This window comes from Equus asinus, chromosome 9 (genome assembly GCF_041296235.1).
Source record: "Equus asinus isolate D_3611 breed Donkey chromosome 9, EquAss-T2T_v2, whole genome shotgun sequence".
NCBI classification, from domain to species: Eukaryota; Metazoa; Chordata; class Mammalia; order Perissodactyla; family Equidae; genus Equus; species Equus asinus.
In genome coordinates, this window is record NC_091798.1 from 20,449,269 (window position 1) to 20,578,789 (window position 129,521).

Sequence of the window (129,521 nt, forward strand, 5' to 3'; positions counted from 1 at the left end):
ACATGCCCAGAAACTGATGATTGGATAAAGAAGATGTGGTATATATACACAATGGAATACTACTCAGCCATAAAAAAAGACGAAATTGGCCCATTCACAACAATGTGGATGGGCCTCGAGGGCATTATGTTAAGCGAAATAAGTCAGTCAGAGAAAGACGAACTCTATATGACTCCACTCATAGGTGGAAATTAGTATATTGAGAAGGAGATCTGATCGGTGGTTACCAGGGAAAAGGGGGGGTGGGGGGAGGGTACGGAGGGGGAAGTGGTGTACCCACAACATGACTAACAAAAATGTACAACTGAAATTTCACAAGCTTGTAATCCATCATAACATTAATAAAAAAATAAAAATAAAAAAAATAAATCAAATGGACTGAGTCCAGAACTGACGCTCTTGTCCACATTGCACATACCACCTACTCATCTATATGTTATAAAAAGTATATACACATATTTACAGCAATTATAACAGAAAATAAATCAAAACATGAAAAACTATATATTGTGAGAGAGAGATATATATAACATATCCACTTTCTGATTCTTCTTCCTTTCACACACACCCATCCAAACTATCTCCAGATTCTCTAGATATTTACTATCTGATTCTCTAAATCTCTAATCCTTTATGCCCAAAATATGATCATATTTCACCTGGAGAATCTCTTGCAATATCCTTCTAACTGATACCTGCTTTCAATCTTGATCTCAGATAATCTGTTACCCACGCAACAGCAAGAAGGCTCTTTTAAAATGAAAATTATATTATGTCATCCCAAGTTTAAAGTTGTCAATGGCTTTCCACAGTACCTTGTGTAAGACCTGACTCAGTTTCCCTTCCAACATTATCCCATGCCGCGTTCCCACTTCTCCCTTTTGAATATTCATTCCTCGTCTGAAATAATTGTCCCTGCTTCCCTTTGTTCAGGGAGCCATGACTTTGGGAATGATTCCACATGGTCTCCTATTTGCTGCAAGTATACTTTACCTTGTGAGACAAATACTTCTGGTGGAGTCTGACAACTCACCAGGAGGTGAACCCACTTTTGGTTCGGTAACATTTCTTGGAACGCTACTCAGCAAGAAAAAGGAACACATTATTTCACTTGTACTGAATAAAAGAAAAAAAGAAAAATCTCAAAAGATCAAATACTTTCTGATTTAATTTATATAATATCTTCAAAATTCCAAAATTATACAGAGGAAAACAGATTAGTGGTTACCATAGTTTACGGAGAGTGGAGTGGAGGCGTTGTATGCTTATTAAAGGGTAATAGCAGAGAGATCTTTGTGGTACTGAAATAGTTCTGTATCTTGATTGTGGCAGTGGTTACGCAAATTACACCTGTGATAAAATGATATAGAACTGTAACCACACGTTGTGCTAATGTCAAATTCCTTGTTTTAACATTGTGCTATAAGGTATCCATTTGGGAAAACTGGGTGATAGGTACACAGGACCTCCCTGTGAAATTTTGCAAATTTCTGTGAAGCTGTACTTATTTCAAAATAAAAAGTTAAAAAAAGAGTTAGGATACATGTAGTAGAGAAAAATGCTGAAATATTTAAAATACAACTTGACAACAGTTGTGGGAATGGTGGCCAGACACACAGTCCTAGGACAGGGGAGAGAGTGAGAAGCCTCCAATTGCCCGGATCCAGCTCTTGGGTCAACTGTCGGTCATGTCCTCTTGATGACCTCCTTCAACATGGCAGCACTCCTGGGCATTTATACCAGGAAAATGAAAACTTATGTCCACTCGAAAACCCACTTCCAGGAATTTGACTCTTAACTTGGAGAACCTAAAAATCTGCTCATGGTCGACCTGGAATATCAAAGAATGAGACAATTTCACTGGAAAAGATGGAATCAGACACCTCTTCGTATCAAAAATGAAGGCAGCAGTAACAAGCTAATGTTTACAATTTCTCTTTATGTTTCCTCATTTGATTAATAAGGTTGGGGAAAAAAATGACATAGTGGGAGGGGTCTGGGAAAAAAATGCTTGTGAACATTTTTGAATAAGAAATTTTATGATTTAATGAAAGACAGATTTCTCCCTTTACTAGCTGGTAACCTGGGCAAGTGACTTAACTTTCTGTTTTTGTTGCATCACAAATTATGTAGAAATAAGTTACATAAACTATAGCAAGTTTTTGGAACAGTTCCAGAACATGCTAAGTGTTCAAAATATAGTAGCTGTTATTGCAGAGTATGAAAATCAGAAATAAATGATTAAATCATATTTGAGTGAGAATTTGAGTGAATTGTTCCCTGCTAAATCAGCTTCTCAGGCTTCTACCATTTCTTTGGTCTAACTGTGATGCTTCAGCACCATCTCTAAGAGCTCCAGAAAAACAGACTTGGCTCTTTGTTGAGCCAATATGCTTGAAGAGGCTTTCTTAGTGTGTATCAACAGAGCCAAAGAAGTGTATAGACTCGGAGATGCATATGTTTAAAAAAAAAAAAGAAACTTTGCTGTTATACAGAGAGGGAAAAGACAGAAATTGCATACATTCTGGTTTTTAAAGTTCAACATGTTTTGTAGCACTGTGCAAGTGACTAGCTTCTGAGGCTTGCCGAGTTAAACCCAGCTAGGGCAAATATTGCTAGAGCTCCTCCTAATGGAGGTAACTGATGAAGGCGGGACACTTTTGCTAGGATATTCTACTGTCCACGAACTAGTAAAAACTTATCACTCTTCTTACTTGCCCTAAGTGGAAAGGTTCAGAGTAAAATAAACATTTCTTTTGAAACGTTAGAGAAAACAGTTCTAGTTGCAACGATGAGGATAGCTGTCCAGTGCTTCCTCTGGATACAGAAACACACTTGCTTTTAATAGAAACAGAGCTGATTGAAAGCAATCTGATGTAAATCATGGACATTTTTCTCAACTGACGAAGTCAGTTCATAGCAATTCATGCATAAAATATTCCTTTTCAAAGTAAAAGAAATCTGTGTTCAGAAAGTACACACATGCAATTTAAATCATAAAAGACTGTCTTGTTAACTTTGATGTGGGCTCCCAGTAAGATTTCAGATATTCCTGCCCTCCTTCAGGTCTAAGGTGATGTGCGTTTCTTCACTTCTTGCCTCTGTAAGAGACGCAAACAGTCTTAGTTTATGTTAATAAACTATTTCTTTTCCAGAAAAATATCAGGAATATTATTGACTGTTAGTAAAATGGCATATCTAAAGTTCCGTCTTTGTAGATAGTGATTATATACCCCTCCAATTCATTCAGAGGCCTTTATGTTTCCCCTTTTGAAAAGGAAAGAAAGTCATCTTGAAATACCTTCTAAATAAATAGCTTTGAGAAAATAAAAAGAAGGTTTAATTAAATCCTACAAAATATTCTTAAATGGCTATTCCTGTCAGACGAGTGCAAAAAGACATCAAAAAAAGATGACAATCTTTTACATTATATATGACGGAAAAATCCATATTTTACCCCCCAAAATTGTACTACTTGTTGTTTTCTTTTTTATGTACAAAGAAAAAAAATGTTGACCTCAATGCAGAAACCCAAAGGGACGCTATAATGTAGGAGGCAGGACTTTATCTGAGAGACTCTCTTGAGCGGTGTACAATGCCAATGAGTGCATTTTGCTGTACTTCACCTTGGGAATCACTTATCTGATTGGTTTTAATTGAGAACAATGTTTTTTTTCTTAAGGCTAAAACATCTACCCAAACAAAAATGGAGACAGTCAATCCATTTCCTCTTTAACCAAAAATTGTATCAACAATGGGTAATAATTCTTGATTACGGATCTAAGAAAGGCCAAACTGCCTATACCAAGGTTTTAAATGTCTACTTCTTAACTTGAAAGGGAGAGAATCTCCATGAACAAAATGTCAATGGATGTATCGTAATATGCTCCTCTTTCCTTTTAGGGGAGCACAGATATTAATTTGAAACAGACTGATAGCATTTATGTTTTGACTATTACTGATAGAATAAATATCAATGCTAAACATTAGGTTCAGTGATAATTTGAATTTTGGAATTATAAAATAACAGAAATATAACCGTTCCTTCAGGGCAGGGACCATTTCTTATTATTCTGTGTATTGTTTGTGTCCAGCATGTACCTAACACATGATAAGTGTTCTGTAAAGATCTATTGAATGAGTGGATAGATGGATGAATGGATTCAAGTTGACTGGGCTCTGTTTCTATCCTTTCAAATTTTCGGAGGTTAGACTAATGAGAAAGCTATAATTATATTCTTCCCTGATTATTAAAAAGCGTCACCTTTTGTGGTACTTGTTGAATTATTATTATTTCTTGGCAGCAAACAGACTGAGAGCACATCTTTTGCCCGTTGTGTATGATATTTAAACCACTGACAGATTTTTGACAAGCTAACATTGATGAGATTTTATAAAATTTAATTATATTTGAAGTATACTCAGCCTGATAGTCTAAGAGTTTTAAGTGATGCATAATATAGTAGATTTAAGTAGTGTCATCTAGTGACCTTGTTATAGTTCCTCTAGCTTCTCCCAAACATAAAAGGAAATCTCAGGTTCTGTCTACTTTCTGAATTAAACTTTAGAAAAAAACATGCAAATGAAATAAATCCGTAGATCTTTGAATACTGAAGTCGCAGTGTGGTATACATTGTTCAACAGATTTTTTAAAATGCTTCATGTATAGTAGACACTCAAGAAAAAAATTTTTAATAAGTTACAAAATGTGCGAAAGACAAGTTTATGAGATCATAGGTCGGCTTAGACAATAAATTACACCTGTTATAATGGTGATACACAATTTAGCCACGTTTAGCATTTCATTTTCATTATAAGTAATTCATCTTATTTTTTCCCATTAAATTTCAGCTAACTGTTTTTGTTGCATTTAATTCTTTAAGGAGCCTTAAAATAAAGAAAAGCTGACTGCAAAATTAGTTGTAGACATTTTGTTTTTATTGTTGAAATCAGCAAATGTTTTGTTCATCTGACAGAGCAAACGGTTTTAATTGAGGATGCTGGCTTCTTCTTGAAAGGAAAGCCACTCCTCCAAAAGGCTTGGCAACAAAGACAGAGGATCACTTTAACCTTTTCATTAGCTGAAACTAATGTGTGAGCGTCTTATATATAAACTTCTAATAATAAGAAAAACAAACATATTTAAAGTTAATGATTTATTTAATATTAAATAAATTATTATTAATGTCCCAATTGTGATCTAGAAAGTCACATGATCAGTTTCCTCATTTAATCCGGTCAGGTCTGGCTTTATAAAACACACAGAAAGTATTTTCCTTTGAACATACACCTGTGAAATTCTATTTGAGCATGATGAATGATTTCAGAGCCTGCTGTTACCAGGAAGCAGTATAAAACAATATAGTAACATGATTCTTATTGAGCGTTATCAATCGTGCTCTCTTCTAAAATATTTTAGAAGTAATAATTCCTTTATCCCTAGCAACAACACTATACAGCAGGTATTTTACTATTGAATTTTTTGTCTATGAAGAAGCCGATGCATAGGAAGGCTAAGAAACATTTCCAGAGTGACACAGTTAATAAGTAGTAGAGTAGTGACATGAACACTGACAGTCTGGCTTTAGAATGTTCAGAGCCACTCTCCTACAGTCGTAGAACATAGAAGTTGAGGTATGGTAGACATGAGTGCTGGTCCTAGTAATCTTGGACCAGCCTTCTGACTGAGTTCCTCAATTTCAAAATGATGGTACTATGTTTATCTATAGCATAATGTAGCGTTTGAGAGCATGGATTCTGGAACTCAATTAGATTCGAAGGCAATTTATGGTACTCACCAGATGCATCACTTGAGCAGGTTATGCAGCATCTCTGTGCCACAGTTTCCTCGTAAGTGCTATGGGGCAACACTACACATACCTCATAGATATTTTGAGGACTAAATTAGTTTCCTTCTCTCTCTCTCTCTCTTTCTCTCTTTCTTTCTTTCTCTCATGCTTAGAAGAGAGTCTGGTAAATGTAAGTACTTTACAAGTGCTTGTTAAATATAATAAAAATGAAAGAAAGAAATTAATTTAAGTAAATAATGACTGTAAAGTGCCAAGTGGAAACTAAATAAAAAGTAAGCATTGTTATCTCTAAGAATCTAATAATATCTCTGTTCTAACATCTCATCAATCTTATCCTTGGATTCTGTGTCTTATGCTAGACCACTTTTAGTTACTGTATAATTCCAATTTTGTTCTCAGTGCTTGACCTCATTACTTGTTCCCACTATCTGCACTACCTTTTCCTCTCTGTATCTTTTTCATCTCTCTGTTACCGTCATAATCGTAGTCACTATCAATATCATCATTACTTAGCTTTTGACTTAGCCCTCATTTTCTCTGGGAAGCCTTTTCTGGCTCATTCAAGATCAGTATGGTACCTCTCATTCTATGTTCCCGTATCACCTGTCATAACACTTTCCACCAGTCTATACTGCAGTTGATTTCCTGTTTGCCTGTCTGCTGCTTCTCCTCAACTAAGCGTATCTTACGAAATACTCCTTCCCTCTAGCACCTATCATGGTTCCTGAACATAGAATTTTTTCTGTATGTGTACTGAGCAAATTAAATCTTTCTTTTTCAATTGACTAACAGAAAAGGCTAGATCAGTGATTTTCAGAAGATGGTGTGTGGAAATATTTTCTTGTCCAGTGAAAAAAATAAATAAGAAAATGTGGTCAGTTTTCATAAAGGTAAATTTCATTAATTTTTTTAAAATTCTGAGATTATACCCTTCCTGTTTTTAATGATAAAAAAATAGTGCTTTCATTAAATGCAAATAATAATGAATGAATTGGTTTACTTGTGTCCTCTTTACTTAGAAAATTAAAAAGCTGGCAACTTATTACTACCAGGATCTCTTATTTTTTTTTAAGTTGAACTAATCCATTAGGTCCAAAATTCTGGTGTAAAGGAAATGAAGCATATTTGAAATATGGATATAAGTGGATGGTGCAGAAAAGTAAGATAGTAAGGAGGCTCTAAAAAGGATTATTTTTCATAATATTGCTTAAAATTAGTGAAAATTTTATTGTGACAGTCATAAATGTTAAGCTATTTATTGTAATCTAAGTGAAGATTCTACTGGTTGTACCTTTCCCAAAACCTAGATTTCATAGACTAGAAGAGACAGTGCTTCTGCATTTCAGTACGGCATTTGACAGAGTTCCAAGAAATGTTAGAGGACCAGCTATAGAAATATTTCATAGCTAATAATGGAGAAGAGTGGAATCATAGACTACCAGCAACAGATATATGTCAACTTAGAATTTTAAGGCATTTTCTTTGGCTCTGACACATTCAAAATTTTATTAGTGACCTGGATGAGAACACTGATAGCTTGCCTATCTAATTTTGAGGTGACAGGTATTGTAAAAAGACAAAATGATTGATTACAGTATCATATACAAAATAGTCCTTGAAAGGTTGAAATAATTTTCTACTTTAAGAAGAAAAAAAACTAAGTGACAATACAAATGTGTGCTTGCTTGCCAAAAGGAAATTCACAAGAACAATAAGTTAGTTACCCATTAAAATAAGGGTAGAATAGCTGTAGGAATTTTAATTCAATATAAAGTAATAGTATGAAGTACCTAAAAAATAGTTTGTGATCCTCTTTTGTATTAATAAAGGAAAGGATAGGGTCAGCACAAGGGAGAAAATAATTCTTTGCTTTTAAGCAGTGGATAGATACCACATGCCAAGATGGTTTGACAAGGTCAAAGCATCTATGGATGAGCTACCAAATGTTAAAGAGAATTAACCGGAAAGAAGAGAAGATTCAGAAGAATTTTGCCTATATCTTCGAATATTTATTTGATTTAATTTTTTCACTCTGGGGAGTATGTGTGTGTGTTTATATCTTGTCCAAAATTAGAGATTCTAGAAAAGTATCCATGAAGGAAAATGTTTTTCATTTATGGATAAAAATATTTCATATTGTGTAACATCAAAGTAAATGATTGTAGAGACACTCTATCACAAAAAGAGGAAAGTAAAAATGAAGTCATTTTCCTGTAGTTGAAGGTCAGAAAAAAAATCTTATTTTATTTCTTCCCAAGAGACTGTTGAGAAACGCAATTACTATTCAAACTTATTTAAATAGTGTGAGCTGTGAAGTATATATCCATTGTAATAAACTTGCATTTGTTTTTTGCAGATAAGTAATGTCACAAGTGAAGGTGTGAACCATATTTCAAGGACAAGAAGTCAGATTTGAATACCTTTTATACATTTCTGCCTCTGAAAATGCATTGTATTCACAATAACTAGAGAGAGCAAATAAAAGAGCGCTGAGAAAATGGCTTTGTAAAATATATTCTCATTTGGTTCATGTTGACCACAAATTCAGTCTGGGGACTGAAGGGGAAGGGATGAAATCTAAAAATCCATATTTCATTCTAGATGCTTTCTTTACCCCAAATATTGTTCTTCCATCTTGTTGCAACTTATTGTAATAGGCCGTTGGATGAAATAGGTATACTGGTAAATTTGGAGTTACTGTAGAAGAGGAATACTCTTTAACTTGAATAAATGGACTTTCTTTCTCTCTTTTTCTCACTACTTTTCTTTTGTTATGGATGTCACACTTCATTGGCCCAGTGTACGAGTAATGTGTCACCATGATGAATGCCACCCTCTTCTGTCAGACAATGCAGTCTAGTGAAATGAGGCTTCCGTTACGAGCTGTAGTTCATTTCTGATTTTAAAACAGGTTGGTTGAGTGACCTTGAGTAAATCGGGTCACGTCAGCTTATTGGAGCTTTGGGGCTGCATCCCTGCCTGCCTCATATATAACAAATGTCTTGCATATAGTAGCTTTTCAATATGAAAAATCAAAGTAAGCAATAAGACAGTAACAATATTGTACTATTTTATAACTAGCATTGCAAATTTCCTAACTTCATGTCAATAGCTAGTTTCTTTATCAAGAATATTGGAATGCTTTTCTTTCTATCTGTATGTTATATATCTTTCTTTAAAATTTCTTAAAATTCATTTTTCTTTATTAAGGTATAATTGACAAATAAAATTGTAAGATATTTAAAGTATATAATGTGATGATTTCATATAAGTAAACATTGTGAAAAGATCCTCCTATTGAGTTAATTAACACATCCATCATCTCACTTAATTATTTATTCGGGTGAGAACATTTAATTCTACTCTCTTAGCAAATTTTAATCTTGCAAGTACAGTGTTAATGTATATTATATATCTCTGATTGATTTTGGTAGGAATTACATGGGAAGTTCAGCTTAGAAAGTGGCCCTGAACATCACTGCACCACTAATGTTTACTGTTTAGATGTTATAGCTCCCCAAAGAACTTTAAGTACAAATCTTTGTTTTTAGCCAGATATTCATTCTCTAAAAAGAATAGCTTATTTACTTAATGTATACATAAAAAATTAAAAGTTATAAAAGTGTGTAAAGTAAAAAATGTCTTCCACCCCACTGGCACCAATTCTTCTTTCTAGAAAAATTATCTTTACCATCTATTAATTTACAATGTCTCTACAAGTACGCGTTTCTATTTCTTTATTAATTTCCACGGTATTCAGCTCTACCTGCTTTTACACAACTTGCTTTTGATCACTTAATAATATATCTTTGAGACTGTCTCACTTTGAGATCATATAGATATACCTTATTCTTTTAAGGACTACATATTCTTTAATTGTAATAATGTATCATAATTTATTTACTCAACTTCCTGTTGGTGGACATTCAGATTTCTACAATATTTTGTAATTACAAACTATGCTGCAGAGAATATTCTTGGATGCACATACATAAATATTTACACATATAATTTTAGGAAAAACTGCTAGAAGTGGGATTGCTAGGTCAATACGTACATGTTAAATTGTGAATGATATTGCAAATTATCCTCCAAAGAGTTATCGAAATTCATCTTCCAACAGCAATGTTTCAAAATATGTACTCCTCTTACGCTCCTCAATAGATTTTCTTTAATATCTATTCTACTAATATCTACCAATTCTAGACATATGATTTATAAATATTCATATTAATTCACTATGCCTTAGTTTTACTATAAAATTAATTTTTTTGAAAAATAATACACAAATTCTCTAAAAGATAAAAATAGTGTACAACTTTGTATTATATATATTTTCCAATTATATATTGCAATATTAAAGTAGTGATGAGAAAATGAAGAAATAAAAATCACATTGATATCTTTGGTTTTTGAACCTGACCACATTCTATTAAATGAAAATTTAGGAACAATAGTCATCATTTCAATGTTTCAAAAAGCAAGGTAACCAGGCTTCTAATGTTGCAACTCTAAAAGTGACTAAAAAGTTATTGTTAACTAAAACAATTCGTTTTAGATTATTGAGACCTGCATTGCATTTAAGAAAAAGTTTCAGGGAGAAAAAGGAATACCACTTGAGGGGAGCCACCTTACAGAATGTCATTTAAATATACTTCTGGGACTTTTTATGTGTTCATGTGAGAATCTCCGGACTTTGAACAATTGGCAGAACTGGTATTGTGGCCTGTTCAAGATCAAAAGAGGGGACGGATATTACCTAGTTAATTTCCCTCATTAGTGTCTGAGTTAGTTAGTTAGTTGGTTAGTTAGTTAGTTTCACTCTTGTTTCAACAGCCAAGACTGAAGGCCCATACTATAATTCTGAAATCTCCTCATATTATACATTAGAAATATTGAATTTAAGAATTATGATTCCACGTGCATAGAACATTGATAAAGAGTTCTGAATCAAGAGTTTGGCAATCATAATTTAAATTTTATCTCTGACCTCATACGTAACTTTTGTCAATTCATTTACCATTCAGAATCTCTGCCTTCTCATTTGTAAAATCAGTGTGCAGAGGATTAAATCACATAACAAAGTAATTAGCCCAGTTCCTATTAAATACTTACCATGATGACTCACTTTACAGATGAGGATATGAAGGCTGAGAAATATAAAGTCAAATTCAATGAGAGTAAGTCAAGAAGTCTAAAGTTGACAGGGAAATCCAGTTAAAATTATTTTTTTAAAAGGGTAGAAATAATACCTGAAACTAAAATGAGAAATAATTTTAAAGTTAGATTTTAGTCCCAAAAGAACTCTACCTGAAGATTTTTATTTTCCAGGGTTTATTTAGTTGCATAACAGGAATTTAAATTCAGATCTATCTGACTACTGATCCCATTTGCTTGGTCATTATATTATCTCGTATATAACCAGGAAAATGTACTCAAAAATTTGGAGTGATAGAAAGAGAAGATCTTTGATAAGACAATTGCCATTCTTCTTCAGTAATTCTAACTAAAATAAATTGTAAAAGGAAAAGAATGATAATTTCCAAAGAATAAAACAGAATAATATAAGAAATCTTAGAAATTTATAGAAAGCTCAAGAATTAGAATTGAGTTTAGTTGCAAGGCCGTGATGTACAATACTGTATATCACTTATATGTGCAATTTACAAAAAGCCAAATTTGTAGAAACACAGAGTAGAATGGTGGTCACCAGGGGCTGGGAAAGGGGGAAACGGAGATGTTGGTCAGAGAATGCGAACTTCCAGTTAGAAGATGGATAAGTTCTAGGAATCTAATGTACAGCATTATGATTATAGTTAACAATACTGTAGGATACATTTGAAAGTTGCTAATATAATAGATCTTAAATGTTCTCCCCAGGAAAAAGAAATAGTAATTATGTGACGTGATGGAGGTGTTAGCTAATACCGTGGTGGTGATCATATTGCAATATATACAGGTATCAAATAAACACATCGTACACCTTAAACTAATATAATGTTAGATGTCAAATATATCTCAGTAAAGCTTGAAAAAAAAACCTTCTGATTTCAAAGCTAGACAAAATAAAAATATTGTTTTCAATGAAATAGGTTTAATACAGATTAGAGATGACATACAAAGGGCACCAAGGACAATGCATGATAAATGGCCCTTAGTAAATGGTAGCTGTCTTTAATCCTAGATAAAACGCTAAATATAGGAACTTATATAATTACAACCTCAGTGGTGCAATCTGTCAAAAGCTGGTAATTTAATTATGCCAGTATATGCTGTACATTTCCGAAAACAAATACAAGTGTTACTCGATTTTATGTGAGCCTGTGTATATAGGATATTTATTGGTTTTGTCCTGAGCCTTCATCCTCCCTTCTGTTGGGGATGGTGTTTAGGCAAGTCTGTTCCCACCTTTTTCTGCAAAGTACCACATGATTCAGTTCAGGGCAATCAGAGCATAACGTTGTCTGTCCATAGGTATTGGTCTCAAGACAAGCACACAGCCCAATCAAAGCTAATTCTTGTCTACCTTTGCAAGGGTTTTCCAAGAGAGAGATAGTCTCTTTCCTATAGTCTCAAATCTTTCAATGTAGCCACAGTCCTAAAGGCAACTATCCCACTTTCATGGGGAGGCTGGGAATAAAGCCATTCTGTCTGATCCTCTGAATCAAATATGTGAAAAATAAATCCGCCTCCTTTTTATTTGCTTAAGTTGGTGACCCTCTCTGTGTTCCCAAAGGTTTTCTTTTTATTTTTCAACATCTAGTGCAGAACTTTTTTCACCCCTTTCCTTCTTTGAATTTCTAGAGCGCTGGGGCTGAGATAGCACCCACTGTGGCACTTCCTCCCGCTCTACCCTAGATTGCTGCAGCTTAACTTTCTTGTGTCCCTATCCTACTATTACCCCAATGCTCACTCCCCATCACACACATAAATATGCACACACCCACACACACTCACACCCCCCTCGATTGAAAACTCAACCAGTACATGGTATATACTTGGGCACTTTTTATTCCCCATAGGGACACGTGTTACTTTTCCTTGACAAGACGCTTAGAAAATATTAGTTGATTTACGTGTATTTCTCAAAATTTCTTTGAAACACAAAAAATGGCCAAAGTAGGGGCTGGCCTGGTGGCACAGTGGTTAAGTTTGCACATTCTGCTTCGGTGGCGCAGGGTTTGCCAGCTTGGATCCCAGGGATGGACATGGCACTGCTTGGCAAGCCATGCTGTGGTAGGCACCCCACATATAAAGTAGGAGAAGATGTGCATGGATGTTAGCTCAGGGCCAGTCTTCCTCAGAAAAAAGAGGAGGATTTGTGGTGGATGTTAACTCAGGGCTAACGTTCCTCAAAAAAAAAAAAAATGGCCAAAGTGATGAGTTTGATTCCACTCTGACCTTTGATATACTCAAAAGTCTGCATGGTTTTTTTAAAAGAGACTATGTTCTGATATTAAGACTAACTTGACTTGAAGAAATGAGAGTGTGTCCCCAAGTATTATGCCAAATGTGATACCCATAGAGAGAGAGCCCCTGGGCAGATGCATATGTACAGGCACCAAAGATAATTAGGAAATATTCTTTGAAACGTGTTTAGGGGCAGGGAGAAAATTTAGGGGCTGCAACTTTCTTAGGAATAATGCTACAACTGTATACAAAAGCAACTACATTACTTTCATAGCTATATTTAAAACTTCAAAAAGTGTTTTTTAGACTGAGACTCTTGGAATGAATGAACTTTCAAAATGAAGAGGTTGAGTGCTACATCAACATTTGTGTCAACCAATATATGTGTCATTACATGAAAATCAAGTTAAGAATAAAAATATTGCAATATTAAATATGTTTAGGCTTAAATACACTATGCCTACCAGGTATTTTAAAGACATTAGTTGGGGAAAAAAAGTATTCTACTTCTTGTTCCTTTTATTTTTCCACTTCTTTGATCTTCCGCTAAGTAAGAGATAAGCCTTGATCAGCTGTACTGATTATAGCTGAACCTTTATGTTAAAGGTGTATTCGATGAGCTCTATGCATATCATGGATATCTTCTACAACCACCCAGTTTTAGAGGTTGCATTTGAAGATAACTCTGAAAATTGAACATGCCTCTTAAATGATTCTCTGCTACTTTTTTCTTTGAACAATCCTGAAGACAAACCAATTGAAAGTTAAACAGTAATTTCTACTCCATCAAATTTTCATGAAAAATACTTGTGATTTAACACATTTGCTGAAAAAATACAGTTTGCTATTATGTCTTTGCATAGGAAGTCCAGTTACTGCAGAAAATAGTATTTTTCTTGCCATGTTGACTCAGTACTTTGTATTCTGCCATTTTATGCACTTGATTTTAAATGTAATTTATTTTAGATTATGTAATAATAATTCCTGAATGGTTTACATATTTTGCATTTGGAAATCTTTAAAATGTTATTTTTCAATGTTCCTAATTCAATGTTCCAGGCTAAAAAATGTGAATGCTTCTTTTTTGATTAAGGCTATTCTTTAGAGTAAATCTGAGTAAACATAGGGATGGTTAAGTGTAATTAGTTTTAGTTACAATGGAGAATGTGTAAAAACAAACAAATGAACAGGAATACATTTAGCTCTTCAAATATAGGATGGGTATGCTTCACACACCTCTTGGTCATATGTGATCTATTCTTCATGCATACAGGTTATAGTGTTAACATGCATAAATAATTTCCCACCAATTGTCTTATTGTGGTGTAGAGAATGTGCTGATATTAGAGATGATATTTTATTTCATTATTACCATTGTCTTTTACAAGACGTTTTTCTGCACTGCCTTAAATGGAGTTTAGTTTTTAATACATTTTGAAAAAGTTATAAACTATATTACAAATAATATTGTACCATCATACAAATAATTCAATATTCACATGGCAATTTTATATGTCATTTGTAAAATGTGACTTTTATTTTGTTTTATGTTTATTTCTAACCCCTCAACTGCCTTACTCTTAAGTCTCTAGTTGATAGCCCTTCCCAAGAGAGGTCATTGTATGGATTTAGAAATTAATCTTAATTTTATTAAGGATAATGACAATAATAATAACTCAACATTTATTGTACATCTACCATGTACCAAGCACAGTGCTAAGTAGTTTTTGAAGGATCTCCTTGGTCCATACAACAACTTGAAGGATATAGTAAGATTATTCACCCACTTCTACATTAAGGAAGCTTTGAGCTCTAAGGATTAAGTAGCTTAAAAAAGATCCTTACACTAACAAATGGCAAACCCAGGCTTGAGCTTAGGTCTGTCTGAAGACTTGAATAGTTATAAATGGAAGAAATGTATCAGGAGTATGACAGAGCTTCTGTTTATAACAAGATATGAGAATGTGAGCAGAGAAGGGCACATGCAGGTTCAACAGCATTAGTCATGGTTTCTTTCTTAAGCTATAAAGGGTTCTAAGATTTTAAGAGGGAAAATACTTAAAATTTTAAGTATGTTAAATAAGAATCTGTCTAGAATAAGTAAGATTAGAGGTAAAATATATTAGTTGTGTAATTATACTTAGTGATCTTTAACTATTTATAATTCTTAATTAAAGAACATTGAAGATCAAATGAAATGTATAGCATGATGGTTTCAATCCAGCGCAAGGGGGGAACAAGTGGTATATGAAATTTTGACCCCACCGTGTTGTCCTCTCTTTTAACCCAGAATCTTTTACCTCTCAGTTTATTAGGGTGCATTTTAATCAAATTATACCAACATTGGTGGATTTTTATTGAATGATGTTTTCTGATAATACCCCAATTAAGCAAATGTAATTCTTTGGTCAATACTATAAATAGGAAAGTTTAAGCATGATGGTCAACAGGAAAGGTTACTTTCTGATACATTTTACAATGAAGATTTATGTGCTTAATTTACTGAATTTTTATTTTGAATCTTGCCGATTATAGTTTCTGTGGTTTTGTTTCTTTTCAGTCCTTTGTATTATATATTCCAAAAACAAAATTGATAAGACAACAGTCTCATAAAGAAACAAACCACAGAAAAGTCATTTTTCAGATACAAGTTTGTCAGTAAGAATTGATTCTTGTGCCAATTTTAAGCAATAAAAATTTTATCAAGTAGTTTTAGAAACTGTAAGTTTTAGTCCCTGTTGATTGTTTCCACAAAGTTGATTTTTACTGCATCACATAGTTTAACTTTTAAATGGTACTGACATTCTGTCATTTATATCAAATTTTCCTGCCAAGTGCTAGCTACTCTCTATTTTATTTTAGGTTGATGTTCTTATGTAGTTCTCTGAACTATCAACTGAGCAAAAGATTTATGATTTGTATTTTATTTCTTAGCTAATTTATAAAAATTTTGAGCAAATTATCTCATGTATTTCAGTATTGAACTATGATTCAAGATGGACAGATATTATCACTGCGATAGATTTTCTGTAAATTTCTGACCACTTTGAATTCTGTATTTGAAACATCCATGCTGTTTTCAAAACAAAAGCAAATGAGTGATGAGCTCAAAATGGCTTCATTGTCAACATGTCCTTAGGAGCAAATTAGTGTAGGTGAAAAAGCAAAGTCAAAACTTGGATTTACTGGGAACATGCACACAGAAGTCTTCAAGGATTCACTTCGATCTGAGTGGTTCCAGTATAGATAATTTTATTTTCTTCCTTTTGATAATCTGTTTTTCTATATTTTCTGTAATAAACATGTATTACTTTTGAAATAGGGAAATGAAGCAAAAAAGCAAGCAAACAAGGAGAGACAAATGATACATGGGCTTAGAAAGGCCTTCTGGGTGTTTTGTAAACAGCTCAATACATCACAATCGCACAGGTAGATTCACGTTTTGAAAGAATCAGTAGCTAGTATGTGCAAAGTCCTCAGAAATGCACCCTTCTGAATGCTGGGAGTCCAGTTAAGGAGGCTATTGTGACATTGTGGGTGAGGAATGATGGCTCCCTGAACTGAACAGGTCATGGGAATGGTGAAAAGTTAGCAGACCAACAAACAGCTATGGCAAGAGAGAGACTTAACCAAGCAGAAATAAGAAATAATAAATGGCCAAGTGGAATGGGTTTCAACTTGAGGCTCTCAGTGGACTTTCAATGTCAAAGAACAAACAAACAAAAAAATAAAAAGAAATAAATGGCCATGTGTTAAGAATCTTGTAGAAAACAATTCTTAGTGCCTCTAGATATTTTTAGGGGAGCAATTGAATTTCTCTAGAGAAAAGTTTTCCAATACACTACCTAGAGTGGGCTGGAAGTGGATGCCAGCCTTTTTGGGAAATGAGCTGAAGAAAGAGGCTGAAGGTGGCTCAAGGTTCAATATCTTTATGTCTATGTAATCTGCCTTGTTGTTAGATGGATTTTCCTAGAAAGAGAGAGAATTTTCTGGCTTCTCTCCTCAAATTTTTATTAATTCCGTGATCTGATTAGTGAGTGTATCAGAAGGAACTGGTTATGCTCGGCACCACATTTCTTCTCTTTTTGGGAGCCGGCCTAACCACAGGCAACCTCACCTTCTCTGTGCCATAAATTTTACACTGGAGAAATCTACAGGGGTAGCCTGGAGTTTCATAGTTCTGACTTTGACCGAGTAGGTAAGTCAATGTAATTCTTGGGAGAAGAATTAGCAAGGCTATTTTTGTTTGAGATCTAAAGGTACATCTTGCCAAGTAGTCTGTGCCCGTCATAAAGTTTGTAGTTTGATTTCTACCTGTACGAAGTATGTCTATATCTCAGATGAGGAAAGAGAGGTGTTATTTATTAGGACTTCTCAAGTCCCCAAATCGCTGTTGTTAGGATGTTGCCTCATCCATTTCTTGGTGCCCTAGGGTGGAGCAATTCTATTCTCCAGGTCCATTCCTCAAGTCTTACAGTCATAAATTCTGGTATCTCCCTTTGTGAACCTTTTACGGCCTGCGCACAGCGGATTGCTTCTTGATGAGAAAACTCATGGTCATACATATTCAGCTTTCTCTGCTTGGTTATGTCAGCTAGCACTTGACCGACTGTTTTCTATTTTCCAATATTCTGTTGACACTCTAGTCAACAGTTGCTTCCCTCCTATCCATTTTATCATTGTAGATACGTGTCTATATTATTTGCTTACTGACCTTTTAGTGGGAGTGAGGCGAGGGAGCAATGTGACAGCCTAGCGTTGAATCTACCATTTTCTCCTGGCAGTCCCAACGTGTCATCACCAAGCAATTAGTTAGTCAGAATTGAAGTAACCAAAATTTTTCTACAAATAATCATTAATTAGTAATAGATCTTAGGAATCATTTGAAATATTTTATATCTGTAGAAATGGTAGTCATATGAATTATTATTTCTTATTTATCACTCTAAACTATTCTTAGAAGGGTGTTATGATCCATGACCCATTTAAAGAAAGTATTTAAGGATAAATAAGAGAAGTTTTGTGAAAAGAGTGCTGACCCCAGAAGAAGAAACCCCAGACTCCATCCTGGTCCTGTTTTCTGACTACTTGCTTCACTGTGAAATGTTGGAGCATAATTGTGCCATAAACTGTAAAATGAAGGTAGGCAGGTGGTTGTAATAGATTGGTTTCAGGTTGACATTTAGTTTTAAATTTCTGTGTTTCCTTCCCCTTTGACATTTTAGTAAAGGTGCCTAAATCAAACATTTGAGTGCAAATTACATACTCATCAAGAAACAAAAGACTAAATAACACAAACTGACATTGATTTAGTAACTACTTATTATGTACTAGCTTTCTACGTGTCTTAGTCAGCTTGTCTGCTGTAACAAAATACCATGGACAATATGGTTTAAATAACGGACATTTAATTCTCAGAGCTCTGGAGGCTGGCAAGTCCAAGATTAGGGTGCACGTCAGGGTTTTTGATGGAGGCCCCCTTCTTGGCTTGCAGATGGCAGCATTCTCCCTGTGTCCTCTTGTGGTGGAGAGAGACAAAGCTCTGGTCTCTTCCTTTCCTCATAAGAACCCTAATCTCATTCAGGGGGGCCCTGCCCTCACAACAATGTCTAAACTGAATTACCTCCAAAGGCCCCACATGCACATACCATCACACTGGGGATTAGGGCTTCAATGTACAAATTTTGGGAGGACACAAACATTTAGTCCATAACACTATGTGCTTTACCTGTATTAATGTGTTAATTGTCCTACCAAACCCATGGGACTAAGAACTTTTAATATCTCCCTTTATAAAGTGAGAAAATTGACGCACAGAGAAGTGTAGTAATTTACCCTAGATCACACAGCTAGAAAAGCTCATACCCAGAAATGCAAATTACAGAACCCACATTCTTAACTACTGTGCTGTACAATTGCAATCGATTATATGTTGTAGCTATTCAGTAAAAAAGTCAAATCTGTATCTTTGATGTTAGGGCTGTCTATAATATAAAGTGTTTTATTAACTTTAACAATTGGCTAGTTTCAGGGACTGGAATGATCCTAGATGTTGAGCATGCCATGACAATAAAATCTAATTCTTATTCTAAATTTTGTGCTTTTCTGAGATGCCCAGATAAATTTTAACAATAAAATTTCCTAAAAGTAATACACTTTACATTAGTACATAAAGCCCAAATATGATACATATCATCTCTAATGCTACTACCCAGAAAAAAATCACTGTAATTGTGCATGAAAAAATACTTTAAAGAAAATAATTTCCTAGTAGCTAAAAGTCATTTAATCTGAGTTTGTATTTCAGGAAACATCAACAAACATATTTTTTATTTTAAATCTATTCAACAAATATTTGCTCTTATTTCTTGCTGCCTCATTTGCTCATTTTGGTGATGAATTTAGATGCTCTAAACCTCAGCCTCCTGAGAGTCTGCACTAGAAGAGATGACACTAAGAAAACCTTTTTTTCTGAACAAATATTTTATTAGTTTCACTCTATTCTCTTTCAGTATCTCTCCCTCCCTCTCTCTCTCTTTCTCAAAGAACAGTTTTCAATTTTGTTCTATTAATTCCCAGATCATTCAGTCTGACAACTCAATTTACCTTTAAGGAAAATGTTGAAATTATATGATTTTATCCATTGATTTCTGGAAAATGCTTCCGAAATGATTTATGGTATAATGATAAAATGCTTTTACAAAACATCCTAACCAATAATGGAATTTGAGGCACTAGAATAAGAACGAAAATATGTGGTAATTTGATAACACTATGAAATAATGGGCAAAATCAATATTGAACTTATATAAAAGAAGTAACTTATCTCCACTTGTTTGCATCCAGGCTCTCCAGGTTTAAACCTGACTAAAGTATAGAGGAATTACGCAAAATAAGAAAGCCCACCAAAAAAAATGAAGCCAAAAATTCTAGTAAAAGAAATTGATGTTAAGTACAATGAAAGAACTAAGCATTTAAATTACTATTTAGTAATGTAAATTCAGTATTAGTATTCATATCTGATAAAACTACAAGGATAAGTACACATGTATGTAAAGTAAGTCTGTAAATGTGAAATATGCTGGAAACCTGTGCTGAAAATAAGTGTCATTATTTCAGAGGTGGGACTATAAACATCAGCGCTCCTGGGGCCTCAGACAACATGAGTAAATAAATTAGTTCCAGTGTAAGAAAAACTGTCACGTTCATATGCCTCTCCTTTGTGCCCATCTCCACATCCCCATCCACAGTTGGTGTTCTCAGATGTTTTAATTTTTGTAAATTTGATTATGGTACATTATTGCATTTCCCTAAATCCTAGTAAAGTGGAGCATCTTTTCATATGCTTGTTAGTTATATGTTTCCCTAGGTTTTTCATTATTACGTTTGAATTAACTGTATTAAAGTAAAATTTAAAAACAACAAAAGTGCATAGTTTCAATAAATTACAGGAAATTATTCACCTGTCTAACCTCACTGAAGCTCCTTTTCAATCAATCTCTCATGTGCTTGGACCCAGGAAAACATGGACCAGCTTTCTGTACTCAATTAGATTTTTCTTTTCTAGAATCTCATGTAAATGAAATCATGCCTAGTACCTAGTCTATCCTTTCTGGCTTCTTTCACTCAGCTTATTTCTGACTTTCATTCATGATATTATGTGTATTAGTACTTTGTTCCATTTGTTTGTATATAGTGCTTTATTGAATAAATATATTACAAATTGTTTATTCACTTGTTGATGAACGTTTGGGTGGTTTCTCTCTTTCTTTTTTTTTTGCTATTATGAATAAAGCTTCAATGAAGATTATGTACAAGTCTTCATTTGGACATACGTTTTCATTTTTCTTGGGCAAATACCTAGGAGAGCAACTGCTAGATCATGTGGTGAGTCCACATCCTTCAATATTTTTAATTTTAGCCACTTTGGTGGATGTGTAGTGGTATTCCTTGTGGTTTTAATAAGCCTTTCCTGGATGATTAATGATGCTGAGCATCATATCAATTCAGTGAGATCACTGTGCTCAATCAGGACCACCCCCCCGGACTGTTAGGAAATTGCATCTAGACAGAAATAAGGGGTGCTCACAGGGCTCGCTTCATTTATTTCCCTTTTCTCAATGATCATGGTCCTTACTCTCTGTTCTCCAATGTATGAATACTGTGGGCTTTTGTGTTTTCTAGTCCTTTACAACAAGAAGGTAAATTTGACCCCAGTCACTCCATTATGGCCAGAAGCTGAAGACTCTCTGTTGTTCTTTTTCAAAATAAATCAAAATTAATATTTTTAAACAATAAGTAGTTAATGGAACTTAGTTTTGCTAATGGAATTAAATTTAATTAAACCATGTAGAGTTTAGGAGTATCTGTTTTTTCATTATTTATATTGCATACTTTCCTTCTGGATTCTGGATTACTTTGATTAAACTGGGAAGATGTTGGTCAGAGGGTACAAACTTGCAACCAGATGGGTACGTTCTAGAGATGTAGTGCACAGCACAGCGATTATAGTCTACAACACTGGATTATATACTTCAAAGCTGCTAAAAGACCAAATCTTAAATGTTCTCACCGCAAAAAAGAAATGATGATTATGTGCCTTTATGGAAGTGTTAACTGATGCTACGGTGGTGATCACGTTACAATATATAATGTGTCAAATCAACCATCACACACCTTAAAGTTACACAATATTATGGCAATTATATCTCAATAATTAAAACACAAGATAGAGAGAGATGGAGAAGTGGAGAGGAAATAGACAAAGAGAGGGAGAAAAGGAGAGTTTTCCTGAAAGATTGATGGATGGTATTTTTTTTAATTTGAAGAGTTCATTTGAATTGCAACACCGTGCCAAAATTGCCCTTACAATCGTATCTTCTTAATCAAGAGTAAGCTTTAGTTGTGAAAATAGACCATTTTTTTTTTGCCCTTTGAGGTCAACTTGTTACAGATGGAACAGCGCGGCTCTGTGTTTATGCTGAAATGGGTTTTTGAGCTGTGCAGGAGCAGGGGTGGTAACACGTGGGATGATTACATTTAATTTATATTTCACTTCTAACTCTCTTGAGTCCTGGCTCTGCTTTCTCATTTTCTTTTTTTGTGACAGTGGTGCATAGGGTGATGACTATAGATTTTCATCAGTAACTCCCAAATGTCTACTCACATTGCCATGCCACAGCAACCTTGTCCCTAGAATGTTTTCATTTTTGTTTTGCTTTGGAAATTTGGTGATTTTCTTTTTTCCTTTCTCATCTCTCTCCGTTCCAGAAACACAAAACTATTTGAAATTTGGGCTACCATTATTCTAACTTAATGAGTAAAATTATTTAATTAATTTAAGTCAGATTATATCAAAACTTAGTAACATCCATATCTTCCAATTAATTACTGTCAAATTCCATGTGCAGAAGAAATTATTTATATTTTCTCAGAAATGGGTAAAGAACATTAAGCCACCATCATTAATAAACCTACATTTTTAGGACATTTATAACAAGTACTCTTACATATCCACTTACCAAAGTTTTCTACTTTCTTGCATTTTAAGCAATGCCCGCAAGTTTGGAACACTACATATTTTTTCTACATGTCACTTTTCTTCTCAGGTAAAGATTTTCCTTCAAATGAAATGACTGCATTCTCCCTATGAAAGAGTGTGTACTTACTTCTAATTAGGAAACAAAACTACAAAATCATGGGATTAAAAGTAATTATTATAAATGATGGTGAAAAGTGAAGAACAAGTTGAAAAAATGCAGACATGGTGATGTATAGAATGTATACAGATGTTGAAATTTACTAAGCACTCACTAAGCCCGTGAGTTGTGCATTGTAGTCAGTAGACATCAAAAGATATCTGCTGAGTTCCTGCTTTGTTCCTGGAAATATGCTGGCTGCTATGGTACAGATAGTACTCCTTTTGCCTTTTTCCTTCTACAGGATTAACATCTCTTGAACCAGTTTTCTTCCCTCTGTCCCTCCTACCACTTTCTTTGTAAAAGTCGCCATCCATCATCTCACACTTATACACCTACCGGCTTCCAGGATGCTCCACTCCTAATTCGTTCTTCCTTGTGGTTTTCCTGGAATACAGACCTGCTCATGTCCTTCTCCTGTATTAACTGTTCAGTGTCACCCCACTGCCCTCTGGCTAGCATTCAAATTTCTCATCATGATATAACAGCATCTCTTGAATTTGTTGCTCTTTGTTCCTTACAGCTTCTTTGCCAACATAGCACCCCACATACATATTTGTTTTGGGGAAAATTACCCCTCCCATTTTACTGTGTTCTGCTAGAACTGTCAACCACAGTGTCTCTCCGAGGAGTGAGAACGTGACCTAAGCTAGACCAATCCAACTCTTCTAAAAATTGAATCCAGAGTAGAGTGCCAAAAACGACCTCAGGTAGTTGGCGCTGAGTCAATGCAATGACTGAGCTCTAAAGAAAATGTCCTGAGTTCCTGCTACTGAGATGCCTGGGACTCTCTTAGTTCCTGTATTTTTTGTGATCTGGCTACACAGCTTCTCCATCAATTATGTGACTTAACCAGTTCAGTCAATTCCTTCATTTTCTAAAAAATTGTCCATAGTAGGTTTTGATTACTTTCAAGGACATTTATTAATAGATCCCTTCATAGTTCTTCAACCTAATCTCTTACAATTCCCCACCTTTCATATGAAACTTAATGAATTCTCTGTGCTTCATTAATTCACCCAGCTCATTTTTCTCACTGTTTTCACAATATGCCCCAGTTGTTTCTCATCTGGCTTTCATGTCCCCTTTCCATGGAAACCTCATTCCTCTTATCTGTAGTTCTCTAATTCCTACATAGCCTGTAGAACTCAACTTTCATTTTCTCCGGGAAGACTTCCTCCATATCCAAGATGCTTCTGTGTGCTCCTATAAATCATTTATCATGCTTCTCAGTTGCTGCTTCTCTGCTGTGAAGGAGGAAGTTCTGGAAGTGTAGAGTCTGTGTCTATCTTCTTCCTATTTTATTCATAGTGCCAAGCTTAGTACCTAGTACATAAAAACAAATATTTGTTGAATAATGAATGAATGAATTAACATAAGAAAAACTCATTTAATTCTACAAGACATTGTGTAATCACACCCCAAACAATCAAGGTCCAGGCAGTAAGTTTGGCTACTAAAAAAAAAAAAAAAAAAAAAAAAATAGACATCATTGTGCTGGTTGCTAAGAAAAGCTATGGGAAGGACCGGGGGTTTGATTTGATCCATGAAGACAACGGGATCCAAGGAGTGCAAAAAATAATAATAAGGAGGACATTTTGGCCTTAGAATTGCAAACTTTGTATTTCAAAGTGCTGCTCATGAAATCTGCATCTTTTTTCTAGGGGAGCATTTCAACACCATGTATATGTGCTGACAAATACATTTTATCTTACATGTCAATTCTGATTTTTACTGGGATAATGAGGCCTCATCCAGCTTTGGCATGAATGAGCATGGTGATTGATTAGCAATATCTGCCTTGAAAGAAGAATGAGGGAGTGTGAACAGGAGTGATAGGTATTTTCCATCCATATGCTGGTAAAATCTATTATCCTCTAGGTGACTTTTTGAATTAAATGTTTACAGGAATTTCCCAGGGAGATGTAGAAAATGCCAGTTTGAGAAATCTATGGGGGGGGTTCATATAAAATTATACAATATAAAATTAAGATGTCTCAGATGTACCTATTCACTTTACAGATTTGGAAGTCAACGGCTGGAGAGGGTAAGAGGGCTTACCAAAGAATGCCCACCAATCAATCAGCAAGAAGATTATTTTTTCTATTTTCTGGTCTGGAGTTTTCAGTTTTCATAATCGAATTTAAGTTTTCTTTTTAAACCAAAGACTCGGAATTAATAAAATCACTTAGTTGTGATGACTTGATCAATTTACTTTAGTCCCTCCATTTTTAAATAAGTAAAATAGAATAATTGGATCATACCACACTAACATGGTAAAGTTAGTAGACAATACCTGGCACATAATAAGAAATTAATAAGTGCTAGCTGATATTTCTATTGTGACATTTTAGTTCAAGTATAACATTTACGTGACTCAACTTCCAAATCTCCTGAAAGAACTTTGTGTCAGTTTTCAAGCTTTGATACAATCATCTATGTTGAAGCGAGGAGGGCCCCATGTTATAAAGGGCTACCCATCCCACCGTGACTTTTTTGCAAAACCTTTTCTTTTACTTCCTACAGTCCAGGGATGAAGACAGTCCAGAGAATGTGGGTAGGACTTGGATCATGGAAGATAGTGGAGAGGCGAACTGGGGGAGTGAAGAAGGTCTGGAGAAAGAGGAAACATGGACAAGAGACCAAAGTATCCTGGACGATGTTTTAAGCAAGGTTTTCTTTAATTCCACCTCTTTTGTAATCTGGCATTCCATTTTCAAGGTTAAGTTTTCTTTTTCTCAATATAAATTTTGTAGATTATTACGTCTTATTTACACAAAGCAGAGGTGGTGACAGCAGTAGGCATGGCTTTGGAACTCTTCCCAACACTCTTAAGCCAAAGTTATTATCATTAATAAAACAATCAGTGACAAGCAGAGCCAGTAAATACAGAGTCCTTGTTACAGGGGAGGAGCTGAGCTAATTGCTCATTCACGTTATTTTAGTTAATTGCTGTGGTAACTCTGTGAGAAAAATTGTCCCCATTTTATGGATAAGGAAAATGAGGTTTCCTACAGTTAACTTTATCAGAGTCACAAAGGTAACAACTAAGCTGTCCCTGTGTCATAGTGGTTAAGTTCCCATGCACTACTTCAGTGGCCGGGGTTCGCAGGTTCAGATCCTGGGTGCAGACCTACACATGGCTCATCAAGCCATGCTGTGGCAGCGTCCCACATACAACATAGAGGATGATTGCTACAGGGACTATCTTCCCGAAGCAAAAAGAGGAAGATTGGCAACAGATGTTAGCTCAGGGCCAGTCTTCCTTACCGAAAAACAAACAAACAAAAAGCAAACAAGCAGAATACTAAACCTCTGTGTCTCCAAAGTCCACGTCTTTAACTATTACTGCAGACTGTATGAGGACTCATCTCCCTCTTCTTTCTCCTTGTGATTTCACACAGAAGGTGACATCCTCCATCATCCCCTCTCCAGTCAGTGCTGAACAAAAGGCAGGTCCTTGGGAAACCCTCCAGCCCCATCTCCTGCCCTGGCTGGGTGTGTTCCAGGTGAACGGTTTGGCTGGGCCACTCTGAACTATTTGTGAGGCTTCTGCACCTGCTGTTCCTTCTGCTTCGAAGATCCTCCCTCAATCTCGTCAGCTCATTGCTTCTACACCTTGGAAGACTTACCTGACCTCCCAGGCACGAATCAGGTAAGCTCAGCCCCTCGGCCCCAGGGGCTGCTCCCTGCACTGCAGCAGACCCAGAGCTTTTGTTCTGACTTTAACGATGTTATGTATGAAATGGTATTGGAACTGCTCATTAACTCTCTTCTTCAATAGATAATGAGGTGAGAACAGGAACTCAGTTTTACCCATCCTTGTACCCTTAGTGACCAGCACAGCAAATGGAACCTAATAGATGTTCCAAAAAATTATTGAATAACTGAATAATTAATAATAATATAATTCCTGAATAATTCTATCTGCTAGGCATTGTACTTAGTTTTTCCATGCATGACCTCATTCATTTTTTTTCAATCAATCTGGAAGCTACAAAATAATATTCCCGTTCTAAATCAGGATTTGGAGTTTACCCTTGCTCATACAGACAATTTGTGCCAGAGGAAATTTGAATTTGGTCTCTCTAAAGGAGAATCCATACTCCTAACACTGCACTTTATGAGATCTGTCATGGATGGAAATAATGCAGACATCAAAGCACATGATTTTAGAACCTTGTCTTACAATGCAAGCTCCCTCTATTGCTCTCCCATTTAAAAGTAAAATGGCTTAAACAGCCCATTTTCTCAGTGTTCTCACAAGATGCCCCAGTTGTTTCTAAACTGGCACCTTTTCCTTGGATTCTCTCTCTTTCGGCTTACTACTTCTGATAGGTTTGTTCAAACTTTACCTACTCATTTGGGGTAGCTGTAGTAGCACTCCTCTCTAATTTCCTGAGCTCAAACTGACACACACACCTCTGAACTCATAGTGCCTCATTTCGTCCCTTCTAGTCACCATTTTGCTTGTGGTTTTAGTGAAATTCTGTTGAGGTTAAGAGCACAGTATTTGGAGTTAATTTGAGCTGGATTGTGGGTGACTCAACAACACGGTCGCTTTGCCTTTAGGGTAATGTTGATTTTACCTGTTGGATGCCTCCAGAGTGAGTCTCTTGGCCAGTAAGAATCTCAGGACCCAGGGCAGGTGTGGGAGTAGGCAGATACAACCTGAGACTGTGGGTGGCAGGCGAAGCAAATGAAGGCTGGGTTGCAGGTGAAGAGAGTAACGGAAGACAAACCTGCAGTTACATGGGAGGAAACAAGAATTAGAAATCGATCTAAAATAAAAGTTCTGCCTTGAAGGTTGAAGAAGACTTTGGGGTGGTTGAGGTGTACCCTGTAAGGCAAATGTTCACAGGGAGGTTACTTTTTGGTCCAGGGACTTGACCGAGCCCATTCAGGAGACAGTCCTCTCCAGAGCAGGGAAAGGCGAAAACCACGCTTTCTGTCTGCAACATGCATGGAAATCTTTGGCCTAGTAGGTATTTCTGCCCTTTTCTGCTTCTGACAAACAGGCTCTTGTTTTGTTTTATTTTTTTCTTAGGTTTGTATTTATTTTTTATTCTTAGGGATAAAAAGAAGAAATTTCACCTCTCCTGAAAAGCAGGTCTCCTTTGCTCCTGTGGACATTTGTACTGAAAGAAGAGCCAAATGGACCAGGTGGGAAGGGACTATTCACTTCTTTCTCCTGCGTTGCACTAGGATGCCCCAATCTCCACACCACCTGCATCGTTTAGCAGTCCTGATTAAAGAGCACAGGGCCTGGCAGTCTGGAAGGTTGCTCCCTGGTGCTGCCTGGACTGCCGTGGGCTGCTAGCAGCCTTATGGTTTCCAGACAATCTGTCATTTCTGCTTTGTCCCAATAACCTTTGGCAACAACAAAGACAAACAGGTACCTGAAAGCCAGGGATGCCAATATATAAAATTCGCCCTTTCTTTATTTTAAAAAATGTAGGTGTCATTGGCACCACAAGAAGTCATTAGCTCATGAGAAGTTTCATTTAGAATCAAGATCACCTATGGGCTTGTTATAATTCTAGACCAAAAAACATGTGCTCACCATCTTTGTTATGCTTTTTGCCCTCTCTTCACCAGGTTCTGCAAATAAGAGGGAATGTTTAGGGGAGATAATAACTAGATATATATATATATATATATATATGTGTGTGTGTGTCTGATTGAATTCCTCTCTCTCTCTGTCTCTCTGTTTTGAAAGAGAGAGAGACAGAGAAAGATAAAAAAGACACTACACACATATATATACATACACATATACATAGTTATTATTTCCCCAAATATGAGAAAGGGAGAGTTAAATACTGATATATGAAGAAGGCACTGTATCAAAAAGTCTGACAGCTCAGTTTCCATTGCAGTGTGCACAATGTTACAGACCAGGGGCCTCCAAATGCCTACAAAGCTGAGAAAGATAATGTCAGTGAATGAAACCAGACCTGGGTGCTGGGTGGTGAGGACAGCATGCTACAGAGAGTGGCTTCATCTATCACTTATTATTCATGCAGCCGTTTCTAATTTACTGTTGGCAGTCTTTCTTTACATATCTAAGCTTACAACAAATTCCAATCTGTACCTACAATTTTCCATATTTTCATCCCTCCCAGGCATTAGCCAATCAATAGGAAACAAATAAAACTCACATTAATACATACTCAAGAAGAAAACATGCTATTTAGATTTTGGTTCCTGGAAAATGAGATTTTATTGGCAGACCCATAATCTCTTTGTTGTATTTCCCAACTATTCTTCCTATTTGGAGAAATAGGCTTTATTTTCATCTTTTTTCCTAAAAAATACTTGGTGTGTGCTAATGATATTTTTTTCCTAAGTCAATTCTTATCTATTTTCAAATCAACTCTATATGGTTATTTTTTTTAATGGCTCTCTTATGGAAACAGGTATGGTATATGGAATTGTTAGAGTTTAAAGGACATGAATTTTTGATTCAGACAAATCAGCCTGGTAACTAGCATTTGACAACTATAATAGCTTCTTATTAAACCTAGAATTAAATCCAACCTCTTATTTATGGTCTACAACTCTGTCCAGGATATGGCCCCTGTATACGTGTCCAGAACCTCTTATAACTCTACATCTCACCCACAATACTTCAGCATGTGTACTTTATCTTCTAGAATTTCAACCAACTTATTCCAGCAAAAGGGCCTTCCCTCTGACTTGGACCAATTCTGGCTTCTTCTTGTCATTCATCTCTCAGAACATATGTTGACTTCCCACAGAGCTCATCCTCGACCATCATGGGTGTTATCTACTCTGGTTTATATTCTTCATTGTACTTATTAATTTAATTTTTTAAAAAACTTCTTAATTGAACTATGATTGACATACAAAATTCTGTACATATTTAACGTATACAACTTGATGAGTTTGTAGATAAGTATACACCTGTGAAATCATCACCACAATCAATGCCATGAACATATCCATCACCTCCAAAAGTTTCCTACTGATACTGTTTATTTATCTATCAATCTGTCAATCTATTGATTTATTTTCTGATAAGAACACATAAGATCTAGCCTTTTAGCAAAATAAGTGTACTATACAGCATTGTTAACTACAGGCACTATGCTATACAGTAGATCTCTAGGACTTATTCATCTTGTGTAACTGAAACTTTGTACCCTTTGACCAACTTCCCCCCATTTCCCCCTTCCTTCAGGCTATGGCAAGCAGCACTCTCTTCTCTGCTCCTGTAAGTTTGACTATTTGAGATTCCTGATATAACTGGGGTAAGGTAGCATTTGCTTTTCTGTGTATGGCTTATTTCACTTATTTTAATGTCCTCCAGTTTCCATGTTGTCACATATGGCAGGATTTCCTTCTTTTTCAAGGCTTAATAATAGTCTTTGTATGTAAATACTATAGTTTCTTTATCCGTTTATCTGTCCATGGACATTAGGTTGCTTCCAGGTCTTGGCTATTGTGAATAATGCTGCAGGGAACGTGGGAATGCAAATATTCCTTTGAGATCCTGATTTCAATTTCATTGAATATATACCAGAAGTGGGATTGCTGGATCATATGGTAGTTCTATTTTTAATCTTTTGAGGACCTCCGTACTGTTTTTCTTGGTGGCTATACAATTGTCATTCCCAGGAGTCCCCTCTTCTCCAGATAGAGGTTCAATTTCATTCTTTTGCATGTGAATATCCAGTCAGGTTTTTTTCATAAGGAGGAGAAAGGAAGGTAGGTGTTAGTTACATGAGACTTAACTATCTGCAAGGCCTGTTTCAAATGCTTACCACAAACCGTCCTCTTTTCCAAAAGAAAATAACAAAGGAATTTATTCTTTTAAATTTATTCTGTCTATCATGCCCTCTGCTCAGTAAATTGGCCTTTTATGAGGAAAAAGGCCCAGTAGTTTTTACTGATGAGTATAATATTTATATTTTATCAAGTGTAGTTTAGATAATGTTTTTCATGTTAACGATATTGTTAGCATTATAACTTCTACTTTTGACAGAACATATAAAAGAACCATAAACCTCTATAAGACTTGACAATGAGGTGTAGTTCAAACAAATGATCCCGTAGTAGCCTGGCTTGGCATTGGGAGATAAGACCTGGGTTTTGACTGTAAACCCTTCTATGGGTTTTCAATGGGTAGAGTTGGGAATTTAGTAATATCTTAATTCCATTTATCGGAAAATGTCACTTATTGAGATTTCACATTATTTTTTTAAGACAAGAAAATAACTTCCAGGTAGTCATGACTGCTGAATGTAATTTGGGCTACTATTTGCACGGGAAGTGTGATTATATGAAATTTGTTGACATATAAAATAAGGGGACCAAATCTAGCTTCCTTTCCCTAATCCCGTGCCTGCAATAAAGCTTCAGTTGTCTTAGTAATATTGATGCTGATGCGTGGTTTAGATATATAAATGTGATTAAGGTAACTTGAAAATAGCACTGACTGGGGAATTGATATCACATTTCAGATACTACCTCTGCCATAAACTGTGCAAATGGGGTAATTCATGTCACTGTGCTTTAGTGACCTTATCTACAAAATAAGGCTATTGCCCTTGGTGTCGCTCTCAGATTCCATGTCCTGAATTTTCATTCTTAATGTAGGTGATTGTGTGATTCCTGGTATTTAAATGTTTAAAAATGACCCATTTGGTGTTGGAGAGGGTGTGGAGAAAAGGGAACCCTCATACACTGTTGGTGGGAATGCAAACTGGTGCAGCCACTATGGAAAACAGTATGGAGAGTCCTCAAAGAACTAAAAATAGAACTACCATAACGACCCAGCTATCCCACAACTGGGTATCTACCCAAACTATTTGAAATCAACAATCCAAAGTAACATATGCACCCCTATGTTTGGTGCAGCACTATTCACAGTAGCTAAGACATGGAAACAATCCAAGTGCCCATCGACTGATGATTGGATAAAGAAGATGTGGTATATATATACAATGGAATACTACTCAGCCATAAAAAAGACCAATTCATCCCATTTACAATGACATGGAAGGACCTGGAGGGAATTATGCTAAGTGAAATAAGCCAGACTGAGAAAGACGAACACCAGATGATTTCACTCATACGTGGAATATAAACAAACACGTGGGCAGAGAAAACAGTTCAGTGGTTACCAGGAGAAGGCAGGTGGGGATGTGAGCACAGGGGGTGAAGGGGAGCACTTATGTGGTGACAGTCAAGAAATAACATATAACTGAAATCTCACATTGATGTAAACCATTATGAACTCAATTAAAAAAATGACCCATTTGGATTTATTTATAATCTTTTTACTTTTCTTTTTTTTCTTACAAGTTAACAGTACTTCTATGTTGATATTTTTATTCATCACCATCCATGACCTAGGATTTTAGTAAATGAAGGCTTTTTGGGTGATGACTAAGATAATGAAAACAAGGAGGATAATGAGTATGCTAGTTGGGTCAAAAGACGCCATTTTCCTCCCAGTGAGACAGAGGTTTATGTAGAAAACAACGTTTTTTTTTTTTTTTTCTGTTGCATCCTTGTTAAATGCTTAAACTTATTGAAAATAATACTTTCTTGTGTGCTTTTGGATTTAGAAGAATTAATTATTTGGTTTCAAATGGTACCATTTGGAAGAACTATTATACACCATTAAACAGATTATTAATGTTATGTATTACTGTGATAAAACCTTAGAAATATACCATGTTTCATAATCACAGTCATCAGTACTTCAAGACTCAGAATCCCCTAATAGATAATTTATAAATTTCTTAAATTAGAATTCTTAACTCTTACTTGATGATAAAAGAAAGATCTATACCTATTGACTATTTAGATCACTGAAACATGAGGACCTTATTGACAGATCTATTTCAAAAATCATCCACTTAGAGAAAACACCTCTTCCTCTAGGTCTAGGAAAATCCATATATGGGCTGTTGTAACAAATTTCCACAAATTTGGTGGCTCAAAATCATAGAAATTTATTTCCTCAAAGTTTTTCAGGCCAAAAGTAAGAAATCAAAGTGTCAGCAGGGCCACACTCCCTTCGAAGACTATAGAGAGAATCATATCTTGTCTCCTCATGCTCCTGGTGGCGTCAGGAATCCCACTTCCCTCTCAGCCTGTCTTCACATGGCCTTCTCTTCTCTGTGTCCTCTTCTGTCTGTGTCAAATCTCCCTATGGTTTTCTTGTATTCACTTATAAAGCCTAGTTATTGCGTCTAGGGCTAGATAATCCAGAACGATCTCATCTTGAGGTCCTTAACTTAATTATGTCTGTAAAGACCCTTTTCCAAATAAGGTTATATTCACAGCTTCAAGGCCTTAGGATATAGACATATCTTTTTGTAGGTCATCATTCAACCCATGACATTTCCCCTCATATATGTTCCTGTAAAGCCCTCTTTATTCTGTTACTCTGTATGCTCCTTTGGTGTTCTTAAAGGGAGAAGTGTTCCTAGAAGGAGAGCCCACACTATAACTATCCTTGTATTCCCGGTGTCTAGTGCATTTTCTGTCACATATCAACACAAAACACATACCTGCTCAATGAATGAATTTCTTATAATACCCATAACCTTCAACGTCTTGATTGGACTAAACATTCTTTTGCTACCATTTAGGTTAAATAGCTCTCTTCTTCTCTATAAAGTGTAATAGCTTAAGACAGTACAATGGAAAGTTCAACATAAAAGAACCAAGTTTGTATTTTTATTTCTTATTGGAATTCAAAAAGTGCATACTACAGTCTTGAATCTACCTTTAGTAGGAAGCTTACCCATTATGACTTCCATTATTCTTTATTTACAAAGAATTAATTCAGATAATCTTTCAAGTCCATTTAAGCTCATAAAATGTGACCTAGTTCCAATCCTGTTTCTAATCTTGGTTCAGCATTTTATAGTCACACAACAATCTTATGGCTACACAACAATGTAAGTGAGTTCTATAATCTTTTTTAAGCCTCAGTTTTCTCATATGTAAAATGAGAATTGCCATCACTACTTCACAAGGATATGAGAATTAATAAGGTAACATATGAAAGTGATAGAGTGTAGTCCCTGACACTGAGAAAGCAATGCATTACCGGGATCTACTAACTAGTGGTTGTTATCACTGGTAGGTCATAAAATGGTTTGTTTTCCTAGGGAAGGTTCTATTTAACATCCATGAAATGCACAGATATGATTGAACCTCAAGGTTGAACTTTCTCCTGGGGCACTGTGCAAAATTTGTTGAGGAAACATAGTTCCTTTTCTTTGGGCCACACATGACTTTTAATCTTACCTTTGAATAATCTCTTATTCAAGAAAATAGTTTTTGAATCAAAAATATTCCTGAGACTACTTCTCTAATAAGTCCTACTTAAGGCTTGAATTTAAAAACAGTTTTGGTATGCTAATTCTGTTTGTTTCTTTTTTTGCAGTGGCCAGGAAGGGAAGAAGCTGAACTTTACATGTGGATAACTGCCCTCCAAGTAAGTCGATTCAGTTCCCACGTGTCAATTCACCAACTCTCAGCGGTAGTCTGCACAGAAATAGGAGGGCTAAGGAACACAGAATCACCAATATTAATAAAAACAATTTTAAACGTTTCTATTCTTGTACTTGAATAAGTGTGTTAGAGAGAAGAGCCCTACAGGATTTTGAAGAGACCCTTGTTGCACCCTTCACCCTAAGACAATGGTGATGCCAGAAATTCACATTCTATTCAACAATGTGGCTTCACAACTTTTAATGTTGTGAACATCTAGGCAGTGTTTCATTACGGTATGCACATTTGCTGCCCTCTAAAACTACATCATTCTGAGCATAAACGCTATCTCATCTTTCAAGATTGTAAAAATTTGTAATAATTATAATATCCACAGACATTTCCCTGCTCTTACAGCAGTTGAAAACTAGAACTAATGGGCAAAGTAGAAACAGTTACAACCAGTAGGAGCAAATATTACTTCTTGACCTGCAAATAGCTGTGTTATAACGTAGAGAGGAGGGTATAGTCTCATTTATGATGTCTGAAATTGAATTTCCTCTTTCAAGGAAAAAACAGTTTAATTTTCAAGACTATTTGAGTTTTATTAGGCAAGAAAAAACCTCCTTTTTAACAGGTTCATTGAATTTTATTTCTTCATTTTACTTATACTCAATTTTCCATTTGTGGGTTGAATTTATTACAGTTACTGGTTTTACACTGAATGAGACAAAATCCCCAAGATCTATTTCAATGAAACTTTGAATTCCTTCTCGTTGACAATAAAGTTATAGACTTTCCCTAGTAAAGCCATACTTCATCATTTACATCCTCAGTCTTCCCTACTTGCTCACCTCCATGTATTGTTACTTTAGTTTCCGAATAAAAACCAATGAATTGATAAACATAGGCTGTGGATAACATTGATACTGTGTGCAAAGACTAAAATAACATCTCAGATCTGCTCTTGAACTTCTCTAGTAACTTTATCACTTCCATTATTCTGATTTCCAAGTCCAGATTTTCCCTTTAGATTTACGTTTTTTATGATGTCTGTCTCTTTATTGAGATTCTGTATTTAATGTATCATTCTCATGATACTTTTCTTTATTAGCTAAACATAGCGTTTTCCTTCTTTGAACACACTTATACTGCTTTGAAGTCAGCCCACACTATGGATGCCTTATTTTCCTCATCTTCCTGTTAAATTTCCATTTCTGACTCTTCTGCTGGTATATCCTTTGCTTTAATCAGGACTGCAACTTCTGGTTACCTTTAGCATTGGCCTTTGTATTCATTTGCCTACAAGATTGCTACTGTTTCCAACAGCATCCATGGGTATAGGACTTTGCTAGCTTTGCCCCAAATTAAGTAAGAATTCTCCAATGGTGAAGGTTTTTGTTTACACAGCTTATCCTTCACTGGTAGTATTATTGGAAAAATGGAGCTGAAGAGGTCATGAGTGTAATTTCATGTTAACACATTACATATAAACATTCTTAGAAAAGTTTTTTTTAATACTCCTAACTTTGTTGTATGGCATTGGTTGGTTTCCAGAATCCTGAAATTATTGTTTTACAAAATCTGTCAATTTCATCATTGCTTTCGGGGACTGGATTTGCTCAGGTCCTTACTCTGCCATACTAGAAATATGCACATTAATTATTGTTATCCCCATGTCCAGCATAAATGAGCATCAGAAGGAACTGTCCAATGGGCCAAGACAGTATTTAAAGTGAGATCTCTGGCTCCAGTGACCATGCCCTTTCTGCTACAATGGGTACCAAAGCACCCATGGTGGACCCTCATCATCTCCAGCTTATTAAGAATGAATTTTGCTTTTGACATGAAGTGACTATTCTCTATGTTATTTGTAATATTTTATAAGATTATTAATTAAAAAATAAACAGGCCATTAGTTGAGGAGATCCAGTGTAATTTTTTTTTAAAAGATGAGTGTTAAAGGTATCAGCTTTAGAATGAAGTACAAATTTTTTTTAAAATCTGGCAACATCACTTACTTAGACAGCGTTTTAGGCGAATCAATAGACACGTATGAATTTCTTCCTTTATAACTGTACTGCCCATGGTAGACTCAAAGAAGGTAATATGCATAATTCTACTTTAATGGACTAGTAATGAGAAAATAATCTTTTCCATAATAACATGTGCTACATGTTATAGTTAGAGAAAAAAAGGTAAATTATCAACCAGAAGCAAAAATAATCTTAATATTTTACAGCACCGAGGAAACTTTGACTTCTCTTTAGACCATAAATGTTTTGCTGAAAAACAATGTGGGCTTGAAAACTGTAAGTAATCAGCATTCTCTCAAATAGAGTTTTGAAGTTTGCTAACTAATAGTGAGGACAACTTTCCCTTTCTCTGTGAAATAATCATAACACCAAACTTAGTAGAGCTGCTCAATTAATGAGCATCAAATGAATGCATGAATCCATGTAGACAGTCTGAAAAAAAGAGTTCACTAATTGGTTGCTCAGAAACCAAATTTAACTGGCTCATGCGTTATGTTTGACAAACAGACTAATCTCAAAATTGTAGTTAAGAAGAATTTAAAATCAAGGGTTTTTTTGGTAATATTAGAATATATAGCAATACACAGCCCTTTTTCCCACATCGCACCAAATAGCTAGAGCTGAGGCTAAAGAGGGCAGGCACGTACTGCTTCCCGCAGTCCCCAATGCTTCCCTTAGTGTCGTATTTGGTCTACTTCACACGTATATGTTTGTTTTCCCGCAGCAGACTTTGAGACTCTCTGAGGCAAGTTTTAATGTGTTATTATCTTTTAATGAAAAGTCCGTCCCTTATCACCAGCAGCCATCCCCATCACTAAAGTGCCTGATAAATGTTGAATCATCCTTCAAACCCTAGTTCAGCTAACTTTCCATAAGTCCCCTATCTCTTGTACATTTATTTGTAGTTATACTTCCTGTTTACAGTATTATAACTTGAGGTTCATTTGGATCTCTACAAAATTATAAACTTTCCAAGAGCGTACTGTCACCTTCATCTCTGTCATCTCAGTACCTACCGCAGTAGCTGAAGGATTCTGAGAGGTCTCAAATACTTAGCCAGAAGTTAAATGGCTAACAACTCACAGGGCTGGCAGTATATCCCAAGCCCACTGACTTGTGGTCCAGAACCACTTCAATTCCTCTTGTATTTCAAGTTTCATCTTGGACATTATTAGTTCCTCCAGATTCAATGATCCAACCTTATGAAGAGTGGCAAGGTATTCCTATTACGTGGCACTGAGCATCCTCTACTTTTCTCACAATATTTATATTATTACCTTTGCCTGATTCTCTGTCTTCCTCCTCCATCAGACCTGTGATTTTCCTTAAGAAAAAAGGCCATGAAATATTAGTCTCTACATCCCTTTCATCCAGCACAATACTTAACACAGAGTAGAGACTCAGCAAATGTTAGTTTAAGCAAATGAAATTAACATTTGGAGTTAATTTATTTGACTGAATTCTAGCTATATTGTAATCAAGTCATACGATCTTTCTTGTTGGTCACCAGCTGGGTAGATTTTAGAAAACTCCAACAGAAGGTCTTAATGAACAGGTATAATGCAGTTCAAACAGATGGTCAGCAGCAATGCCAAGTTCATTCTTATTTTGATTCCTTTGCTAATTATTATGGTGAACTTTGACATGAATGCAGTTTGATAACCAAAATAATCATCATTTATTACATTCATTTGTATGAGAGCTAAGAAATCAATGAACATGATGGCTCAGGTAGTTTACATGGGCAGTTGTATTTGAATTAAATAATTCATTTGGTTGGAAGATTTTAAAGTTATTAATTTTTCTAGGTCCTGAATCATTTTTTAGGAAGATACATGCTTTATTTGTTGAAATATAATTTCTTTTGGCCTTGCCACCATCTGACACAGAAAGATTTTGCTTCATGTGGTCTTGTCTCTAGAAACCAGGTACAGTTTTATGCCTGATAGTCGCAAATGATATTGAAGTGATTTTTCTATTGTCCTTTGAGTAATTAGAAATATTTTGCACTTTAATCTGACTTTGTGGTTAAAGAAACACTAAGAAATTCAGGATGTCCTGGGGGAGCTTTTAAAATTATAGTACTCAGAGCCCTCCCCCAAAACAATTAAATCAGAGTCTGCAGAGTAGATCCGACAACAAATTGACTGTGTTAACAATAGATACGAGCAAACTCTACTAGCATTTCAGCATTTTGATTCTACTCTACTTATGCTTTACAAATTTTGAGTTGAAATGATACTAGTAACCCCAGATACCAGGTGTTTAACAATTCTTCTTTTTAAAAGTAATTCTTTTAAAATCATAGTTTAGGATCATACTATTGCTACAACTTCAAAAATCTTCTAAGCAGCCTAGATTCCTGCTCGCAATTGGCACTTTGAGGTGCTCCTACCCGAAAATGTTTTAAAACAGGCAATGGTAGGTCCCATGAATAATATGAAAAGAGGGGGCAGGCCCCGTGGCCCAGTGGCTAAGTTCAGACGCTCTGCTTCAGCGGCCCAGGGTTTCACCCATTCGGATCCTTGGCGCAGACACAACACCGCTCATCAAGCTATGCTGAGGCAGCATCCCACATGCCACAAATAGAAGGACCCACAACTAAAAATATGCAACTATGTACTGGGGGACTTTGGGGAGAAAAAGGGAAAATAAAATCTTTAAAAAATAATAATAATAATATGAAAAGAGAGTCAAGCATTCCACTTTGTTATTGAATAATGTTAGCTTTATTATTATAATAGAATACAGTATGACATAAAATTAAGAGCTTTTGCTAAACTCTGTAAAGCAATACATGCATCTGCCATAAACAACCTCGATTCATGTTGGGTTTTATTGCCACTTCACTGCACTAAGGTGCAATAAACATTCAGTGTCATCTTTTAAAAAATTTTCCTGGGAGTAAACAGGAACTGTCCTCTATAAGAGTGTCTTTATTTTCAAGGAAGACTTAACTAATATTACATGGTTTAGCAAAGCACTGTAGAAAAGCTACATAGAATAATTTGTCTTTGATAAATTGTGCAATCAATTTATACAATAGATACTATCCACATATACTAACAAACTAAGAAATGATAGAAATGCAGTCATTGCATAGCAGAAAGCAGACTAAGAAGAAATATTCACATCTAATGAGCAAAATACAGACCAAATGTTAGCCATGAGGAGTCTGGAAGGTAAAATGCTTATAATAAACACATTAGGTTAACGCTGAAAAATAACAAGATAAACAACAACACAGAAGTTGGAGCCATATTTTATTTTATTATCTATACATGATATCTACACATGATACCAGAGGATGAAGCATCCTTGGTTCAGCCTTCATTGGCCTAGCTCATCGAATTTAGGCGGGACCAAATTAAACAATAAAACATATTTAGAAAGAAAACCAGAGTTTGTTTAGGAAAACACAAACCATGTATTTTCCTATATCATTGGATAGCAGCTTTTTGAGAAAAACATTGCTCAAAGCTTGGGTATGGATCCCAACTGTCTTATTTGGCAATTCTGCTGACAGGTTTATGTCGTAGTATTCTAAATGTGTGTAGACTGTGATCTATGGATTCTGAACACTAATTTTAAATATCTCTGAAGCTCTATCAGACAAAAGGAGACTTCAAAAATACCTTCTGCATAAATATTTATCTCTAAAACATACGGGAAGAAATGAAACAGACTAGAATTTTCATAGGGAGTATTAATGGACCTCTTGTAGTTAAAGCCCTTACATAGTATACCTACAAATATATTGCTACAGTATAAACGAAATGTAATGATATTACTCAATAAAAGTTATTTCCTGTACATTCTTTCATGAACTTTTATATTCGATGCTACATGTGGTACAACACTTATTGAAATGGTTGGTGTCAGCAAAGATAGTAATAATATACAGTTGATCTTCTAGCTTCCACTAATGCTTTTCCATTTTCTTTCTATATTATAGGAGCCTAAAATAGGGAAATGTGGCATGATTGGAGCAGATAACAACTGACATACTACTGTATACCAGACAACAGTTTGAAATTATAAGCTTTCTCTACATAAGTGGATTTCATACCCAAATAGTTTAAGTTCCTTCTGATTCCCACAGGCTATTCTGGTCTTAAATGCAGGCTCTAAAGGTGTTTCCACAGCACTTAACAACATTCTAACAGCTAAGAGCGGTGAGTCCTACACAACGTTTTAAGAACAGAACTTTAAAAAAAGTAAAAAATGTACAATCTCATGCTGTATATTTACATATAGAATTTATATATTCTATTTTTGTTTACTGGTCATAAATATCAATCTAAAGCTTTTAATGTACTGTTATATAAAATAATACATTCAACAATTCTAGAGCTTGCAAAATATTTTTGCCCCTCTAAAAACATCTTCATAATGAGAATCAAGTGATTATTGGACCCATGTGCTATGTGGATATAGACAGGGTATAAAAGGGAATCTTTTTTAATTGTTTTATTTTATTTAATGGTTTTTTTTTTTTTGGTTTTTCTTGAGTGTATATCTCTGCTAAGATGATTCCTCATCGAGTCTTGAGGTAAAAGCTCCGATGAGAGTGAAGTAGCCTATTTAAAGCATTTCTCTCCATTGGACTAAATGTGCTCTATAGTGAGGATGTGCACCTTTGCCTATGCAACTCCCATGAATTTTAAAGTAGCATTTACCAAGAAAATAATGCATTAGGCATTTTTAAAAGGAGAAAGAATGGGGATCTTCAGCTTTGGAAACAAAATGTTAAAGCTATACATCGGTTTTAAAACAAAACAAAAATGTAAGCACGCTGTCGTTTGTGCAATAAAGACATGGATTTTTAAAATCTGTTCTGCATCAAACATTCATAATTTATTCTTTTAAACACCTTCACATAAAAATATTTTTTGACATATACAGTATCTTCTTTTAAGAGTATTTGGAAATATGTATCTACAAATGACCTGGAGTGATAGCTCAGTTTTATTTTTCTTCTACTTTTCCTCATACCTTTGGACCTACTCCCCCCTCCTCTCCTCTTTCTTTCATTCTGTCTCCTTCTGTCGCGATTTTGCCTTCTTGCTCCCTCTCTGAGAATCCTGTCTCTCAGCTGTATACTCTGCTCTGCTCTGGACTGCCAGACAGGGGTCTGTTGTTCTTGTATGAATTATGGAAACAAGGAAACCTTCAAATTCTTTAAGACAGAGGCAATAAAGCAGATGGGAATTACCTAGTTGGGAACAGAAAGCAATTCCCAGTGCAGAGGACTGAACAACTGACTATGAATAAAGGACCTACTGATGTGGGGTGGGGGCTTTTAGCTGAGGCTCTCTGTTTAAATATGTCGCCCAATAGACCAAGTTAAAGATTCCAAAGAGCAGAGGGAAGGCTATTCTTGACAGTCGGTCAATTTTGCTGACACTGTTAAAGGTTTTCTTGGGTTCCGGTGGTTTTGTTTCTGGCTTGACTTCTTTTGGTTCAATGGTTGCACTTTTAGCAATGGTGGCTAAGCCAGGGTCACCCCTGGCCAAATTAGGGGTGTAGCTGGTTGCTGTTGGAGCGTAAGTGTTGTTTTTCTTAATGAGAGGATCCTTCACTTTCTTTGGCTGTAGAAGGAAATATAAAAGCATTTTGTTTAGCGTGGAAAGCAAGTTTATAAGCTGCCGAGCAAAGTGGCCCTTACTTTGAAACTCAAATCTGTGCTTTGCTTAAAATCTACGAAATGTAACTTCTGACTGTATTATTGGGATAAATTAAAAATGCAGACACAAATATCCAGTTACAAGATTAACAAGTTTGGAGACTTAATGTATAGCATGGTGTTTACAGTTAATAATACTGTATCATATACTTGAATGTAGCTTAGACTAGATCTCTAATGTTCTCACCTCAAAAAAGAAATAGTAACCATGTGACCGAGTGGAGACAGCTAGCTAAGGCTGTGGTGGTAATCAATTCACAACATATAAATGTACCAAATCAAGCACATTGTACACGTTAAATTTACACAATGTTGTGTGTCAATTATATCTCTGTAAAGTTGGATAAACAATGCAGACACAATATTTTCCAGGCTGTCCCATCAAGAAGTAGAGTCTATTTCCCCACTCATTCAAGTCACTACATTTGTGACCTTGCTAGAGTGATGCTGTACTGGCTTAGGAGCCCATCCTCAAGAAGCTTTACAGTCTCAGTCTTTACCTTCTGAAATATTCCACTGCCATGTGAAGTGAAGCAGCCGGGACTGGACTACTGAGTGACCAGAAACCATGTGCACCAAGAGCCCCAGCCAGTATCGGGCCCTAGTACTGCGAGAGAGGCCATTGTGGATCTTCTCTCCCTGGCAGAGCCTCCAGTTTACTGCAACTATGTAACTGAGCCCAGCTCAGACTAATAGAATTGCCACCCAGGTCATTCTCAGCCCGAAATGCGTGGTTGCTGTTTTAGGTCACTAAGTTTTGGGGTGGTTTGTTTTGTAGCAATAAATTACCAAGACAATTACTGTTTGCTCCTTTTCCCCATATTACAAATGGGCAAATGATAAAGCAGGGTTATTCAGGGTATCCCGAATTCAAATCTTGATCAGTGCCAGCTGCTCATCAATGATTGACAACTGCAGCATTTCTTAGGGTTTCCGTCAGATAGACATTTCTAAAAAATGAAGTGGAACATTGTTTAGAGCTATGTGGTCTGATACAGTTGCTACTAGCCACTTGTGACTATTGAGCACTTGAAATGTGACTAGTCTGATTTGAGATGTGCTGTAAGTATAAAATACACATGGGATTTTGAAGACTTAGTGTGAAAAAAAAAAAAGAATGCAATACATTTCCTTAATAATGCTTTGTATGGTTTACACGTTGTAAAGGTAATAGCTTTTATATATTGGCTAAAGTATATTATTAAGCTAAATTTCACTCCTTTATGCTTTTTGAATAAGGCTATTAGAAAATTTTAAATTGCACATATGGCTCACGTTTGTGGCTCATTTATGTTTCTGTTGGATAGTACTAGTCTAGAAGAGTCGTTCTCATTCTTTTGTGCACTAAATCACCAGTTAAAAATTTTTTAAGTGCAAATGTCTTGGGCACAATCTCATATTTTGAATCAGAATTCCTAGGAGTGGAACTTGATTATTATGCCAAAAAATCTATACAGAGAATATCGATGAGCAGCTAAACTTGACCAACTAGAATTGCTATCTGGATAATTTGTATTTTTATTATCAAATCACAATGAAATATTACTTCCAGAATACCTGATGCTTTTTACAAGGCACGTCAGGAATTCTAACGAGTTAATTTCTTTATTATACAGCTCTGTGAACTATCTGCTACTTTTTCTCCCCTCCAAAACCTTAAGCATATATTAGGACAAAAAAAAAGTCCGGATTTTTTTTTTCTAGTATTATGTCACTAACATCAAGGCCACTTACTTCAAGTATATGTACACCCATTTTGTAGTGAAGGCAGATTTGGTTAAGCTTTATGAGGAGTGGCAGAAGTTTCCATAACTATTTGTACAAAAATAAAGTGAGTAAATGTGATTCTCTCTGAATATGGTCCAAGTGACTACAGGTCATAAATAGATATGATTTATTTCAACACAAACAGCCAAACAGAACTTGTATTGAGTCCATTTGTTAAAAAATAAGAGTTCTACTATCAAAGGATACGTTAAAAAGCAAGTATATCCTTCAGATAAAATGCATATGTATCCTGATGTTGAAGAGAAAATGGGTTCCAATCTATTCAAAACGTCTTGAGTGACAGACACTCTGTTAGATAAACTGAAATGAACAATCTGCAACAGGAAAAATTCTTGAATAGTTGATATTATTGATAGATTTCATCTCTCCCAGTGCCAGTATATCATAATACCCCAAAACTAAAATTTCTCAAGCTAAGTTTTTAGTAATAATTAATAGTTTTTTTCACTTCTGAAAATGTTGAGTTCCCTCATATTCTCTAAGAAGCTGATATTTCTATCAGCAATTAATCGTATGAGGATGGATCTTAGGCAGGCTATTGTATGCTCACCTGATAATGTGATGACCTATGGGAATTTTCTTTTTCCATGTTAGAGACCAGAAATTTAACTTACCTGGTTACAGGAAAAATATTTTATTCACCCTCTCTGAATGTCAAAATGAGACCTGCATCATACTCTCTGTAATAAGCGAATTAAATTGGCAAAGCCCTAGGGAAGATTTTTACAGAGGCATAAATAATTTATAGAAAATAATGTCTTTCTCATTAGGATGATCAATATAGATATAGATGTAGCATTTATAAATATATATGTACATATCGGTATAAATAAGATATGACTACACCAAATCTATATATGTACAATGAATAACAATGACTGTAGATTGATAGAGTTTAAAATACTTTGAGACACAGAACTTCAAAGACAATGTGAGGTCAGGGAGATAAATATAAACTGAACTATGAGCTCACCAATGCCTCAACTCAAATTCTATGCTTTCAGACCAAATTCCATTTCATCTAACCACTAGTCACTAACACCTGATACTGATAAGCCAGAATCTGAAAGACACTGGCTTCTTGCAGCATGCAGAGAAAGTATCAGGATAGAAAAGTAACTTTTCCCATTGCTTACACTTCACTTTGCAGTTGCAAATCACCAATGTTTGCCTATTATTAATTCTGAAAAAATCTTTAGTGGAGCATTTCAGTGATTCCACGTCGTGCATTTTTAAGATTTTCATGTCTATGACCATGGGCTACGTCTTACAATTAGTAGTGTCTTAGGATCACCCATCTCGGGGTTTGTCTCTCTCTTCTTTGGGCTGCCTTTTCATTCTAGGACAAGTGGAGGGCATCAATGGCTAAGGCAAGTATTTGAGAGTAACTCTATCTCCACCCTCCCGCCCCTCTCCTACTGGTAAATGCAATCTCTTTATCTTCTCTCTATCAAACCTGAGCCAAGCTTCTTGGATTGCAAATTCAGAGATTTTTTTTTTTATACTGAGTAAACATGTCACGACAAGGTGAATTTTGAGAGCCTGGTTCTGGTACATGTTGGCTGCAATAGCATATCCTATACAGAACCTTCTTTGCTTTTACTAGTATAGGAGATGATTGGGATGTTCAACTGATTCATTCATGGCTGAAGGGTAAATCTCAAAGAGCTTTCACTTGGCAGCATATTACCTTTCTCACTTATACATATATTAATGGTACACCTTATAATTAGTAACACTTTAGATTTTATTAAATATGATAAATGTTTCCACCACAAAGGATTCTCTTTTCTGGTACATTTGTGAAGATGTGGAAAAAGTATCACTAAACAGATTTCTTTATTGCAGACCCCCTCAGACTCTTTAATACACTGTGACTCTGTGACCCATCATGTGCCATTATTCAAGTATATTTTACCACAGAAGTGTATTTCCAGGGGCTATCTCAAGGGACTAGTATTCAGTGGAACAGAATTTTGGGACAGTCGCTGTAGAATGACTCCTCCTGGTTTACTTCTAGATGTCTTATGAGCTCGGTGTCTCTGACCTTGCCCTTCTTTCCACCATCCCAAGGCTCGCCTGCATTCTGACATATTTTCCTTCAAACCTCAGAAGTAGAATTATCCTCCCGACTGTGCTTTAAAATCCGCTCTACAGTAGGTTCTAATCGAGGAGAACAGTGATAGTCTTGACTGGATAATTTTCTACAACGAAGAATTTTTCTGTCATTTCTGTGTGTCATGATCCTTAAAGCAAAGCTCTATTTTGGAGGGAGAAAATATGTTTCCTGCTCTGCACTTCACTGAAAATTGGAGATAATGCATTTTGCAAACGCGATTAAATTGAGGCATTATAGTAATAATATATGACCAAAGTGATTAGGCTCAGAAAACAACCAACAGACTATGATTTTTAAGTTGTAAAAATTATAAGGGTGTGTGTAAGCTTATTTGCTCCTAATGTCAGGTTTGTTAAAACTGTTCTCAAATCAATAGAAACCATAGGAAAGCATATTTGAGGCAGAATGTTTACCTTTGTATCTCTCCTTTATCCCCTTCGCTATACACATCTATCCGCTCAAACAACTTCTCTCCTTAGCAATAACAAAATTATCATAGCACTGTACCATTTATGACAGAAGAAAAAAAATCCTCATTGCCATCTTTCTGCAACTTTCATCCATTCTCCCAATTCCAAACATTCTATCTCATAGGTTTAAAAAGACATAGTAGTGATATATCACAGGGGATATTAAAGCATTTACCTTTTCTGGAACCACACTTTTGCCATCCCATGCATAACCTCTCTTGGTGAAATAGTTTACTGTGGCAAACTCGATCAGAGCTGAGAACACAAAGGCATAGCACACTGCAATAAACCAATCCATAGCAGTTGCATAAGCCACCTTAGGGAGGGAATTTCTGGCGCTGATACTCAAAGTTGTCATGGTGAGCACAGTTGTTACTCCTGAAAAGAAAGAAATTAAGTGAATTTGTAATTTCAAACCACAAAATTTCATCCCCGGAGTTCAGCATACTTGCGGAAAGGGAAACCAACAGGACCACGGAGAGACTGTTTTCTAGTTCAGCCCACTTTGGTTTGAGACGGATGAGTTTTACTTTCACCTCAGTGTAGTTTTCAGTTCATGGTGTGGCAGTACTGAGGGGGATCTGTTGGAGGGCTAAAGTGCTCTGCTATTGAGAAGCTGTGAATAAGATAGGAAACACCTTTAAATGGGCATCTTGAACATGGTGTCCTGGGGAGGAAGGAAATATTCCCTCACTGTCCCCAACTCTTTGAAAAGAAATAGCTCTTCACTGTCTCTGATCCACAAGAAATCTCTGGATCTTCAGCTCTGTCTAATATTCCACTCATGTATCCCGAATGTATAAACCAAGAAGCCAATATCTTCTTGATAATTGATAGATCATTGCATTATCTTAGGATAATATTTTCTTACATTATTAATTCTTCTGCTTTTATGCTATTTTTTCTTGATTCTGAAATAGCCATTCTTTTGAAGAAATTCCTGACATAACTTACATGTAACTTCTTTGAGGTCACATAGCTCAGAAGTGGCAAAACCAAAATTTGAACACAAGTTTTTCTGACTTAAATGCCCACAATCTTTCCCTTTCTGTTAATACTGCTTTATCTTCCCTATCGTGTGAATCCATCTGTAGTGATTAAAATTATCCATATTCAGAAAAGTTTTAAGTCAGTTGTTTTTAGTTTATTTACATAATTATGAGTTGGCATGTGAATGATGGTATCCAATAATGTTCATTTAACAAATTAATATTATCAAACTAATATGTAATGTACTGTACTAGTTAGAATATTTAAGATCCTTTTTAAGCTGTTTGAAAATGTATAATAAACAATTCACAGTGACCCAAAGCAGGTGGCTCAAGCTGTATGGTGTGGAAAAATTCTAACCCCTTCCGGTGACTAGTACCAACCTCACCACTTATTGGCTCTGTGGCTTCGAGCAAGTTAATTAACTTCCAGAGACCTCAGTCTTCATATCTGTAAAAGGGGTAATTTAGACTTCATTCTCTTGACTGTCTGTATCATTGTTGAAATTCTAAGAGAGGGAAATTTCTGCACATTCACAAGATTATTTGAGGATTAAATATAATATGTGAAAGCATGTTAAAGATGATAATTATTGTCATCGAAGATATTGTCATCACATGTCTAAAACTCGTATCTATTATTCCTCTTTTAATTAATTTTTAGAGAATCAACAGGGTCATACAGCTAGTAGGTGGCTAATTTGTCGAGGCTGCTTTAAACCATCCAATATTCCATAGTTTTCCAGGAATTTCAAGGCAGATAATCTTTGTAAATATATTAACAAGTCACAGGATTAAGAAGAAACACTGAGGCTTTATTAAATCATATTTTTGAGACATGGTCAAGTTGTAAGGAATAGACTTACTTTGAACTTTGGAGGTGTTACAGAAACTTCTGAGGCATTATCCATATTACATAACCAATAGATGGTTTAAGGAATATTGGCTGGAAAACAGCCCCGAGATTTAAATACCAATATTTACTTGAGCAAATTGCAAGGTAATTAAATGTCTGTATTTAGAGAACAGAGCAACCCAGTTTCAAATCCCAAGTCTGTAAGTGCTCAATGACCTTGGGAAAATTGCCTCACGATTCTGAGCTTCTGTTTTTTGTTTCTCAAATTATTTCCTTGTCAATTAATTTTGATAAGTCTAACTCAGAGGGCTACTGTGAATATTAAATAAAATAGTGTAATAAAGTGTTTAGCACTTGGCCTGATACTGACTAAGGGCAAAGTTAATGACTATTATTATTGACAACTTCAGTCCTGTTTGATAAATTCCTGCTATGGTGAATTTCTATTTTTTGAAATTTTGGTTTATGTAGGCAGCTGTCAGAAGTAATTGGCGAATGGGTGTTCCTAAAACAAGTGCATCCATAAATTAAAAGCAGTTAGGAATAGTATAGAGAGAGGGGTAAGTGTGTGTTGTCTTACAATTCCTGCTATAGAGAAAATGAAGGGAATGACAGTGTACTAAGGATCCGTTAAGTTTCAATTACCGAGCCTGATAATTTACGTATTTTATTTTATTTTTCTCACTTAATCTTTTAAACAGTGCTATTTGACTTCAATTGTACTCTCGTTTTATAGGCAACTGAAGCTTAGAAAAATGAAGATTGAACCTAAAACTTGCATCTATCTGGCGGCAAAATTACATGACCACATCGCCTCCAAAAGAGAGAATATGGAAGGTCAAGAAAATGATGTTTTAAGACTTAAAAATAGCCTTCACTTTTGTTGCATTCTAGATGCCTTTAATAGACTATTATAAAGTACAACTTCTAGGATTTTTCCTCTTATTTCTTTAGACACTCATGGCCCTCTCAGGCATCTCACACAGCTCAGAGGAATGTGCTGAGTTCAGACTAAAAAGAATGGAAACGTGTACTAAATAAATGTTAAAAGGCTAAAGGTCTTCGAAAATTGTGTTCGTGATTTTATTGAACTTAAAACATTAGATATATAGCTTGATAAACAGAAATACTTGCCACAGCTGGGTGTACAGATATGTAGTTACGTTCACCAAAAGGGCACGAGTCAGCTGAGATACCAGATTGTTGAAAATGTTAAGAGCAATGTTTTGGATCTATAAAACATTCCAAAATGCTTTAGAGAATTTCCAAAAAGGAAGGGTAGGACTTGTTGGGAGAGGGGGAGAAAAATCTTTTTCACTATAGTGCTGGGCCCATTCTACAAAATAAACATCAAGTAAATATCTTGTGTGTGATAATTTGTTTTTGTAAAATTCCTAGTGAATAAAGGTCTCGAACTACATACACAGATAGAAGCGAGGATCTTGACAAGAGTTCAATCTTGAATTCTAATAAGCGGCTTCAATGCTAGCTAATCTTCACAAATGGAAATAAGGAAAACAAAGAGTTTGAAATGAACTATTCTTTTGCTTTATACCTGGATCCTGATGTAGCTTGTTCTTAGATTATCGTCAGGGCAAAGGTTCAGTGGTTTCCAACCTAGAAGCACTTTGCTAATTTCAGAAGAAAGGACTCCTTTTGGGGCACTTCTAGCAGAGTCTTGCTTTTTTCTGAGGTAACTGACTTTTCACACCTTGCCTGTTTTTGAAGGATGATACCAGAGGGATCTCTGCACATGAGTAATCCTTAGCTTAGACTGTAGGCTTCTTCAGGCTTTTATTCTGTAGTAAATGGTCTTAAATATAGCATGCGCCTTGCTGATATTTTTGGAATGGACTTTGCTAATTGCACCTTTCACCGATAAATAGGTGGTTGTTATTTGCTATTTCCAAATGAGTGATGTTGCCCACGACAACCCCATTTCATGTCTTGTCATTACAGTCAGATGGCACATTGGTTGTGGTACATGGTCTTTAAGGGCACAAGAGATCTAAGAGTTTGGATCTTACTCCAGACTCCTTCACCTAATAGCTTCTGATCTTGGGCATGGTACTTAATCTCCTGTGCTTTGGCTTTCTCATCTATAACACAGGGATAATAATTGTACAGAGGATTTTTTTAGTGTTAAATAAGATAATGCAGGCTTTTTTCATACAACAGAGTCTGATATAAAAGCACTCAAGAAACAGTATGTATGATTTTATTGTATTCAAATTTTAAGCTCCTTAATATAACTGTCATGAGGGGTGTGGTTTATGTCAAGGTCATTGCTGCATTCTGTGCCTAGAACTTAGTGGGAGCTCAAAGTAGCCTTCAAATTAAATTCCCTGAATGAATCAATCAATCAATAAGTTTATTGTAATGGAATCCTTCGATTATGTCTTTCTGAAAAGTACAATTAAGGTAGTGTAGTATGATACAGGCAGAAAATATGTCTTTATATGAAATTTAAACTTCTAAAATAAGAAATTAAGGGGTGAGTTATCCTAAAAGCTTATTGCCTTTTAAACAAGTTTCCACTAGATTGCCCTAACTTGAAGCATCTAGAGTACTTAAAACATTTTAATAGAAAAAATTATATTCGTAACTCTTCTGAAGTGCACACATTAGGTAACGTGAGATATTCTTTTACTGATATGATGGTCGCAAAGGAGCTCTCCCTACACGAGGAACCTCTGCTTTCATATATGTAAGTAAGTAGCTCTGCTGATATTTTCTCGGATTCTCAGAATATACACTGATACATGATTATGTGTTCTAAATGTATGCTTTAAATATTAATGTTTCTGTGTATGTGTGTTTTAATCTATCCTGATGAATTTTATGCCTGCTTTATTTCACTTCTCTCCCAAAATATCAAATTAAATGTTCACTAATCCCATCTACTTACATGCACTGAAACAGTTTACTATTTAAGAAAAGAATTTTTTTGAAATCATGCTATAATGAGAATGGTAATTCCTTGAACTTTTCTTTGTACCAACTTAAGATTTCAGTGTATAATATTTTTTTTCATTCCATTTGCCATGTCACCAGTCTAACTTGCCCTCCCGACCCTTGCATGCTTGTCTTGATTGGCACTTACCAAAGACAGTCCTCGCTGGTACAGACTCTCTGTTGAGCCAGAACGAGACTTGGGAGAGAATAACCGTCATTATGCATGGCAGATATGTTTGAATAACAAAATAGCCAATTTTTCTCTTCAGGTGAAAATGCGTGGTCATAACAACATATTCTCCTAGAGGATGAACAGACAGTAAGGTTGAGCAATTTGACTTTGAGAAGAAGTTATCTCTGAGTTTTGCTATTAGCAGTAAAGACCTAGAGGTTTGACACATCCTTTCTCCATGTGACATTTGGTTCCTGAAGAGAAAAGCTTTCATCCAAGAAAGAAAAGATGCATTTTTAAAACACTCCAAAATAGCTCTGAGGATAAGATTGAGGTGCCAAGTTCTCATAGATATTCTTACATCCTAATCCTGGTACATTATACATTTAAGACACATCTGAGCATATATTTACAGATTGCCTTTAATGACCATAAAGGCAATGTGTTGGATCCTGATGACATACACCAATTGCTTAGAACAGACCAGATCTTGAGGGTTGTCCACTGCAGGAAAGATTCAGGCTGTCTGATGAAGGAGATTTGGCATCCAAATCAGGAGAGCCAAATTTTAGCTCCAGCACTTCCTTTCAATAGCTTTCTGACTTTGGGTAAGTCATTTAATTTAGTCTGATCTTCAGAATGAAGAAGAGAGTGGGATAGAATCCAGTGTTTCTCAAAATTTATTTTGAGGAACACTTTCCTCAGAAAGTGTTCTTTCAGGTGAGGCCAGGAAAATCTGCATTTATAACCAGCTTTTGAGCTTGTCCTGATTCCTGGCTTGGTCTGGGAAACAATGCAGGAGGTGTTTTTGTTTTGTTTTGTTTTTTAAATATTATATCTTTTCAATTACAAGTCTTAGAAGTTTTTAGCTTTATTCGCTCTGAATATATGCTGAGATATCTGTGGGTGGGTTGCTAAGAAAACATTACTCTCTTTTGCATTCATATTTCTCTATCTTTCTCCTTCCCTTCACCTCCAAACTTTTCCCTACTCAACCTGCAATTCATGCCTCAGCCACGGCCATCCAGCTTCAGCCTCTATAATGTGGCTAAAACTGCTCAAAACCTCAGTCCTAAAGATCTGCATCTTCAAGCTGACTCTTCGCCTCCTCTGCAGCATTAGGAATTAAGCACTGCTGACTGCCCCATCATCTTGATAGCCCACTCTGGATTCATATTCTCCCTTTATCTCTCATTTTGCGTTTCTTCTGCTAACTTATTGATTATTTCAATCAGGGAGTATTTATTGAATTCTTTCTTTCTGTTAGGCACTAATCTTCATCTTTATGCAGAGTAAAGGTTCCTGGTGTAGCTCTGTCTTCAGCTTTCTGCCCCATTTTTTTCACGACTCTAAGAGGGGATTTTCCTTCCCATCCCTGTGCTTCTAGTGTCATTTCTATACAGAGGGCTGCCAAATCTACATCTCTAAGTGACATTGCTCTCAAAATTGAAACCTGTATTTCCAAATACCTACTAGGTATCTTATAGATATATTGATTTTTCACTGACATCACAAACTAAATATTTTCAAAACTGACATTCATTAACCTTTCCCATAAGAAATAATGACCAGCATATAACAGTGCCGCTTTTCCACTTGGCATTCATCTCTAGATTAACAGCACTGTCGTTCGTCTATTCACTCAGGCTAAAAACCTGGAGTTAATCCCTGGATGTTAAGGAGGGCTTTTGAAAGAGAAAGGAATCCTTTGATCACCACAATTTTAATTTCACCTGTGCAGTATCTCTCGATCTATCTCTTATCTTGTGGCCACTGCTCTGATCTCCTTTGTAGATTCCTTACAATCATCTATTAGCTGTTGTGTTTGCCTCCAGTCAAGTCTTAACTCCAATTTTTCCTAAATTTTGATGTCTCGGTGATCTTTTTAAAGCATATGTAAACACCTTAAGATACCTTAATGGATTCCCATTATCTACATCAGGGTTTCTCAACCTCAGCATATTGACATTTTGGACCAGATAACGGTTGTGCGTGGCTGTCTTGTGCTTTATAGGATATTTAGACACATCCCTGGCCTCTACTCACTAGATGCCATTAGCAAACACTCTCCCCTCCCCCACCATGACAAGCAACGTCTCCAGTTTTACAAACTAAAAAGCAAAGTCTCTAACTTGGATTCAAGACTCGCCACATCCTAGCTCTAAGACGCATTTCAGTCTCACGTCTCATGTCACACAACGCATTTTCACATCTCAGAATCTTGACCTAGAAATATTCTCTGCTTGACATCTTCTGTTACTGAATGTTTTGGCTATCTATGAGTTAGGCTCAGCCCAAGTACCAAGCCCACAGTGGAAAAGGAAGAAATGTACTGTAGAAGAAATCATGTGCTTTGGAAGTAAATTAATTTGGGTTCAAAACTCAGATATGCTATTTTCTTGCTGTGTAGCCTTGGGCAACTCGCTTAAACTCTCTGATCCTGTTTCCTTATTTTTAAAATACTGAGAAGTATATTGTGGGGCAAATAAAGAATATGGACTCTAAGATTATGCTACATAAGAATTTTAAAATAAATTTCATGTTTTTTCTGCATGTTCTTCTCTCTTCTCCTCAATCAGAATTGGTAGAAGTATTGGTAGAAGAAATGCATTTACTCTCTATATTAAAAAATCATTTATGCATTCACATATGCTTTCATTACTAACGCTCATGAATGATAAAACCTGCCATTTACTGATGAATACTGAGTAACTTCAATTTTATTGATAGCTCCTGTTTATATTTATAATATCTCATACTTTTAATTTTAGATATTTATAAACTTATATCCTTCCGTCCAAACTGAAGGCTAATTGAGGAGCAAGATAGGTCTTTGGACATAGCATGGCCTTACATATTCTAAGTACTCAGTACCTGCCTATGGTGAGAGGCATGCACCGGGGCTTAAGGGCACTTGTTCAAATGAACATCCATGAGCATCTCTTTTGAAGGATACACAAAACGTTAACTAACCTTTTTTTCATTTTCTGTAGATACTTTTGGTGATGTTTTCAAGGTCATCTGAAAACAGTGGTCCAAATCTGAGAAAAACGCATGATACCAATTTTCCCAGGACTCAGCTAAACTGTGACTTGTGTGGACACAGCTATGTTACATTTCACCCTCCCGGGAGGGTGCATTATGATTCCTAACGATTCATTCAGTTGTGGTCTGCAAAATGTCATCAGCTCAAAGGATAAAATTCCATCTTTCATATAATATCAGAAAAATGAACATCTACATATATTCCATTATCATCTTTTGTTGTTCGCAATGTGACATTTTGGGAAGATTCTGCAAAGAATATGATTTCGGAGATCTGAGGAGTTATTATTTGATATTACATTTGTTTTATAAACCACTTCCTCAGTAACAAATGAAAGAAAGAAGAGAAGAATTTCGAATCTTTTAAAATCATCTTCCTAAATGAAGTAAGAAAATCTAAGAAGTTCCGGTGCAAAACGTTTAAATAAGGAAAGGAAAAGGCAGCAAAATCAGAATCATGTTGTAATAGTCTAAAAATGAAAGAAAAACACAAAAGAAAATCAGTCGCCTAAATTGGATTGAAAGAGTATGTCTAGACATCAAGTGCTTATGCACGAAGCATGTTAAATTCTTTTCCTCCAATTCAACAGTCCAGAAGGATTTTAACTCATATACCCTTTAACATCATGTAACTCTGAGGGACGTTTGTAAATCAGATGTGACAATATTCCTGATACATTACAATAAAAATTAAGGGGAGTGGAAGAAACGAAGCAGGGACATAATTTTGTAAAGCAGCATCAAGGGCTTGTTTAGACCTGGCTCCCATTCTTTGCTTTCTTAAATGCTAGTTACTTAAAGGGTAAATACCTTGCTTAACTTTATTTGACTTCAGTTTGCTGATTTGTTCAATTAAAATGATAGTGTTTTACTTAACTGTTCCTGGGATGCTGTGAAGATACAATTAAATAATAGATGTGAAAGCACTTTTGGAAAATTCTGAGTCACACACAGATTTACAGTGTAAAGATAGAAAGATTAGAAATGTGTTCTCTCCAGCTCAAGAAATTAACCATTCACTTCTTCAACAAAATTGTCGTAAACATTGATTCCATGTAAAGCTGTCATTTTCCTTTCAAGTATTCTCAACTTAGTGTTTTCTACAGATGCTAACTTTTAAAGAAGAATGAGATATCAAAAATATCATTGAAGGTGGGGTTGGTATTTTAAAATCTGCTTCAGAGAGTACTGAAATAGAAATAAGGAAACAATGTTTAGAGTTTTAGGCCAGTTAGCCTCTCTGGACTGTCTTCTCATCTTACATACAAATAGATGACCAGATGACTATAGACTCTTCCTCTGTCACCCCTGGTTTTCACATTTTATGGTTATAAATATTTCTCTGGAGATTATGTACTAGGCTGTAGGAATGCGAGCCCTGGGGCTTCTTTGTAGAATATTCATCACCATTGTTTCTCCCTGGTTGGGGAAGACAGTTGAGCTCATTCATTTTGACCCTGCAGGGTCATCCTTAAATCAACTCATGCGGAGAAGACTGTCTCTAGAAAAGAGCATCCCGCAATTTCTCGCGGTCATCTGTCCTAAGGATAAACAACAGCCATTCATAAGGAATAGACATTCTTATTCAGCAAAACCAACCTACATTTTCCTTGATCAGATTTGTCTTTTGACTTAGGTAAAGATGAGGACTTTCTAGTCATCACTGTATGTTTTTAAAAAAAGCATTACATACTATTACATTCTTATTGTTTTCTGGCCATGATATTCTTCTTATGCCGAATAACTAATTTAATTATTTTTACTTCTTGGTATAAATCATGTTTTCATGTTCTTTAATCACTATTATAATTTTTTCCCTGGGCTCTCTTTAAAGAATTACCAATCAAGCATAACGTGGTGTAGCAGAATGGGACAGGGGGCCATGCCTGGGGTCTAGTTTCAAACTGCCTTTCCTGATACTTCAAGCAGAAATGATCTCTTCTTCATGTCATCCTGTATCTCTCTTGTAATAACTCCATCATCATTATTAATAGTAATATTTAATGTTTATTACATAATTTTTTATGTCAGATACTCTGCTAAGCAGTTTATATGCATTTTTCCTATTTCAATCTCAGAGCAGCTCGTGAAGTAGATCCTCTTATTATCTCCAGATAGTACAAAAGGAGAGATGAACAGAGAAATGTTGTGCCAAAGGTCACACAGTTAATGAGTAGTAAAACCGGAGTTCAAACCCTTGCAGTATAACTCCGGAGTCCACACTCTTAAACTCTGTGCTGCGCCACACAACAAATGTTGCTGCATTTTCACATGTCTATCTTGCCAGTTACTAGTGTGTCAGGTGGTTGAAAGCACAGACTCTACAGCTGGACTATCCAGGTTCAAATCCCAACTCTGCCACTGCCTAGCTGTGTGATCTTGGAAAAACTGTCAAACTTTTCTGGGCCGCAGTTATGTCCCACCTGGAAAATGGGGATAATAATAATGCCTACATCCTCAGATTGTTGTAGGCATTAGATGTGAGGATTAGAACTGTGGCAATACATGTTAGCTACTTATATCGCTCAACAATGAGCTTCCCAATAGTAGGAACTATGTGTCTGCCATCTCTCTTCTCCAGGGCCAATCACAGTGTCAAACACAGCAAATGAGCAAATGATTGAAGGGATAAGTGAATAAATGAATAACAGAGAATTGCATTGGATTTGAAAACTGACTGAACTCATCCTTCTGTGTGCCTGTAAAGGTATGCTCTGCCAGATGAATAAGTGCATTTCAAACTAAGTCTATAATTTTCTCCCGCCAAATCTGATGGCAGACTCCAAGGAAGGGATCGAACCTCTACTGTGTTTGCACTGAATTAAAAAATCCAGATGTTAGATTGAGACTCATATTTTTTCCTCCTGTGTCATTGAAGTGATCTAGAAGTATTTTGACCTGAAAGAGGTCACAGGTAGTAGATGTCCACATGTGTGTTGGTTGTAGGCAAGTGGGGCAACATCTTCTAATCTCCTAAGAGGTGATCTGAATTGATTCTCTCCCCACAGAGAATTTTAAGTTAGAAAAAGATGCTTTTTATCTAGTTATCCTCAATATGTGTGCTCTTTCCTGCCATCATTCTTAGTCTTTTGGCAGAAACAGGGAGGTAATAATACTCAATGTCATTTATCTTAATGTTTTCAGGGCTCCACGAGAAGATGTGAAATATGAGATTGAACACCTTACACAAGATCTTTGTTTCTTCCCATAGAAGTCTATCATGTTGTGTTTTTGATGAGCTAAAGTAGATCCAGAGGAAGTGTAGTTCACTATCTTACTGTGGAGTTGAAAATGTACATTAAATTGAGCTCCTACATTTGAAAATTTACTCATTATTCTCCTCACTGCATCTCCCCCATATCCATTATGAGAATGATAAGAAAAAGCTCTTATTTTGTGCAATTAATCTTGCTGCTCTAGCACAGAATGATGACTTTTAATGGACCAAACCTATAAGGTCCAGCCAGTTTGGTGGTGGTGGATTGGGCCACTGTCTCTCATCCCATTGCCCCTATTTGTCACTGTATCTTTTTAGAATAACTATAATGCAGGTAGGTTGAATCCCAAGGAAACCAGAGGTGAGAGAGTTCTCCAAGTGCATCAGACTAAGCTACTCATTTTGCACACATGGGAACTGAGACATAGAGAGAGATATGGTGATATGTCAAGGTCACTAGTGCTAGAACTAGAATGGAGCCCTTTCTCCTCTGAGAAACCTTTGTGGCTTGTATATACTTATACTATTGCAGACACGCTCCAGCACTTGAATTACTGTTTCCCTGGCATCCTCCAACCTCCCTTCTAGTCATAATAGATGGGAAATCTCTTGAGGAAGAGTTCTATGTCTATTACTTTGAATGCCCTGGGCCTAGAACAGGGATTATTTGATTCCCAAGAAATACAGATTAACAAAATACAAGTCAACACCTGCAGCAACCCTTCCTTGATTATCCAAGGCTGGATTCATTTATTTTTTATTCATTAAGTCAAAATATTTATTTAGTGCCTCCTCTATATCAGCTACTATAGTAAATAATAGGGATGCAGAAGATAGACATGGTCCCTGCCCTCACAAAAATGTTAATCACAGCACTTGCCACCCATTTTGATAATTACAGTTTATGTGTTTGTCTTCCTTTAGCCCTCAGATTCCTTGGGAGCAAGATCTCTATGTTGTCTATCATTGACCCCAGTGCTTGTCACAATATCCAGCTTATAATAGCATTCAATTTTTAAAAAGTAAACACTGCTCGTTTTAGTATCTTTTCCAACATAACTTGTGAGGAAGGAAAATTTTCAGTATTTTCCGTGTTCTGGGATATTTTCAAGACTACAGCAAAAACTACTACATACCATTTTGAGCATCTACTATATAACACTCTGCTTAGTGTTTTATATTACCTCAACCTTAAAGCAAAATTGTAGTCCACATTCTTCAAAGAGACCAGAGTTTCTAATTGGATAAATAACGACCTTTCCACTATGTGATGTGCATTTCCAATGTGGACAAAGCTGGGAAACAATATTCTTTATTTTTCAAAGCAAGAGACACAAATATGTAAGCTTCTAGGGTAGCCATAGATGCTTTAAAACAAGCAAAAGACAGATCCTGCTAAGCAGGGACTACCCAATAATCATAGCAAGATATATTGACCTATTACTTGAATATGTTAACATGATCAGGGTCCCCATATAAAGTTTGAAATTTAAGAAAGAAATTTTTCTGAGAAAAATCTCACTCTTGTCCTTATTTATTACTACATTATCTTTCTTTAGAAGTTGCAAATCAGAGTGAGTGAACTAACTTAAAATTTTAAAGACAACCATAAAAGTAATTCTTGACCCTTGCTAAGCTTTCAATAATTGAACATAATTTAAAATTTTGGGATTGAGGGGGAGTAAGTTTTCCTAATTGTTAGAATCCAAATTTTACTTATGATTATATGGCCTTATGATCACATTCAGTTGGTTACAAAATGGATACTTGCATAACTAAACTCATCTTACTTCTTGCAATAACGTTAAAAATTTAAAATTTTGTATCCAGCTGTCTAGCCCTGTCTGATCTAGTTTTGAGTATTTCATTGGTAAAACAGTTACCATACTAAGAGGGATAGCATCTTACCCACTTCTGATTCCAAACTGGAGTGATGAGTAATGTGATTATGTTTCTGTAGGTTTTAGCTGTGGAAGATCCTTGGCTAGAAATACAGGGGGATTTGTAGAAGAAATTGGCTTTTTGGCATCCTGTATGTAATGATCACTGCTCCGAATTCACCAAGATTCATTGAATCATAGCATTAAATGGGGCCTGGATGATATTAATAGCTATTATTTATTAAGAGCTTTTTATTTTCTAGGAAGTGTGATAAGTACTCTTCATGGATTTAATTTATTCCTTCCAAAAGCCCTGTGAAGTAACCGTAATCAACTGGCAAGGTGGAGGAGTAAGAATTTAACCCAGCTGTTCTTCCCCAAGAGTTTTCATACTTAGGGACTGTGCTACACTGATCACACAGAAGCAGTGCTTTATTTTGCAAAGAAATGGGAGCCCGCTCTGTGGCCAAGTAGTTAAGTTCGAGTACTCCACTTGGGCAGCCCAGGGTTTCTCCAGTTCAGATCCTGGGTGCAGACATGGCCCCTCTCATCAAGCCATGCTTGGGAGGTGTCCCACATGGCAGAGCCAGAAGGACCTACAACTAGAATATACAACTATATACTGGTGGGCTTTGAGGAGAAGAAGAGGAAGCAAAAAAAAAAAAAAAAGATTGATAACAGATGTTAGCTCAGGTGCCAATCTTAAAAACAAACAAGCAGACAAACAAAGGCTAAAGGACTTTAAATGACAAGTCCAAGGTCACAGGTCTATAGAATTTATGCTAGTTCTCAGCTCAACTCTTCCCCAGTTCAGTGAAATTTTTTTCCCTCTCTAGTTATGTTATTGAAGGACTCATTGAATTTTCATATTCTTACAAAAACTTTTTAGGCTCCGTTCTCCATATCTGGAATACACTTACCTGTACTGGACTGAACAATTCCTGAGTCTACTGTTTGTCCAAGAAGATCATACTGGTTTAGGCGCGACCCATCTTCTGCTACAACCACTGAGCGTGCTGGCTCTCTGGTCCACTCATAAACAACTTCTGCTCTCGTATAAGCATCTGAAAGGAAAGAATGAAAAATGTCCACATGTTTTGTCACTTCGTTTCTCCTAATTAGTTGGTGTGTTCTATCAGCTTCATATTTTCTATTGCATGGTTCCAGAGGTCAGGCTTGGAAAGGAGAGCTCGTATCCCTTAATTTAGGAAAACTAAAACATATTTTCCCAATTCATTCAGTTATCTGTTCACTCTTATGACAAATCGTTGTTAAGCATCTGCAAAGGACAAAATACCTTGTGGAGGATACTGTAGTGAACATAACAAACAAGGTCTCCTGGTCTTGTGGAGCATGCACTGCAGTAATGAGGACAAAGATGGCTAAGCTAATGAATATATAATCTCTAGTAGTGTTAAATGCAATAAAGCCGTACACAACAGGTAAAGGGATAGAGAATGAAGAGGTAGGGACTCACAGAGGGTCACTAAGACAATGACATTTATACAAGTACATGACAGAAATAAGTCTTGGGGAAGAGTACTCTCTTTGAGCAAACTAACAAGTTTCTTCTTGAGGGCAGGTAAAATCCTGACATGTTTGAGGAAGAACAGGAAGACCAATGTGGCTAGAATGAAGTACATGAGAGATGAAATGAGGTTTGAGGCAGCAATCTGGGTCCGGATTATGTCAGGTCAGGAGAAGGTCATGATAAATGTGAAAAATAACACTGGAAATTTTACTGAGCATCTATTCTAAAAGAAGTCTAATTTTCTTTGTCTTTAAATAAATTTTTATAGGTATTTGTTATTATGAGGATGATGATAATGTGTTATACCATAAAGCTCTTTACCCCTTTCAAGCATTTTCATTTGCCATGTCACTTTTTCACCTAGCCATCCTCCTATAGGAGAAGTTAGGTCTTAATCCTGATCTTTAATTCAGGAAGGTTGGGGGAGGAGGTATACAGAGTGAGAGAGAAGGAGGAGGAATTCCATAGCTTTTCTGATGTCTAGTCACAGAACACCCGCTTCACATAGGTTGAAATAATGGTACATACTCTTCTCTGTTTAGATATAGATTGATATTAAGTACTTAAGGAATATCACAATAGCAAAACCAAACTGTTTCTGGATTTTGAGAGAAAGATATGATAGCAAAAGTTGGTCTTACTGTGAAAGCTTCACCCCTTGGCCAACTTCTCCATTAGGGACAGTAGGTACAGTGCCCAGGGCTCACAATGCTTTTAGGAGGCACAAAAATGTTCTAATTTCTTTCAAAATCAGAAGAAAAAATGAATATTCTCTACCTTGAATTACATTCACTTTTATATCAACAGTCATAAAATTAAAATAAGTTTTCAATATGTATTTTTGGAGGGATAGTCCACAAATGCAAAAGTGCTGAGGGCCCAGAAAAGTCATAACGTGTCCCTACTTGACCCAATCCCCTTCCCCAGGTAACAAGGCTTGGATGTTTTTCCAAATCTGTATTTATCCAAGCCGAAATATTACGAGATGTAAAACGATGTTTGTCTTTTTACCCAAGCATGGAGCTGCCTAAAGTGATGTGAGCCCGTGCCCCTCATTCTCTGAACAAAGCTTCTTAAAGTGACCACTTGTACCTTGGGTGAGTGACCCAGAAAAATGTAGTCAGTGTTCCCTAGATTTTACGTGGGTATTCTGTCTGCTCCAGCATCATTTATGGACCAACATACAACTTACAGATATCTTTTTAAACAAATTTTTCCAGAAGTTTGAGAGAATACACTAGGAATTAATTTAGTGGTATTGCTTCTTTTATGAAACATGTTAAGAGTGACAAATCGATAATTTTGAATTTGTCTTCATTATCTTATCTTTTTTAATTGTAGTTGTCCTCATTGACTGTTGTTTCCACTTCACTAGTCTTTTATTTGTTAATTTGTTATTTATTTATTTAATTTCAGCTTTATTGAGGTATAATTGACAAGGAAAATTGAAAGATATTTAAAGTACACGCTGTGAAGATTTGATATATGTATATATTGTGAAAGGATTCCTCCCATGGAGTTAACACATCTTACTGACTTTAAAAAAAAACCTGAAGGATTTCAGCATTGTTTATACTTGGAGGATCGCATTGTTAAGAGGGTCTAAAAATTCATTTATTTAAAAAAAAACCCCTTTGAAGAGAGCAGAGCACACTAGTTTGAGAAGAACCACATTGCTTACAATGTAGGTACCGATGTTCAGCAAAATGTTTTTCTGATCATGATAAATTCTTATTTTTTAAAAGGAAGGGTTATACCCAAGAAGACATATTGAGTTTATGGTAACATAGAATCATTGAATGCTAATGTGGAAGGACTCTAGAGGTCATATAGTTTATCTCATTTTACAGATGGCAAACTGAGGCACAGAAACACTCAACGATTTATTTACAGGTGCATAGATGCTTAGTGGGAAAACTGAGATGAGAACATAGAATGCCATTCATTCGACTCCACTGCTGTTAGTAAGGATTTTCTAGGCAAAAACTGTATATTATATGCTCAAAAGCCACGCAACGATACTTGGTGGTCACATGATTATTGATGAAGTCTAGGCCTGTGTCATTTTATAATAAATTAAAGCTCTTGCTACGGTATCACACTGTCATTCGCAACAGTGCCTGGCATCTATCTTTTTATACCTTGTCAGGTGTCACCAATGTGCTGCTAATAGAGTCGAAGAGAGAAAAAAATGTGTCACCATTTACTTCTCCATGTAATTCAGTGTTTCATTTCTTAATTTCTTGGAAACTCTATTGTGTATGAAATCTATCATAAACATGACATTGTTGTGAAAATGAGATGACTCATTGTTCATGTCTCTCAATGGAAATCTCCCAAAATGTACAGTTAATTCACATGATGAAAATTGGTGTTTTCAGATGTAGAAAACGGATATGCCCATGGCCTCACAATAGGTGGTATCAGTATACCTTGTTTCTTCACTTCAGTATCTGGAAAGCAGATCCTATGAAAATTTTCTTGATTTAAGACTATTCAGTATAAATAAAAGAAGGTTAAAAAAGAGTCTCCAATTATTTAGTCAAAAATATTAAGTTCAGATCTCAAGTAAATCAGCAGATTACCTAAAGAAATATTTTTAAAAAGACGAAAAGGTTTGGGTCGGGGTTATGAAAGAACTTTGCGGTGATGCAGCACTGGGAGCATGGACTTAGAAGAGCGTCTGCTCGTTGGCACTGTCACTTCACATCTATGCGACTTTGTTTCTCCACTTGTATGAAGCAGGCACAGTGAGTAATGTCTAAAGTTATTCATTGTTCAGAATTTATTTAAATTTCTCTGTGACTCGCTTACAGTCAGGAAACGATCATTTACTAAGTCCATACTAGATCTGGCACTTGCCCAGATCTTGTTGTAAAAATATAATCGGAATCTCTTCTTTTAGAATCAGAGCCTTATTTCGTATTTTCCTCAAAAAGCAGCTGAAGGATGTCCGCTACATGATGCACATTGTTTTCAGGATATCCGGCCTTATGAAGAGGGCTTTATCACCAACAAGAAGAAAGTGTAATTTACTTCTGACAGTCGGAATCCAATGGAGAGTGGTAAGGAAACATCTGCCTTTCCAAGTTTGGTTCTTATCAACACATGGATGAAGTTACTTCAGATGCTTCATAAACATTTATTACATGGTGTTCTACTAAATTATTGCAAAATCCTCTTCTTTTTCTCTTGCTGATTCTCTTCTCCGATGTTTGGCAAGATGTTTGCTTCAAAAATTGGGTCAAAACATTTTTAGCTCACTTTTGCCTCAGTTTCTTCATCTCTGAAATGTGCTAGTTAGTCCAGGTCAGAGAAATGGCTACACAATAAATGGACCACCACTGTTCCTGTCATGCCAATGGCAGGCAATGGTTCCGTCATGGTGTGCTCCCCCACCAAGCATGTGCCCTCTGAGCCTACTTTTCAATGTCAAGTCTGCTCTGTTTAAGTTTAATTCCCCATAGGTCTTAAACCCTCTTTTCTGAGACTTAAATACTGAAGGGGCGTTTAAAACCTGATTATTGTAATGTTTATTCATTCAATAAATAATTTATTGAGTGCCTACACTGTATTAGGCTCCATGCTAGGAAATACTGAACAAAACAGATATTGCTCTCATAGAGTTTACAGTCTCCAGACAGTAAAAATGTTAACAAATCAATAAAATGAATAATTATTTCTGTGACAAACAGTATAAAATAAACTTGTCTTGTGATCAAGAAGGCTGATGAGCTTGTATGCAAATTTTGATGAGGTCGTCAGGGAAGGCCCTAGGAGATGAATATTTATGCTGAGATGTAGAGAGAAAAAAAAATCCCAGCCACACTAAGAACCAGAGGAAGAGTAACCCAGGCAAAGAAAAGAGCATGTGCAAAGGCTCTGAGGTGGAAAATAGCTTGCTTACTTTTCTTTAACTTCGGTTTTCTTATAAGAGATACTATTCGTTTTCTACTCACTATCCGTTTCCTCCTTCCTAAAATACCTCCAATTTTCTTCAGGAGGGCAATGTATATATTTTAAAATACCTCTTCCCACCCTCCTTTGCAGGTAGTTAGCATTGGCAAGGTGACACAGCTTTGATTAACGAAGTGTGGGAAGACATCTGTTAGGATTTTAGGGAAAGTTTTTTTCTTTTTGATGCAGGCACTATTCCTTTCTTCTTTGCCCATTCATCCTCTTTATCTTGAAAGCAGATGCAATGACTGGAGTTGCAGCAGCCATTTTGTGGTCAAGAAAAACATCTAAGGACATCTTAAGATATTATCCTTGTTAAGATGCTGAACTAACCAGCAATCAATCAGCAGTCACTTTCCTTTGCATAACTTATATGAAAACATAAACCCCTCTTTTTTTTCCAGCTATACTCATTGCTTGAAAGCATTCTTGACTAATATACTAAACACATAATTCATTGTCCAAAATGACATAATTTTGAAGGCAAAAGGGGGTACTATTAGTAGTTATACCAGGGTATTAGGAATAAATCAGTACTGTTCCAGGCAAACTACGATGCATGATCTCCCTAACCAGAGAGTTCCTTTGAGGATTAGATGAGCCAATGCATATACAAATGTTTAATATACTGCCTGGCATACTACTAACATGTGATACTTAATATTATTATTAAAAATGAAACTGGTAATCAGGAGAAAACATAATAGTCCCTGGCATAGAATATACATTAAATTAAATTGGGAAAAGAATGGAGAGAAAGGAGTTAGCACCAAAGACCTATTTAGCTGACAGTTGTTGAAGTAGTTTATCCTTGGGTTTCAAGATAGAATGAGATTTATAAATAGAGGAAGTTGTCTCTCCATGACTAGTGCTGCTAGGAGCCTGAAGGCCCTTTGCTATTTTCTTTACTTGCTGTCTTCCTACACTACCACTATTTTTCTTCTATGAATCATATCTTCACCAAAATAGTTGCTCAGACTGCCTGTCTAGTGAGAACAGAAAGCTGGTTACGTAGTCCGGGAGTTGACTCAGTCCTTGTATGTAACTCCCCTGCAGGAAACCAGGACTACATATTCCCACTCACTTTATGTATGCGTACTAGTCAGAGCAGAAGGGGAGAGGAAGACCAGAGGACCTGACTCTGCTGCCCACTGTTCTCTTGCCTCCTCTGACACGTGCCTGCGTATTTTCAAGTAGCAGAAACCCAGAAAGTTATTACAAAGGGGATTTATCTAAGATATTTTCCAGAGCGTTAATATATACATGAATTTTATGGGATAGACAAACAAATCTAGAACTTTTTTGTGTGCATGTGTGAGGAAGATTGGCCCTGAGCTAACATCTGTGCCAATCTTCCTCTTTTATGTGGGATGCCGCCACAGTGTGGCTTGACAAATGGTGCTAGGTCCATACCTGGGATCCAAACCCACAAACCCCAGGCCACCAAAGCAGAGCACATGACCTGAACCACTACACCACCAAACGGGCCTCTAGAGCTTTTTCAACACGACGATCAGAGTAAATTCTTTTCTGGCTACACCTTTTAACTGTAGGCTTCATTATTAAGAAGCACCTAATTATTGCCCTTTGCCACCTACCAATATTTCCATCTGATAAACAAGTTGAATCATTCTTAAGGTCAAACAAGTGTCAGTAATGATATAAAATAAACACAATGATCTCCATTTATTGGAAAGAAAATGCTATCTTTGATGTATAAGCATCCATTCTCCACTTGATTTTTATGAATACAACTTCAACAAACAGAATTTTTCCACAAAATAGTTAAACTCATTCTTTCTAGTCCAGGAGTTGGGAATATCCCCTTCCTAAAATAATATTAAAAAGTGAAGTCAAATATTATTACTTATAGAAAGTACTTGCAGCAAATCACTATTTAAACTTTCTTGATGCTCTTTATTTGTCTCTCTAGCAGACATAACGAATTGGAGGTCTCTTGCTTAAAGACTTAGACTTCTCATAAGAATAAAACACAATTAAAATAAATTTACTCACAGCTTCCAAACTTTAGTGGGCAGGCATGGGCATCCATAGGGAAGTCCTCCAAATGCATTGGACATTCAGCTCTCACCGTCAGCCTTATCGATTAAGGGAAATATAGGATATAAACAAGAGCCCTATAGATTAGATAGTTCCTGATAAATTTGATTGAGATCTCACTAACTATAGCAAATATATTAACAAAGCAGGAGAGACAGGCACAAACTGCAGTGCTATTCTGAGCTGTCAATCATCAAATGATCTAAAAAGAATTATTTAGAACAATGACTGGACTCTACCCATATTTTTGCTTGTTTTGAGAAAATAGGTGACACTTGATTTTGCATCATGGGCAAGCATTGCTAACGTTTTCCAAAACAACCCACCTCGTTACAGGAAATCTTTTGAGAATAAAACTGGGTGTAAGCAAATAAATACTTGCCAAAATACTAATTCATCCTTTGTTGAGAAGATGGATAGCAAGGAAGAGAAGAGAATTTCTCCCTTCCTAACTGGAGCTCTTCCTACCTCCTTCTCTAAAGTAGTACCAAATGCGTAACACAACAAAGGAACAGGTGAAGGAGGAACTGTCCCTCAGCTTTGCGAAATTGAGATTGATGCAAAGTCTACTTGAGACTTTATCTGCGATCTAACCACTTTCCAACCATTTAGTTTTATTTACAAATCCACCGCCTAATTGAAGCCAGCACTTTGTTTTGCTTCTCTTTGGTCCCTGTGTTCTGGGAATGTTGATTCTATTTACATTTGAGAAAGGGTAGTTAAGAAAGGAATTCACTGAAATAGATTGGATCTCATGTGGTGGAATTCTGAGAGAATTTATATCCAAATTCCTCACATGATTTTTAGAAAATATATTTATCTATTAAGTAGCTCAAGAAATGTGATAGGATGTCTTTATAGCCAGTAAAAGCCCTAAATGATTATAATATTGAGTAAGCCGAATAGGAAATGAGTAAATTAATGATTAAATTTGCATTCTTAAGTCAAACCATTAAGGCAAGTAATAACACATTAGCAAAGGTACTGAGAAACTTACTAAATAGAACATATAAGCTAGTTATTGATGAAGAACACTGCATATATCAGAAACCATTGATTGGTAAACTATGCAGCATATGCAAATCGCTCCCCAGAAAATTGCCAGCTGGGTGGAATGAATATTGGATTTAGGCTAGAAAACATGTGAAGCGTATTTTGCAGGGGGAGACTATTTCAAATTTTAAATTTCAAATATAAATAGGTCCTGCTCAGATGATCTGGAGAAGTCTCAACACATCTGTCTGCTGATCTTCTATTTTCTTTGCCTCTTTTGGGAATTTTCATTCTTTAAATCCTATTACACTTTTACTTGTTGAGTCCAACATCTAACATGGCTCTTGAAGCATTTTTTCTTTCTTCCTCATTTGCATATTTGTGTATAAAAAGCTAGGAGTTCTGGCAGCTTTCTCCAAAAGCAAAATATCCTTCTATTCCCATGCTAAACAGAATCCACTAAGTCTAGGATTTTGCTTCCATTACCTTTTCATACCAAAGCAATAATTGAACAACCTGAATTGCCAAGTGCTGTCCAGATCGACAAAACAACATTCTAACAAGTCATCTGTGTATAAAATAACCTCTTCCCTTAAGAATGAGTCCCGGACAATTCTTATTTCTCATAAATTAGGAATATTTCTAAGCATTGCTTTTTTTCTTTAAAAATATTCAAAACCTTATTTGATCCATGTTTCCTTCATTCAATCATAAATGAATGACTAGTGTCTAGGTGTTGGGCTTCCTAGTAATCTCAAAATGGAGGAAACGTTGATAAAGCAGAAATATATATGTAGTTTTCAATTTAAGCAAAATTAAGAATATCTACAGTATCAATCTAGCAATATCATTGTGGATTCATATATTTCTTCAAATTTATACTCCCATATGAATCTATGTTTTTTAAGACTGGAGATTTCCCTAGTTTCATTCTTTTTCCCTTCTTATTAAGTAGAAACATTCTCAGATATATGCTTTGAGACAGCTTCTAGAAAGTTAATCTAGACCTTACTGGAATGCAGGAATATATAAGGTTAATAGTAGGGAGAGGAAGTTTCTCATATTGAATTAGAGTATGTTGGAGAGATACATTGCATTACTTAATATACATCTTAAACATGCTTTTCCATTTTATCTAATCATTTTACTTAACACTTGAATACTTGAATAATATTTTAACCAGTTTATTTTTCATAGGAAGGTAATTATTAAAGTTGAAAAAACAGGGAAAATGGGAAACCAGATGCTCTATCCTGGCCCATCAGCTTGATGCTCACCTACACTTGGGAGAGAAAGAAAAGCACAGACAGATTCACAAACGGAAAGGCAGTCGTCCTCACCTCATGGTGTACAACAAGGTGCCATCCTCCGTGATCCTCAGGAGTTTGTTGGGCATGGTCATATTGTGTGCCACTGACTTCTTCCCATTGTGAAAAAACGTATCCGGAGTCCAAATCTTACTTGCCATTAGGTTATTTAACCGAAGAACTGTCATGGGTCCTTTAAATTTTAACCTTTCATCCTTCCAGCTTTGACGGAAAAATACGTCTATTGTATATTCCTAGGTAATTTTGGAAAATGGCAAAGAATTCACTGTGCTGTATTATGCAATGCAAATAGCTTACACAGACAATGCACCATTTTTGCAACTGTAAAAGCAAAATATGAGCTAGGTGATGTTTCTAGAAGTAAACTTGTGGTGGCCTGTACATATTGGTGTCAAGTGAATCATTGATTGGTATAACCATTTTTGAAAATATCATAAATGCCTGAAATATTCCTTGGTCCAAAAAATTCTGCTGATTATCTCCTTAGATACGTGAAAGGAAAATAACACCCTCCACTACACCAGCGCTGGAAGAGACAGAACTTATTGCATACAAAAACAAAACTCATGTTGGAGGTTATTACATATAGGAAAATGTTTAAATTAGACAATTCCAGTTATAAAGATAAAGCACAGTGTTTTTGGGGAGGCCCTCCTGTGGTCTCAGAAAACCTCACACCCAATGTGAAATTCTTTGTGGTTCTAATGTGGGTGTGACAATCCCATCTTCTTTTTGGCTAAGTAAACATTTTTTTTTTCACAGACATTGTATACAGCTTTCCAATTCTCCCACACAATGAAAATAAGAAATTTGTTTAACTGGTAATTTGGATTTTTTCCAAGGAAAAAAAAAAGAATGCCGAATACGCTAGTGTGCATCAGTGTGTGTTTGTGAGTGCATGTGTGTATGAGACGCATAAGAAATGTGTGAAGCTCATCATCATTCACAGCCAGGGAATCTATTTATTTGAATAAACACAGCATTCCTTATGGCAATACCCAGAGACAAACATCTGCTAATCTGAAAGCAAGCAATATGACTTCCCAGCTCCTAAAATTGAAAAGGGTAATATCCATCTTTCTTGCAGTACTTGTTACTCTGACACTAAATTTGGAACTCAATGGTTTGAAATAAAGATGGCCACATTCTCCATTATTCTTAGCATGCTCCCAACAGGAAGAAAGACTAACGCGAAAACATCATGCTACATTTACTTAATCCTGTAAACCTTGATGCGTCAGAAAGCTGTTCTTTTTTTAATCTTGTACATATCGTCTTTAGGACAGACATAATTAATGTCTGTGTGTAGGTGTTTTGTGCAGGAATTTAACTACCCCTCTCTTTCTCAAGGTTTAAGCAAGATTGGGTAAAGACTGAATAAAGGTTTATCCCTCTGGCACGTGTTTGGTATGGCTGAGCTCTCACAGATCAAGTAACTAACAAGTATTTTTGGATAGTTTATAATGCCCCAGGCATAGTGCTAAATGCCGACTGAGATAGAAACAAGGAAGTGTAACACGCTGCCAGTCTCTCTTTGTAGGCAAGAGAAGTTACTTTGTTTGTTGGTTAGGTTTTTTTGTGTCTGGAAGCGTCAGCTGAAAGGCAGCAGGACACAGGAATTTACTCACCAAGAAACATTTCCTAAGCATCTGTTAAATTCAGCGGAGGGAGAAACTATTTAGACTTGGATGCTGTAAGAAAAACTCGTGGAGGAGTAGCATGGGCATAGAATGGTATTTTCCATGAGGAGAGAAATGGGGAGGGAGCCTGTGGATTACGTCAGGAGATTCTATGGAACAGCAGCGCATGCCAGGGAAGTAGAGTGGATGGATTTACTTTGGGTTGTGCACGTTCTCTTCTCTAGACAACAGACAGGTAAGCTTATGAGATAGGGGTATGATAATGATAAGATTCCTATTACTTGGGAATCAGACACATAAGCTCTGTTCTCTGTCCAACTGAACTACCTTCGCTGGGTCAACAGCAGAGGGAGTGGCCACTTGCAGACCAAAGTTCCAAAGATGTCTAAACTGACCATGTTCCCGTGGAGCTAAAAATTTTGTACATTTGTTTGCTTGGTCTAAGGAGATTTTTGAAAATAAAATGTTAACTATAAAATAAACTTAAAATATATTTATTATCAAACTTCCATAAGATATATCCCAAAGGCAATGATTTCAAAAAATTACATCAAAATTTACCAAGACCTGATGTTTACATATTTAGCATGTTACAGCCAGCTTTACTTACCGGTGCTAATGGCAGACAATGAAATCCCCAAATTCATTTAATATAGTCTCCCTTCAAATATTGTACTGGTCACACAAGCATGCAAGCATACACAAGCACACATACATGGAACAAAATTAACTAGATAAGCTTTTATTTCCATGTTCCACTCTGTGAGAACTAGAAATGAAGACTGAAATAAAGGAGTTGATAGTGATCAGATCTTGCCTAATCAAGAGTGTAAATATTTGCTCTCTCATTTCCTAAAAATCGCCCTTGCAAGATTGCCATGAGAGCAGCTGGCAGCTCTCAGGTGACCTTGCCCTCATGGTCACAGTTCATTTAGACCACGATGGGCCAGATGCCCTTCTTCAGGAAGTTGGAACAAGAAGGAGGAGAGGGCAGAGCCGTAGCACAATGGTTACAAATGTAAGTTTTAAACCTCCTAACTAACTAGAACTGAATTGTTCGTCTGCCAGATGAATGGCTTTAGGTCATTTTCTTACCTTCTTCAAGCCCCAGTTTCCTATCAGTAAAGTGGGGATCAGGGCAGTACTTATTACACTTACCTATTGTAAGAACTGAGTTAATACAAAGGAACAGCTTGCAAGAATGTCTGTAACATAGGAAGTTCTCAGTAAATGCTAGGAGTTATTATTTGTCTCTTTTTTTTTTTATCAACACAAATTTATATTAGATTTCTATGTTGCTGGGAACGAAAAAGTGCTATTTCTTAGGAAGGGTGGTAGGACATGAAACCTGAGGAAAGTGAGAGGGTGGTCGTCACCAAGCAAAGCAAAAACAGAAGGTGAAAGAGAAGACTCCACAGAACAGTGTCTGCACAGCTAGAAAGCTCTAGTGATGAATCTGTTTAAGATTCCATGTTCCAGCTCCCACCACTCAAGTGAAAATCTCTCCAGGTTACCCGGTTCAACCGAGCAGGTCCCTGGAGACTGTGAGCTTTATTCTGAAGACTGGGACAAAACATCCATTATGCTCCTAAATAAATATTGTATTGAGGTGTCCCCGTTTGCACCATTTGTTAGCTTCTGTGTGTGCTTTGATTTAACACATTTTAAGCAGTATGGAAAACAGGGCTCTGTGACTGCACTGCCTGGATATTTCTGTCAGAACCTGGTGCTCTGGGAATGTGCTGTTTGATTGCCAATTAATGGTTTTTAAGATAAAGTTAAGGAGCTGTCCTAATTTTGTTTTCTATTCCAGATGAAGTCAGATGCCTTGGGAGCTGTGGAGTCTCTGGAGACAGACAGCCTGAGTTCAAGTTGCTACCTAGCTGGGTCACTTTCCTCCTCGGGAAAAAAGTGGATAATAATAATACTTAGCTAAAATGTTTGGCATGAGGGTTAGATGAAATATGATCTGTAAAACTCTTAGCATGTGCCTAACATATTGCAAGCATTCAATAATGTTGACTGTTGTTATGGTTAATATTATTAATTAGGTATTCTATTAGTTCACACTTTAAAAACGACAAAGCTTTTCCAGTCTTGAAAAATAGCTTTGTCATTCTGCCTTCTAATTTTGATAGCCTCTAAATCATACTGCTCTTTCTTATGCATAATTCTCCCATTATGTGGTTTAAATGATTAATCTTCTCAAACAAAGTGGTCAGGTACAATTTCCACTAACCACTTAGCAAATCAGTTGCAGACCTATGGATAATTTGATCCTTTGAGAGAACAATTCAAACATTGTCTGATGCATGAGTTTTAGACAATAGGGAGTATCACTGGGTTAGACACTGTTCCATCTTCCTATCCGATATTTGACCAAAGGCCAAGTGTGAAAAGTAATTCATGATAATCACAGGGTTAATGGGTATCAAAATCCTATTGTTCACCTTTAATCTGAAAAAAAAGATATCATTGATTCCTTAAATCACAGTTAATCTGAACCAATAACTCAGAGGCATGCTAAATATTTTTCAAGAGAAAAGTTTTTGATGGCATTTGGCTTTATCTGGGCACTCTCTCTTAGTAACTCTTAGGGAGCATGTACTCTGTGAGGCATCATGCTAGGTTCTCAGAGATAGAGAAGAAGAGACAGGGATAAAGAAGAGATAGAGAAAGAAGATCCATTTTTAATTATTATTATTATTATTAGGAGAAATAATATCATTATTGTGTGTGATGTTTGCAATGCTTCATCACCTCTCCTAATGTTTCGGTCAATGAGAAGAGAGTTTTACCAGGGTAAGGGTTCTGAATGCTCTCCATTCCCTCACACTCTACTATTTGGGGCGGGGAGGAGGGAGGAATAATTTAATCTGATGGGTGAATGTGTAAGGAGAAATCAATCTTGCCTATCTCAGCCTCTTTATCTTGTCTTTTCCATTTTGGAAGCTGACTGTCCATCAGACTCACAAATTCTGCTGCGTTCCATCATGCTACAACTTTTGCATGGACAGGCTACACCCTGGCAGAGGTAGGCCAACATGCCAATTGACTAGGTTGGTTAATCTGGCTGATCCCAATGTTTACTCCCTGGAAATCCACTTGTCTGCCGACATAAACCATCTTCTGCAATATCATCATTACTAATAAAGATGATATTCTCATTTTCCATAGCCCTTACTCTATTGTCTTATTTCTCAAAAGGTTCAGAACTCAGGTAGGGAAGAAGGTGTTATTTACTGAGTCCTGTTAAGACCTTAAGTTTTTAAAGATAATACAGACTCCGAAACCTATCATCAAATAAGTAGTAATTCAACACTTATGGTAAATCAGCAATGCTCTGATACTGTAAGGAATGTGAAACAAGTGTGTCTTTACATTTTTTGGCATCACTTTAGGAAAATAAGACATTTATATAAGAGAAAAAACTTTGCAAAACAGTACTGTATATGAGGCCTAAAGCTAAATTGTATTTTACAGCCAATAAATGTGATTAGAATGCAGAAAGAGAAAGCAAATTTGTTATTGGGTTAATAAAAAAATGTTTTCATCAAGCATTGGGTCTTGGTTTGGGCCTTTGTGGAAATATGGGATTCAGATGAGTGAAGAATACAGGAAATTTCCATGGAGAGTACATGGCATGAAAAAGAATTCAGGGGTAAAAATAATAATAAGTTTATTGAGCACTATCAATAGACACTTTAGTTACATATCTCATTTAAAATTTCTGACAATCTTACAAGGATAGGCAATTTTAATAATACACCCACTTCAGAGACTTTGAGCTTTGTAAGCTTAAGTGATTCACGCAAGGTCATGCTGCTGCGGGTGGCAGGGTTGGAATTCCACCAGCCTGAATCCTAGAGCCAGTCCTCCTGGCCCACGAGTGGTATTGCCTCACAGAAAGTAGCACTTATGCAAATGACTAAAGTCAATAGTTAATACTGGGAAGGAGTGAGGACAAGTGGTAAAAGTATTTGTGGGTTGTATGGAATACAGGCAGGGGACTTTAAATTTGACCTTAAACCTGACTGGGATGTATCAAATGTTCCTACTTAGAAGAGTAGCTTGGGAGACTAGTGCTGTGGGAAGAATGAGTTCCAACATGGGAGCAACATAATAGGTCCTCAGAGAGCAGTCAATTTAGCAAAACATATTGTATCACAAAGTATTTCAATAAAGGGGTCTACAGACTGACCACAGTGACGAAATGAGTTGCCAGAGGGGTAAACCCATAATTATGGTAACTTTCATATCTCTATTTCTTACATACTAAAAATGGCTGACATTTTTGAGTACTTATTATATGCCAAGAATTTTTTAAGTGCTTTTCATGCATTAACTCATTTAAGACTTGTGGTAACCCCGTGACGTGTTATTATTCCTCCCATCTTACACATGAAGAAACTGAGGCAGAGAGATATTAAGTAACTTCCCCAAGGGTACAACTTTGTAAGTGGAGGAGCTGAGATTATAAATCTAGTCATTCTGATTCCGAAATCTGTATTCTTCCCTACCACTCTGCTGTCTCTCATATGCTCCACTGACTCTAATTTGCATGGTTGGTACATTTCATTACCTGTCTTAAGATGTAAAATATCTCATTATCCTGAGCCAGCATTTCCCAATGTTTGACCCACAGCATACTAGTGCTACAGAATGTCAACAACTATCACATGACAAATATGATTGAAAAACACTAGATTAAATGTAGTTAAACAGGTTTTCTTACTTCAGGACTTGTCAGAGCTTCTACCCTGCCAAGGTACATACAGTGTGAATTTCTACACTTTGAGAAATGTGGTCGAAGTCGATATTTTTTGTAACTTTTATTCTGAATTAATCTGAGCTACTATGAAATCAGAGGGTTTTTATGTTAGTCTGGTGTCAAAAAAGGGCATTTCAAAAATAACACTCCATTATTATACCTTTGAAATATTCATAATGATGTGTCTTCATGGCCTCTTTATGATTTTTTTGCTTATATAGGAGCTTGGCTGTTATGAGTTCAGAAATATTATATAATATCTACAGAGCTCTACTGATTTATCAGTTCTCATCAAATAGAAGAGAAATTCACGTTAATTTATTTGGGTTGGAAAACAAAGAAAAGGTATGTGTTCATTTTATTCCCACTCTTGGTAGTAATTTAACAAATGCCTTGATTATTTCTTTGTCTAATTCTGGTCAAGTATTCATGCTGCTTTTTAAAATCATTTCTCCTTTTTAGCCAAAAATAATTCATAAATCACAATGTTTATGGCTATTCCATAACAGTGCTAGCTACTCAGAAACCTAGCATCCTTGAATCAACATGTCCTCCTAACTGAAATGTAAGTTGACTCTCACTATTTGGCTTACAGAACATAAACTAAGGCAAAGCAATCATTTCCACGATGGAAAAAAAGAAGACTTCAGTGGTTGATAGCCTTAAATAGACCCGGCCTGGGAAGTAAACGGATATTTTCTATTATATAAATATTATATATATCATGTATTACCTATCACTCACACGGAGAGACACAAAGATATAGCCAAGCTATTCCAAGTTGCTCGCTAAATACTTAGTCCACATTTTTCTTTTAAAGTTAAATTTAGAAAATACCTCAAGAAAACCAAAAATGCAGTGTCACTTACCATATCATGGTCTGAAACGGGTCCGAAACTGGTGACGAAGATGTCAGTCTTCACTTCAGTTACACGCTCTGATGAAGCAGGAAATTGGGACAGTGAATGTCTATCAACAGTCCTTATTAGACCTCACCACCACATCCTCACATCCAAATGGGAAATTTATTGGCTTTGATTAGCTATTTCTAAAATTGGTCCACTGTGTAGTCCCGATAATTTACTGCTTACACATGAAATTTCACACTTAATATTTTTCAGTGGAGAACGGAGCTTAAATATTCCACTTTGGGAGGCAGAGGCTTTATGGAGAAGTCAGCTGCTGCTTAATAAATTCTTCAAGAATGGACACAATTTCCTAAATGATACCGAACCATTTCACATTGTAATAAAAATATGTTAGCAGGTGGGTATGGATTAAGCTTAAATATTCCTACAGCTCACCAGATCCTCCAGGTGTTTAGACTACTCTTGGGAAGTATACAGTATACTGTAGCAAGCTTTATTAACTCTTTAAGGACCCACGGGTATATTTTGCAAATGATTGCTTTCTGGCACTAAATCATAACTGAATTATCCAAATTAATCCCTGGGAAAAATCTGACAACCTATATAGGTAGCTTCAATTTTAAAGATGAGAAGAACATATTATGGCACAGAAAAAGTTCATTTAATAGATTCCATTTCAAGTTCAACATGATTTTATTTTATTGGCCTCTGAGGTATATATATCAACCAATAAAACATTTTTATCGTAGTTTGCTGACAACTCAGCACAGACATTTTCAACAAAATATAGTCACTCACCAAAAAAATGTTGTTTGCATAAAAGGAAACAATTTGTTGAGGGGTGTGAATGGAAAAGATGAATTTGTAATGTTCAACTTTAGCTTTGAGAAATAATGGTCCAGTATCTTAAGTAATTCATTTCATTTATCAAGACATTTGTATGTCTGTCATAAGATGTCAAAAAGGTGATCCAATATGTGCAATAATGAGTTCTTTTGAAAATCAAGAATTTTATCCCTCAGCCATTCACTTGTAAATAGTTAATATTTTCAGTATAAATTTCTTTCAAGGAGGTCATGTTATACATTCCACATAATGTCTACCTCAAACGAAAAAATACTTTGGAGGCAGAGATAGTCCCTTCACCAACCAATCCAATATTTTTTGTCTTTTTTTTTTTGGTAATCAATTTCATTGGCTCCCAAATGCTTAAATGAGCCCCTGGACATAAAAAATTTCTGGGGTTTCCCCTTTAAGAACTTCAAAATGGAAGACATAGTTTGAGATAAAGAAAAATAGAATTGTGTTTTTAGAACTCGCTTCCAACCTCAGCTTTAACATTCTCCAGCAACTGCGTAGCTTGAAAGGAGCAGCTGTCAGCAGTAAATGTCGCCTGTATTAACTACTTGTCTTTAATACTGGTCCCCATTCTCACCCCTTCCAGCAGTCATTTTCCCAATCTATACATCTCTCTCTCTGTTGCACATGCTCTTTCCATATAAATTTTTTACCAGAAGGACTCTTTTCCTTAGTTTAAACATCTGTTATTTCTTAAGGCTATCACAAGCTCATACCTTATTAGAATGTGAGAACTGGCTTTCAAATAAAAATAATAATAATAAAAAGTAAATATATCCTATCTATTCACAAAAGCTAGAATTTATCTTATTGATTGAGCTTATTTTTATCCTCTCTTTGTCAGCATTTCCTTTTCTAGATGAAGGAAAGGAGCCATCAATTGAATTTCCTTTGATTTAATAAAATATGCACTTATTGTCATGAAAAAAAGTAGAAAAAGAAAGATAGATTATAGAGAGTTGGGCATATTTTCCTCCTAAATTCCTTGTGTACCAGGTATGCCTCTTATTGGAAATAATTTTATTTCTTATTATTTACAGATTAATATCTTGGAATTAAAAGCACCTTAAATTGCGTGATCAAGGAGAACCAATATCTACATTGTCTTTCTACATAAGTCTTGAAATAGATCCTCTTGTTATTTATTAATTTTGCAGTTGGTTGACAACCTAATTTTGTTTCCAAGGTTGAGTTTCAGTTCTCTCAGGATTACAAATGATACGATTTATGGTGAATACCTTATGAACTCGAGTGGCATCTATAGAATTAAATGATGTCTATGCTTACATTTTATTCTGTGGCAGCAATCTACCATTAAATGCATGCCTGTTTGGGAAATATATGCTAATTCCTGTGCGCCACTTGCAAGTGCCTGGCGGCATGGGACAGCCGTCCTGCACTCCTTTTTCACTATTATCTAGTTCTTGAGTATGAGGAGGCATAATTTCTGCACTCTAAGGTAACTCTCCGAGGTAACTCGCTTACAAAAATTGGCTTACCAGATGTTTTAGGAGCAACCAATCTGTTTTATTTAGCATGATAAAGTGCTTTGAAGAAGAGATATCCACTTGCCAAATATATGCGCTATTTCCTTCTGCTGCTTTTAGATTGTTAGGAGATGACTATGCTATAAGCAATGAATTCCAAAGGCCAAAAAGCCTATTTATAACAATTACTGTACCCATCAAATAGAACATAAAACATGGTTAAGTTTACAGACATTAATTACCATGCACAATTCTCATTGTGCCATATAAAGATCAGGTATCAATGGAAAGCAGTTCACATAAACGGTTATAACCACATTTTAGAAGTTTATTTCTTTCATCTTTTCTCTATCCTCGCCCCTAAGTGTGTTTACTATACTAGCTTATCACCTTCCAGTGCTTCATCTTATTTTCTACTAGCCACTTGGAAATATCAGAAGATATTTCCCAAACTTCACTCCTGCAATATTCCAAGACATATACCCTGACCAAAAGCCTTCACCTCATGCATCTCTCAAATGACCTTCTCACCATGCACTCTAATCATACAGATATCCTTAAAGAGTTTCCGATTTTTGCTCTTTGTTTATCCTTTTTCTCCTCCAAACAAATTCACAAACTCTAAGCTGAAGTTAGCAAAATTTGCAAGTCCTAAACTGAAGGATCCCTGTTGGGGATTGCAGTGACCGCTCAACTACTAAATGGAAGAGGTGAGTGATGGCATCAAAGAGGAAGGAGCACAGGGCAACATAATCCGGGGGGCCATCTGGAGCTCGGGATATGATAATCAGAAGAGGAGAACAACCACTTTCTCTACTTTCCCTTCTAATGTATTTCCCTTGCCACACACCCAAACAGTTTACTTTGACTTCTCATCAGCTGCTAGTGAGTACCCAGTGGAACAAAAAGTTTCCATTGCTGGAACACTCTGCTTATTATGCCTCTGGAAGATTCGTCATGAACATTAGCATGCTAATGTCTCTAAGAAATCGTGTTTTAAATAAATGCGGTCAACTTTGTTTACCCTTGGTTTCCCAAATTTATTTGGGAATGCTACTCTAAGACATTACAAAAGCTTTAGGATAAGCATGAGGACAACATAAAACATGTTGTTTATAAAAAATATAAAGTAAAATAAAAAATACAGCTTCATAGTATAAGTTTGGAAATTTCAGAAAAATATGAAAAAATGAAACATTCCATGGAATACCACCATCCACATAAATCCACTGTTAATATCTTGACATATTCTCTCATATTTTTTCTATTAAAATATCTATTTACTGATTATCTTCAACCCACATTCTCACTCAGTTGACTACAATTTCCATGACAAGGAATAGGCTCCTTAGACCAAAAGTGTGTCTTTCACTACTGCTCACTAGGAATTCCCTGAGTGGAACATGAAGTCATTCTTCTTTAAGACAAAAGATTTATAATCCAGAGTGCAAAGGTTCTAGATACTCAGAGGATTGTTGTGAATAAACCAGCCAAATTGTAAATAGTGACATGGTTAACTTGCTTTTTTGGCAAAGAAATAGTGGTTTGAAATCAAGACCTTTTTAGGTCCAGGACCAGGCTTAAATGGAAGATATGCTTATATGTATGCACTTTGCTGAGATCTAGGGGAATTGTTGAGGAAACTTCTTTTTCCCAATTCTGGGAAAATTTAGTCATCTTATCCCCCTCCCTTCCAACTTGAAATCCCCAAGGGGGAGAACATATATATAAAATATGTAAATTATTTATTGTCTAAGGAACACATACATATATATAATATGCAAATTATTTATTATTTAAGGAACTTTGGAGCATTAGAATCTAAATCGTATGCTCTAATACGAGACTGTATTGACAGCGCTAGACTCTAAAGTCTTATTAGAAATACCTAGAAAGTACTCACGGCCTTTCTAAAGATCTTGTGAGGAAAAGTCAAGATAGTTTTATGCCTCGAAATATTCCACTTAAGAGTGTACAACAGGAGTCAGGAACTTCTAATGAAGTTCAACTAGAATGATTATACATCTACCAAAAATTAAATATGAATGAACCTCTTATGTAACTAGAAAATCATCTGAAAATGGAAATCAATTAAAATAACTCGGTTGGAAGAAATGATCAAAGAGTAGATTAATCAGCAAATAATTTCTTTCAACAAAATATTTCCTTCACAATAATCCTTCCCTGTCCAATGTAAAAAAAATCAACAGATTGTTTAAAATTAATATAGATATATGCACCTGTTTAAGTTTTCGAGGGATAAACATAGAATAGAATTGTGTAAGGGATTGGTCCAGTGACACAGTGGTTAAGTTCACACGTTCCGCTTCCGCCACCTGGGGTTTGCCAGCTCAGATCCTGGGTGTGGACATGGCACTGCTTGGCATGCCATCCTGTGGAAGGCATCCCACATATAAAGTAGAGGAAGATGGGCACGGATGTTAGCTGAGGGCCAGCCTTCCTCAGCAAAAAGAGGAGAACTGGCAGTAGTTAGCTCAAGGCTAATCTTCCTCAAAAAAAAAAAAAAAAGAATAGAGTTGTGTAAAATGAGATTATGATGATGATGATTGTTACTATTACAGTGATTGGGGATATCTTAAAATAGTAGAATAATGTAAATGAAGTATTTGATGATAAACAAACGAATTAAAATCATTCTTTAAACAAGCACATCCTTCAAAGACATGTTGTATATATATAAAAATATATAGATAGATATACACACACATACATGTATACACACAAATACACACTGTATTACAGACTCTACAGCTGCTATACAGCAGTAGATCTGTTCTTACTGAGGATTTCTGACAATGTTGACATCCTGCTGATAAGCATTGAAATAACAGATGTGTTGAAGTGATAATTCAAAAAGGTGATTACTGCTTGAGGCAGAAATAAGAAAAGCAGTGTAGTATAGTAAGTGGTAAGCACATTGGATTAAGAGTCAAAACACTTGAATTTTAACTCTGATTTTTCTGGAGAACAAACTGTGATGTTAGATCAATCCTTTAATCTCTCTGAGCCTGTTTTCTCACTCTTTCAGTGAAGAAATAATACCCGTGCAGTCAACTACTCTGATTGGAGTGAGTGAAGGTCAAAAAAGACGGTGACACGAAAAATACTTTGAGTTGTGTGTGTTGGTTACATTAATTTAGTCAACAAATGTTTCCTGAGCACTTTCTTTGTGCCAGGCAGGCGCTGTTGTAAGTAACACTAACACATTGGTGAACAAAAGTGCAAATGTTCCTGTTCTTCTGTAGCATATGTCATGATCTTAGGGAAAATATTTTAGATAGAAATATAGATTGATAGACAATAGAGAGATGATAGATAGATATAATTACATACATAGTTATGTACAAACACAAACACACCAATTATATTAATTAACTTCAGATCATTATAAATGCTCTGAAAGGATGTCTTTTGAAGAGATAACTTTGAACGTAGATCTGAAAAATGAGAAAAGTTAAGGGATGGGCAGATCCAGGGAGAAAAATTTCAAGGAGAGGAAAGAACAAGATCCAAGGTGAGAATGAATGTGTTAGCTTTAAGAAATAAAAAGTCCAATATATCTGGAGCCTGGTGATGCTGATGATCATGGTACAAGATAACACTCTAGAAGCATGTAGGGCCACACCTAAACAGCTTTGTGCATTTCACTAAGCAGTTGACTTTTATTCTGATGCCATGAGAAACCTTTGGGTAATGAAGTGAAATGATGTTACTTGCAGTTTAAGAAGATAGCTGATGCTATCTGAATAATGTATTGTAAGAGTGTAATTAAAAAATGGAAGAAGGAATCAACAGTGAAGAATTATAGGTGGTGTTTTATTAGGAATGTCTATTACAACTATTTGTTTAACATGGCGTTAGCCGTATTTTCACTGAAAATGCTGTCTGCTGAGGAATTCAGAGTACTATTCACTGGGCCCTGTTCTGTGGACTCCTAACTTATGAAGAAGGTTTATTGCCTCTGTGAGGCTACATTGTGTCTATTAATTCACAGAGGCAGTCATTGTATGGAGACTAAATGGACTAGCATTAGTCATCGTAATAAAGTATATCTTTGAAACGGTCCTGTTTGGAAATTGAAAATATCCTGGGCTCCCTACAGAATGATCAAGGTGTACTCCTGGATTGGACAATGTTTCAGCTCCTTGCCTATCTGCCTGGAGCAACATTTTTGCTCCCTGTCCTTCATTTCCATTCCTTTAATTCTTTAGAATTGTTGGCAATTTTCCATAGCTGATAGAGCTACTTAATTTTGGCTGTGTTCAGTTACTAAACCTGGATATGGGATAGAAATCATATTTCAAAGTGTCTAACCAATCTCCGATCCCCTGGTGTTTTCTGATTCTAAGAACTCAAATGATACAACCATCTCCCAGGAAAAAAGGTAAATTTTATTGAGGCAGAAATTTATCTCATGTCCACTGAGAATTTCCCTCCTTTCCTCCTTGTATTATGGCAGTTTCTATTGGGAGAGGGCTAACCTTTTGAAAAGAGTATGATTGCTGTGTTAAAGGAATGGGTTTCTTTTGGTCTATATAAGTTGATGAAAGTTGAATAACCTGCAAGAGCATTGAGGCATCATGCTTCCTGTTTCCATTATAGCATTTTAGTTATATGAGAATAACAATATAATAACCTTAGAGGATATGGCACCCACTTAGGGCTTTGTTTTCTCTTAAGTTTCCCAAAATGCAGAGTCCATGACTATTAACAATGGGATTCTTGTCTCAGAAACACTACAACATTATTTTTCAAATAAAGAATTCAGATTCTATCTGAAAAAAGCAATCGTTAATAGAAAAAATATATATTTTTAATATTCCACATTTGCTCCAGAATCAAGATGGGAAATGGAAACTCCACAAAAAGTCAAAAGTAACTACACAAAAAATGAAGTGCAGCCGTTTACTAATAATTTGGCCTTTATGACTTGAGCATAGTTGCAGTGGCTGGATTTTATCTTAGGCAATTCTTGGCACCGATCAGTAGATGATTTATAGACAACAGAAAAAGATGAGGGCAGAAAGTTTCTGAACATGCTACAACATTCCTCTGGGTATCTAGAGGGGACTCATCAGACAGGCTGGCTTCAGGAGCTGGCTGGACTTCTCAGCTAGGAATGGTTCAAAGGTGCTCTCGGCTCATTTTAACAATTCCTCTTGGGTTTTTTGGTAACTGCCTTTTCTCTGAAATTCAACTGAATTATGGAATGCCTATACACAGGATTTCTGTGGAAACAGATAGCATTCTGCCAAAGTCTGAGTATCTGTTCCACACCTTACATTAAAAACACCAGATGAAACTATAACAAATTTAAAAAGGGTTCCAGAGTAGAATTTCAAAAGATCATACTAGAAGCCATTATCTGGTCAAGTAAATACAGCAACAACAAATATTGGATAAATCTAACCTTTTAAATTTTTTTGATATGCATTGTCAGTAATTTAGAATCTTTTTATTTTATCCAAAGTTATCACATTGTGACAGAAATATCTTGTCCCCTAAATTTTTGAAATTCTAGGTTTTTAATATAAATGCAAAATGTCTGTTGTAACTTTAGTTGAACATGAATAAAATGGTTGCCTCTGATCTCAATGTCACACAGGGTACCAAAAAATAATAAAAGATCACATGAATATCAGATGTTTTATAATCTTGAGATAGAATGAAGTTGAATTGTAAAAAACATTAAACTATGCCGCTTTCCCTAACCTCTAGTCATCTAAATTTACAAAGTTGAGCAAAACGTCAAAAAAGTTCATCTGCTTTTTTTTCAGAGCACTCAGTTTTCCACCTTTATTTCTTTTGACGTAGAGAAACATAACCCAAGATCCCAGGTTAATTCCCCAAGGAGCCAACGTCGCTTTGCCTGCTGCATGCTTCACCTTGCTTATATGAAGATGCTTCTACCTTAAAGCTGAGGTCTCTTGCAATAATTGGGTTGAAGAAAGTCTAAAAAGTCTTATACAGGCATAAAAACATCCAAAATTAAGAAAAGTAAGAAGATAAGGAGAAAGTCTTCTTTGAGGCATAGATTGTTCGTTAAATAAAAAGTCACTGCTGAAATACCTTGAGAGAAAACCCCAGTTACACTCTGGTTACAGATATTCATCTGACACCTTCAATTAAGTAAAATCTAAAACACTGTTCCTCCCTCAATTCTATAACACTTACAGGAAAAAGAAGATCTTAACTAAATATCTGTTAAGGGTATAGTAGGGAAAAATAAAATCTATTCTCTACCTACTTATTTATTTATCTACTTCTCCTCCCATCCATCTGGATTTTGTTACATGATGAGTACGCATTTGTCTCTCTTTCCTGTCCTTTCTTTCTCTATATGGTTTGATAATAAAATCTTTGAGAGACATCCAGCATCCCATACATTATTTATTGAGATTAAATTTAAGGCAGAATTTAGAAATTATACCGTATTTCCAGGAACTACCATTAGCAGGGAAGGAGAGGGGGAAAAGTTCTTTAATTCCTTTAAAATGTGGCTAAACCAAGATCTCCTTCTTTTGGCACTATCCTGTTTGAGTTCCATTTAGAAATGATTTTGCCCCAATCTATTTTCCAAGAAGTGAAATGAAATCGTTTATAGAAGAACATGTCTTTTGTAAGCTAGATGCGCTACAATGAGCCCGTGCATAGGAGGAAGGGCAAACCCTCAGCCTGGTGGTATGTTCCAGACAATAAACTATACAGCATCTGCCTGGCTCACCTGGGATCTTGTCACATCATCAATAAAGGGTAGGTTGTATATATAATGGGTCCAAAGGGAAGGGAAAGATGTCATTGGAGGGGCCTTTCTTGTCCTTAAAAACCTGTAAGATTCCTTCAGAATTAAGTTTTGGATCTATGCTTATGGGGCGGTTTTGCCCCCCCACCCAGAGTGCATGGGGAGCTGCGATGATGGTAGCTGAAATTTTACCCAGGTGGGTTCAGTTCAGGGCAACATCATTGAATTTTTTAGGAAGTTGGAGAAAATCCAGCCTTCTTTAGTTTATTATAATCACACTCAACAAGGAGAAACCTTGGGAAAACGAATTTTCTCACATAGTATTTGGTTTGGTCCTGATTTAAAATAAAACAAGGAATCTTGGTTAATCAAGGACACCTGAGCCTACCCATCTTCAAACACAGAGGCCTCTCCTTTACCGTCTCCTCTGAGCTGATCTCCACAATCTCCATCCCTCTCCCTTCTATTTTCTTTCCTTAATTTCAGTACCCTCTTTTTCTCTCCTTTTTTCTCTAACCTTTTCTTTCTTTCTTATCTTCCCATTTTTTCTGGCTTTTACCTGCCTCCCTCCCCCTACTGTCCCCAAACATTTTATTCTTCCATATGGACCAGGCTTTAGGCAAGAACCTCTCACAAACGTTCATCAGGCTCTGGTTGCAATGAAGCAGCAGCCCTTTGCGCCCTGTCCTCAAAGAAAGAGATTTTAAATGAAAATGATTTCAACAATTACTGACAATTGGCTTTGTATTTTTTGGCTACTGAGTATTTCAATTGAAGTCTATTCAAAGTTTCTGTCCTTAACTTTGCACTTAAAATATGAACATGGCCAATTTATTTTTCTCATTATGGTCCTGAACAGAGTATATTATTAGAATTCCACACATTCTTATTCTTTTTAGCTCTTCTATCTAAAAAAAAGAAAAAAGTTTCTTTTTTCCAGGATGTCTCTCTTTCTGTTATCCGTTTCTTTTCAGTTTCTCAGGAGTGCTCTTGGCCCTGAAAAGGTAGCCTTTCTAAATAGTGTTACAATGTCCACAGACTGATTTCCATCAGCAGGATGAACCAAGTTATATATTGTGTTTCTCAGTTATTGGACCTAGGGTATGCATCTCCAAAGAGTTATGCTCCACCTTCTGATGAGCTGTGTGTTTCTGCAAACAGCTAAAGATGAATTTGCACAAACAAGAGTTTCTTACATTAGTCTGAAGTCTTAGCTGATCGCATTTCTGTATTTTCTGAGGATATTCAGAACGAAATATCCCTGCCTTCTGCACAGTGTTGTGATTTTTATAAAACCAGACTTTTGTTGTAATAAGAAGAGAGTGGGCCCCTTTCTCTTGCAAAAGAAGATTATCCCAGCTGTGATCATGAACCTACTTAAGAGGAAATTTTTACCACTTATAAGCTAGTGATAATCATCTTTCGAGTATTTCTTCTACATAGTCTTTTCATCTGAAATCAAATGGATCATGTAAAAAAAAAAGGTCCCTTTTTGCAATGGAGATCTACTGGAATGCATGTCATACTTAACTTGCCAGAAATCTATGGTAAAGAAATAAAATTAAATAATTCTGCAGAAAAATATATATTGGATAATTTCAATTTATAGTATCTAGAAATCATGATGTTAGCATTTTTTTCTTATTCTGTAGCAGATTATGTTTTAAAAAATATCTAAAAACTATGTTTAATATCTTAAGGTATTGTTTTCTAAAGACAGCGAGACATTCTTAAAATGTATTTTAAAATGTTAATGACTGTGGAGATATATGTAAGAAGCACATGGCATTAATCCCTTAAGGCTAAAAAGTGCACTCTAAAAACAATAATAACAGTTAAGTTAGTCAGTATTAAAGCTTTTTCATAAATCTCAAATCCATCAAATTTAATTGCAATATGTTCCAGGATGATACATAAAATGGAAATGAAGGAAGATATTTGAGCTACTTTTTAATTCATTTTAATGTCTATCATATCCTGAAAATCACTGTTTCCAAGAATCATAAAAATCAAAAAAGTCAACTTTAGCAAAGGTTAAAGCACATTCATTCTTTTTAATTTTCCAAAGTCCTTGAATTCTCTATTACTATAGCACTTTATATCCATTTCAATTAAAAAGATTGTACCTTGTCTATATTTGGCCAACTACTATTTCTGTTCTTTAAATACATGTCTATTTTTGTTATTTTGGGGAGATTAAATAGATAATAAAAGTAGATTCTACGAAAACAGTAATATTCCCATATGAATTAATGTAGTTGTTTTTGTTAACAAAACTACCGTTATCTTGCGTTTTGAAAATTAACTTTTCAACCTATTCTTAGTCTACATTACACCTCCTTAAGGTCTGTGGTTCTCCAAAACATGGGTGCAGATACGAGGAGTAGGTAAAATACTTTGTGCTTACACTGTATTTGATTAAAAAGCCAACATACACATTTATTAAAGAGTTATTACATGTAATTACATGTAAATGAGCAGTCATGGACTTGTTACCTGTACTCCAAACAACAATACAACCACACAGCTGATCATTAAACAAGGGGTGTGTGTGTGTGTATGTGTGTGTATATGTAAAATTCTAACAAAACTAAAAACTATGCACAGAACTTACAGAGGATACTCATATTCACATATTAAAGTATTAATTGGGATTTCCTAAACTAGAATGAAGACAAGGTTTTCTAGATGTGTTATAAAATTCTACTGATTTTGTAAGGATTGATATCATGAAGTGGGAAAGAGAACAAGTAAGGAAATCAGACACTTGCTCATCAGTCCTTTAGAAAGTCTTGCTTTTCAAGTTACATCACTATCTTGACTGTTTCTTCTTTTTGTACATTCCTCCCCTACCTGCAGTCTTTGTAATTTATTTCAAATTTTCTGAATGAAGAAGGACTTTCCTGAAGCCAATCCAGCTGCTTAGATATGCACAGACATTCTATTAATACACCACATACACAATTATGCACTCCGTTTTGTGACCAATACCTTTGTTCCTTAAGGTTTTTTTCCTAAGAACTTAGTAAAGGAAAAGTAGGTAGAGTACAAACTTGAAGAAACTTGAATCACATGTCCTCGAATGAATGCTTGAGATCGGTAAGAAAGGACACCTAGTCAGACCTTTGACATGTATTCCAGTTGTGTCCTTGATAAAGCAGTTCCCCTTAAACCTCTGAAACACTGATGATATTTGGCAACTTCAAAACAGACCCATGATCCACATCCATGTGATTACACTACCCGAAGTATTAAAAAAAAAAAAAGACTAAATCCATGCTATCATTTAGTTTTAAAATCGAAATTTGAATTCTTAAGCTTCTTATTGTTTGCAAATCTTCACTGTCTAAATGAAGAAGAGATGATTTTCTTAATATTGCCATTTAATTGTAATTTCAGTATTGCTATTGAATACTTTCTACACATGCTTTCGAGAAGGTACAGCATAAGTCATAGTTGGAAATCATAGATTCTAACCCTGATTTCTTATGTGACTTTGAAATATAATGTATTTCCTCGCTTCACTTCTTTTACTCTGAGATCAGTATTTTCTTTTGGCTTCATTAGACTTTGTTTAACTATATAAGACAGGTTGATTGTTGTATTCAAGCATTATTCAAATAAGTGTGTAATGTCTAGCACTATTTACTCTTATTGTTATAAATATTGTATTTGTAAGTGCTGTTTTCTTCCAAAGTGGAAATTTAATAGTATAACCAATTAATTGGTATACAAAGAAAAATACAATTTACTACAGAGCATTAAGGTTTAAGTTCAAATGCATGGTTAAAAAAAATTACCATCTGTCTCATTCACCTTTTATCCTAGAGGTGATGGCAATATAACACAAAATAGCGATCAATATGTGATCAATATTCCAAAACAATAGTGATCAATATTCCGAAACAAATGTTTGGAGCAATAGATGAGAGATATTCTACTTGAATTCAACGCAGACATAGCAATGCCGAATGAAGGAGATGCAGTCTTTGGGCTGGAAGGGAGAATGTTGCCCCTATGTTTTCCCTGTAGAAGGAAATCACTACAAGGAAAACATTATGATTGTCAAGTAAATGCAGCATTTCTTCCGTATCATTATGAGAAATTTGTATCTGCCTTTTACTACGTAGGGGAATGTGCATGGAACTACCATGGTAAATTGAGTTAACATTGAGCAATCTATTAAAAATAGGATTAGTTGTCAAACTACATACTGCCGCTCCTATTACTTTACCATTTAGAAGGAAAGCATGGCATTAATAGAAAAGATCTAATATTGTTCTCTAAAATTAAAAACAAAAAATAATGGACCCACCTCCCAATCCCGGTCTTAAGCGATTGTCATAACCATCTAGGAGTCGGTCCAAAATCCTGGTGAAGACAGTGGTATTGTCTTTAAGTTCATCTTGTGATGGTTGCCCACAGCTGAAAAAAGCATAGAGGTGATATCTAAATTATACATTTCTACTCAAACCTTTTTCCAAATAAAGTCTTCCTCACATTTTCCTACGTTCCTTTCTATTGGATCTTAATTTGAAAAGCCCTTCTGGTAAAGCAAAAAAGTTATACTCTAATTCTTCCATTTTCTCATAGATGGTAAGCTCTTTATTCTAATATTTCTAACTATGGAAGGAAAATTCCAGGAAACGAGTTCTGTCTCTTTTCGTTTATAATTCTCAGCATGTGTACAATGCCGTAGTGCCTATTTTCTTGGGGCGAGCAAGACTGCTAACGCATGCTAGGGAAAACAAATCTGAGAAACTTCTTCCTGAGTAGATATATGCATTTATGAGATACCAAAATAATTAATAGTTTTGTTTTCATTTAACATGTAGCGTAAGCCTAAGATTTTGCCTACCAACATCCTTTCCTTCATCCACTTCATATATAACTGTGTTTTGTTTTGATGCTCTGTCAAGACATTTAGATGAGAAAAATAGATAAAACTTGTTTCTTAGGACAATTATATTTCACATCAGTGTGCAATTTCCATTCCCCTTAAAGTTTATGAACAAATTTTTATCTTATCTAGTCCAACCTCTAATTAATTGAATGTTATTTCTGGTCTTAGAAGTAAAAGATACCTTAATATATGGTTTACTAAACGATAATGCAAGATTAGTGTTTTCTTTAAGAAAACACAGCTATTCATGACCAGAGCTTGAACTAGAAGCCAGTTTTCTTCAACTTTTTGCCTAAGACTTTATTTCCATTCTTCTATATTGGAGAAATTGTTTCTATTTAGATCTTCCTACTTGAAGGTATAGTTTTTATCCCTTACCATTACCAGTCTTTGAGTTTCACGCTAGTTACTGCAGTTCAAATATTGTGTATTTCTTACATCAATCACATTATTATCTATGCTCCTTGCACCATATTTTATGTAATGATTAGGATGACACCTTCAAAATCCTTTGAGAGAAGAGTTTCCCATCTTAAGATGGATTACACTGACTGATATATTTCAATGATAGCTCTGACCTTGAGTAAACAAAAACGAATATAGAGTGTAAACTAAGAAACTGCCACAAAAATATCACTTTCATAGTTTCTATTTAGTGTGCTTTTGGCTTCACTCGTATGTGTTTATATTACTGATCAATCTAAGCAAAATAGTAACATTTGAAAGCAGGATTCATTCATTTGACAGGAGCAAGAAAGATAATCAAAGCATCATTTCAAAAACAAACACTATTTTTTAGGTAATTAATTTTATATCGGCAAAATGCAACAACCATTTTTATGAGAAAATTTTAATTTAACTAAGCTATTATAACTAAAAGCTAATGAAGATATTAAACATACGAAACACATCTTGATGAAATAATTTTTCATTCTCCTAAATTCAACATTAATACCCTGCAGATTGAGAGTTTACTGTCCTTTGGCAAAATTGAACATCTTACTAGTTTTTGAAATTAAATTTTCAACAAGCTCTGTGTCTTTCAGGATGTCTCATTAGCATATGAGTGCAGAAAGCAAAAATAGTTTTCTAAAAGCAATTGTTTATTAAAACTCATTGTCACAAAAACAACTGCCATGCATGCATCTTTCAAGGATATTGGAAGGTCATCTTGACATAGGTGGAAAAGAAATGCTAGCACACCTTAAGTTGTGAGGAGGGCCTGATCAAGTAGTCTAAAGAAGAAAGCAGTAAAATAAGAAGGGAGGAAAAGATGAGATGGGGACATGACAGAGCACAATTAGACTGTTAATACGATTCCTAGAACATGGAGTTGTCTATTATCTTTACTTGCATTCCCTTTGTTTTTACAGCTTATATCAAATTCAGAAAATGCTTCTTTCCCCTGATTTTGTCTTATAAATGTTGTTTTCACCAAATATTTGCATTGGAATACAAACACCTGAAAGACACTTTTCCCTCCCTCCCAGAAAACTAGTTCCACCATCCCAATTGGAATGATAATCTTTCTTTTACGTGATTTTCTAATCAGGTTATTCTTAGTCTTCATCTCTAATTTACTATGTCCAATTGTAATTGTCAGAGAACAACCCTAGGATAAAGATCAAGATTATTTATTTGCTATTAAACACTTATGCCAATGTAATGTTTCCTAAATTGAACATATAATTTGAAGACAAATGTCAGTTGCAGTACCTGATTTTGATTCCATATGAACCACTATATAATAAAACACTGTGCACTGACTCCATCTACAGGTCATTACAATAGTAACACTTCAGATAATTTCTCAAAAGCAGTGAAGAACATTTAACTCCTCAGATTAAGAGTATCTGGCAATAATGCATTTCCCATTCATCTGGCACTCATTATTTACCATACAGGAGAGGCAAAAACAAAAACAGACAACTTCTCAATTTAAAAAATCCTCTAAATTCATGTCTTTCCAGACAATTCCACTTCTCTGCCTTAACTCATAAGGGCTCACTTTCTGTTAGATTTTGAATAATCTCAGGTTTTTATAATATGTCTGAGACTTTCTTACGTGCCATAGGAGTAGACTAAACAAGAAATATAAAAGCAGATAACAGAGAATCTGAAATATTTAGTCATTTATATGGTTGCTACTATAAAATGTTTATACGCTTGATTGAATCATTAGCAAGTATTTTGAATATGGTTAAGCATATTATTAAATTTTGCCCATGACTTGTCTCCAAAGTAGTTACACTTAAATAGAAAAGTTTGATTTTATCTAACGTTCTTAAAATTTTTTCTGGTATAGTCTATCTCTATTGGTTATATAAATAATGGTTTCAAAACATAATATGCACATACGTTTACAGAGCCTTATGACTTTCAAATTACAAATAGTGTTTCAAACTTTCTATCTCCTTATAGTCATAAGTTGTTCTATGATCTTTCCAATTGGCTAGAAATTTTCTTGTTGGAAAACCAACTCTCATGGTATGCAGACATTAACTGGGCTAACTTTTTCTATGAATTAGGAAACCGCATGTTTTGTTCAGTTACAACTGAACAGTTGAAAAGTTCAATTTAAGACTTTAATGTTAATACATTCCTTAACAAAAGTGTGCTAAACGTATTCTAACCAACATGCAAATAAGATGATTATTTTTTCATACTGCTCTTCTTTATTCTTAGCTGAAATTTTATCGCAGTTAAGTTTTTTGAATTCCCTTAGTCATGAATTCATCTAAGGACAATTTTCTTCCCCCTGAAAAAATAAATGAAAAAGTTGCAGAAATTCTCATGCAGATTTAAAATAAAGTGTCCCCACCTTCTTCCAGTCAATGTGCCCAGAAGGAGGGTCCAGGCCCAAAGATAGTCAGAGAGATCCGGACTTTTCTTCATCGCGGGCTTGTGCAGCTGAAAAGTAGAACAAGCAGAGATCAATGTCTCTTGCAAGAAACATCAGGTTATAACCACTAGGGCTGACTGAGGCAGTTCAGATGAATGCTTTGAAGTCAGGAAATGACCTCACTGGGATATGACACCTCATTGGAAGCAATGGAAACCTGGACCATCCATTCTCCACTTTTCCCTTCCATTTCTCCATTCAGAAATATATCAGTGTCTTAATGTCTCCTGCAAAAGAATACAAGTTGAAATGCTTTCAGGTGACAATATTGCTCAACATAAAAACTGTGAGTTGTTTTTTTTCTCTAGGTTTTATATTTCCAATATAGTTTGAATTACTCTCTTCTTGTTGCTTATCATCCGAAAATTTTGACCTTTCTGATTTGAGTTGCCACAACTAAACTGTGCACTGAAATTTTTAAGCTGGTGTCTATAACAGAGAAAGCGTGTTTGGGGGTTGGGATGGGATAGGTTAATATGCTTTGATGACTGAATTCATCTTTGAATTCTGGATGTTCCTTGATTTCAGAAGCAACCATATTTATCTTTTTTTAAAAACCCATAGGAAACACACTGTTGAATGCCGAAGTCATGCTTTTAGTCTCTGCCTGTGATTGCCTTCTTATATATGCTCACTAATGCTTCTGTGAGGCTAAAGGACACAATTTATAGTCAAGCCATGTGCTGATCTCCCTCTCACACACAAACCACACTCACATAAATGTATACAAACATGCGCACACACATCTTTTAAGCCCTCTCCAATTCTGCCAGGTTGCTGCTGGAAAATGTTTCATCTCAAACAGATGGAAGCTGGAGTGCTTTGCTTTGCATGAATAAGGGAATCTTTTTTTCTCTCTTAGGTAAAGTGCAATCAATCACCATCTGATTGTTGAATTTAGACTTGGTAGTGGGATGCTGGAGGAATGGAGGAGTACGGAGAGCTTAGAGAATTTTTAAAAATTATAATCAATTTGTGGAGTCAATTTTTAAAAATCAGTGCACTACCTGGTTAAGAAGCAGGTATGGTAACACTTTATTTTAATATGCTAGAATTAATTCAAACCATAATTTGAGAAATGTTCAAGGTATCTATTAGCACTTCCCTGAATCTATACTCTTTAGCAGAGTCAATGATTAATGGATTGCAAGTCTTTTAAAGCTTATTTTTCATTAAGCACTCTATATTTTAATGTGGTCTGCTTTTACATACATCTACACAAATGCCTTCCACACTCTCGGGTATCATTTATATAAGTAAAAACCATTACAAACAGGCACGTAAGCAATGAAACATAATTGATGTGTTTAGAGTGAAATGGTCTAAATCTAGAGATAAGAGCAATGAGCTTCATAATTTTTATTTGATTTAGTGGCTGGTTTTGACACAGATGAGTTGAATATGACAAGAAATGTTGGATAAATATCATTATGTTAAAATATTGCACCTAAATCCACAATTATAATTCACCCTTTTATTAATCTTCAACATCTGTTATGAAGGAAAAACAACTTCTTTGACTCTGAATATTTTTTGGTCTTTATAAAAAAAGGTAATGCCTGAAGGGGTAAATGAAACAAAACAAAACGCCAAGGCAAGGTACCAGAGCTTTTTGTCCTCCTCTGACATTTTAAAAAGAGAAAAACAAACGTATCATGGCACTCGAGTTGTTAAGAAAGTTTCTTGCAAATGCAAACAGAACAGTTTAAAAGAAATGCTAAGCTCCCTCCTTACCCCTTTCCACCTTCAACCCCCCCCCATCAAACACACGTACTCCGATACCCATACCCCATGCCACCCATATCAAATGATAAGTTGAGTGTTTCGTGTGCAGAATGGGAGAGACCCCTACACCAGAGGGCATATCAGCAGCGTCCACTGGAAAGGAGAAAGGCATTTTTGCAGCCAGAACGAGAGAGTGCCTTCCCCAGGATAGAACATCGAGACAGGTTTTCTGTCCCAGCGTCGTAACTTTAGACGATGGCCCCCAACGCCCCTCCCCACCTCATCCCAGCTCCCTCTTGCAAGAAAAGACCAAAACAACATGTCACCACCCACCCCGCGGAACAAATTCAAATCTGCCTAAGAAAGGGGGAAAGAAAAAGAGAGAGACAGAGAAGAAAATAACGCTCCTATCGCTGCGGTTTTCGCCCAGAAAGAAAAACATTCGTTGTATCTACCTGCTATGGGATCACGCTCTTGTCCTGTTCCCTCTTTCTGTTTTGTCTATAGCATTCCTGTCTCTCCAGCTAGGAAAAGCCACGTTCAAAGCTCTATGTGTTGCAGTCCCAAGCCGCACTTACCTCGGGCCCCCTCTGGGCACAGGATCGCTCAAGACCCGGGAAAAGTCTGCGAGAGAAAATCGTGGAGATCCTGGAGCCAGCGCGAGTCCGCGAGTCCGGGCGCGCCGGGAGCGGAGGGGCGTCCTCGCTCTGCCTCTCACTCACTCGGTCTGAGCCATCATGGACTCTGCGTGCTCCTTTGCTGAAGATTTCACACCCAAATTTGCTTCCCAATATCCAATCTGCAGCTATACAACAAAAGATTTCTCTTTACCAAGACAGTAGTAATACGTCCCAGGGCAAACCGGATGTGAAATAGGCGGTGACTTCATGCCAGAGAGATTTTATTTTAGAAAGGAAGGTGGTACCAGCCTCTGGATCTGGAGACCAATCCGCCCATTTTTTATATGCAGCACAATTTAACTTGCACCGCTCTGGCCCTAATCCCCTTCTCTGTAGCTGCAGACTCAAATCCTTCTACAATCTGCTGCAAGCTTTCCCTTTTGGGGGGAATAGGAATGGGGGAGGGAAGGGTAGAAAGGGTTAGAGACATACGGAGGACACTTAGAATCTTTTCACACTTTCAATCTATGAGCACTCTATTTTAAGGGATGTCCATTAAAAATACAACTGATCAGTATAACTATTTCACCTTTGATCAAATATTTAACCACTGCATGCATATGAATGAATGCAAGCTACGAAACAGGGCGATGCAGGGTTACACATGTGGAGAGCGATGCTCTTCTCTCCTCTCTCCCTCACACGTACTCCCACACACATGTCTGGTCCCTGTGTCTTGCAGAGTCACGGATGATGAGGGATTGTAGGGAAGAGTTCTGGCCAGTAGGGAATTGGCCACGGGGTTTAGAGAGTCTTTCGCACTTTCACAGGTTGTGAGCGCTTTCCATCCCATCTTAGTCTGTAGTTTAGAGGACAGCAAAAACGCGCTCCGGAACAGGGTTTTTAATCTGTGAAGGCAACTGTTTGTCTGTTTATGTTATGATGGGGAAAACGCAGGCTCCCTTAAATATGGATTGTGCTGGGTTCCTAGGATGAGGAGTATTTAACTTTGAATAAATCGCCCGGATCATTTCTAGGTTTGAGAGTCGTATCTCCATTTCCGGAATCATTCGCTTGCCTCGAACTCCATCATTCTCGGGATTAGGAAAATTGAAGAGGGGAGGAGAGAAGATTAACAAAAAGATTTTTAGAAGTCAGGACAAAAGCCTCTTCTACTTTTTTTCTCTGCCCTCTTTTATTCCTCTCCCTGGTGGCTCTCCACCCACGAATAATTATACACTTAGAGAAGGAGGGTGTGTTTCCACATCAGTCTAACTACATTTCCAAGGAATCAGAGACGACTGTAGTTCTCTCCCTGGATTTTGTGAATGGGTGTTTGTAGCAGGGAGGAGACGGGTGCTGTCTTCCTGGGAGCGCTTACCGAAATGACCTAAAACACTGGAGCTGTCCCTTCAGCACTTTCGCCCGGACTAGGTAGGAGGTGCTGAAGAGATGGGGCGCCTCCATGTAACGCTTCTGGTGAGTAAGGTCCGAACTTTGGTGAGCTCCCTAGCCGTTTTCCCCAAGAGGACTTCTAGCAGAGGAGACTTTTGGGATCGGGGCGGAGCTTGGCCAAGTGAAGAAAAATTCTAAATGACCAGTCCCCTCAGAGGTTTTTGATTCTACAAGTGTTCTTTGACCTTGTGCTGCAATGCGATCAGCTTACATGATTAAAACTTAAGACAGGTATTGAAATGACAAGGAATATAAAATTGAAGGCTATATTCAGAGTTGGGCTAGTTTATTTTCTGAGTTTTGAAAGAGAAGTGTTACTGGGAAATGATTTTAGAAATAAATCTTCAAGGAAGGGAGATTTGAAGATTATATGATATGCTTGTTTCTGGGCAGGAGTTGCCTACTCTGTTCAGAAACAACAAATGTCAATGTATCCTAAAAGAGATCCTTTGAAGAAACATCATAGCTTCCCTATGTGACATTTCCTAATTTTTATTTATTTATTTGCTTATTCATTAACTCATTTATTGAGCAGTTCTGAGACTAAAACTCACTTTAGTAAGGTTTTGAAACCCTGGGTTAACAATTAGAAAACATTATTTTCTCACCTGACAATATATAATGCAATTCCATAGTTTTGTTTTGATTCAACAAGGACTGATTGTCCTAAAAATGTGAGCTTTTAGTCTTTTTTTTCCTCTCCTGGTTAAATTGTCACAGTTCCTTTTACTCTCCTCTACAAATTTAGAATAACTTCCTATCCATCTGATGACATACAACCAAATCACTCTACTGATTATGTTTTTTTCAAGCACAGTCACTGAATCTTTATCATTTGAGTAGTAATCTCTGAGAACAATGCCAATCACATCTTGCCTCAAACTAAAAGTGTTATGTGACTATCCAACAGGGTACAATTGCTCAGCATTTCCATATATTTTAAAACAAATAAATATTTATAAATAATTATTGAGTTTATCTTAAAATTATACCATGCATATGGAAATGGAAATGTCCATACTATGATTCTCTATTTAAGATACTCAAAAGTAGTTTTTACTAGATAATGTGTATATAATTTGTTTTGGGACATGTATGTTTTTAATAAATAAATTTAATAAATAAATTGTAGTTGTTTAAAGTATTAATAATTTGCTCCAAAAACAGCAATTGCAACTCTAAACTATGAACGTGTTTATTATTTTCCATCTAAGGTATCATTAACATATGCACATAAAACCAGGGAATAAAATGTAATAAGTTAATGGCAAAAAACAAAAAAAGAAATTAGTAGCAAAGATATAATTTACTTTATAATGTCTTGTTACATTTACTCTTTTACGTAATTGTTGACATTCTTGTTTTTTCTGTTACCCAGGAGAATAAATCCTTTCAAAGTGTGGACATCTGATTGAAGTAAGTTCTTGAAACAATAATAACCATGATGTTTAATATTCTTAAAGTGTTTACTCAGTGCCAAGTAATGTGCTAACCAATTTGCATAAATCATTCAATTTAATTCTCAGCACAAGTCCATGAGAGATAGTCTTAATATCTCTGTTTTACAAATCACTCAATAAATTATGGATCAGAGAGAGTGAGAGACTGCTCAAGGTCACACAGTTAATGAGTGCTCATGCTAGAATGCAAACCCAGATTTCTGACTTCAAAGCTTATTCTCTTAACCACACTTCTTTCTACATTACTTTATTTCCTTACGATGTGGTTGTGAGCTTACGTTAAAATCTGTTTTATTCCTCTTATGTCTATGTTTGGCTGTCTTCATATCAGTTACATAAAACCTACCTTTGAATATTTTAAAAAAATATTTATTCAAGATGACGTTCTTTCTTTCAATGATCTAGTGCATCCAACTGCAGCATAATGTCAGGCTTACTGTAGTATTTCCAAGTTTTCTGCTACTTCCTTCTGTCTTAGGAGGCCAGCTGCAAAGGCTTTCCAAATAGTCTCGAGTTCTGGGCAGAAGGGATTTGAGGTCAAACCCAGGACCAGGGATCCTGGGGAGGCCTGATAGCTCTATTTCCAGTGTCGCAGTCTGGTACATTTGGCTTTTTCTGTCAATTTTAAATGGCAGGAAGCCCTGACCTAATTGAAGAAGTGGTACTGATTCTTTTCAACAAAAATGTTTTTACTTCCTCCAACTAAATGTGAACCAAATGAGAAAAAAAAATAGCAAGAGTGTTCTCATTAATTCAGTGTGGCTTTTTATCATTCACAAAATAATTTTGGGTGAGGGAGGAGAAGAGCCAAGTAAAAATGATAAAATATCAAATAAGTTTCAGCTAAAATTTAGAATAAAGTGCTCTTTATAAAGGTATTTTCATGGCTCAGATAGATACATTGAAAATATATTTTAATGTTAACATCCTATGGAACATGGTTATCAATCAGCAACAGTAAACCCACAGGTTGCATTTAAACATGATTTCTCCTATATTTATGTATATATACTTGGATATTTATATAGAATGTTTACACTCACCAAACTAGTTCCCTTTTTCTAATTTCCTTGTGCATAATACAGACCATCTTGTGAATGAACTATACTAGCATATCCAGAGGCTATTCCTTCTTTTACAACTGGTATTGAGATAATAGCTTAGTTGAGAAAAAGAAAAGAATTGTGCTTTAAGTAATAGAATAGTTTTCGTACCTTAATGTAGATGCCTTTGTCATGTGGGTTACTCAGACAAATTCTTTTTGCAGACTGGAAGGCTAGTTTGACATCTCAGCATAGTGACAGACATGGTAAGTATAGTAAAATCAAAACCAAAATTTTCTCATATCTGAGTCATAAATGTTTGGCACTCTAAAGGAACTTAGAGATTGTCTGCCCCAACCACTTTGACAGATCACAAAGATTATATAATTATTGCTGTGATCTTTGCAGAAGTTGAACCCAGGTTAGCATGGCACAGTGAATGCTCCTACATGGCTAGATATCTGAAGACACCTAATAGCTGTGTGACCATTGGTACATCCCTGAACTTTCCTAACCTCATCTTCTAAAGTTTTAAAATGAGATAATGTTACATTATTAGCTGGTTGTGGAATAATATGGGAAAATAAATGTGAATCACATAGTCCTCTTGCATGACAGCTAACAGGTATGCAATGAAGCCAATTTCCTCTCTCCCTCTTATCTCAACAAATTCATTATTTTTTGTGCATTTTAGTGCATTCTCTATGGCACATGCATATAACTCCTAATACTGTTTTTATTATCCATATTTTGCATTAAGATTTAACTGAAACATAAAATCCTCGGTTATCAAACAAGATAGTGTGACAAGTTAGGTCCCATGCCACCTTAATCCTAAGCCCATGTGCTTATTTCTAAGGTGTTCTGAGAAAATGAATGCTTCTCACTACACCTGCCTTAGGCATAGAGTATTTTACATACACTCTAAACCAGGAAGATTTAAAGAGCATATGCTCCAAGATAGAGCCAACCACAGCACATGTTTCAACCACAGCTACTACAGTCAGCCACGGACTCCCCCAGAGGAACATTTTACAATATTATTTTTTCATAAGATTTAAGAAGGATCCAACCAATACCCGTCAGGAATAAAATGTATATGTGAGACCCAGACTCTATTTAATAATCATGTAAGTAGGACACTATCCAATTTTCTTCTGTGGCAGCTTTCAGTTTATCAACAACTCACATGTAACCTAGATTCACTGATTTTCTTTCAAAATCTTTTCTTTTCACAGATTTCAAACCCATCAACCCAAGCAGGAAAATGCAGACTTATTCAGAGTTAAGAGGAGTGATAATAAGCTAACAGTTGAAAGAAATTATTTATTTCCAAATATCAAACAAATATCAACAATTTTAAAAACTTTGAATAAGGGTTTAGGACTCTAGATTCTATTGGCAACATGAATATTGCAGTGTAAGCCAGGAAGGAGGTAAGAAAATGAGCATAGTTTATTAAAATGTTATCACGACTCTAGCTTAGATATCTTAAAATGCTATGTCTTATATGACTTGATTAAGGTAACGTGCATTCTCTATTTTTATAACAAAATTAAGGCATTCAGGATGTATATGTGTTTTCTTTGGCAAACTTTAAGTATGTGTGTGTGTGTACACATAGTCTCTGTGTAAACTCTTTTAAATCGTAAGAATGCTTATTTACCCCTGTTTTTCTTTGTTAAGGTGAACAAAATGAATAGATATTCAATCAATATCATTTAGTAAGTGTCTGGTATGCAGAAAGGAAAAATAAAGATCTCAGCTTGGGAATCAATTTAGAGAGATTAATTATCAGAAATAATAAAAAACAATAGACATGTTGCCACCAAGAAATTGCGTTTACTTTATGCAGAATCTTATAGCATGATTAGGATATACCTAGAATATTTGAGAATTTTAATGTGGCCTCATTATCCTATTGGGCAGATGCATTTACATATTTGTTTGAAATCATAAACCACAAAAAGTGACACAAACATTAAAGCAGCATTTAAAAAAATCGTTCATCATGCCCCGAATGGCCATAGGATTTGTGGAAAGGATACGAAATGGAAGGATTTACTAGAACAAAGATCAAGAATTAAGACACTAATGCCCCATCTGTTTAAGAGCTCCCAATCCTTGATGTTTACAATAATTGTGTTCTGTGGAACGAAATGAAAACGAGTTGGTGAAATGTGGATGCATTTTTTATTATGGAAATTTACAAATATATCCAAATGTGACAAATATTCTTGTGTTAAATGTAGAAAATATAACTTATTAGATTTTTTACTATAATTTACAACTATACAAAAGAATCTCTCTCAACTTACCCCTTTCCAATTTTGCTTATAATAACATTCACCAAGAGTTTTCTTAGAGAAAATTTCATAACCTCCAATTTAATTGTATATATATTGAGCAAGGGCAGGGAGGGAGTTTTAAAGATGAGTGATAATCATTTTTAAGTAATTTTGTTTATGAAACAATGATAAGCCCATGCAAATCTCAGAAATGTAGACTTTCTCCCACGAGAACTCACAATTTGTCCCAGAAAGCATTGCTCTGGATGAGTAAAAAGATACAATATGAGAAACCATATCATCCAATACCAACTTAACATAAAGAATCAAGATGATAAATGAAGATATATTTACTTGCCCCACACTTCAACTGCTTATAAAGATGACAGCACATAATTGCCTTTGAAACATGTAAAATGTGATTTTGAAAGCAAGTGAGTGGGCCTACTGTTTGTCACTACTCACATTCAGTGTTAGAAATTCAACATAGGGGCTGGCCCTGTGGCCCAGCGGTTAAGTTCGGGCACTCCGCTGCAGGCGGCCCAGTGTTTCGTTGGTTCGAATCCTGGGCGCGGACATGGCACTGCTTATCAAACCACGCTGAGGCAGCGTCCCACATGCTACAACTAGAAGGACCCACAACGAAGAATATACAACTATGTACCTGGGGGCTTTGGGGAGAAAAAGGAAAAAAATAAAATCTTAAAAAAAAAAGAAATTTGACATAAAGTAGACCATTCTTAAATTCGCTCGAGGAAATGAGAGAAGGAACTCCAAAATACTCCTTCCTCCTACTAAATAAGCTCTTATTTAGTACCTATAACATACCAGACAGTATACTCAGGGTTTTTTTTTCACATAATTCTTTCAACTGCATTCTTACAATAGTTCTGTTCACACATAGAGAATCTAGGTTCAAAAAGAATAAGGAGCTTTTCCAGAGACACATGGCTTATAAATCAGAACTCAGATTTGAAACCAGGCATGGATTTTGTGGCTTCCAAAAATTTGTGATTGTAAGGCAATGAAGGTAAAACCCTTCCATGTAGCCTGGGAGTAGAACTGTCATGAGAAACTCATGAGAATATTTATGATCGCAAATATTTGGAATGATGAATGAGAGTTCTTATAAATTAAAATTTTTAAAAAGTTTAGTATGGGAAAGCAGAATAATGTATTTAAGACAGTAGAATTTGGAGTCAGACATTTTCTTTCTTTGTCAATTACTGTTTGGCCACTTAATGTCTCTAAACTTCAGTCTCTTTATTTGTAATAGAAGATTAATAATTTCATTTTACACGGGACTTTCATATATAGTACTTGCAAAGTAGTTAATACGTTAAAATATTTTCAACGGTTGGTAGCTATGGTTATTATTAACACAATCTTTACAATGTGACCTCCTGTGATACACATGTAACTTTTCATAGAACATTTGTTAGCTTTTCAAATATTGAAATTAACTTTTTACACATGGAAACCAATTAAGTTGAGACTTTGCAGTTGAACCAACTCACTCACCAAAATTTATCATATACCAGATTGACCATTTGGTTTTTATATCATATAGGTATAGCCTGAAGCAAGAAAGCATTAGCCTTTGCAAGGAAAGTGAATTCATTATTTCAGAGAAATTTGACTCAGCAGGTGGTAAGACATAAGACATAAAATGCTCAAGGCTGAAGTAACTGTAAGACTCAACCATAAGCCCGCGATAGGAGGTGAAAAATTCTGTCTCCATCCAACTCTGCTCAAGTATTTTGCCAACGTGACAATGTAGGTTTAGTGAAAATATAGAATGGCTTAATATCAAAATCAGACAAAATGTAATACAAAGTAAATGGGATAAAATTAATGAATAAGTAAGAGGTTAAGGAGTATTACCTACTCTTGCTATGTCTTACTCTATTGTCACAATAGTAGATATTGCTGAAGTAGGAAACACTTCAGAAACTCTAGAAGAAAATATTGAAAGACAGTCATTTATTATGGATTCAGCAAATTCTGAAATTGCAAAGCAAACTTTACGAGACAAAGAAAGAATCAGAGAACACTCTTGTGGAGATCTATTTCTATACCATGCTTTTTCTTTTATTTATTTTTATGGGAATATTTCAACAGGGAAGTTCATTTCATTGTGAACCAAGTGAGTCATATCACTGTTCTGAAACACAAATAGGAACTATTACTGAATTAAAAATCATATAAAACATTATGTTTTGCTTTATGCTTCTTTGACAGACTTGTTTAATAGACTGGTTTGAGTTAAGAGTGTGCTTCTATTTCTTCTAAACTATCAAAGTGAAATAAAGCGAGAACTTAGACACAGTGTCTGAAAAGCAGCTTAACTAGACTGATGTTCTGTTCCTATCCTTCATTATTAGCTCTGTGAACCATGTTAAAATACTATAGTGACTTTTTAAGTGACCTTGAGAGACTCATACCTCTAGGAAAGCTAGCTATTTCAGGGATGGAACTGTCCTAAGTTAGTCTGACAGCCATATGTGTAAGTCATGATTTCAGGGCCTGGAGAAATTTTTGTCAGGCACCCGAGCAAGTCAGCAATTCAGATCTGCCCTGTGGCTTTGGAAGAATATGGTTGGGGAAGGTCAGTTAAGGTTCAGAAAGCATTTGTCAAAGGCTTAAGGAGGATGCAAATACAAGCCTTATTCTCAGACAGGGCAGCATCTCTCCCATATATATGGTCATGAAAGACCTCATCACTTATGGAAAAAAAAAATCCATTACAAACTGTGGTCTCCTACCCTCACATTTCCTAAAATCAGTGGACAATTTGGCTCTGAGCAACATATAAGAACAAAGAAAATAAAAAATAAGAATAGAAGATGGGCTAATACCTTCTTTGATAAGAGCTTGTGAAGCACCAGGAAAATATAAGAGAAAAATGAAAAACATTTTAGGACTAAATTTGTTTAACCTTATGGTAGCTCCTCTACTGTAACGCGTGGGTACCGGTAGAGAAAGTGTAAGATTTTAAATTGTCGTCCACAATTTTCTTATCTTTCTTCCCTTTGATACGTCATTCTTACCCTAAAGTTCCTAAAATCTCTTCTCTTTTGAAATACATTGATTAAGACATAAAGAGAAGTATGGTCTTCAGAGCTCAGGACATCAAATATCATGGAAAAATATAATTTTATATAAAATCTTAAAAAAATGATTCTTGAGTAATATTAGCTAGTTATTTGTGCCGTTTTCATTTGAAGAGGCCTCAGCAAACATCTGTTGTTCACATCATTATTTCTATCTACTGTCCAAATTTAAATCCAAATCCAGATTTGAGATTCCCTCATTTGACAGCATCCTCTATTAAAGGACCCACCTGCTCAGGCCTACTGCTTTCACTTTCTCAGGCTCATTTGCAGAATTCGCATCTATATATATTACTGCCTTGCAGTTTCCAGAACTTATTTCATACAAAATCTTTACAAATGTACTGAATAATATAATCAGATTATTTTTAGAACTGATTAAGTCAATTCAAAAGTTCCTCTGAAGGACTAAATATGAACAAAATCACCAAGAATTTTTTTGGGGAAAAATATATCTAAGCATAGGGATTGTTCTGCCACATTGGTCTATCTGGTAAAACAATCTGTATGTCTAGAAACTATAGTAAATAAATGCAATAGTTCTGGTTCAGAAAGATGTGTACAGCTATAAAAACAATGCAGTGCCCAGAAAGAGATCCATGCTTGTATGAGAAATTTTATAAGAAAAGGTAGTATTTCCAATTGATGTGACACAATTTATTATTAAATACATGGCACAAGATTGTGAGTCACACATTACAATGAAACAAAATACAGACGAGAAAAACCCTTAAATTTAGATTTGTACTTCCAACTGTAAATAAAAATGAATTCCCGGGGAAGGTAGGAATCTACAAAAATTATGTAAATCAATTAAATCAGTAACAAAAGGCAAACAACTCACAGAGAAATGGGTTCCAAGGATGAAATGGTACATCAGTAATGAGATTCTGCTAACAGAAGCATGGGAGCAGATATTGAACTGCAATTGTGATCAAGGAAATGCAAACTACAAAAATATAATGTCCTGGTGAGCAGATTAATAAAACTTTTTAAAGAATTTAATGTCCTTATTTAATGTTCATCTGAGTTTTTGGTAATAGAATTGGCAGCAATCTGTTAGTATATACCAAATTTTGATACCAAAATTTAAGTCAGTAACCCTATTTCTAGGAATCTATTCAATAGATATTTTAGTGCGAGTGGGGAAGGGTAAATCTAATGGAGGTTTAATGTAGGATCATCTGTAAATACCTCTAAAATTAGAGCCATCTTAAAAGCTCAAAAACAGGGAAATGGTTGAATACATTTTGATATATTCACATCATGAAATCATATGTAGTGTTGTAAAAAAATGAAGAAATCTTTACCCATTGGCACAAATAGATGCTTGCAATGTATTGCTGAATCAAAAAGCAAACATCTAAATAGTATGATTTCTGTTTTGCAAAATATGTATAACATCAAGATAAAATACAAGTCTGAAATGGTACCCATTTCAAATACACACAACTGTCAACAGAGATCATAACTGTTTATTTTATCCTTTCCATATAGTACAATTTTTTTTAGTATCTACACATTTTATAAAATTTTTTATAAAACAATGACTAAAAGAGAAGAATATGAGTTTGATTCCTGGGTACAGACGAAATGAATCAATGACACTGGCGTCCGCTTAAAATCCCGGAAGTCTGGGGCTGGCCCCCGTGGCCTAGTGGTTAAGTTAGCGCGCTCCGCTGCAGGCGGCCCAGTGTTTCGTTGGTTCGAATCCTGGGCGCGGACATGGCACTGCTCATCAAACCACGCTGAGGCAGCGTCCCACATGCCATAACTAGAAGGACCCACAACAAAGAATATACAACTATGTACTGGGGGGCTTTGGGGAGAAAAAGGAAAAAAAAAAACCCAGAAGTCTGACTCTAGGTTCACAAAGACAGGTTTGTTATCATAATTATCACCTAGAAGGAGCTGGATTCTCAAAATTGCTGAGATTTCATTCACTCCTCTTAGAAGCTGAGGAGGAAGTGGCAGCACGGTGCTAGAAGCTCATACTCACTGTCTCCATCTCCCTAATTATATAGTCATCCAGGAGTAACACTTCCCTTCCGAAATAAGGCACTTAGTTCAGAATCTTAGGCACTGCTCCAAATAATGTGCTTATAGGTTTACTGTAAATTCAATAACAAATGATTAAAAAATAGAGTCTGTCAATCAACTAAACAGACATGGTTAAGTATAAAAGACTCTCTGGTACATGCTATGAATAGCAGATCATTTTTATAGTATTACTAGAGTGGAGACTTAAAGCCAGTTCATTATTTTTGGTTTCAGGCACAATTCATTTTGTGCCTGCTAAATACCGTAAGGAGCATATGTTTAAGTACGTTAGCATCACGTTGATGGCAACCAGAGTTCTTTGCCTAGTCCTCTGCTGTAGACTTTGGAACTCTTCACTAGTCATGTAATTTTCATGGTCATATTGTTAAATAAATCCCCTCATCCTTTATGCTGAATGATGTATAAGTTTGCCTCTGGTTTTATACAACAGTTATGTAAGTAAGTGCCTCCAAATCCTTATCAACCATGCTCTTCTCTCTCATTTGGAAGCTTTTTTTGTTCTTTGGGGTGGTTTTTTTTTTTTTCCTCACATAGCCTCAACAAGGAGAGTAAGTTTTAAAATAGAGAGGAAATTTAAATGTCTAAAGTTTGTTTGTTGTCATCCCTAAAAAAATGTACCTTTATAAGTTCAGTGTTTATGGAGACATTAAAAAAAAAGTTAAACTCATGATCAAGAGAGAAATATAGCTCTACTTTGCATCTTTGTACAAAGAAAGATAATGATTCTTCCATATATGAATATACATTGCATTTTGGGCATCTATTTTCTACGAGTTGGAAGCACAGATTTCTGTCTAAAAGATGAAAAGATCAGGCTCAATCATTGATAAAAAAAATGTATCCACAGCAGCTTATTGAAACACTTCTAAATTTAAAACTCTGATCATTGCATTTTGCTATTGAGTAATGGTAGATGAGGTTAGCATTTCTTATTTCTCACCTAGCCTAAGGAAGTTTGCTTTTCAGAAGAGGAAATCAGTGAAGATTAACTGGATGGTCACGTCGTACAATACAGTGAAGTGTGGCAGGCATCCATCCAGGCTGGTCATAACGAGGAGGATTTCCCTTCTGCTCTTGAGATCAGGAGAGTTGAAGTTAGAGACAGGGGCATTAAGATGGGCATAAAGAAAGCAGAGGGGTTTTGTTCAAAACAAACTCTCTGAAATAAATGTCCAAGTGGAGGTATGGCAGGGCAGTTTCAGCGAAACGTGGGTCATGTCCTAGCTCAGCTAATTGCTGAACTGAGACAAGTCACTTCACCTTTCTGTGTCTCTGATTATTCACCTGAAAAGTAGGAGTAAGAGCCACTTCAAGTTTTTTATTATGAAGCCTGTTAGTTATTTAAATAAAATGCTTATCACAGTGCCTGCCACGTGATAAATGCTCAATAAACATTTAAAAAATATTACTGATATTATTTCTATTATTTCTTTTCTTCCTAATAATATTATCATTATCGTTATTATAATAAAACCTTCTGAGACTCAGTTTCTAAATCTAGAGATTGAGATTAATATTTTTTCCTTACAGTGAGGTTAGAAATCAATAATCCAGGGGAAATTTCACTGTAGTGACCTTTACTGGAGACTGACACTATAACATTTTTATTTAGAGAATACCATGATGTCACCATTACTTGAGAATTTACAAAATAGCCGTGTAAATGCCACACATCAAGGAACACACTCCTCTCTGAATGCACTGTACAATTTAGGATTTAATGGCTGAATTCAAGATTCCTGGAAGAAGTGATGCCAATGTATATTAGCATGAGCAGTCATCATGGGATTTAGATAATCCAGTCTTAAATGGTACATTCTATATACATAAAAGTTTAGAAATATCCAGGTCATAGGAACACTGATGTTAGATCAGTCAGAATGCACAATTACTTCTTCTCCTTGGCTTCATGAATCTATGCATAAGTAAAAATACGTTGATGTTGTGGGTTGCACATTGTGTATGGTCCATCCCCTTCTCTATTTCTTTTTGAATACTAAAGGCTATGTCACAGTAAGTTGCAGGAATTAAGCAAGAATATTGTTTCCCTGTATATCAGCTCATATATCCCTTATGCATAAGATAAAAGACCTTATTGAACATTTTCAAAAACTTGACAGTTCAAGTACTGGTGCCTAGGCTTCTACTGAACTAAAAACTTCCCTCCCCTAATCATGACCCTACAAATATGGACTGATTTCATTCCAAACTACGACAGGCACATTTCCAACTCTAAAGTATTGGAGGCATGCTGATTAGCTTGCTAATACCAATAACAGTGATTCACATGAGGGGATTTTTCTCTGTGCAATCATGCTTTAACTTCTCCTGCTGGGTTTAATATTCTAAGTGCTTCAGAGGATACCCAGCCCTCCATCCTCGTTGGAAAGCGTTGCTTGACTACCTCCCATCTGGTGTACTTAGGGAGATAGCCCTGAGAAACAGTGGCAGCTACTTCAAATGTTAAGGAGGCTATGCTCATGGGAGTAGAGCAGGGTAGGAAAACTGGTTTCAGAGCTGGAAAATCTGGGTTTCCTTACTCACCAATATTAGACAGTAAGCTCCCTGAGAGCCAGGAGCATTTAGAGTAAACAAAATGAATTGAGCAGGACACATCTAAGGTAGAATCTAGAAGAGCAAACTATACTTTGGGGTGAAGTGTGAGTTAGAGTTAGTGGGACTTATTGGGAGACAATTCTGTGTTGTTTTCTGCCATTTCTGCACATCTTATGAATAGAGACAATGAGTGATTTATTCCAGATTATTTTTTCAAGGTTGTTTTTGTACTAAACAGCCTTGCAAGATCGAGTTTCTCTCTTCAGAGCAAAGAGCAGGCTTTCTTACAGCCTTGGAAGGTAGAGATACTGTTTCCATCTGGAACAAAGGGCAGGCATGCTGACTTCTCCTAATGAGGGATGCGGGTTCCCTAAGTTGAGGGTTCCTCTCCTATAATGCACCCCACTCCATATGTAGATGTCATCTAGCCCCCTTCATATTGCCCTGTGGAAATTGGGGTATGTGGCTTGATGCTCATGATGCTTGATGCTCATGCTGCTTGCTCTGCTTTGAATAATAAAGTCTTTTGTCTTTGATGCACGAGTCTTATGTCTCTGCCAGCACCCATGAAACTGCAGCATAAAAAAGTGTTAGCTTGCAAGTAGGATAAAGTATTAGACCTTTCATAGTTCTTGACAGAACATAGAGAAATAAAGAGATACAGCATATAAAAGAACTCTAGAAGGGTAAAAGAGTAAACAATAGCCTGTGGTTCCCTTGCTTCATTTTTAATAAAGGTTAACTTAGCATTAATTTATTTATTCATATATTGAGCACCTCCCATGTGACAGGTATTAGTCTAGGTACCAGGAATACCGTACTGACTATGACTGACAATTTCCCTTCTCTCTTGCTGCACACCTACTAATGAGCAGAGACAAATAGTAATAGGTGAATAAATAAGTTTTTATATTTCCGATGGTTATAAAGCTAAATGAAAAAGATAATGTAATTAGTACAGCTTCTTTAATTAGGGTGATCAGGGAAGGCCTTTCTGAAGTGATGACATTTGGTATAAGATCTGCCATGTAGTTTTGGGGAAAGAACATTCCAGAAGGACAAGGAAAAGGAGAGGGAGAGGGAAAGGATGGGAAGGAGGGAAAAAGGAAAGACACAGAGAGAGAGAGAGAGGGGCAGCATGAGCTGAGACACTGAGGCTTGAACAAGAGAAAGAAAAGCAGTGTAGCTGGAACATAATGAGAAGAAAAATGATACCAGATGAATTTAGCAATTTGTGCAGGAGCTAGATCACATTGGAAATTGTAGACTACAGTAGGCAATCACAAGGGCTAGATGCTGTCTCTTTGCCTTTCTGAAGTTAAATTGGCTCACTTTCCTCATTATTTTTAAAAGACACAAACTTTGTCGATGCCATGAGTATTCTGAAAATAAGGAACACATTTGCACTGTGGAATGCAGGTGTATGAACTTCTAGGGAAAAAAAAAGCCTTTACCTAGAAATGTTTGGAGAACAGAAGTAAGCATATTTGCAAATAATTATTACTATTACTATTACATCTAAAACACTAATACTCTATCACTGCTAAAAATAACAATATAAAGATGAAGAGAAAGGAGAGGAGCAGGAGGAAGACAAGGAGGAAAACAAGAAATCATGGGGCGCTCAGTGTGCCAAGAACTATGCTCAATGCTTTACATACTTCTAAACTTCAAACTTACTCTGCAAAAGCTTCAATGCTCCTTTCAGAGATGGAAATTCAGGCTCAGAGAGGTGAAGTTCTTTGCCTGGGATTTTCCAGCTAGCCTGTGCCTGAGCCAGGATTTGAACCTTGGAACTATTGGGCTTCAGAGCCAGGATCTCTGCAGAATATGCAGCCTGTATTCTAAAGCAGCATCTTTAGGCTGCAGATGTTCTTCCCTTATAAAGCAGGCAGCCTTGTCTTCAGTTGACAGAGAATTGTGGTATCCCAGAGATTGCTAGGTTCAGTCATGGGACAAACTGATTGGTGGTTTTTATCTGCATTGTTCGAAAAGCCTGGCTCTCTATAGCAGCTGAAATACAGCACATAACATTTTTTCTTCCAGTGGATCCCGTAGCAGACAGCAGATGTACAATGCCTACACAATAAGATAGGCAGAAGTGCCTAAATTGGTCATCTAGCATGAAAATATAGCTGACCCATGCTTTATTCCAGGTGCCTCTAGACTTTGGTCCTTTGGAAGGAAAGTGATGAGTTTCTGGAAAATATCTCTAAAGGGAAAGTATTATTATCATCCTAGAGAAAATGCTTCATAAATGCACCAAGTCAAAGGGAAGGGAAAACAAAAGCTTATCTGAACTAACAAGGCAGATTCTGATCTAATAGAATAATAGAACACCAAATCCGAAGGGATCTGAAATTTACTCCTTACATAATTAGTAACTAATGACACAGTCTTACACTGGGACAAAATGTCTAAAAGATTGGCTAGACCAGTATTTCGAAAGCTGTGTTGCAAACAACGCGTGTTTCTTGAAATGCTAATGTTTTATGAAATTAAGATTTCATAGTGTGAAAAACCTCCAGCAGAATTTATTTATCCATATCGCTTCTTTCTTAGTAAAAGAACCCTGTTTAGTTTTATTTGGGGGAGGGGTATAACCAGGTTAATATAATATATTATAACCAGGTTAATACATTGTGTGTGTGTGTGTGTGTGTATTTCCCAGCCTATATTTCATTGAGGAAGCCAATGAAACGTAAATCTAATTTTGGATTGTACTATGAAGAAAGTTCTTTGGAGAGGGCTGTAAGAAATTTTGGAGGGGACCCATTCTGCCACTTCTTTGTTTTACTTTTTATGCTTGTTGGTTTTGTGTGATGACTGGTGTTCCAGTAGTTCACAATCTTGTGACATTGGGTTGCTTTTAGAATAAAATCCACAAAATTAGCATAATAAAACCGTTTTGTGCCAGTCTCAGCCTATCAATATCCTCAGCAATAACCATCAGGAAACTTTGAAAATAAAGTTTCTTACAAGTCCTGGCAATTACACGGCACATCTGAGGCCACACAGGGAGGTCACAGGTAGAGACAGAGAGAGCTCGGGCGTACAGGCATGCGGTTCTGCTTTTATTGGGGTCGAGAATGGGGGCCAATGGTTAATGAAGGCTCACTCTGCATTAGTGAATTTAAAACGTAAGCATGGGAATTTAAAGCATGAGAAGGGAAAAAAGCCAGCCTGACTGCTCAGTTATCAACATCAATCATGTTCTCTAAAACAAAACAGCCTGAGGGGGGACTGGCAGTGTGTTCATTGAGATAGCCATCTTTGAAGTGGATGCGTCTGCAATCAAAGCTTAAGTTAGGGACTTACATTACAAAAAGAAAAGCCAATTGTCAGGGCTTACACTACAAAAACCTGTAGATGAAACTTCAATTTACTTTGTGGCACTACCACATCAGCCCTGGTATATCTATGTCTTAACTGATTTTGGTGAGAATATGAAACACGTGTTTAAGCCATTGTAGCCAGATCTCTGTTACTTACCAGCAATTGGATGCAATTCCTGATACACTCTGTATATTCCACATTCCTCTTAAAGGTTTGCAGTCACTTTTGCTCATTAAAGATCCTGAAAATTACTGTCATAAATAATACATGCATAAATAAAATAACTATTAAGAAATTACCATGTGCCAGACACTGTGCAAAATGCTGAAGTCTTGGGAAAATAAAAGAGAAAGTTCTTGACTCTGAGTATGTCATGGAAGTGTCTCCAAAAGAAGTTCAGTTAAATTTTGAGGGATGAATAGGAGTTGTTTAAATAGGAAAGAAATGGAAATACAAGACAGGTAGAAAATGTAATAAATGAAAAGAGATAGCAATATGATGTTTCCTGAGAAATTCAGCATCTTTGATATAGCTAGAGAATAGAAATGAGATGGTCTTTTGGGTGGATATGTGGTCGTGGGACAGATTGCACATTTGGAGAGGTAGACAAAGGCCAAACTATGAAAGGGTTTTTATGCCAATCTGAAGATCTTAAGCATTATACTCTAGGCAATGTGGAACTAATAAGCAATTTTAAGCAAGGAAAAACAAGATCAAATTTGTGTTCTTGAATGACCTCTTTAGCTTCCATGTGGAGAATGGCAGAGGGAAGCTGATTTGGGGAAGTGAGTGGGACAGGGCATAAAATGAGATACAAGAAAGCTAAATTGGAGTCTTCTGGAACGGTCAAGAGCAGATATCAAAAAGGCACAAACTACTACATTAGTAACTTCTTTGACTAGTAAAAGGCCACTAGTATTTATTCATGGAACAATGCCAATTCCATGAACAATCATAGGAGATAAAGGCATGTTGACTATTACATCAATAGAAAGGCCATGTTTGAAGAAACCGATTCCATGAATTAAAATTTAAAAAAACTTGCCATTCTCTAATTTTTTTAAAGAACTACTTTTTCATAAGAGTACAAGAATGCAGACACTTCTTTGATCTAATCTGATTCTCCCACTAACACTCAGCTGGCTCCATGCTAAAGATGCTTTTGATTTCTCTGCCACTTTGCAGACGCATCGCTATCCCAGGATAAGAGCACAGAGTCTACTCCTCTCTTCATATTTGTAGTCAAGGGGTTCCATTCTCCCAGGGCCCACCATTCCTGGCATTGAGAAGATGCTGAGAAACAGTGCACTGTGGCATTCAGCAGTATGCTCACTTAGAGCATTGTGACTGAGATCAGGGTCATTTTCACTGAAGTGCTATCATTTACACTCAGGAACCAATGATCACAGCATCAAGGAAAATCTGCATAGTCTCAATTTCAGAGGAAATCATTATTTCCCTGGGAAACAATAACACCTTTAGGATCTGTTACCATCTCTAAAATTAAAAGAACAGAAGTGCATATCCAGCCTCATGAGTTCTTGTACCAACCTCCTACCACTTTAAAATCTAAGGAGATTTTGAACAATACCACCTTTTAAGTATAGAGTGCTTACTTTGCAACCTTTTTTGAGGAACTTTAAAATATGTTTGAGTGAGGTTCCTAGCTGAGAAGTTACATTTTTATCAGGGTTTTCTTGTTGAGATGGTTGGAGGTACATTTCTTCATTATTGTAATAATGGTTTTTGCTACCATTTATATACCATCCACAACTCTCATCACCTCCATTTGCCAACTATATTTCTGGGAGAAATCAGTCAGTGTAGAATTAGGAGAATTAGAACTCAGTTTCATCCATGCTGCCTTAGCCCAACATCTATGTTCCTTTTCAAAGACTCCTACTTCTGACTTTATCCTTTTAGGAAACTTTTTCCTTTCAAGTGTATGAAATACATCATCTCATGCAAGAGAAAGTATCCAAGAATCAGTACGCATGAGGATTTTTGGCAGAAAGCATCACTACCTCCATCAAATTATGGCAAAGGCTGAATACACAGATTGAGGGGAAAAGCGTGTGATGGTGTTGCATATCTGGAGGATTTAATAAATACATAGTTTAATTAGAAAATAATGATTAGATAGCTTAGAAACGTATGTGAAAATAGCCTACTTTTGGAAAAGTGTAGTTTGTTTATTTCTATTTGGATTCCACCTGGTTCCCAAAATGAATTTGGCGTGGCCTAGTGGTGAACACTACCTCTGCTTTGTTATCATTCATCTATTAAAGTTTTACTGATGTCCTAGAGCACAAATTCAAAAGAAAAAGGCATTATTGCACATGGTAGAATTTCCTCTTTTACTTCAATTAAATTCAACCTTCTATTTCCATATGAGCAGTATATTTCATGAGACTGGACTAGGACTCTAATTTTGCCCCTTCCCCTTCGATAAGGTAGACAGGCATGTAGGTGTGAACCAGGACACATTTATTTTTTGAATTTTTGATAGAAGGTACAATCTTGATAAAAAAAAAATCTACAAAAACCGGTTGAAGAAACATTTGAATCAGCGGCAGAGATAAAAGACTGAAAGGTGCTCTGTTTAGAAACCAAACGTGACATAATTCAAATCATATTCTTGAAACTATGTAGAATGTTTAATGTATTTACTTCCTTAAGGAAGGGAGACATGAGAACACATTATTTCAAATAACAATAAAAGACCTTTATTATATTCAGTTGAGGCTCTATGAGTTAGAAGTATAAAGAATCTTCCTTGGGCTTCTAGAAATACTTAGTAACCCACTTTCATAAGATCCCATTGTATCACAGCAGGATACATGTTTGAGTGCTCTTGGATATAAAAGTTTAGCCTCGAGAAAAAGAAGAGCCAATGTAGTGGAGGGAAAGTATTCTGTTTCTTGGAGTTTCACCTTTAGTAATTAAATTAATCAAATAGATATCTGTCACTTTCCTTCCATAGAATACATATTTAGAGACCATTCAAATACAAATTGCTCTCAGAATCATGCTAATTGGCTCTCTGGTAATTCAAGAGATGACTTCTTGATGAAGAAGATAATGATAAACTCTCAAGGGAACACAAAGAAATTTGATTTTAAAGAGCAGTCCTACTCATATATTTTTTCAAGATATAAATAAGAAGGAACACTTTAAAATGGAAGCTTGGGAAGGGTTTCTTAAAGGGACAGTAATGCTGATGCTCATCATCTAATCCTCAGGGTGAAAAGAAAACAAACCTCTGAATTACAACCCTACAAATTGAGTAAGAATTACAGACTCTCAGATAATAGGATGAAACTGTGTCCCACTTAGCCCCAACTGGTTTTCCACAAATGTGAAGGCTTTGCAATTGCTCTTATTCCATAATTCTAGGTGGAAGAGAAAGACCATTTTCCATCTCTATGCTGCAAAAGAAATGTTTAAAATTTACAGAGCAGGGAAGTAGAAATGTCCTTGGAATCCAGTCCCTGGGCAGTCTCAGTTGGTTGCCCCATCTACCTACTTCTTTGTTACAGAAGTGCTGTTTATTTGGATGTTCACCCTCACATCATTCAGAAAAGAAAAGAGGGGGAGCATGATGATAGGTCTCGTACTCCTTGGTGGCCATTGATTAGGCATGAATGTGTGACCTGATCCTGGACGAAAGAACAGGCAGGTAAATCTATCAAAGTGACTTCACCAACAAAAAAGATGCAAGATTAGAAGCATCCCTCTTTTTCATAAGATATGGTCATATGTCAAAATGATACCAAGAAACTGCTGCAAACATCTTACAATCATGAGTAAAAACATCTCCAATTTGCTGAGGACAACAGAGGACTACCATCCCGAGCACCTGGGTCCATGATGATATTGCTGACTTGCACAACCAGCTCTAGAATCCACCTGCAGCTAGGCATTGAGAGACGATTTCACATGGCTCTTTTACATTTCTGCACATCTTGCAAGCAGTGGTACTGACTGCCTTTGTTCCTGACTATCTTTTCAAGGATGTTTGTATAATGAGCGGGCTTGGAAAATAGAGGCTCCTTCTGCAACAAAGAGCTGGTTGGTTTACTTTTGAGTGTGATAAAGATAATGTTTACCTCCAAGATAAAGTTTAGGGAAGCTTACAACCTATTAAAAGATTCCAGTTTCCTAAGCTTAGAGTTCCTCTCCTGTATCGCAACCAGCTTTATGTACAGGCATGAGTTTCCCTGTGGAAACTGGACTCATGGAATCAGAGCAAAAAGCTGATCTCTGGCCATCATTATTGCTGTGAGTAATAAGCCTTTGTTTTTCTCCCAGAGTCTAGTGTTCACGTGCACTCATGAAACTGCTGCAGGCTTATTTTTTGGCTTGCAGGTAGAGTAAAATCTCAGATCCTTCACAGTTATTGACACTGAGCTTCCTGTTGTGTGAGGTCATATATGTCCCCACTGATTAACCCTTAAACTGAGATATTCTATTGTTTGTGGCTAAAGTCGTCCATGAAGAGCTTACCACAGTACTGTATATTTTTGGAAGAAAAAAGTAAAATATTCTCTAGGTCTATGTTTCACATTATTTTAAAGTCAGGAGCATGATATAGTGAAATTGGAAGAATTTGATTCTTAGGAGACCTTAGGAAACTTTTCGATCCCTTGGGCTAAGTGTTCTCTTACGTTAAATGGTGACAGCAAATATGCCCCACCTACATATGCTGTTATGTAAGGGCTGTGCTTTGCATATAATATATAGTCACTTTTACTGAATTAAAAATTTGAAAACTTTTACATGAATATTCTCTAGAAAGAAACCTATAACTGTTCATATAATGAGTATTGCACCACAACATTTTTAGTTCTAATACCAGGGTTTACAAATGGCAGGTCTTGAATTTTACAATACACATCTTTTAATTTTTTTTCTGGGGATAGAACTACAAAGAGATAAAATCTTAGGCACAAGTGACTCAAATTTAAATATGTAACCCAGGAAGCAAACAGAAAGAGCTATGTTTTTTCCCCTCTTCCTTTCTTTTTATGTTGGTATTCTAAGAATGTACAGCATCAACTATTTTTAATGAATCTTTCTTGAAGAACTCTTCAGTGGGAAAAAATGCTGTGAAAAATTCATTTACGAGTTTTTCTTTCCTTTCTCTTCCCTGTGTAGAGGAGAACATATGATGCCTAGAATGTGATGTGGTGAGGGAAGAGGGAGTTGGAGAACTGCATGAGGTGGGACGGCAAGATGGATGGTGGCCAGAGATGCAGAGCATTGGGAAAGGGTTAGAGATAACACTGCTAGCAGACTAGAAGATTTGATGACCAGCAATGGGAGTGATGGGAGGAGGTTGGAGATGGCAGAAGAGATGGCCTGCATGACTAGAGTTTGGTTTCATTGAGCAAATAAGTAAATGTATTCAGAATAGTATGAAGCCTCTGGAACAAGAGATGATATTAACAAAGAAAGGTAAAGAATGTAAGGAAATATGGAGTGTTGGACTAAAATTGGAGATTTCAGTATGGACTCATGAGTTTGTAATATATACACAAAACTATATATATAGATAAATAGTTGTAGCTGTATACGCATTTATATACCTGTGAATCCAAGCTCTGTGCATTGATAGGGCAATGACAGTCTTGTACCAATGAGTACAGTGAGTGCCAAGACCTTGATGTCTTAATGCTGTCGTCACTTAAAGAAGTCAGGGCTTCTTGGAGAACTAACCTTTTCTAGGACTAGAACAGGGAAATTTAGAGATGAGCCTTGAATATCACATTGTGCCTAAAATTAAGGCAAATGCTCAGTGAATGCTGGGGGACATATCTAAAGCACATAGAAGCTGTTTGAATGGGATGATTTTGACATCAAAATATATAACAATAAGTTAAAATCCCATTGAATAAGAAAGGAACCCAGGATATTATGCTAATAATAATGAATGAATGAAGGAGTGAATGAATGAATGAATAGAATTATAGGTTCTATTATGGATAGACTATATATATTCTATTATAGCTACATAAATAAATATATGTACAGCTAAAATTCTTCTTCACAATAAAATGCCAACAAATTTTGAAGGAATAATGGAAATAGAGAATTGCCACTTAGCAACTGTTAGAGATCTTGGTTAATTAAGTAGATGCTATCAATGGATACTAAAGTCATTTGGTGGTGGCTTGAAGAATGGGTTGATGAAATCTTTTTGAAATACTTCCCTACAATATACTAATCAATTAAACTGGGAAAATGGTGACTGTATAGTGGAGGAACTTGGCAGAGCCCAGTATCACCAAGTGATTAAGGTTAAAGTCACCAGAGGAAGGATTTTTCCACATCAAGTGTTTCCTGAGGTGGTGCACCAATAAGTGTGCAACATCATTTCTGTGGATCAACTCCCAATAGTGTGTGACGTGAGTCAGGACATGAAGAATCATCAAATAGACCCAGGTTGAAGGTCATGCTACAGAGTGGAAGACTTGTTCCCTTTAAACATGTCAAAGACAAAAAAGACAGGAAAACACTGAGGAACTGATTCAGGATGGAGGAATCAGAAGAGACCTGACAATTAAATGCAACATGGAGTCTTGGATAAGAACCAGACCCAGAAGGGGAGAAGTGTCATTGTTGGGGCAGCTGACAAAATTTGAATGGAAACTTGGGCTTGAATGGTAATATTGTATCAATTTAAGTTCCTGATTTGGAAGGTCATATGATCATTATTCGAGAAAATACCCTTGTTTTGGGAATATAAACACTGCATCGTTTGGAAGGAGGGGACAATATGTCTCCATTTTACTCTTGAAAAGTTCAGGAAGAGATGAAAGAGAATGGCTATATATTCATACATAGAGATAGATAGATTGGGTAATAGGAAAAATGCAGCAAACTTCAACAACTGGAACATCTGGGTAAGAGGAATATCAGAGGTCCTTTCAATAAGAAAATCTTTTAAAATTATATATAATTTTAATAATATATTAATATAACAATAGATAACATTATTATATATAATAATTATATATCACATAATTATATTATATTGTATTATATATAATAATAGATATATCAATAGTGAAGACCACTTGATCATTGGAAAGAATACAGTGATTTTCATTTACATTTAGGTTAAGTATTCAATAAAATATTTGTTAGTCCCCAAATATTGAGATTCTACCTTGTTTGTCCCACTGTTTTATGTGCAGGATCTACAGGGGAAAACAAGAAAAACAAAGATCTTACCCACAAATATCTAGACTCTAGTTGAATTCACACATTCCCCGAGGTCTGTGATTCTTTTTCTGAAGTAATTAATTCATTAGAACATTACTTTTATTTATGTTATTTTTAGATAGTTCAGTGGCCTTGTGAAAGGAGGTGAGGAAATCTGAGGAGGAAATGATAACTTTCAACAGAATAATAAATATATCCCCTGAAGCCTCTTCTTTATGGCAGATGTAGTCTATTTTCTAATTTCTGCAATCTTGAATCTGGAAGGTATGTCATATTTCATTATTACCAGGATTATGAATAGAATTTTTTTTTCTTTTAACTTTTTCAAGTACCTTCACAGGTGTGATCCTGTTTGACCGAGCTGAGAGTGATCTCGTAGTGCGCTGCCTCCTCAGGTAATAAATACTGCTGCTTTCCTGCCAGGTCCAAGGCCCTGGAGTTTCAAAGGCCAGCAGCATTCTGAATAAAAGAATAAAGACCAAAATCCCTCATAAATTGCAGCAGAGTTTCTCAGTGGACACACTATTTTTAAAGTGCCTAAATCAAAACAATAAAGAAGGTAGTATATGTGGTATATTGACACATTTCTTCCAAGTTCAATTTTCTAGACAATAAAGCTTTTTATTGACTCTATTGTATCCTTTATTCTGTATTATATCTGTCATACATATGGACTTCCACAGCCACAAAGAAAAAAGCATGAGAATTCCTAAAAGTGATGGCAATCTCACTAAGAATCTATGCTTTATTTCCTTTTGTTTTGTCAAGTTACAGTATTTTTTGCAGGTGGGATTTGGCAAATGACTCATAACGAATATCATGGTTTTACTCTTACTGCATAAGCTGAATTCACTTTATTTCCACATGCGTAGTAGTTACTCAGGATTTCTGTATCTACGAAAGGCAGACTTTAACCTAGAACATATTTGTTGAATGTCTTAACAATCTTAAACCCAAGGCTACTACACACAAGAAACACAAGACAAATGAAAAGTAATCTCTCAACAGGAAATTCATTTTGGGAATAAATGAATAATAATTCAATAAACAAATTCATTAAGGTGCCCATAAATAAAGGTTAGAGAAAGTTTAAAGAAAAGTGTGATTGCCTCCAGTGAAGGAAGTACCAGGGATGGCTTTCCGAGGAAGATGAAAACAACTGAGATTGAATAGTAGATTGCCAGAGAAAAATTAAAAGTCCCCAAAGATATAAAAACATGGGAAAAATCATAGAATGTGATGAATATATTCATTACTCCCTCAGCACAGAGTGTGCGTGTGTATGAGTGTGCATGTGTGTATGTGTGTTGATGGATGAGTGGGGATTGCTTACAAAGGTGAGAATAGAGAAGGATATAGGGACCAGATCTGGAGGAACTTTAAATGCTTGAATTTTATCCTACAAAATAAAAGAAAATGGGGTACTGGTAAAGAACATTAGACGGAATAATCATGTGGTCGTAGAAAAAAAATTAAAGAGAACCGTAGTTAGCAATTGGATAGTATAGGAATAAATTTCATCTCAACAATAGAAAATGTAAATTGTTACAGACTAAATATTTTGTATATGAAATTTTAGTGAAAAGCTTAATGTCCCATTCCTATTAGAGTTGCCGTCTGTATGGTAGGGTCCTATTCTGTGTGATGTTGCTCATATTGTGCAGAGAGCAGGCAGCTGGACAGAGAAGGAGGGAGACATATCATCTGGTGTTCAGAGACTTGAGATGCTATCATAAACTTCACTGTCATTTTGTGCCTAGTTCTGTGCAAAATACTCTCGTCCTCCATTCTATGCATCTCTCCAAAGGCAGCATGTGAGCTGTGAAGGTGTGTGTGGCTATATGTATAATTTGTCCATTCCTAGTTCATTCTCCACACAATCACCAGAGTGACCATTCAAAGTCAAATCAGATCACGCCATTCTTCTAACTTAAAACCTTCAGTGGCTTCCTACTAGACTTAGAATAAAATCTGAATTCCTTTACGTAACCTATAGGACCATGTAGTATCTAGACCTTGCCTACTTCTGAAATCTCGTTTCAAATAATCCTTGTCAGTCCTCACTGATTTCCAATCATGTTGATTTTTTGTCAATTTCTAGAATAATCCATGGTCTTTTCTGACATATGGGCCTTTGAACTTACTGATTCTTCTGCACAAGATGTCCTTCCTATTAGCAGAGTGGCTCTTTTATATACTTCATGTTGTAGATTAAATGCCACTCAACTCAGAAAAGCAATTCCATATGTTTCAAACTAATATTACATTATGCTGCTCTCCACGGCCACAGTGACATTAACTGCTGGAAGCAAGATGGAAACAGTTGGCACAATGGGATGCCCACAGGGTTTGGACTCAAATACGTAGTTAAAATTCCAGTTGTATAACTTACAAGCTGTGAGTGTTTGGATAAATTCCTTAAAAATCTCTCAGCCTCATTCATTCTATTTTGCATTTACAGATTTGTTCATTCATTCAGGGACCTTTCTAGACACTGGGGATTAAGCAGTGACTAAGACAGCCAATATCTCTGCATTTGTGGAGAGCAATTGATGTTGGGGGCATACAGACAATAGATATCTGTTACAATTTGATGGGGTGATGAGTGATATGACTCAGGTTGAGCCTCTTTTCAACAGTTTGATCAAGAAAAGTATTTCTTAGGAAACGGTAGTGATAGAAAGAATGTCAGCAGGTACAATCCAGACATAATACTGGAGCACTCCAGGATTAACATTTATAGACACTGAGATCATTTTACAGTGTTGCTGTTCTGGGAATGAAGTGAAGTATTAGGTATGCAGCATAGTGTATGAAACCTAATCAGTATTCAATAAATGTTAGTTTCCTTCCCTGCCATTCCCACCTCACATCGTACTCCCTGAGGTTAAGGAGGACTGGGAAGGAGATAAAATCCCACTACTGTTGGCCAGCTCTGCTACTTCTTGCAGACTTATACCCTCTCACACTCTGTCTGTGTGCATCTAAATGTGGCAAGTTACAAGTCTCCCTGAAATATAATACACTAGAGGAAAATTTATTTCTTTCCCTAAATTCTTGGCCACATTTCTAATAGCATCTTGATAGCTATTTCTAAGAATTAGAATTTCCCTACAATGTAATGTAAAAAAGAGGGAGGGATTTAATTCAATCCAATTTTACTGTGAGTCTGTGATCCATCATTTGCTAGCTGTGTGAGTTTTGTTTAAATCACCTCATGTTTTAGAGACTTGATTTTCTCATCTATAAGATGACAATAGAGTTTTAATCGTAAAGTTAACATTTAGTGTGTCTACAGTGTGACAATCACTGTATTAAGCATGTTACATGTGCTAACACGTATTCTTCACAGTCACTTCCTGGTATATTTGCATTATTATTCTTCCCATTGAACAGATGAGGAACTGGATGTACAGACATGTCATTTTCCCAATGTCACATGATTAGTGAATGTAAAAACTAATATTTGAAACTGGTCTACGTATATAAGTGAAAAATTAATGTTTGTTGTTATAAGCTATTGAGATTTTGTGATTGTTCATTAACACAACACAGATGTTGTGTTGTTGGAGCTTTGAATATAGTGATGTATTATGTCACTAAAGAGGCAGCTATTGGATAAACATTTCTCAAATGTATTTTATTTAACATATTTAATGTAACAATTACTATGTATAAGCAATGTTGCAAGAACTTTATAACTATTCACTTTAATTTTCATGTCAGCACAATGAGGTAATACCACTTACTATAGTATTTATGGATTATGGTACTATGAGGAAATGTTTCCACTTAACAGCAAAGGGAACTGAGGCACAGAAAGGATAATCCACTTGTCCAAGGTCACATAGCAGTTATGAGGCAGAACCAGGACTTTACACTAGGGAACTTGAGTATGTGCTCCTGACCACCACGCTATGACGCCTTCCATATATTTGATAACACACTCCTTAAGTCTTGGGCTAATTCTTTGCTGAATAATGTGGCTAATTCCTGAATGTTAGAAATGTGGTTCTCTTCAGTAGAGAAGGATCTCAGACAAAGTCACTCCCTGGAGAACTACCATGAGCTATGTAGATACCTGTTAGATTCTCTATTAATTCTTTCCTTGAGTAAAGAGGAGTTTATATAGTATTTCTCTTATTCTCCAACCAGGATCTTTACTATATCTTCCCATCTGTGAAGTTTATTAGATATTGAGTAGTCAAAACATTTGAACGACTAAAATTTTGAATGATGCTACTTGATGTTTTGTCATAATATAAACACAGCTCTCAACTCTTGTTCATAAAATGATTTCACTGGAACTTTGTAAATTTGGGTGACTTTAAGGTGCAGAAACTAAATGTACTTTCTAACTTTATTATTTTAAAGTTCAACGTTATTGGAGTATTTTTAGAACATAATCCATGGGCAAATTGTGTTTATTAGCAACTTTACTCTGGTACAACACGAATGGGAAAACTTCAAATTTTAGATCATCCTGATCAAATAATGTAAAATTCTGTGCAATTTATGAAAGCCAGAGCAAAAAGATATATACCACTTATCTTAGCAAGACAAACCATGAATTTTAGAAATAGTCTGATTTTCTCTGCCAGGGTCTTCCTGTAGCTTCCATCTACTTGATGAGACATTGAGTCAGAATCATAGTATTGGTGGCTTGAAAAGAAACATTGCTGGTATTCCAACTCGTGTCATTCTCTCTATCTACACAAAAACATTTAAAAAGAGGATAATGTTTGCCTTCCATGTTGCACCTTCAACATCACTTCACATGGCTCTTCTTTAATGGGGATTTGCAGAATATCTCAGGAGAAAGAAGACTAAGTGTCACTCTAAAAGTGTCAACATCTTTAAAAAAAGTTCTGAATCTCAGTGGACTGTAGTTTCTCCAACAATGATCATTGCTATCTTCTCAGAAAGGGCACTGGAAAGCTGTTCTTGAAACTGGTAAGGAACATTCTTACACTCAGGGCTATTTATGGTTTCGGTTGTATCATTTCTTCATTAAGGATCGTTGGAGCTTGTTCACCTCATTCCGCCCACTCTTCCCAAATACACTTGGTGCCCATACTGGCATTATGATAAATAGTTAAAAAAATACTTTATTTTTTTAGAACAGTCTTAGGTTCACAGCAAAATTGAGAGGAAGATACAGAGATTTCCCATGTACGCTCTGCCCCACACTTGCACAGCCTCTCCCATCATCAGTATCCTGCACTTGAGTAGTACATTTGTTACAACTGATGAACCTACATCGACACATAGTTATCAACCAAAGTTCACATGCAGACTTTGCAGATTGACTTCTTTCACTTAGTCATATGCATTTAAGTTTCCACCACATCTTTTCATGGCTTGATAGCATAGTTCTTTTCAGCATTGAATAATATTCCGTTGTTTGGGTTTACCATAGTTTATTTATCCATTCGCCTGCTATAGGACCTCTTGCTTGCTTCCAAGATTTGGCAATTATGAACAAAGCCGGGTTTTGTGTGGATATAAGTTTTCAGCTCTTTTGGGTAAGTACCAAGGAGCATGATTGCTGCATCATACAGTAAAAGTAGGTTTAGTTTTGTAAGAAACCACCAAACTGTCTTCCAAAGTGGCTGTACCATTATGCGTTTTCACTTTTGACAGTGTCTTTTGCAGAGGTGAAAATTTTAACTTTAATAAAGTCCAGTTTATCAATTATGTCTTTCATAGATCGTGCCTTTGGTGTTACATCTAAAAAGTCATCACAATACCCAAGGTCAGCCAAGTGTTCTCCTGTATTATCTTCTAGGACTTTTATAGTTTTGTGCTTTACCTAAAGAGGTCTTGATGCATTTTGAGTTAGTTTTCATGAGGAGTGTAATGTCTGTGTCTACATTCATTTTTCATATGTAGACGTCCAAGTTGTTTCAGCACCATTTTCTGAAAAGACTATCTTTGCTCCACTGTGTTGCCTGCTCCATTGTCAAAGGCCAGTTGACTGTATATATGTGGATTGATTCCAGGTTCTCTATTCTGTTCCATTGATCTGTCTATTCTTTTGCCAGTATCACGTTGTCTTGATTACTATAGGTTTATAGTAAGTCTTGAGGTTGGGCAGTGTCAGTCCTCCAACTTTGTTCTTCTCTTTCAATGTTGTCTTGGCTATTCTGGGTCTTTTACTTCTTCATATAAACTTTAGAATCAGTTTGTTGACATCTAGAGAATAACTTGCTGAGATTTTTATTGCGATTGCATTGATCAATGCTAATATTATGGTAAATAGTTTTCACAGGTTTTGAAGTGCTATTTCTATAGTGAAGTGTGAAACAAATATCTTTAGATTTGGTTTTAATCTAGACCTAAGGACAGGAGTGCCATCTGCTGAATTATTGCTTATGTTTCCTATCTTGCCCAGATTAAAATGTGGAGACATCGAACTCTAGAATAAGATCATGTGGTACTTCATGAAACTCAAAGTATCTCATAAACTTAAATGCATGGCGGGTCATTGGGATTCTTACACTATACAATTAAGCCAATAAATTGCTCATGTTTAACAAATAATTTAATGATGTTTCATTAAATTATGGATTTTTGATTATTTTGTGGTATTTTTCTTTTACAAGGTATCTTCAGACCCTTTCTATCTGGCTCTAAATTACATATAGGCAAAAAAATCTACCAAAGAATCTTATGAGAAATCACTTGTTTTAGTTTTGTTGTTATTTTGCTTGTTTTTAAGTCGTGGTTGTTTTTCCAAATGATTGATACAACACATACTACACCTAAGATAGTGAAGAGTTCAGAAATTTAAAACAGGAAAAATGTAATGATAATCTCACTGTTCAGGCATGTCTGCCATTAATATTTTATTTCTCATTCTCTTTAACTTTTGTTGTCATTAGAAAAATAAGTGCTTGTACAACAGAAATCAATTTCTTTTCCTTTCCTATTGAAAAATAATGCACACTTCTGAAAATCCAGATTCAAGTTACAACACAGAGAGTCAATCTGGCACTAAAGTTAACCAATATCTCATAAACTGGATGGCTTTACATTTGAGGCTGGTAGCAATTTAAGAGAAGACTTTATTTAGTTAATATTTTCATATGCCTCTGGATTTTAAGCACACTTTACCAGAACTAGAGTCTTTCAAAAGTTTAGTTACTATCATTCATATTCCAGATTCACAACTTTTTTAAGTATGTAAATTTATTTGATTACTAAACCTTCCTATTTAATATTTTTCAAATGGCATTTTCAATCCAGTTTAATAGATAAGTTCTAACTACTTGCCAAGGATGATACAAATTATTAAACATAGAACACTGTAGAACACTGTCCTTTTTTTGTATGTCTGCAATATTGTGGGTGAGGCAAGATATATATATATAGCTGAAGCAGTGAAATGACATGAAATTGCTCAGACTTGGTGAAAAATAACTAAGGAAAACACAAACTTGCTCCCTTCATTTGCTTCGTTACATACTATGTGTTTCTGAGATCAGAAATGGTAATTTTCTTGCCTGAAGTCAGTAATAATCTCTAAAGAAAAACCATTATTCACCTGATTTCCAAACCTGTGGCTCTGTACTCCACCCTGTATCTCTGTGTAGAAAAAATAAGAGACAGCAAAAATAATTTTGCAACATGGAGATTGGTTACTACTAAGGTGTGAGCTGAAGCTGGATTTAGAGACAAGTGGATGAAAATGAAGGAAGGATGCAAGGTGCATATGTAAAGAACCCCCTGAATGTACACCATTGCACACTCCGTGCCTACTCTTCAGTGTAAGTGTTCAAAAAGATTTGTCGAATGTGCTAATGAGTCAGATTTGTAATTCACTTGATGACTAGAAAGAAAAATTGGCAGTAACAACGGATTTTATTTGTATTGAGATGATGGAATTTTATCGTAAAGTCCCTGTGCCTATGGAATATGAGCACTGTCAACTCCTACAAACACAGGTACATGTAAGCTCAAGATTCAGTGGCTATTGATCTGAAGGCTTCAGAGCATGGACCTTTTTTTTTAAATTGAAAAGATACTTTAATTTTGAGAGTATTTTTTCAGTTTTAAGTAAATAGTATTTAAACGAAATGGTTTTTCCCAATATAGCCACGTTGCAGGGAAGAAAGTGGGGGTGAAATCAGAAATGGAACCCACATTGAGGCCCTGCACTTTCTAATTTATGCTCTCCTGAGGAAGTTTTCCATTTTCCAATTCTAATTCTTTTCATCACAGTAGACTTAAAAGATTTAAAGAAATTCCTAGTTTTGTTGGACAAAGCTCTAAACAACTTAAATTAATCCTCTTCAGTATTGCTATGACATGCTGGTTTTGCTATGGTTACATTTTTTTCTAAAGCTTGAGAAAAAAATTAAAAATATAGAATCATAAGTTTAAGATCATTTAGTTAAGGAAAACTGCATGAAGATTCTTCATGCAGAAATCTGAAGCAGATTTTTTTTTTAAAGATTTTATTTTTTCCTTTTTCTCCCCAAAGCCCCCTGGTACATAGTTGTATATACTTCGTTGTGGGTCCTTCTAGTTGTGGCATGTGGGACACCGCCTCAGCGTGGTTTGATGAGCAGAACCATGTCCGCGCCCAGGATGCGAACCAATGAAACACTGGGCCGCCTGCATCGGAGCGCGCGAACTTAATCACTCGGCCACGGGGCCAGCCCCATGAAGCAGATTTTTTAACATAGGATTTTATCTAAAAGTTTTCCATACCATATCACCTTGAAATTTCCTTATGTTTGATCCAAGACCCCTTTAACATCAAGAGATTGATAGAAAGATCAGTTTCAATGAAAAAAGTAAAGAAAAATTCTAGACTGAAAATCATATCTAGTAGTAAGTAACAGCTAATAAATGAAATTTCAATTCTGCGCTGCATTTAACAAAGCTCTGTTACTTTGGATGCGTCACTTCCTCTCTCTGAGCTTCAGTTTCCTGATCAATAAAACAAAGATACTGAACT

General features: G+C 35.9%; 1 protein-coding gene and 1 long non-coding RNA gene across 4 annotated transcripts; one reads left to right on the forward strand and one right to left on the reverse strand.

The window, feature by feature from the left end:
• Positions 1–39,138: 39,138 nt before the first annotated feature.
• GABRA1 (gamma-aminobutyric acid type A receptor subunit alpha1) lies at positions 39,139–96,763 on the reverse strand. Of its 2 annotated transcripts, XM_014842751.3 has the most exons (11): positions 96,607–96,763; positions 95,976–96,202; positions 93,592–93,680; positions 90,183–90,292; positions 76,760–76,827; positions 69,492–69,712; positions 67,114–67,196; positions 60,530–60,673; positions 51,444–51,596; positions 46,671–46,873; positions 39,139–42,023 (listed from the first exon to the last, which is right to left on the reverse strand). In XM_014842751.3, exons 1-11 carry the CDS (start codon positions 96,635–96,637, stop codon positions 41,712–41,714), a joined length of 1,641 nt encoding a protein of 546 aa, XP_014698237.2. In that variant the 5' UTR covers positions 96,638–96,763; the 3' UTR covers positions 39,139–41,711. The 2 variants fall into 2 exon arrangements, with proteins under 2 accessions (XP_014698237.2, XP_014698238.1); XM_014842752.3 differs by lacking the exon at positions 96,607–96,763 and having other exon boundaries at positions 95,853–96,126.
• On the forward strand, positions 93,812–102,944 carry LOC139046139 (uncharacterized). Of its 2 annotated transcripts, XR_011505734.1 has the most exons (5): positions 93,812–93,958; positions 94,535–94,694; positions 98,851–98,888; positions 100,200–100,241; positions 101,214–102,944. It is a non-coding gene; the product is annotated as an uncharacterized lncRNA (long non-coding RNA). The 2 variants fall into 2 exon arrangements; XR_011505733.1 differs by lacking the exons at positions 93,812–93,958; positions 94,535–94,694 and adding an exon at positions 97,326–97,496 and having other exon boundaries at positions 101,214–101,773.
• Positions 102,945–129,521: the final 26,577 nt, after the last annotated feature.

What these genes read in the sequence shown, in the direction of transcription:
- GABRA1 (XM_014842751.3), bottom strand. Translation starts at nt 96,637, where the DNA reads ATGCATGCAGTGGTTAAATATTTGATCAAAG. An exon ending in AATTGTTCAGTCCAGTACAG is followed by an intron (nt 51,597 to 60,529) that starts GTAAGTGTATTC and finishes TTCATCCTCTAG; the next exon opens with GAGAATATGTTGTTATGACC. An exon ending in ACCAGCGAGGACTGTCTTTG is followed by an intron (nt 46,874 to 51,443) that starts GTAAGTGCCAAT and finishes CTTTCTTTTCAG; the next exon opens with GAGTAACAACTGTGCTCACC.